The sequence below is a fragment of the Oncorhynchus mykiss genome, chromosome 5 (genome assembly GCF_013265735.2).
Source record: "Oncorhynchus mykiss isolate Arlee chromosome 5, USDA_OmykA_1.1, whole genome shotgun sequence".
In the NCBI taxonomy this organism is placed as follows: Eukaryota; Metazoa; Chordata; class Actinopteri; order Salmoniformes; family Salmonidae; genus Oncorhynchus; species Oncorhynchus mykiss.
The window spans coordinates 294,306-418,440 of record NC_048569.1 but is presented as its reverse complement, the minus strand read 5'-3'; the positions used below and the strand labels follow the sequence as shown (position 1 = coordinate 418,440).

Below are 124,135 nucleotides of genomic sequence, written 5' to 3'. Positions count from 1 at the left end.
ACATGGCACATGTTACATATTAAAGCATTAGACCTCTCACTGAAGGCTTCAGTAATACAAACATTATATTTAAATCCAGGCTGGTTCTCTAGCAGATCAGTAAGACTGTCTTACCCCATGTTCAAGAATGGCCTTTTTATTCAAGGGAGAGGGGCGGCAGGGTAGCCTAGTGGTTAGAGCGTTGGACTAGTAACCGGAAGGTTGTAAGTTCAAACCCCATAGCTGACAAGGTACATAATCTGTCGTTCTGCCCCTGAACAATGGCAACCCATTGTTCCTAGGCCGTCATTGTAAATAAGAATTTGTTCTTAACTAACTAAATAAAGGTAAAATAAAAAATAAAAATTCAGATTACAACCTCTCACTGTATTCATATTACAACCTCTCACTGTATTCAGATTACAACCTCTCACTAAGGCTGTAAATAAGGCTGTAAATGTTATCATAAATGTGACTGTTAACACATATGGAAATGTCTGCTCCACCCAAAATCACAACCAACTAATTGCAGCATTACCACAAAAATGGAACAGGCAAGTAGAAGTGGGGAAAAAGTAAGCAACGTGTCTGTTGGCCCTGCATTAAAGACCAAAATTGGTTAAAGAAAATTGTGATACATTAAAAAGTATACCAGTTTCATTTAAGTACCAACATTTTTTGCAGCTGTGCCATATATAGTTGGTAAGAGATTTGATGTACTGATTCTATGGCACATGGTTTATGAACAAAATGACACCGTATTCAAAACATACAAAATTCTGGTTAATTTAAGACGATGAAATTCTGAAGATTTCAAGAACGTTGAAAGTTAACTCAAGTGCAGTCGCAAAAACCATCAAGCGCTATGATGAAACTGGCTCTCGTGAGGACTGCCACAGGAAAGGAAGATCCAGAGTTACCTCTGCTGCAGAGGATAAGTTCATTAGAGTTACCAGCCTCAGAAATTGCAGCCCAAATAAATGCTTCAGAGTTCAGGTAACAGACACATCTCAACATCAACTGTTCAGAGGAGACTGTGTGAATCAGGCCTTCATGGTCAAATTGCTGCAAAGAAACCACTACTAAAGGACACCAATAAGAAGAGACTTGCTTGTGCCAAGAAACACTGGACATTAGACCGGTGGAAATCAGCATCCACAAACATCCGGCCTCAATCAAATTGAGATGGTTTGGGGTGAGTTGTACCACAGAGTGAAGGAAAAGCAGCAAACAAGTGCTCAGCATATGTGGGAACTCCTTCAAGACTGTTGGAAAAGCATTTCAGGGTGAAGCTGGTTGAGAGAATGCCAAGTGTGCAAAGCTGTCATCAAGGAAAACTTTGAAGAATCTGAAATATATTTTGATTTGTTTAAAACTTTTATTTTGTTACTACATGATTCCATATGTGTTATTTCACAAGCTACGTTCGTAGATTGCTTTCTAAATATAATCCGTTAGTTACCTACCAAAAATTGTAATAACTAATGTGATTTTGGGATTACCCAAACGCAGTAATATGATTACCTTGTTACTTTCGTATTATATAAAAAGGATCCATCAAACACATTTGACGTGTCATCATATTGGTCTCTGACTAGTGGTCAGACTCACCCAGGTGGAACAAACTATAAAACGTGCGTTTTTTTTTCCAATGCTGAATTGAATGTTGAGGAAACAGAAAGGTGTCGGTGTATTTTTTTCACAAACATCCTTTCGGAATTTAAAAATAATCCAAGAAGTAATTTAGTTTATTCAAAAGTATCTGTAATCCAATTACAATATTTTTTGCTGGTAACGTAATTGATTTGTTTTGTCATCAAATTACGTAAACAGTAAACCCAACCCTGGTTCCTTCTATGTTGTAACAATATAACGTCTGGGTTTTAATATAATGAGTTTGCAAATTCCCAAGTAAAAAGTCCAAATGTTGTTGTTGACTTGATCTTTATTTGATTATTTTTCCATTTATAAAAAAATGTTAGAAAAATGACATTTGTCTTTCAAAACCACATGATGTACGGTGCACCAAAAATAGACAGAAATAACATGACCCTTAGCTTCAACAAACAATCCAAGACCTTGTTCAGAAAGTCCTTGTAACAAAGTCACTATGTCTGTTCGTGGAGAAAACACCAGAAACGAACGTCGGCCTTGTGCACTAAACGATGTGCTGTGTGTCGACGAACAGTGGCAATTCAACAGAATCCGAATGGTCGATCTGTGGTCCGCTGCCATTCGTCAACACCCAACAGGTGATCTGTGGCCCCGCTGCCATTCGTCAACACGTGATCTGTGGTCCGCTGCCATTCGTCAACACCCAACAGGTGATCTGTGGCCCCGCTGCCATTCGTCAACACCCAACAGGTGATCTGTGGCCCCGCTGCCATTCGTCAACACCCAACAGGTGATCTGTGGCCCCGCTGCCATTCGTCAACACCCAACAGGTGATCTGTAAACCACCTGCTGCTTTTAGCCGTTGGGTGTTTTCTTCTTAAGGTTCTGTTATTCTGCTGGTGGAGGTGGGTCTAGACGGGGCAGCACCGGGAGGATCAGGTTCCCGAAGGACGAGTCTTGAGTGATGAAGAATCCAGAAGAGTGAGCATGGGCATGCTACAAACAGAAGATAAAGGAAGATTAGGTTGTTTTCCACAAGTTGACAGAGTAGAAAGTGACCTCTATGGTTAGATTGTGTTTGACAAAGAAGCTCTAATTTGGTGGCTTCTGGTACATTCTGGCCTTGATTCCATCTGAATACACAGACAAATTATAAAGTATTCTATCAAGTTTACCTCCCAGATTAGAACATTTGTTGTGTAAAAAAATAACACATTCTTATTTTCAATGCCGGCCTAGGAACGGTGGGTTAACTGCCTTGGTCAGGGACAGAACGACAGGTTTTTACCTTGTCAGCTCAGGGATTCAATCTTGCAACCTTACGGTTAACAAGTCCAACGCTCTAACCACCTGCCTCACGAGGGGCCCGCCTGTTACACGAATGCAGTAAGAAGCCAAGGTAAGTTGCTAGCTAGCATTAAACTTAATCAATCATATTCACTAGATATAACAACACATGGTTGATGATATTACTAGTTTATCTAGCGTGTCCTGCGTTGCACATAAATCGATGCATTGTGCATTCGGGAAAAAGGACTGTCGTTGCTCCAACGTGTACCTAACCGTAAACACCAATGCCTTTCTTAAAATCAATACACAGAAGTATATATTTTTAAACCTGATTATTTAGCTAAAAGAAATCCAGGTTAGCAGGCAATATTAACCAGGTGAAATTGTGTCACTTCTCTTGCGTTCATTGCACGCAGAGTCAGGGTATATGCAACAGTTTGGGCCGCCTGGCTCATTGCACGCAGAGTCAGGGTATATGCAACAGTTTGGGCCGCCTGGCTCATTGCACGCAGAGTCAGGGTATATGCAACAGTTTGGGCCGCCTGGCTCATTGCGAACTAATTTGCCAGAATTTTACGTAATTATGACATAACATTGGAGGTTGTGAAATGTAACAGGAATATTTAGACTGAGGGATGCCACCCGTTAGATAAAATACAGAACGGTTCCGTATTTCACTGAAAGAATAAACGTTTTGTTTTCGAGATGATAGTTTCTGGATTCGACCATATTAATGACCAAAGGCTCGTATTTCTGTGTGTTATTAAGTTATAATTAAGTCTATGATTTGATAGAGCAGTCTGACTGAGCGATGGTAGGCAGCAGCAGGCTCAGAAGCATTCATTCAAACAGCACTTTCGTGCGTTTAGCCAGCAGCTCTGCGGTTTATGACTTCAAGCCTATCAACTCCCGAGATTAGGCTGGTGTAACCGATGTGATGTGAAATGGCTAGCTAGTTAGCGGGGTGCGCGCTAATAGCGTTTCAAACGTCACTCGCTCTGAGACTTGGAGTAGGTATCCCCCTTTACAACTGACTAGATATCCCCCTTTCCAACTGACTAGGTATCCCCCTTTCCAACTGACTAGATATCCCCCTTTCCAACTGACTAGATATCCCCCTTTCCAACTGACTAGGTATCCCCCTTTACAACTGACTAGATATCCCCCTTTCCAACTGACTAGATATCCTCCTTTACAACTGACTAGGTATCCCCCTTTCCCTTTACAACTGACTAGATATCCCCCTTTCCAACTGACTAGATATCCCCCTTTCCAACTGACTAGATATCCCCCTTTCCCTTTCCAACTGACTAGGTGTCCCCCTTTCCAACTGACTAGGTATCCCCCTTTCCAACTGACTAGATATCCCCCTTTCCAACTGACTAGATATCCCCCTTTCCAACTGACTAGATATCCCCCTTTCCAACTGACTAGATATCCCCCTTTCCAACTGACTAGATATCCCCCTTTCCAACTGACTAGATATCCCCCTTTCCAACTGACTAGATATCCCCCTTTCCAACTGACTAGATATCCCCCTTTCCAACTGACTAGGTATCCCCCTTTCCAACTGACTAGATATCCCCCTTTCCAACTGACTAGATATCCCCCTTTCCAACTGACTAGATATCCCCCTTTCCAACTGACTAGATATCCCCCTTTCCAACTGACTAGATATCCCCCTTTCCAACTGACTAGATATCCCCCTTTCTCTTTCCAACTGACTAGATATCCCCCTTTCCAACTGACTAGATATCCCCCTTTCCAACTGACTAGATATCCCCCTTTCCAACTGACTAGGTGTCCCCCTTTCCAACTGACTAGGTGTCCCCCTTTCCAACTGACTAGGTGTCCCCCTTTCCAACTGACGAGGTATCCCCCTTTCCAACTGACGAGGTATCCCCCTTTCCAACTGACGAGGTATCCCCCTTTCCAACTGACTAGATATCCCCCTTTCTCTTTCCAACTGACTAGATATCCCCCTTTCTCTTTCCAACTGACTAGATATCCCCCTTTCCAACTGACTAGATATCCCCCTTTCCAACTGACTAGGTGTCCCCCTTTCCAACTGACTAGATATCCCCCTTTCCCTTTCCAACTGACTAGATATCCCCCTTTCTCTTTCCAACTGACTAGATATCCCCCTTTCCAACTGACTAGATATCCCCCTTTCCAACTGACTAGATATCCCCCTTTCCAACTGACTAGGTGTCCCCCTTTCCAACTGACTAGGTGTCCCCCTTTCCAACTGACTAGGTATCCCCCTTTCCAACTGACGAGGTGTCCCCCTTTCCAACTGACGAGGTGTCCCCCTTTCCAACTGACGAGGTATCCCCCTTTCCAACTGACGAGGTATCCCCCTTTCCAACTGACGAGGTATCCCCCTTTCCCTTTCCAACTGACTAGGTATCCCCCTTTTCAACTGACTAGTTATCCCGCTTTACAAGTGACTAGGTATCCCCCTTTCCCTTTCCAACTGACTAGGTGTCCCCCTTTCCCTTTCCAACTGACTAGATATCCCCCTTTCCCTTTCCAACTGACTAGATATCCCCCTTTCCCTTTCCAACTGACTAGATATCCCCCTTTCCCTGTACAACTGACTAGATATCCCCCTTTCCCTTTCCAACTGACGAGGTGTCCCCCTTTCCCTTTCCAACTGACGAGGTGTCCCCCTTTCCAACTGACTAGATATCCCCCTTTCCCTTTCCAACTGACTAGATATCCCCCTTTCCCTTTCCAACTGACGAGGTGTCCCCCTTTCCCTTTCCAACTGACGAGGTGTCCCCCTTTCCCTTTCCAACTGACGAGGTGTCCCCCTTTCCCTTTCCAACTGACGAGGTGTCCCCCTTTCCCTTTCCAACTGACGAGGTGTCCCCCTTTCCCTTTCCAACTGACGAGGTGTCCCCCTTTCCCTTTCCAACTGACGAGGTGTCCCCCTTTCCCTTTCCAACTGACTAGATATCCCACTTTCCTCTTTGATTACATTAAGATACAGTCACATCTTTTCATTTTTTTGTCTTGAGAATATTTGGGAACAGATTTTCTACATCAAACTCATTCTTAGCTTTATTCTTAGTAATTTTAGTCTTTTTTAAACCTAAAAATAAAAATCACTCGTGGGCCACATGTTGCCGACCCCTGCCTTTCTGTATTTATAGAGATCATGCAGAATGGCTCTGGGGCCACCTATGACCCTCTTAAAAAAAAAACTTCTGAAATGCATTCTTCCATCCTACCGTCCTCGAAGAAATCCCAGATCTGAATTGGTCGGTTTAGGTAACACCTCGCTCACACCCGTCCAATCACTTATAGATCTATGCTTACCCCCAGATGAAACAAGGAGGGAGGGGTGCATTTCTGAAATTTTAGAATGAGGTCAGGGCCTTACCTGCAGAGCTGCTTTCTGCTGGGCAGCGATGTGCTGCTGCTCCGCGTGGTCTCTGAAGTCTTTATTCAGGGCTGGTCTGGAGAGAGGGATGCTGTTGGCGAGAGGGATGGAGGGATATGGGTCAGGGGCTGCACTGGGGTCTACGTCCCAAACAACACCCTATATAAATGCAATACTTTTGACCGGGGCTCATAGGGCTCTGTTCAAAAGTAGTTCACTATAAGGGACGCAGACAAAGTTTGTCACTGACACACACACACACACACACACACACACACACACAACCAGATGCTTCCAGATACCTGGCTCCAGGGTTATTCATGGAGGAGTTCTGTATCAAGCGTCTTTTCTCCTTGTCCAATTCAGCCAAAATGGCAACACGGTTCTTGTTCTGGAATCCTGAGTAGAGAAAAAAAATACTGATTAGCAACAACATAATATTACAGAAATGCAGTATCAGCACAAATAAAGCCAACTGTAGTCCAGTGCTACTTGAAGAAGACTCGCCATCAGCAAGCAGCAGAAACCACCCTGGCTCAGAGCTACCTACTAGCTATACTACCCGGCCTTCTGCTACTTGACTTACCCGCTCCAGGTGCAGGCGAGGCCATGTCAGAGGAAGTGACTGCAGCCTAAACAACACAAAAGATAGAGAGAGCGCTGTGCTAGCTAGTTAGCATTAGCACTGGGACAAATCGACCAAGGATAAGCAGATGTTCACCGCTCGTTCAAATAGCTACATAACTATTACAAAGAATAGAATGCTTGAGTTCTACGTAAAAATATATATATTTGTGTTGCTATATACAGAAACAAAGCCGCTAAAACATAACTACGTTTTACTTCTCTGGTGAACTCGTGTATCAACAAAAAAAGAAAGTAACGTGACCACTTCAACTAAGGGCGCGTTCGAGCGGATCGTTTTTGTCAAGTTGGGGACTATCGATCAAATCAAGGTTTATTTGGTCGAGTACACAGATCTGCAGGCGCAGCGAAATGTTTGCTCCTTCTTCTTCGTCTTCTTCTTCTTTGTGATTGGGTTGGCGGATCGCATCCAACTTTTAAGATCCATACAACGCCACCTATTGTACTGGAGTGTGAGGCCGGTGACTGCCTACCTATATTAAATGATCTTCATTAGTCCTGTTCCTCTAAGAAAGTGAAATAGAGCCTTAGACACCACTTCCCTTCCCCTTTCCTTCCCCCACTAATCCACCCAAACCCCAATCCCCGTCCATCCTCTCTAACCCTTTCACACAATCTCTCCCTATCTACGTTATACAGTTCACAAAATATAAAACACATGTTCCACCGTTTGTGCCGCTAAACACTCATCACACAGACCTGTTTCATTTCTCCCTATCATCCACAATGTGGCATTCAAACCTGTGTGCCCAAGTCTACTCCACATAACTTCCTCTCTCCTACACCCCATACTCCCTACCTCCTATGTTACTGGGGAGGCAGGTAGCCTAGTGGTTAGAGTGGAGGGGAGGCAGGTAACCTAGTGGTTAGAGTGGAGGGGAGGCAGGTAGCCTAGTGGTTAGAGTGTAGAGGAGGCAGGTAGCCTAGTGGTTAGAGTGGAGGGGAGGCAGGTAGCCTAGTGGTTAGAGTGGAGAGGAGGCAGGTAGTCTAGTGGTTAGAGTGGAGGGGAGGCAGGTAGCCTGGTGGTTAGAGTGGAGGGGAGGCAGGTAGCCTAGTGGTTAGAGTTGAAATCTGGGATACACACCCCTGCCCCTGACTATATCCTTTCAACCATCTGTAAAAATCCTTCAACACCGTCTCACGTTCTCTCCCCATTCTCTCTTACCCTCAATCATATCCACATCTACACTTGGTTTCAGAAACAGCCGCGGAGGGACGTTCTCCAATGCAATTGCCGGCCCTAATCTCTCTCTCCCCTCAGTCCATATTCTACCACTTTCTGCCCAATTATCCACCCGTACACCCTCTGCTTATCCACTCCTCGCTCCCAGCATTCCCCAGTTGCCGTGACCGCAGGGTGTCCTTCTGAACTCCTTTTCAATCTCGGGCCAGTACAATAATGCCAGTTTGTCCTTCCTCATCCTCAGTGGCAGTTCCCCACTATCGACCTGCAATGCCTCAACAGGTGTCGTCCTGAAGGCACCAACACACACTCTCAGGGCCGTTGACTGTATCCTATCGAGGCGCTGTGGTACCGTTTTGGCTGCCGATCCATATACAAAGCACCCATAATCCAAAGATGACCTGATCGATGCCTGGTACATATAAAACGGTGTTTGTGTGTCGTGTGTCTTCCACGTAAACCTCTCATTGAACCACATACCCAAAACTCAGACACGCGACCTATATCATTCTTGTGTTTCTAGCTCCAAAAGTGCAGTAATAGCAATAAAAAACAATACATAATCCAACAACTAAAAAGAAAGAAATATCAGAATGTCGAAGTCCGGAATATATCTATTTGTTTTTAAATTTAACGAGTCAGTTAAGAACAAACTCTTATTTACAATGACGGCCACAGCCAGAGGGGTTAACCGCCTTGTTCAGGGGTAGAATGACAGATTTTTGACCTTGTCAGCTCAGAGATTCAAACCAGCAACCCTAAAAAAAATTGAATAAAAGAGATCAAAGTTAATTTGAGTTGCCCCCACAAATGTAATGTGAAAACGTAGATTTTTCAACCCTGGCCTAATATTCTAAGAGTTGATTTGGTTTGAGCCGGCCCGGGTTTATGGTTTGCGTAACATTTTTACCTACGTTTGAGACCAACAGGTGACCGGGGCTGCGTGAAAAACATGCCAGTATCTCTCACGTTACTAGAATGACATTCGCGTTCTACGATCTCTCTCTCTCCCTTTCTGCTCTGATAGACATCAAATCAAATTTATTTATATAGCCCTTCGTACATCAGCTGATATCTCAAAGTGCTGTACAGAATCCCAGCCTAAAACCCCAAACAGCAAGCAATGCAGGTGTAGAAGCACGGTGGCTAGGAAAAACTCCCTAGAAAGGCCAAAACCTAGGAAGAAACCTAGAGAGGAACCAGGCTATGTGGGGTGGCCAGTCCTCTTCTGGCTGTGCCGGGTGGAGATTATAACAGAACATGGTCAAGATGTTCAAATGTTCATAAATGACCAGCATGGTCGAATAATAATAAGGCAGAACAGTTGAAATTGGAGCAGCAGCACGGCCAGGTGGACTGGGGACAGCAAGGAGTCATCATGTCAGGTAGTCCTGGGGCATGGTCCTAGGGCTCAGGTCCTCCGAGAGAGAGAGAGAAAGAAAGTGAGAAGGAGAGAATTAGAGAACGCACACTTAGATTCACACAGGACACCGAATAGGACAGGAGAAGTACTCCAGATATAACAAACTGACCCTAGCCCCCCGACACATAAACTACTGCAGCATAAATACTGGAGGCTGAGACAGGAGGGGTCAGGAGACACTGTGGCCCCATCCGAGGACACCCCCGGACAGGGCCAAACAGGAAGGTTACAACCTCACCCACTTTGCCAAAGCACAGCCCCCACACCACTAGAGGGATATCTTCAACCACCAACCTACCATCCTGAGACAAGGCTGAGTATAGCCCACAAAGATCTCCGCCATGGCACAACCCAAGGGGGGGCGCCAACCCAGACAGGATGACCACATCAGTGAATCAACCCACTCAGGTGACGCACCCCTTCCAGGGACGGCATGAGAGAGCCCCAGTAAGCCAGTGACTCAGCCCCTGTAATAGGGTTAGAGGCAGAGATTCCCAGTGGAAAGAGGGGAACCGGCCAGGCAGAGACAGCAAGGGCGGTTCGTTGCTCCAGAGCCTTGAGTTTAAGTTTGAGTTTATTTTTATTTTTACAGGGACAGGGCACATTAATCAACGTTTCAGTAAAAGTGCCGGTTTTAGCCAGCCGGCTAATTTTCAACCGCAGTCCCTGGGCAGGTTATTAAAAACAATTACAATATAGACAATAGCAGCATAGAACAAGCAAGACATAGCAACATAGGACAAGCAAGACATAGCATACAGACAGAGCAACATAGGACAAGCAAGACATAGCAACATAGGACAAGCAAGACGTAGCATACAGACAGAGCAACATAAAACAAAAAGCAGTTCACCTTCCCACTCCTGGGCCAGACTACACTCATTCATATGACCCACTGAAGAGATGAGTCTTCAGTAAAGACTTAAAGGTTGAGACCGAGTTTGCGTCTCTGACATGGGTAGGCAGACCGTTCCATAAAAATTGAGCTCTATAGGAGAAAGCCCTGCCTCCAGCTGTTTGCTTAGAAATTCTAGGGACAATTAGGAGGCCTGTGTCTTGTGACCGTAGCAACTCTCATCTCTCCAGCGTTGCACTTCAACATTTATTTCCTTATAGAATCATAGCCGCACAAAAGGTTCTGGAGGAACTGCTGCACCCCTGATGAATTGAAATAGATTTGACAAAGTTATAGAATAGAATGTCTGTTCATAAATAAATGAAATAATTCAGAGTAGCCCACTACACCATGAGAAGGCTTATAATTTAGCCACTGAGGATCAATAGCTTCTTTTTAAAATAGCATGTGGATCGTAGCCAAATAACAAGGAATAGCCTACAGTCGGGAACGTGCGGCAAATCTGTCAGAGAAAAATAAGGCCTTTCGCAATATTTCGAATACAATCGAGGGAAAACACGGGTTGGGAAGCAAATGGCTCCTGCTGAAAACAGAACATAATGCTGTAGGCTACCAATATATTAGATCACCTTCCAAATATTGTTTTACAAGAGAGAAAGATAGACTTTGGCATCGGCCATCACCAGCAAGTGAACTGCGCATCATTGGGTGAGTCAGTGAAACTGGAAAGCATTTTTAGGACTATAATTTCCTCCTCATATTGTAGCCTACAATATGTCTCCACACACCTAGGCCTAGGCTATTGATGGATTCAAGACAAGGTCGTTTTTAATGATCTCAGTTTGTCAGTGTCAAAGTAGTCTGCCATTTCGATCGTTTATGCGGTTTAAAAAAAAATCTCCAGTCATGTGAAATGAAATAGAATTGCATGAAATGCGTTTTTAAAAGACACATTTTTCCCAGCCCCTAGGCTACTAAAAATGTTCTCCATGTGTACAACTTCTGTAAGTGCCTCTACTCTACTGGTCTACATAAAGCTGTCTTAACAGCAGAGCTTTCTTTTCAGCACCATGGAGTGAATCCTTACCACCGCTACACCTGGCTATCAGTGGAGCCTTGTTTTCAGCACCATGGAATGACGCCTTACCACCACTACACCTGGATATCAGCTGAGCTTTCTTTTCAGCACCATGGAGTGAATCCTTACCACCGCTACACCTGGCTATCAGTGGAGCCTTGTTTTCAGCACCATGGAGTGAATCCTTACCACCACTACACCTGGATATCAGCTGAGCTTTCTTTTCAGCACCATGGAGTGAATCCTTACCACCACTACACCTGGCTATCAGTGGAGCCTTGTTTTCAGCACCATGGAATGACTCCTTACCACCGCTACACCTGGCTATCAGTGGAGCCTTGTTTTCAGCACCATGGAATGACTCCTTACCACCACTACACCTGGATATCAGCTGAGCTTTCTTTTCAGCACCATGGAGTGAATCCTTACCACCACTACACCTGGCTATCAGTGGAGCCTTGTCTGGCAGCCAAACAGTTCATTCACCATGGAGTGAATCCTTACCACCACTACACCTGGCTATCAATGGAGCCTCGTCTGGCAGCCAAACAATTCATTCAGCCTCATTTACTGATTTTGTAAAAAAACAAACAACATAGGGCTGACTTACTTAAACAAATGGTGTTTCTACTGACAATTGAGATGTACAAACTATGGCATAATGGGACGATGAGCTGATAAGAGGCGATCCGTCATTTAGATCTACATTAATGAGATGGACGTAGTCAATGTACAGTTGAAGTCGGAAGTTTACATACACCTTAGCCAAATACATTTAAACTCAGTTTTTCAAAATTCCTGACATTTAATCCTAGTAAATCCCTGTTTTAGGTCACTTAGGATCACCACTATTTTCAGAATGTGAAATGTCAGAATAACAGTAGAGTGGTTGATTTCAGCTTTTATTTCTTTCATCACATTCCCAGTGGGTCAGAGGTTTAAATACACTCAATTAGTATTTGGTAGCATTGCCTTTAAAATTGTTTAACTTGGGTCAAACGTTTCGGGTAGCCTTCCACAAGCTTCCCACAATAAGTTGGTTGAATTTTGGCCCATTCCTCCTGACAGAGCTGGTGTAACTGAGTCAGGTTTGTAGGCCTCCTTGCTCGCACACACTTTTTCAGTTCAGCCCATACATTTTCTATAGGATTGAGGTTAGGGCTTTGTGATGGCCACTCCAATACCTTGACTTTGTTGTCCTTAAGCCATTTTGCCACAACTTTGGAAGTCTGCTTGGGGTCATTGTCCATTTGGAAGATTTGATTCGCACCTTCCGCACCAAAGTACGTTCATCTCTAGGAGACAGAACGCGTCTCCTTCCTGAGCAGTATGACGGCTGCGTGGTCCCATGGTGTTTATACTTGCGTACTATTGTTTGTACAGATGAACGTGGTACCTTCAGGCATTTGGAAATTGCTTCCAAGGATGAACCAGACTTGTGGAGGTACACAATTATTTTTCTGAGGTCTTGTCTGATTTCTTTTGATTTTCCCATGATGTCAAGCAAAGAGGCACTGCGTTTGAAGGTAGGCCTTGAAATACATCCACAGGTACACCTCCAATTGACTCAAATTATGTCAATTAGCCAATCAGAAGCTTCTAAAGCCATGACATAATTTTCTGGAATTTTCCAAGATGTTTAAAGGCACAGTCAACTTAGTGTATATGAACTTCTGAACCACTGGAATTGTGATACAGTGATTTATAAGTGTAATAATCTGTAACAATTGTTGGAAACAAAGTACATGTCCTAACCGACTTGCCAAAACTATAGTTTGTTAGCAATACATTTGTGTAGTGGTTGAAAAACTAGTTTTAATGACTCCGACCTAAGTGTATTTAAACTTCTGACTTTGACTTCCCCTTTCCCATTACAACTGACTAGATATCCCCTTTCCCATTACAACTGACTAGATATCCCCTTTCCCTTTCCAACTGACTAGATATCCCCTTTCCCATTACAACTGACTAGATATCCCCTTTCCCATTACAACTGACTAGATATCCCCTTTCCCTTTCCAACTGACTAGATATCCCCTTTCCCTTTCCAACTGACTAGATATCCCCCTTTCCAACTGACTAGATATCCCCCTTTCCAACTGACTAGATATCCCCTTTCCCTTACCAACTGACTAGATATCCCCCTTTCCCTTTCCAACTGGCTAGATATCCCCCTTTCCTTTTACAACTGACTAGGTATCCCCCTTTCCCTGTACAACTGACTAGATATCCCCCTTTCCCTGTACAACTGACTAGATATCCCCCTTTCCCTGTACAACTGACTAGATATCCCCCTTTCCAACTGACTAGATATCCCCCTTTCCAACTGACTAGGTATCCCCCTTTCCCTTTAGAACTGACTAGATATCCCCCTTCCCTGTACAACTGACTAGATATCCCCCTTTCCCTGTACAACTGACTAGATATCCCCCTTTCCAACTGACTAGATATCCCCCTTTCCAACTGACTAGGTATCCCCCTTTCCCTGTACAACTGACTAGATATCCCCCTTTCCCTGTACAACTGACTAGATATCCCCCTTTCCAACTGACTAGATATCCCCCTTTCCAACTGACTAGGTATCCCCCTTTCCCTTTAGAACTGACTAGATATCCCCCTTCCCTGTACAACTGACTAGATATCCCCCTTTCCCTGTACAACTGACTAGGTATCCCCCCTTCCCTGTACAACTGACTCGATATCCCCCTTTCCCTTTACAACTGACTAGGTATCCCCCTTTACAACTGACTAGATATCCCCCTTTCCCTTTACAACTGACTAGATATCCCCCTTTCCCTTTACAACTGACTAGATATCCCCCTTTCCCTGTACAACTGACTAGATATCCCCCTTTCACTTTCACATAGGTTGTAATAGGACTTTTTTGGAGGGAGGGGGGGGGGGGGGCTTGGCTTCAGTGACTTTACACATGCACAGCTACTGTTTGGGTGCTGTATATGAATTACTGTGTGACAAAAGTGGTCCATATTTGAAAACAAGATTTGTCTTTCATGGCACAAGAGACAGCTGCCTGATTTGTGCCTGTCTCAGTGGACTCATCCATTGAGTAGGCCTGTCTCAGTGGACTCATCCATTGCGGAGGCCTGTCTCAGTGGACTCATCCATTGAGGAGGCCTGTCTCAGTGGACTAATCCATTGAGGAGGCCTGTCTCAGTGGACTCATCCATTGCGGAGGCCTGTCTCAGTGGACTCATCCATTGCGGAGGCCTGTCTCAGTGGACTCATCCATTGCGGAGGCCTGTCTCAGTGGACTCATCCATTGCGGAGGCCTGTCTCAGTGGACTCATCCATTGCGGAGGCCTGTCTCAGTGGACTCATCCATTGCGGAGGCCTGTCTCAGTGGACTCATCCATTGAGGAGGCCTGTCTCAGTGGACTAATCCGGAGGCCTGTCTCAGTGGACTCATCCATTGAGGAGGCCGCTGGGTTGACACGGTCAAAGAATATGGGGATTGTGGCTCAGATGCACAAGGCACGTCTCTCTCCAGAATACCTCTTTCCCTCCAAACTGCTTTCTGTTTCAGTCATGTCTTTGGTCCCGTTCACATCGGTTAACAAAAAATACTTATGATTGACAATTAGTGCCTTCCACAATGCAGGCAATGGCTTCAAGTTGAGGAGCAACTGCAGAATGTGCAGTCAAAACCTTTGATCACATTCATTTAACCAGGCAAGTTATTGAAGAATAAATTATTATTTACAATGACAGCCTAGGAACAGTGAGTTAACTGCCTTGTTAACGACAAATTTTTACCTTTTCAGCTCGGGGATTTGATCTATCAACCTTTAGGTTACAGGCCCAATGCTCTAACCACTGGGTTACCTGTGGTGGTTGTATTGTTCATGCAGTGGACATGTAGGTGCAAGTGGGACAATTTTATCCCAATAATGCAACACACTTTGAAAGGATCTGACCAACGATTGTCACCCGAATTGACAAAAGTGATCCACTCGAACGCGCCCCCCGGCTCAAGCGTTGTATTACTTCCGGTACTGTTATTGTACTTCCGAGACTGCGCGGTGCGAGTCACCTGACGGTTGTGTGGTTGCAGCCAGCGGGTTCAGCATTTGATACACGGGATTGGAAATAATCACAAAACAAACCATAATTCCAGGCCAAGAAACTAAGACATTTTCCGGTAAATCCGTTCTCGGTTTCCCCTCGCTTGCACAATGAGTGCCTGCACCCCTAAATCGCTGGCTTCGTCGGGACAAAAGCCCATTCAGGAGATGTGCCATCCGCTCGGAGCCGAGGAGGCAGTTCTCACACCCAGTCCAGATGTCAGAAACATCACTAGCAGCATTGGAGAGAAGGTATGATAGATAGATAAATACGTTAAATACAGATTTGTTTAGATACTTTGGTCTTACACGGGTTGAGGATAATAACCGGCTAACCTGGTTACCAAATGCTTTCAGATTTATGTTTTCTGAACGCTCATCTGCTTCGCCAGACCACATATCCTTTCCAATATGACATTTTATCAGTGTATCCTGTATACGTGTAATCGATCTGGTGACAGAGCTGTTTGGAGACGGATTTCCATTGATTACTTGAAGCTACATGGATTCAGTGAATTCACCATATGGTATCAACTATAGATGCTTGTTGTGACTGTCACTAGTAAAAAAAAAATAAGACCTAACAAAACATTGTTTAACTCTGTATAACATTTTGTAAATGAATCCATGCCAAAGGTTTTCTGATCACAGGATAAAGATGGAGTCATCAAGCTGGAGATTCCTTCTACCAGTAGTTTGTAAAGAACACAAGATAACAATATCACACGTAGCCTAATACACATGAATACCAGGTCCAGGTTTGAAAAATGTTCAATCTGTTGTTGATACAGAGCAGATGTTGTCACTTTAAAACCATGGTCTGGAAAGCAGTGGTATTTAAAACACAAACACACACACAAACAAACAGTCATAGACAGTTGAGCTCGTTTTGTGATACTGTTGGTTTCTTCAGAGTGGGATGTCCGTGCCAGTCGTGGGGAGCGCAGCCTGACAACGACACTGTGTTTTCCTCAGGGACATCTCCTTCTCATGGCCTGTGGCCAGATGGCACCTGATTCTCAATATAGTGCACTACTTTTGACCAGAGCCCTCCAAAAAGTAGTGAACTACATAGGGAACAGGGTGCCGTTTGGCCTCAGCCAATGCTCTCTATGGGGATTGTTTACTGTGTATAACTTGTTGTATCATAACGTGTGTAGTGAAAATGGGGCCACGTCCAACACAAGCTGTGGCCTGTTCAGAGATACATTATGTTTACAAATAGCAGGAGAAGTAGAAAACTAAACAATGTCCTTTCTCTCATAGCGTCAGTTTGCCGCGCACGGGCTAAAAATACAGTGAAATGCTGAATACAACAGGTGTAGTAGACCTCCCAGTGAAATGCTGAATACAACAGGTGTAGTAGACCTTACAGTGAAATGCTGAATACAACAGGTGTAGTAGACCTCACAGTGAAATGCTGAATACAACAGGTGTAGGTAGACCTTACAGTGAAATGATGAATACAACAGGTGTAGTAGACCTTACAGTAAAATTATGAATACAACAGGTGTAGGTAGACCTTACAGTAAAATGCTGAATACAACAGGTGTAGAACTCACAGTGAAATGGTGAATACAACAGGTGTAGTAGACCTTACAGTGAAATGATGAATACAACAGGTGTAGTAGACCTTACAGTAAAATGATGAATACAACAGGTGTAGTAGACCTCACAGTGAAATGCTGAATACAACAGGTGTAGTAGACCTTACAGTGAAATGCTGAATACAACAGGTGTAGTAGACCTTACAGTGAAATGCTGAATACAACAGGTGTAGTAGACCTTACAGTGAAATGATGAATACAACAGGTGTAGTAGACCTTACAGTGAAATGATGAATACAACAGGTGTAGTAGACCTTACAGTGAAATGCTGAATACAACAGGTGTAGTAGACCTGACAGTGAAATGCTGAATACAACAGGTGTAGTAGACCTTAAAGTGAAATGCTGAATACAACAGGTGAAGTAGACCTTACAGTGAAATGATGAATACAACAGGTGTAGTAGACCTTACAGTGAAATGCTGAATACAACAGGTGTAGTAGACCTTACAGTGAAATGCTGAATACAACAGGTGTAGTAGACCTCACAGTGAAATGCTGAATACAACAGGTGTAGTAGACCTTACAGTGAAATGATGAATACAACAGGTGTAGTAGACCTTACAGTGAAATGCTGAATACAACAGGTGTAGTAGACCTTACAGTGAAATGCTGAATACAACAGGTGTAGTAGACCTCACAGTGAAATGCTGAATACAACAGGTGTAGTAGACCTTACAGTGAAATGCTGAATACAACAGGTGTAGTAGACCTTACAGTTAAATGCTGAATACAACAGGTGTAGGTAGACCTTACAGTGAAATGCTGAATACAACAGGTGTAGTAGACCTCACAGTGAAATGCTGAATACAACAGGTGTAGTAGACCTCACAGTGAAATGCTGAATACAACAGGTGTAGTAGACCTTACAGTGAAATGCTGAATACAACAGGTGTAGTAGACCTCACAGTGAAATGCCGAATACAACAGGTGTAGTAGACCTCACAGTGAAATGCCGAATACAACAGGTGTAGTAGACCTTACAGTGAAATGATGAATACAACAGGTGTAGTAGACCTTACAGTGAAATGCTGAATACAACAGGTGTAGTAGACCTTACAGTGAAATGCTGAATACAACAGGTGTAGTAGACCTTACAGTGAAATGCTGAATACAACAGGTGTAGTAGACCTTACAGTAAAATGCTGAATACAACAGGTGTAGTAGACCTTACAGTGAAATGCTGAATACAACAGGTGTAGTAGACCTTACAGTGAAATGCTGAATACAACAGGTGTAGTAGACCTTACAGTGAAATGCTGAATACAACAGGTGTAGTAGACCTTACAGTGAAATGCTGAATACAACAGGTGTAGTAGATCTTACAGTAAAATGATGAATACAACAGGTGTAGTAGACCTTACTGTAAAATGATGAATACAACAGGTGTAGTAGACCTTACAGTAAAATGATGAATACAACAGGTGTAGTAGACCACACAGTGAAATGCTGAATACAACAGGTGTAGTAGATCTTACAGTAAAATGATGAATACAACAGGTGTAGTAGACCTCACAGTGAAATGCTGAATACAACAGGTGTAGTAGACCTTACAGTGAAATGCTGAATACAACAGGTGTAGAACTCACAGTGAAATGCTGAATACAACAGGTGTAGTAGACCTTACAGTAAAATGCTGAATACAACAGGTGTAGTAGACCTTACAGTGAAATGCTGAATACAACAGGTGTAGTAGACCTTACAGTGAAATGCTGAATACAACAGGTGTAGTAGACCTTACAGTGAAATGCTGAATACAACAGGTGTAGTAGACCTTACAGTGAAATGATGAATACAACAGGTGTAGTAGACCTTAAAGTGAAATGCTGAACACAACAGGTGTAGTAGACCTTACAGTGAAATGCTGAATACAACAGGTGTTGTAGACCTTACAGTGAAATGCTGAATAAAACAGGTGTAGTAGACCTGACAGTGAAATGCTGAATACAACAGGTGTAGTAGACCTCACAGTGAAATGCTGAATACAACATGTGTAGAACTCACAGTGAAATGATGAATACAACAGGTGTAGTAGACCTCACAGTGAAATGCTGAATACAACAGGTGTAGTAGACCTTACAGTGAAATGCTGAATACACAGGTGTGGAACTTAGTGAAATGCTGAATACAACAGGTGTAGTAGACCTTACAGTGAAATGCTGAATACAACAGGTGTAGTAGACCTCACAGTGAAATGCTGAATACAACAGGTGTAGTAGACCTTACAGTGAAATGCTGAATACAACAGGTGTAGTAGACCTCACAGTGAAATGCTGAATACAACAGGTGTGGAACTTAGTGAAATGCTGAATACAACAGGTGTAGTAGACCTTACAGTGAAATGCTGAATACAACAGGTGTAGTAGACCTCACAGTGAAATGCTGAATACAACAGGTGTAGTAGACCTTACAGTGAAATGCTGAATACAACAGGTGTAGTAGACCTTACAGTGAAATGCTGAATACAACAGGTGAAATGCTTACTTACAAGACCAACAATGCTTTAAGAAGTCAATATAACATTTGAAAAAAAGTGTTAAATAGAAAATAAAAGTTGCATGTTTAAAGAGCAGCAGTAAATAACAATAGCGGGGCAGAGTCAATGTGGAGGCTATATACAAGGTGTTACGGTACAGAGTCAATGTGGAGGCTATATACAAGGTGTTACGGTACAGAGTCAATGTGGAGGCTATATACAGGGTGTTACGGTACAGAGTCAATGTGGAGGCTATATACAAGGTGTTACGGTACAGAGTCAATGTGGAGGCTATATACAAGGTGTTACGGTACAGAGTCATTGTGGAGGCTATATACAAGGTATTACGGTACAGAGTCAATGTGGAGGCTATATACAGGGTGTTACGGTACAGAATCAATGTGGAGGCTATATACAGTGGGTACCGGTACAGAGTCAATGTGGAGGCTATATACAAGGTGTTACGGTACAGAGTCAATGTGGAGGCTATATACAGGGTGTTACGGTACAGAGTCAATGTGGAGGCTATATACAGGGTGTTACGGTACAGAGTCAATGTGGAGGCTATATACAAGGTATTACGGTACAGAGTCAATGTGGAGGCTATATACAGGGTGTTACGGTACAGAGTCAATGTGGAGGCTATATACAAGGTGTTACGGTACAGAGTCAATGTGGAGGCTATATACAAGGTGTTACGGTACAGAGTCATTGTGGAGGCTATATACAAGGTGTTACGGTACAGAGTCAATGTGGAGGCTATATACAGGGTGTTACGGTACAGAGTCAATGTGGAGGCTATATACAAGGTGTTACGGTACAGAGTCAATGTGGAGGCTATATACAGGGTGTTACGGTACAGAGTCAATGTGGAGGCTATATACAAGGTGTTACGGTACAGAGTCAATGTGGAGGCTATATACAAGGTGTTACGGTACAGAGTCATTGTGGAGGCTATATACAAGGTATTACGGTACAGAGTCAATGTGGAGGCTATATACAGGGTGTTACGGTACAGAATCAATGTGGAGGCTATATACAGTGGGTACCGGTACAGAGTCAATGTGGAGGCTATATACAAGGTGTTACGGTACAGAGTCAATGTGGAGGCTATATACAGGGTGTTACGGTACAGAGTCAATGTGGAGGCTATATACAAGGTGTTACGGTACAGAGTCAATGTGGAGGCTATATACAAGGTGTTACGGTACAGAGTCATTGTGGAGGCTATATACAAGGTATTACGGTACAGAGTCAATGTGGAGGCTATATACAGGGTGTTACGGTACAGAATCAATGTGGAGGCTATATACAGTGGGTACCGGTACAGAGTCAATGTGGAGGCTATATACAAGGTGTTACGGTACAGAGTCAATGTGGAGGCTATATACAGGGTGTTACGGTACAGAGTCAATGTGGAGGCTATATACAGGGTGTTACGGTACAGAGTCAATGTGGAGGCTATATACAAGGTATTACGGTACAGAGTCAATGTGGAGGCTATATACAAGGTGTTACGGTACAGAGTCAATGTGGAGGCTATATACAAGGTGTTACGGTACAGAGTCAATGTGGAGACTATATACAAGGTGTTACGGTACAGAGTCAATGTGGAGGCTATATACAGGGGGTACCGGTACAGAGTCAATGTGGAGGCTATATACAAGGTGTTACGGTACAGAGTCAATGTGGAGACTATATACAGGGTGTTACGGTACAGAGTCAATGTGGAGGCTATATACAAGGTGTTACGGTACAGAGTCAATGTGGAGACTATATACAAGGTGTTACGGTACAGAGTCAATGTGGAGGCTATATACAGGTGTTACGGTACAGAGTCAATGTGGAGGCTATATACAGGGTGTTACGGTACAGAGTCAATGTGGAGGCTATATACAGGGGGTACCGGTACAGAGTCAATGTGGAGGCTATATACAGGGGGTACCGGTACAGAGTCAATGTGGAGGCTATATACAGGGTGTTACGGTACAGAGTTAATGTGGAGGCTATATACAAGGTGTTACGGTACAGAGTCAATGTGGAGACTATATACAAGGTGTTACGGTACAGAGTCAATGTGGAGGCTATATACAGGTGTTACGGTACAGAGTTAATGTGGAGGCTATATACAAGTTGTTACGGTACAGAGTCAATGTTGAGGCTATATACAGGGTGTTATGGTACAGAGTTAATGTGGAGGCTATATACAAGGTGTTACGGTACAGAGTCAATGTGGAGGCTATATACAGGTGGTACCGGTACAGAGTTAATGTGGAGGCTATATACAAGGTGTTACGGTACAGAGTCAATGTTGAGGCTATATACAGGGTGTTACGGTACAGAGTCAATGTGGAGGCTATATACAGGGTGTTACGGTACAGAGTTAATGTGGAGGCTATATACAAGGTGTTACGGTACAGAGTCAATGTTGAGGCTATATACAGGGTGTTACGGTACAGAGTTAATGTGGAGGCTATATACAAGGTGTTACGGTACAGAGTCAATGTTGAGGCTATATACAGGGTGTTACGGTACAGAGTTAATGTGGAGGCTATATACAAGGTGTTACGGTACAGAGTCAATGTTGAGGCTATATACAGGGTGTTACGGTACAGAGTCAATGTGGAGGCTATATACAGGGTGTTACGGTACAGAATCAATGTGGAGGCTATATACAGTGGGTACCGGTACAGAGTCAATGTGGAGGCTATATACAAGGTGTTACGGTACAGAGTCAATGTGGAGGCTATATACAGGGTGTTACGGTACAGAGTCAATGTGGAGGCTATATACAGGGTGTTACGGTACAGAGTCAATGTGGAGGCTATATACAAGGTATTACGGTACAGAGTCAATGTGGAGGCTATATACAAGGTGTTACGGTACAGAGTCAATGTTGAGGCTATATACAGGGTGTTATGGTACAGAGTTAATGTGGAGGCTATATACAAGGTGTTACGGTACAGAGTCAATGTGGAGGCTATATACAGGTGGTACCGGTACAGAGTTAATGTGGAGGCTATATACAAGGTGTTACGGTACAGAGTCAATGTGGAGGCTATATACAAGGTGTTACGGTACAGAGTCAATGTGGAGACTATATACAAGGTGTTACGGTACAGAGTCAATGTGGAGGCTATATACAAGGTGTTACGGTACAGAGTCAATGTGGAGACTATATACAAGGTGTTACGGTACAGAGTCAATGTGGAGGCTATATACAAGGTGTTACGGTACAGAGTCTATGTGGAGGCTATATACAAGGTGTTACGGTACAGAGTCAATGTGGAGACTATATACAAGGTGTTACGGTACAGAGTCAATGTGGAGGCTATATACAAGGTGTTACGGTACAGAGTCAATGTGGAGGCTATATACAAGGTGTTACGGTACAGAGTCAATGTGGAGGCTATATACAAGGTGTTACGGTACAGAGTCAATGTGGAGACTATATACAAGGTGTTACGGTACAGAGTCAATGTTGAGGCTATATACAGGGTGTTACGGTACAGAGTTAATGTGGAGGCTATATACAAGGTGTTACGGTACAGAGTCAATGTTGAGGCTATATACAGGGTGTTACGGTACAGAGTTAATGTGGAGGCTATATACAAGGTGTTACGGTACAGAGTCAATGTGGAGGCTATATACAGGGTGTTACGGTACAGAGTTAATGTGGAGGCTATATACAAGGTGTTACGGTACAGAGTCAATGTGGAGACTATATACAGGGTGTTACGGTACAGAGTTAATGTGGAGGCTATATACAAGGTGTTACGGTACAGAGTCAATGTGGAGGCTATATACAGGTGGTACCGGTACAGAGTTAATGTGGAGGCTATATACAAGGTGTTACGGTACAGAGTCAATGTTGAGGCTATATACAGGGTGTTACGGTACAGAGTCAATGTGGAGGCTATATACAGGGTGTTACGGTACAGAGTTAATGTGGAGGCTATATACAAGGTGTTACGGTACAGAGTCAATGTGGAGACTATATACAAGGTGTTACGGTACAGAGTCAATGTGAAGGCTATATACAAGGTGTTACGGTACAGAGTTAATGTGGAGGCTATATACAAGGTGTTACGGTACAGAGTCAATGTGGAGGCTATATACAGGTGGTACCGGTACAGAGTCAATGTGGAGGCTATATACAGGGGGTATCGGTACAGAGTCAATGTGGAGACTATATACAGGGTGTTACGGTACAGAGTCAATGTGGAGACTATATACAGGGTGTTACGGTACAGAGTCAATGTGGAGACTATATACAGGGTGTTATGGTACAGAGTCAATGTGGAGGCTATATACAGGGTGTTACGGTACAGAGCCAATGTGGAGGTTATATACAGGGGGTACCGGGACAGAGTCAATGTGGAGGCTATATACAGGGGGTACCGGTACAGAGTCAGTGTGGAGGTTATATACAGGGGGTACCGGTACAGAGTCAATGTGGAGGCTATATACAGGGGGTACCGGTACAGAGTCAATGTGGAGGCTATATACAGGGGGTATCGGTACAGAATCAAGGTGGAGGTTATATACAGGGTGTTACGGTACAGAATCAATGTGGAGGCTATATACAGGGTGTTACGGTACAGAATCAATGTGAAGGCTATATACAGGGGGTACCGGGACAGAGTCAATGTGCGGGGGCACCGGTTAGTCAGGGTAATTGAGGTAATATGTACAGGTAGGTAGAGTTAAAGGGACTATGCATAGATAATAAACAGAGAGTAGCAGCAGCGTAAAAGAGGGGTCTGGGCCCTTTGATTAACTGTTCAGGAGTCATGGCTTGCTGGTAGAAGCTGAGATTTATCCTGGACTAAAAAGCATTTTCAATAGATTGTCCATTGATTAAGCTTTTTAGTCCAGGGATAGACCTTAATCCGTGTCCTGCAAACCTCCCCATAATCTTGGTTGAAGCATTCCTGGCGTTCCACGGTGTAATGCATTACTAATGCTGCCTCCTAGGTCTCGAGGAATTAGGCTGTTTTAAACCATCTTTCCATAAATCACTGGACTGACCTTAAAGAAATCCTTTCAAGAATGTGTTCATTTGTTATCATAGTTTACCGTCATAGTTTGGGTACAATAAGGAGCTTGCTTCCTGTGCTCATCTGCTCAATAGGCCATTCTTTCTTAGCCTTGTGATCTGAATATGCAACAGAACCCCATATAAATGAATGCACAGTGATGGGCTGAATCTCAACTGGCATCCTCTTACCTATTTAATGCACTGTTTTGACCAAGGCCCATAGGGTTCTGTTTTGACCAAGGCCCATAGGGTTCTGTTTTGACCAAGGCCCATAGGGTTCTGTTTTGACCAAGGCCCATAGGGTTCTGTTTTGACCAAGGCCCATCGGGTTCTGTTTTGACCAAGGCCCATAGGGCTCTGTTTTGACCAAGGCCCATAGGGTTCTGTTTTGACCAAGGCCCATAGGGTTCTGTTTTGACCAAGGCCCATAGGGTTTTGTTTTGACCAAGGCCCATAGGGCTCTGTTTTGACCAAGGCCCATAGGGTTCTGTTTTGACCAAGGCCCATCGGGTTCTGTTTTGACCAAGGCCCATTAGGTTCTGTTTTGACCAAGGCCATCGGGTTCTGTTTTGACCAAGGCCCATAGGGCTCTGTTTTGACCAAGGCCCATCGGGTTCTGTTTTGACCAAGGCCCATCGGGTTCTGTTTTGACCAAGGCCCATAGGGCTCTGTTTTGACCAAGGCCCATAGGGCTCTGTTTTGACCAAGGCCCATAGGGCTCTGTTTTGAAAATTGTTGATCGACCAATTGGACAACATATTAAAAAGTGTATTTATCCATATATTGACACATCCTATGTGTTTAAAAAAAAATCAGCTATATGCCACGAGCTTGTCTGATGCTTTAAGCACAGTGTTTGATTAAGTCATTAAGACACAAATGACTAGAGGGAGCACAGCTGCCTTTTCAACTTAAAAAAGTTGCCTATTACCTCCAATTCCCTCTGTAGAAAAAAAAATCAATTTAGTTCACATCACCTCGTTCTCTCTACAGCTCCACCAGTCTGTCTCCATCACCTCGTTCTCTCTACAGCTCCACCAGTCTGTCTCCATCACCTCGTTCTCTCTACAGATCCACCAGTCTGTCTGTCTCCATCACCTCGTTCTCTCTACAGATCCACCAGTCTGTCTGTCTCCATCACCTCGTTCTCTCTACAGCTCCACCAGTCTGTCTCCATCACCTCGTTCTCTCTACAGCTCCATCACTGTCTCCATCACCTCGTTCTCTCTACAGCTCCACCAGTCAGTCTGTCTCCATCACCTCGTTCTCTCTACAGCTCCACCAGTCTGTCTCCATCACCTCGTTCTCTCTACAGCTCCACCAGTCTGTTTCCATCACCTCCTTCTCTCTACAGCTCCACCAGTCTGTCTGTCTCCATCACCTCGTTCTCTCTACAGCTCCACCAGTCTGTCTCCATCACCTCGTTCTCTCTACAGCTCCACCAGTCTCTGTCTCCATCACCTCGTTCTCTCTACAGCACCACCAGTCTGTCTCCATCACCTCGTTCTCTCTACAGCTCCACCAGTCTGTCTCCATCACCTCGTTCTCTCTACAGCTCCACCAGTCTCTGTCTCCATCACCTCGTTCTCTCTACAGCACCACCAGTCTGTCTCCATCACCTCGGTTCAAACGGTGCATGTTGTTTCTTTTCTCTAAGCCATCATTGTTTTGGTCTCAAATGCTGAGTACTCATTGGCTATTGGCAGCAGTCCCTGCCCAATCATGTTGTAGCCCTGTTCATACTACAAGATGCACGACCACCATTTCTTACATGTCAGAAATGTCAACAGATCCATAGATGACACAATCTCAGTCTCCGACTGGGTTCTGGTGGCATATCCTTCCGGAGAGAGTTGAGAGTTGAAAGACTTTGTCCTGCTAGGCTTGAGGGGGTGGGGGTGCTTATATTTGTCCTGGGTATCATTTTTCAGTGTTTTAACATCAGTGTTTAACTTTAGCTAACACTGTTATTGTCTGTTTAGGAAAGAGCACTTCAAGCTCAACTCTCACAGCTGGCTGGGCAGGCTACCAGGAAAGTTTTGTCAGTGTTTTCCACCAGCAGCAGTAGCAGCTCCTTTTAAATTAGGTTGTCTTTTAGGGCCTTATATTACAAAACTCTCTCTCCTCCCCACCACTATTACAATGCTGGTTTGATGTCCTGATACAGTTGTAATACCTAACAACACAGTACACTCATGTGATCTGTTATTAGATTACATGTAGAGGACCAGTCATGTGATCTGTTATTAGATTACATGTAGAGGACCAGTCATGTGATCTGTTATTGGATTACATGTAGAGGACCAGTCATGTGATCTGTTATTAGATTACATGTAGAGGACCAGTCATGTGATCTGTTATTAGATTACATGTAGAGGACCAGTCATGTGATCTGTTATTAGATTACATGTAGAGGACCAGCCATGTGATCTGTTATTAGATTACATGTAGAGTACCAGTCATGTGATCTGTTATTAGATGTAGAGTACCAGTCATGTGATCTGTTATTAGATTACATGTAGAGGACCAGTCATGTGATCTGTTATTAGATTACATGTAGAGGACCAGTCATGTGATCTGTTATTAGATTACATGTAGAGGACCAGCCATGTGATCTGTTATTAGATTACATGTAGAGTACCAGTCATGTGATCTGTTATTAGCTGTAGAGTACCAGTCATGTGATCTGTTATTAGATGTAGAGTACCAGTCATGTGATCTGTTATTAGATTACATGTAGAGTACCAGTCATGTGATCTGTTATTAGATTACATGTAGAGGACCAGTCATGTGATCTGTTATTAGATTACATGTAGAGGACCAGTCATGTGATCTGCTATTAGATTACATGTAGAGTACCAGTCATGTGATCTGTTATTAGATTACATGTAGAGGACCAGTCATGTGATCTGTTATTAGATTACATGTAGAGGACCAGTCATGTGATCTGTTATTAGATTACATGTAGAGGACAAGTCATGTGATCTGCTATTAGATTACATGTAGAGTACCAGTCATGTGATCTGTTATTAGCTGTAGAGTACCAGTCATGTGATCTGTTATTAGCTGTAGAGTACCAGTCATGTGATCTGTTATTAGATTACATGTAGAGTACCAGTCATGTGATCTGTTATTAGCGGTAGAGTACCAGTCATGTGATCTGTTATTAGCTGTAGAGTACTAGTCATGTGATCTGTTATTAGATTACATGTAGAGGACAAGTCATGTGATCTGTTATTAGCTGTAGAGTACCAGTCATGTGATCTGTTATTAGCGGTAGAGTACCAGTCATGTGATCTGTTATTAGATTACATGTAGAGTACCAGTCATGTGATCTGTTATTAGCGGTAGAGTACCAGTCATGTGATCTGTTATTAGATTACATGTAGAGTACCAGTCATGTGATCTGTTATTAGATTACATGTAGAGGACAAGTCATGTGATCTGTTATTAGCTGTAGAGTACCAGTCATGTGATCTGTTATTAGCGGTAGAGTACCAGTCATGTGATCTGTTATTAGATTACATGTAGAGTACCAGTCATGTGATCTGTTATTAGCGGTAGAGTACCAGTCATGTGATCTGTTATTAGATTACATGTAGAGTACCAGTCATGTGATCTGTTATTAGCTGTAGAGGACCAGTCATGTGATCTGTTATTAGATTACATGTAGAGGACAAGTCATGTGATCTGTTATTAGCTGTAGAGTACCAGTCATGTGATCTGTTATTAGCGGTAGAGTACCAGTCATGTGATCTGTTATTAGATTACATGTAGAGTACCAGTCATGTGATCTGTTATTAGCTGTAGAGGACCAGTCATGTGATCTGTTATTAGATTACATGTAGAGGACAAGTCATGTGATCTGTTATTAGATTACATGTAGAGTACCAGTCATGTGATCTGTTATTAGCTGTAGAGTACCAGTCATGTGATCTGTTATTAGCGGTAGAGTACCAGTCATGTGATCTGTTATTAGCTGTAGAGTACCAGTCATGTGATCTGTTATTAGCTGTAGAGTACCAGTCATGTCTGTAGTGTAGTGTATGTTGGGTGGTATTCTCTGGTTAGAAGTCGTGCACTATGTTGGGTGGTATTCTCTGGTTAGAAGTAGTGCACTATGTTGGGTGGTATTCTCTGGTTAGAAGTAGTGCACTATGTTGGGTGGTATTTAGGACACATCCAACTACTTAAGCTGTTTCTATGGTCTTCATGTTTCCTGCTTCTAGGACCAAATTCTGCCCAATGGGACGCCGGTGGAGACATCTAGTCCCTCCTCCTCGTCCTCCCTCCTGAACCGGCTGCAGCTGGATGACGACCTGGATGGAGAAACACGTGACCTCTTCGTCACCGTCGACGACCCGAAGAAACACGTCTCCACCATGGAGACCTACATCACCTACAGAGTGGTCACTAAGGTGGGTAGGGTCCTCTCGCATGCTCGCTGTCTCTCAGCTCCATGGAGAGTCAATGTGTCTGTGGAGAAGCAGTCTGTTACCCTCTGGAGGACACATGATGCTGAAGGACCTCAGATCTGGAATGTGGATGGAGGACACGTGATGCTGAAGGACCTCAGATCTGGAAAATACAACCTGTAATGTGGATGGGAAAACACAGCATCTGCCCCAACCCTTTCAACCATAAAGCTTTGTTGCTGTTAGAATTCTGTTTTTATTCTGTCATCAAATAGACCAACTTAGAGGCTGGAGCAACAATGTTGTCGTCTCTCCCTTCTCGCTCATCCCCCTCTTTAGCTCTCCTCACCCCTCTTCACCTCTCCTCACCCCTCTTCACCTCTCCTCACCCCTCTTCACCTCACCCCTCTTCACCTCTCCTCACCCCTCTTCACCTCTCCTCACCCCACTTCACCTCTCCTCACCCCTCTTTAGCTCTCCTCACCCCTCTTTAGCTCTCCTCACCCCTCTTCACCTCTCCTCACCCCTCTTCACCTCTCCTCACCCCTCTTCGCCTCTTCACCTCTCCTCACCCCTCTTCACCTCTCCTCACCCCTCTTCACCTCTCCTCACCCCTCTTCGCCTCTTCTCACCTCTCCTCACCCCTCTTCACCTCTCCTCACCCCTCTTCACCTCTCCTCACCCCTCTTCACCTCTCCTCACCCCTCTTCGGCTCTTCTCACCTCTCCTCACCCCTATTTACCTTTCCTCACCCCCCTTTACACATATTTACCCCTCCTTCCCCCCATTCACCCCTCTTCACCTCTCCTCTCTTCACCTCTATTCACCTCTCCTCACCCCTCTTCACCTCTCCTCACCTCTCCTCACCCCTCTTCACCTCTCCTCTCTTCACCTCTATTCACCCCTCTTAACCCCTCTTCACCTCTCCTCACCTCTCCTCACCCCTCTTCACCTCTCCTCTCTTCACCTCTATTCACCTCTCCTCACCCCTCTTCACCTCTCCTCACCCCTCTTCACTTCTCCTCACCCCTTTTCACCTCTCCTCACCTCTCCGCACACCTCTTCACTTCTCCTCACCCCTCTTCTCCTCTCCTCACCCCTCTTCACCTCTCCTAACCCCTCTTCACCTCTCCTCACCCCTCTTCACCTCTCCTCACCCCTCTTCACCTCTCCTCACCCCTCTTCACCTCTCTTCACCCCTCTTCACCTTTCCTCATCCCTCTTCACCTCTCCTCACCCCCTTCACCTCTCCTCACCCCCCTTCACCTCTCCTCACCCCTCTTCACCTCTCCTCACCTCTCCTCACCCCTCCTCACCTCTCCTCACCTCTCCTCACCTCTCCTCACCCCTCTTCACCTCTCCTCACCTCTCCCCTCTTCACCTCTCCTCACCCCTCTTCGCCTCTCCTCACCTCTCCTCGCCCCTCCTCACCTCTCCTCGCCCCTCTTCACCCCTCCTCACCCCTCCTCGCCCCTCTTCACCCCTCCTCACCCCTCCTCACCCCTCTTCACCCCTCCTCACCCCTCCTCACCCCTCTTCACCCCTCCTCACCCCTCTTCTCCTCTCCTCACCACTCTTCACCTCTCCTCACCCCTCTTCACCTCTCCTCACCCCTCTTCACCTCTTCTCACCCCCTTCACCTCTTCTCACCCCCTTCACCTCTCTTCACCCCTCTTCACCTCTCCTCACCCCTCTTCACCTTTCCTCATCCCTCTTCACCTCTCCTCACCCCCCTTCACCTCTCCTCACCCCTCTTCACCTCTCCTCACCTCTCCTCACCCCTCTTCACCTCTCCTCACCCCTCTTCACCTCTCCTCACCCCTCCTCGCCTCTCCTCGCCTCTCCTCGCCCCTCCTCGCCCCTCCTCGCCCCTCCTCACCCCTCCTCACCCCTCCTCACCCCTCTTCTCCTCTCCTCACCCCTCTTCTCCTCTCCTCACCCCTCTTCACTGCTCCTCACCCCTCTTCACTTCTCCTCACCCCTCTTCACTTCTCCTCACCCCTCTTACCTTCTCTTCACCCCTCTTCACCTCTCCTCACCTCTCCTCACCCCTCTTCACCTCTCCTCACCTCTCCTCACCCCTCTTCTCCTCTCCTCACCCCTCTTCTCCTCTCCTCACCCCTCTTCACCTCTCCTCACCCCTCTTCACCTCTCCTCACCCCTCTTCATCTCTTCTCACCCCCTTCACTTCTCCTCACCCCCTTCATCTCTCCTCACCCCTCTTCACCCCTCCTCACCCCTCTTCACCCCTCTTCACCTCTCCTCACCCCTCTTCACCTCTCCTCACCCCTCTTCACCTCTTCTCACCCCCTTCACCTCTCCTCACCCCTCTTCAAAAGTAGTGCACTATATAGGGAATAGGAAGACCCATAGGACTCTGGTCAAAAGTAGTGCACTATGTAGGGAATGGGGTGCCATTTGGGACGAATACAGTAATCACAGTCCAGAGGACAGATATGGGACTGGAGTAGATGGACTGTATCATGGCAACCGTCCAGTGTTTGTGATAAGGGTCGTATGCATGGCAACCGTCCAGTGTTTGTGATAAGGGTCGTATGCATGGCAACCGTCCAGTGTTTGTGATAAGGGTCGTATGCATGGCAGCGTTGGATAACCGCCCTGGTGAAAGAAGCACTGATTATAAACCCTGCCAATGATTGAGGGTTTCAGTTTAGTTGTGTTTACGTTGTCTGAGACTCATTATAAACCCTGCCAATGATTGAGGGTTTTAGTTTACGTTGTGTTTACGGTGCCTGAGACTCATTATAAACCCTGCCAATGATTGAGGGTTTTAGTTTACGTTGTGTTTACGTTGTCTGAGAATAAGAACTTGGTCCTTGGCTGATTAGAGGTACCCTGGTTACCCTGGTTACCCTGGTTACCCTGGTTACCCTGGTTACCCTGGTTACCCCAAACTGAACACTGTACTGTGAAGTGAAACCATGGTGAACACAGTGACCAGTGTGGTTTAACCAGGCCAGAAGGGTCATTCCTAACCAACACAGTAGTCTGGCCTAATTGGGATTCTAGCCCAGATATTGTGTCAGTGTTGTCACGATACCAGAACTTTGACTTGGATACTGATACCGGGTTTAGTAACAAAATACTGTATACCAAAACAATGCTGATACCGGGTTTAGTAACAAAATACTGTATACCAAAACAATGCTGATACCGGGTTTAGTAACAAAATACTGTATACTGCTGTAATACACACACTTTACTATGCAATACTATAGTAATACTGTATACTGCTGTAATACACACACTTTACTATGCAATACTATAGTAATACTGTATACTGCTGTAATATACACACTTTACTATGCAATACTATAGTAATACTGTATACTGCTGTAATACACACACTTTACTATGCAATACTATAGTAATACTGTATACTGCTGTAATATACACACTTTACTATGCAATACTATAGTAATACTGTATACTGCTGTAATACACACACTTTACTATGCAATACTATAGTAATACTGTATACTGCTGTAATATACACACTTTACTATGCAATACTACAGTAATACTGTATACTGCTGTAATACACACACTTTACTATGCAATACTATAGTAATACTGTATACTGCTGTAATATACACACTTTACTATGCAATACTATAGTAATACTGTATACTGCTGTAATATACACACTTTACTATGCAATACTATAGTAATACTGTATACTGCTGTAATATACACACTTTACTATGCAATACTATAGTAATACTGTATACTGCTGTAATACACACACTTTACTATGCAATACTATAGTAATACTGTATACTGCTGTAATACACACACTTTACTATGCAATACTATAGTAATACTGTATACTGCTGTAATACACACACTTTACTATGCAATACTATAGTAATACTGTATACTGCTGTAATACACACACTTTACTATGCAATACTATAGTAATACTGTATACTGCTGTAATACACACACTTTACTATGCAATACTATAGTAATACTGTATACTGCTGTAATACACACACTTTACTATGCAATACTATAGTAATACTGTATACTGCTGTAATACACACACTTTACTATGCAATACTATAGTAATACTGTATACTGCTGTAATATACACAGTTTACTATGCAATACTATAGTAATACTGTATACTGCTGTAATATACACACTTTACTATGCAATACTATAGTAATACTGTATACTGCTGTAATATACACACCTTACTATGTAATACTATAGTAATTTTGTGGAGCGATGGGTAACGCTGCTTCAAGTGTGGCTGTTGTCGATGTGTTCCTGGTTCGAGCCCAGGTAGGGGCGAGGAGAGGGACGGAAGCTATACTGTTACACTGGCAATACTATAGTGCCTAAAGAACATCCAATAGTCAAAGGTATATGAAATACAAATGGTATAGAGATAAATAGTCCTATAAATACTATATTAACTACAACCTAAAACCTCTTACCTTGGAATATTGAAGACTCATGTTAAAAGGAACCACCAGCTTTCATATGTTCTCATGTTCTGAGCAAGGAACTGAAACGTTAGCTTTTTTACATGGCACATATTGCACTTTTACTTTCTTCTCCAACACTTTGTTTTTGCATTGTTTAAACCAAATTGAACATGTTTCATTATTTATTTGAGGCTAAATAGATTTTTATAGATTTTTTATTCAATTTAGCCTCAAATAAATAATGAAACATGTTCAATATTAAGTTAAAATAAGTGTTCATTCAGTATTGTTGTAATTGTCATTATTACAAATAAATAAATAAAAATCGTCCGATTAATCGGTATCGTCGTGTTTTGGTCCTCCAATAATCGGTATCGGCGTTGAAAAATCATAATCGGTCGACCTCTAATACACACAAGTGTAAAGGAATGAATAAGAATGTGTACATATAAATATATGATGAGCGAAGGCCGTGTGGCATAGGCAAGATGCAGTAGATGGTATAGAGTACAGTATATACATATGAGATGAGTAATGTAGGGTATGTAAACATTATATAAAGTGGCATTGTTTAAAGTGGCTAGTGATACATTTATTAAGTACATTTTTTATATTGAGTTTAGTGATGACTGTTTACAGTCTGATGGCCTTGAGATAGAAGCTGTTTTTCATTCTCTCGTTCCCAGCTTTGATGCACCTGTACTGACCTCGCCTTCTGGATGATAGCGGGGTGAACAGGCAGTGGCTCGGGTGGTTGTTGTCCTTGATGATCTTTATGGCCTTCCTGTGACATCGGGTGGTGTAGGTGTCCTGGAGGGCAGGTAGTTTGCCCTTGGTGATGCGTTGTGCAGACCTCACTACCCTCTGGAGAGCCTTACGGTTGTGGGAGGAGCAGTTTCCGTACCAGGCGGTGATACAGCCCGACAGGATGCTCTCAATTGTGCATCTGTAAAAGTGTGTGAGTGTCTTTGGTGGCAAGCCAAATTTCTTCAGCCTCCTGAGGTTGAAGAGGCGCTGTTGCACCGTCTTCACCACACTGTCTGTGTGGGTGGACCATTTCAGTTTGTCTGTGATGTGCCGAGGAACTTAAAACTTTTGCTGTCCACTCTGCTGTTTTCTGAAGTCCACGATCATCTCCTTTGTTTTGTTGAACTTTTAATGCTTAAAACCAGCAAATCAAATTGTTTGGGGACAGACTTGGTCTTAGAGCCAACACAGATGCCAAACAGCTCTCTGTCCTTTAGGGCTAACCCCATCTAGTCGACTGGTTGATTGTTTGATTTACAGGCTGTTGGTTGTCTGACATTTCTTTAGTTCAGCAGGGTAAAAAACATATGGTGGACAAGACACCTGTCTGATTGGCTCCTGTCTGTGTGGACTGATCCATTGTGGAGGCCATGGGGGTGGCACAGTCCATCAGTTTAGGACATGTGCTACGGACATTGTATATGATTGTATTACATTAGAACAATGGTGCAACACTTATTAAACATTGTATTATTTTATAACAAATGCTCTTTCTCCCGTGTTGGCTACTGGTCGCTGTCTGCGCTTCAGAAACACATCAGTGCGCTGTGGAAGTGTCACCTGGTAATATAACAAAGTTAACCAGCTTAGTGCTTAGGAGCCTTGCATAACCCCCATGTCATTATCATTAGTAGTCTTAGTGTAGGAGCCTTGTATAACCCTCTTGTAGGTAATGTCATTATCATTAGTAGTCTTAGTGTAGGAGCCTTGTATAACCCTCTTGAAGGTAATGTCATTATCATTAGTAGGCTTAGTGTAGGAGCCTTGTATAACCCTATTGTAGGTAATGTCATTATCATTAGTAGGCTTAGTGTAGGAGCCTTGTATAACCCTCTTGTAGGTAATGTCATTATCATTAGTAGGCTTAGTGTAGGAGCCTTGTATAACCCTCTTGTAGGTAATGTCATTGTCATTAGTAGGCTTAGTGTAGGAGCCTTGTATAACCACCATGTCATTATCATTAGTAGACTTAGTATAGAACCACCATGTCATTATCATTAGTAGTATAGAACCACCATGTCATTATCATTAGTAGACTTAGTATAGAACCACCATGTCATTATCATTAGTAGGGTTAGTATAGAACCACCATGTCATTATCATTAGTAGGGTTAGTATAGAACCACCATGTCATTATCATTAGTAGACTTAGTATAGAACCACCATGTCATTATCATTAGTAGACTCTGTATAGGGCCACTGTGTCATTATCATTAGTAGTATAGAATCACCATGTCATTATCATTAGTAGTATAGAATCACCATGTCATTATCATTAGTAGTATAGAATCAACATGTCATTATCATTAGTAGTATAGAATCAACATGTCATTATCATTAGTAGTATAGAACCACCATGTCATTATCATCAGTAGTATAGAACCACCATGTCATTATCATTAGTAGTATAGAACCACCATGTCATTATCATTAGTAGTATAGAACCACCATGTCATTATCATTAGTAGTATAGAACCACCATGTCATTATCATTAGTAGTATAGAACCACCATGTCATTATCATTAGTAGTATAGAACCACCATGTCATTATCATTAGTGGTATATAACCACCATGTCATTATCATTAATAGTATAGGAGCAGCCTTGTAGAACCACCATGGGGCTGTAGGCCTTAGAGCACATCCTGTTTAGTCTTAATACTGTAACTTAGAGGCCTACATTTCAATACTTAATGAAATTTACTTCATCAATCAATACTTTATTTGTTCAAGTCATCAAACAGCATACAACTCCTTCATGGTGTGAAATGCAATCAAGCATTTTAGTTTTAAAATACCAAAGGGACCACTGAATAATTAGTGTAAACAATAAACAGGCCTAAACCGTTCCATTTAGTGACGGTCTTGGCTGTAATAAATGTCTTATATAAAAAAAAACAGACTCTCTGCTACGCTTGTCATCTATTTAGCGTTGTTTACATTGTTCCAAATGGTCAGAAAAACGATATTGTAATCTAACGGCAAACATAATATGGACGCGGCTCTTGCGTCTTACCTTCTTTTTCTTGATCTCCAGTATTTTCCACAACGAGTCACATTTATTCCACACGCCAGACTTCCCCTTTACCTCCTGGGCAACCAGTAAACATTCCCCCGTTTCGAGTTTATTTATCAGGGCCTCTGCATCCATCTTGCTGTCACGCGTGTTATGGTGTTCAGAGTTTGTTAGAACCAATTTATTGATGCGATTATGATATACTGTATAGGTCAGGCCCTATTGATGCATACACGTGTCACGCAAAGAGAGCAAGGGTTGAGGGGATGGGGAATGTTTTTCCTAAACAAATGAGGGATATCGGAAACAGATCTTTTCATACAGAAGTGGCTGTAATTATGTATCAGCTTCAGCAACAAGGACGGCGCTATAAACACCGTTGATGTTCTGTGGTTGTCGCTGCAGCAGGGAGGAGAGAGAGACAATGGGTTCTAGTCACAGGGAGGAGAGAGAGACAATGGGTTCTAGTCACACAGTCACAGGGAGGAGAGAGAAAATGGGTTCTAGTCACACAGTCACAGGGAGGAGAGAGAGACAATGGGTTCTAGTCACAGGGAGGAGACAGAGACAATGGGTTCTAGTCACATAGTCACAGGGAGGACAGAGAGACAATGGGTTCTAGTCACAGGCAGGAGAGCGAGACAATGGGTTCTAGTCACACAGTCACAGGGAGGAGAGAGAGACAATGGGTTCTAGTCACGCAGTCACAGGGAGGAGAGACAGACAATGAGTTCTAGTCACGGAGGAGAGCGAGACAGTGGGTTCTAGTCACACAGTCACAGGGAGGAGAGAGAGAGACAATGGGTTCTAGTCACAGGGAGGAGAGAGAGACAATGGGTTCTAGTCACGGGGGAGAGAGAGAAAATGGGTTCTAGTCACACAGTCACAGGGAGGCGAGAGAGACAATGGGTTCTAGTCACAGGGAGGAGAGAGACAGTGGGTTCTAGTCACAGGGAGGAGAGAGAGACAATGGGTTCTAGTCACAGGGAGAGAGACAATGGGTTCTAGTCACAGGGAGGAGAGAGACAATGGGTTCTAGTCACACAGAGTCACAGGGAGGTGAGAGAGACAATGGGTTCTAGTCACATAGTCACAGGGAGGAGAGAGAGACAGTGGGTTCTAGTCACAGGGAGGAGAGAGAGACAATGGGTTCTAGTCACAGGGAGAGAGACAATGGGTTCTAGTCACAGGGAGGAGAGAGACAATGGGTTCTAGTCACACAGAGTCACAGGGAGGTGAGAGAGACAATGGGTTCTAGTCACATAGTCACAGGGAGGAGAGAGGAGAGAGAGACAGTGGGTTGTAGTCACAGGGAGGAGAGAGAGACGATGGGTTCTAGTCACAGGGAGGAGAGAGAGACAATGGGTTCTAGTCACAGGGAGGAGAGAGAGACAATGTGTTCTAGTCACAGGGAGGAGAGAGACAATGTGTTCTAGTCACAGGGAGGAGAGAGACAATGGGTTCTAGTCACAGTCACAGGGAGGAGAGAGAGACAATGGGTTCTAGTCACAGGGAGGAGAGACAATGGGTTCTAGTCACACAGTCACAGGGAGGAGAGAGATACAATGGGTTCTAGTCACAGGGAGGAGAGAGAGAAAATGGGTTCTAGTCACAGGGAGGAGAGAGAGACAATGGGTTCTAGTCACAGGGAGGAGAGGGAGTCAATGGGTTCTAGTCACAGGGAGGAGAGAGACAATGGGTTCTAGTAACAAAGTCACAGGGAGGTGTGAGAGAAAATGGGTTCTAGTCACAGGGAGGAGAGGGAGAATGGGTTCTAGTCACAGGGAGGAGAGAGAGTCAATGGGTTCTAGTCACAGGGAGGAGAGAGAGACAATGGGTTCTAGTCACACAGTCACAGGGAGGAGAGAGAGACAATGGGTTCTAGTCACAGGGAGGAGAGAGACAATGGGTTCTAGTCACACAGTCACGGAGGAGAGAGAGACAATGGGTTCTAGTCACAGGGAGGAGAGACGATGGGTTCGAGTCACACAGTCACAAGGAGGAGAGAGAGACAATGGGTTCTAGTCACACAGTCACAGGGAGGAGAGAGAGAAAATGGATTCTAGTCACAGGGAGGAGAGAGAGACAATGGGTTCTAGTCACAGGGAGGAGAGGGAGAATGGGTTCTAGTCACAGGGAGGAGAGAGAGAATGGGTTCTAGTCACAGGGAGGAGAGAGAGACAATGGGTTGTAGTCACAGGGAGGAGAGAGAGAATGGGTTCTAGTCACAGGGAGGAGAGAGATACAATGGGTTCTAGTCACAGTCACATAGAGGAGAGAGAGTCAATGGGTTCTAGTCACAGGGAGAGGAGAGAGACAATGGGTTCTAGTCACAGTCACAGGGAGGAGAGAGACAATGGGTTCTAGTCACAGTCACAGGGAGGAGAGACAATGGGTTCTAGTCACACAGTCACAGGGAGGAGAGACAATGGGTTCTAGTCACACAGTCACAGGGAGGAGAGACAATGGGTTCTATTCACACAGTCATAGGGAGGAGAGACAATGGGTTCTAGTCACAGGGAGGAGAGACAATGGGTTCTAGTCACACAGTCACAGGGAGGAGAGACAATGGGTTCTAGTCACACAGTCACAGGGAGGAGAGACAATGGGTTCTATTCACACAGTCATAGGGAGGAGAGACAATGGGTTCTAGTCACAGGGAGGAGAGACAATGGGTTCTAGTCACACAGTCACAGGGAGGAGAGAGACAATGGGTTCTAGTCACAGGGAGGAGAGACAATGGGTTCTAGTCACAGCGAGGAGAGACAATGGGTTCTAATCACAGGGAGGAGAGACAATGGGTTCTAGTCACACAGTCGCAGGGAGGAGAGAGACAATGAGTTCTAGTCACACAGTCGCAGGGAGGAGAGACAATGGGTTCTAGTCACACAGTCACAGGGAGGAGAGACAATGGGTTCTAGTCACACAGTCACAGGTAGGAGAGACAATGGGTTCTAGTCACAGGGAGGAGAGAGAGACAATGGGTTCTAGTCACACAGTCTCAGGGAGGAGAGAGACAATGGGTTCTAGTCACACAGTCACAGGGAGGAGATAGACAATGTGTTCTAGTCACAGTCACAGGGAGGAGAGAGAGACAATGGGTTCTAGTCACACAGTCACAGGGAGGAGAGAGACAATGGGTTGTAGTCACGGAGGAGAGCGAGACAGTGGGTTCTAGTCACACAGTCACAGGGAGGAGAGAGAGAGACAATGGGTTCTAGTCACAGGGAGGAGAGAGAGACAATGGGTTCTAGTCACGGGGGAGAGAGAGAAAATGGGTTCTAGTCACACAGTCACAGGGAGGCTTTTTTTTTTAGTCTGGGACAGTCCTACGTTATTCTTGGATTTCAGTGCGGCCTCTCTGGTCCAGTTCTGATTTGGTTTAGGACCTATTTAACCGATCAATAGTTGTTTTTGTCACCCTTGGTGAACATAACTCGATACATATCAAATGTGGCTTTCCACAAGGTTCGATTTTGGGTCCGTTACTGTTCAGTTTGTTATATATGATACCCCTTGGCATCGTTATCACAAAGCACAGATTTGCACTGCTAGGCAGATGATACACAACTTTACATCTCTGTGTCACCAGAGGATTTTAGCTCCACGGATAAATTATTAGACTGTATTAGTGATTTTAAATAGTTGGGTGGCTCAACTTCCAACAGCTAAATCAAGACAATACCGAGCCAAAGCACAGAGAGAGAATCTCGACGCACATTTTTATTCCCGGGCAATAAAGATAAAACACCAGGTTAAAAACCTAGTTGTTATTTTAGATTCTGAACTCCATTGTGCATCACACATTAGGAATGTGACCAAAATAGCTTTTTACCACCTGAGGAACATTGCCACGGTGCAGGCGTTTCTCTCTCAGGCTGATACAGAGAGACTGATCCATGCTTTTACTACAAACAGGCTTGTTGGCTTTGGAGATGACCAATGAGATGTAGCGCGTGCTACGGGTGGGTGTTGTTATCGTGACCAGTGAGCTGAGAAGGCGGGGCTTTACCTAGCAGAGACGTATAGATGACTTGGAGCCAGTTGGTCTGGCGATGAATATGTAGCAGGGCCAGCCGACGAGAGCATACAGGTCGCCGTGGTGGGTGGTATGAGGTGATTTAGTAACAAAACGGATGGCACTGTGATAAACTGCATCCAGTTTATAGTTGCGGTGAGTCCCTGTAATCCTAGATTCAGATCTTTCAGGTGAGAAAAAGCATCCCCCAGATAGGCCAGTCGTGTGAGAAACTCCTCATCATGCAAGCGGTCAGACGAGTGAAAATTATGATCGTAAAGAAAACTTTAATCTCGTCTCTCAATTAAAAAAAACGTGTCAATACTTTGCTCCTTAATAATCAGCGCACTTCTGTTGTAAAAGCGTTACATGGTCGCTGCCCATATCATTGCATAGTGCAGAAAATACACGAGAGTTCAGTGGCCTTGCTTTGTGTCCAAAATGTCTTTCAAGCTGTCAGGCATTCCCTTGGCAGCAAGAGCCTCTCGGTTGATGCTGCAGTTCACCCAAGAGCCTCCCGGTGGATGCTGCAGTGTACCCAAGAACCTCCCGGTGGATGCTGCAGTGTACCCAAGAGCCTCTCAGTGGATGCTGCAGTGTACCCAAGAGCCTCTCGGTGGATGCTGCAGTGTACCCAAGAGCCTCTCGGTGGATGCTGCAGTGTACCCAAGAGCCTCTCGGTGGATGCTGCAGTGTACCCAAGAGCCTCTCGGTGGATGCTGCAGTGTACCCAAGAGCCTCTCGGTGGATGCTGCAGTGTACCCAAGAGCCTCTCGGTGGATGCTGCAGTGTACCCAAGAGCCTCTCGGTGGATGCTGCAGTTTACCCAAGACCCTCTCGGTGGATGCTGCAGTTTACCCAAGACCCTCCCGGTGGATGCTGTAGTGAACCCAAGTGGTGTCAGGAGCAACTGCTTGCGCGCGTGTTACCACTCCACTATGTCTCCCTGTCATGGCCTTTGCTCCATCAGTACAGACCCCTTCATGAGCAGCAGCTATGTTTGGCTACATACGGACCGTTAGTGGAATTCCCACGAGAGAGTAACGGTTCATGTGATTGGATGTTAATTATTTGACAAGGCTACTTGTATTTGACATTGTGTTGTTATTTCGCTGAACACTAGATGGTTTAATTGTATTTTTGGCAGTGAAACGAGGCTGAGAGAAAAAAGCCTAACCCAAAAATTGAAAATATAAATGGACTGTTTGAAAATGTGAAGGGGGAAAAAAAGTTTTGAAATAAAAAAATTAAAAAAAAGTTAAATATATTTATAGTATTTTTTTGAAAATGTGAATCCCATTTTTATTTGGGGTACCCCCGACGACATTGTGTGTACCCCAGTTTGGGAATACCTGCTCCAGACTGGTGGAGTTTGACCTACCTCAGTACTCTGTGTAACCCTCCATGTCTCTCTCTCTCTCTCCAGACAACACGGGTGGAGTTTGACCTACCAGAGTACACCGTGAGGAGACGCTACCAGGACTTTGATTGGCTCAGGACCAAGTTGGAGGATAGTCAGCCTACACATCTCATACCAGTAGGTGACCCTTAACCCCTGACCCAAGACTACACATCTCATACCAGTAGGTAACCCTTAACCCCTGACCCTAGACTACACATCTCATACCAGTAGGTAACCCTTAACCCCTGACCTTAGACTACACATCTCATACCAGTAGGTAACCCTTAACCCCTGACCCTAGACTACACATCTCATACCAGTAGGTAACCCTTAACCCCTGACCCTAGACTACACATCTCATACCAGTAGGTAACCCTTAACCCCTGACCCTAGACTACACATCTCATACCAGTAGGTAACCCCTGACCCTAGACTACACATCTCATACCAGTAGGTAACCCTTAACCCCTGACCCTAGACTACACATCTCTTACCAGTAGGTAACCCTTAACCCCTGACCCTAGACTACACATCTCATACCAGTAGGTAACCCTTAACCCCTGACCCTAGACTACACATCTCATACCATTAGGTAACCCTTAACCCCTGACCCTGACCCTAGACTACATATCTCATACCATTAGGTAACCCTTAACCCCTGACCCTAGACTACATATCTCATACCAGTAGGTAACCCTTAACCCTAACCCAAGTCTCCACATCTCATACCAGCGCTCCTCACTCTTTCTCCTGTCTTGCTCGATCTCTCTTGTGCTCTATCTGCCCCTTCCAGCCCCTCCCTGAGAAGTTTGTGATGAAGGGGGTGGTGGACCGGTTCTCTGAGGAGTTTGTTGAGACGAGGAGGAAGGCTCTGGATAAGTTCCTGAAGAGAGTTGCTGACCATCCTGTCCTATCGTTCAACGAACACTTAAACTCCTTCCTCTCTGCCAAGGTATGTTAGTAGAGCTCTTCTACCAGAGCCCGATGGGCCCAGACGTTATCGGGTTAGGACTGTTTTTCATCAATGCCTGAGGTATGGTTAGGACTCGGGTATAATTAAATTGATCAATAACATTTTGAAGCCATTTGTTCGTGCTCTGCTGCTGCAGTAAAGTCTGACTGATCATAACATGGTGTCAGAAGTGCTTCAACCTTGTCAAATATAAGACAGGAAAGATTATTTGTTTAGAAAAAAATGATAATGTTCCTTGAGTTGTCGGAGTTTAGACCAAAAAGTAGCCAACAGCTAAGTACTCTGTCAAGTCTCTTCGTCGTTGAGCAGAGCCAGAGATACATTTGAGAAGATTGGAAATCGTATTTACACAGGGGGGTTCAGGGAGTGACTGACTAGCAGAGGAAGTTTGTGGTTTCGGGCCGGGCCTTAAATTAGGCAGAATCATTCGGGCCTGGTCTGAAGGTCATTGGCATGGGTAGGCTTCAGGCTTAACATTGATGCAGGGCTCTATATAGTATGTTAGCATGGGAGGCGTGACAATACTGTATATATCAGTCTCTCGTAACTCTGTAAATTAAATCAAGTTTTAAGGAGTATACAATCAAAGTCTTTCAAATGTCAGTTAGTCTAATGTTGTAACAGTGGTGGACAAGGCTCTACCCTGCGTGTTGTGGTGTTAACCTGTGAGTTGTGGTGTTAACCTGCGTGTTGTGGTGTTAACCTGTGAGTTGTGGTGTTAACCTGTGAGTTGTGGTGTTAACCTGTGAGTTGTGGTGTTAACCTGCGTGTTGTGGTGTTAACCTGTGAGTTGTGGTGTTAACCTGTGAGTTGTGGTGTTAACCTGCGTGTTGTGGTGTTAACCTGTGAGTTGTGGTGTTAACCTGTGAGTTGTGGTGTTAACCTGCGTGTTGTGGTGTTAACCTGTGAGTTGTGGTGTTAACCTGTGAGTTGTGGTGTTAACCTGCGTGTTGTGATGTTAACCTGCGTGTTGTGTTGTGGTGTTAACCTGTGAGTTGTGGTGTTAACCTGTGAGTTGTGGTGTTAACCTGCGTGTTGTGGTGTTAACCTGTGAGTTGTGGTGTTAACCTGTGAGTTGTGATGTTAACCTGCGTGTTGTGTTGTGGTGTTAACCTGTGAGTTGTGGTGTTAACCTGTGAGTTGTGGTGTTAACCTGCGTGTTGTGGTGTTAACCTGTGAGTTGTGGTGTTAACCTGCGTGTTGTGATGTTAACCTGCGTGTTGTGTTGTGGTGTTAACCTGTGAGTTGTGGTGTTAACCTGTGAGTTGTGGTGTTAACCTGCGTGTTGTGGTGTTAACCTGTGAGTTGTGGTGTTAACCTGCGTGTTGTGATGTTAACCTGCGTGTTGTGTTGTGGTGTTAACCTGTGAGTTGTGGTGTTAACCTGTGAGTTGTGGTGTTAACCTGCGTGTTGTGGTGTTAACCTGTGAGTTGTGGTGTTAACCTGTGAGTTGTGGTGTTAACCTGCGAGTTGTGGTGTTAACCTGCGAGTTGTGTTGTGGTGTTAACCTGCGTGTTGTGGTGTTAACCTGTGAGTTGTGGTGTTAACCTGTGAGTTGTGGTGTTAACCTGCGTGTTGTGGTGTTAACCTGCGAGTTGTGGTGTTAACCTGTGAGTTGTGGTGTTAACCTGCGTGTTGTGGTGTTAACCTGCATGTTGTGTTGTTAACCTGCGTATTGTGGTGTGGTGTTAACCTGCGTGTTGTGGTGTTAACCTGTGTGTTGTGATGTTAACCTGCGTGTTGTGTTGTTAACCTGTGAGTTGTGGTGTTAACCTGTGAGTTGTGGTGTTAACCTGCGAGTTGTGATGTTAACCTGCGTGTTGTGGTGTTAACCTGCGTGTTGTGATGTTAACCTGCGTGTTGTGTTGTGGTGTTAACCTGTGAGTTGTGGTGTTAACCTGCGAGTTGTGGTGTTAACCTGCGAGTTGTGTTGTGGTGTTTACCTGTGAGTTGTGGTGTTAACCTGTGAGTTGTGGTGTTAACCTGCGTGTTGTGGTGTTAACCTGTGAGTTGTGGTGTTAACCTGCGTGTTGTGATGTTAACCTGCGTGTTGTGTTGTGGTGTTAACCTGTGAGTTGTGGTGTTAACCTGTGAGTTGTGGTGTTAACCTGCGTGTTGTGGTGTTAACCTGTGAGTTGTGGTGTTAACCTGTGAGTTGTGATGTTAACCTGCGTGTTGTGTTGTGGTGTTAACCTGTGAGTTGTGGTGTTAACCTGTGAGTTGTGGTGTTAACCTGCGTGTTGTGGTGTTAACCTGTGAGTTGTGGTGTTAACCTGCGTGTTGTGATGTTAACCTGCATGTTGTGTTGTGGTGTTAACCTGTGAGTTGTGGTGTTAACCTGTGAGTTGTGGTGTTAACCTGCGTGTTGTGGTGTTAACCTGTGAGTTGTGGTGTTAACCTGCGTGTTGTGATGTTAACCTGCGTGTTGTGTTGTGGTGTTAACCTGTGAGTTGTGGTGTTAACCTGTGAGTTGTGGTGTTAACCTGCGTGTTGTGGTGTTAACCTGTGAGTTGTGGTGTTAACCTGTGAGTTGTGGTGTTAACCTGCGAGTTGTGGTGTTAACCTGCGAGTTGTGTTGTGGTGTTAACCTGCGTGTTGTGGTGTTAACCTGTGAGTTGTGGTGTTAACCTGTGAGTTGTGGTGTTAACCTGCGTGTTGTGGTGTTAACCTGCGAGTTGTGGTGTTAACCTGTGAGTTGTGGTGTTAACCTGCGTGTTGTGGTGTTAACCTGCATGTTGTGTTGTTAACCTGCGTATTGTGGTGTGGTGTTAACCTGCGTGTTGTGGTGTTAACCTGTGTGTTGTGATGTTAACCTGCGTGTTGTGTTGTTAACCTGTGAGTTGTGGTGTTAACCTGTGAGTTGTGGTGTTAACCTGCGAGTTGTGGTGTTAACCTGCGTGTTGTGGTGTTAACCTGCGTGTTGTGATGTTAACCTGCGTGTTGTGTTGTGGTGTTAACCTGTGAGTTGTGGTGTTAACCTGCGAGTTGTGGTGTTAACCTGCGAGTTGTGTTGTGGTGTTTACCTGCGAGTTGTGTTGTGGTGTTAACCTGCGAGTTGTGTTGTTAACCTGCGTATTGTGGTGTTAACCTGCGTGTTGCGGTGTTAACCTGCGTGTTGTGATGTTAACCTGCGTGTTGTGTTGTGGTGTTAACCTGTGAGTTGTGGTGTTAACCTGCGAGTTGTGATGTTAACCTGCGAGTTGTGTTGTGGTGTTAACCTGCGTGTTGTGGTGTTAACCTGCGTGTTGTGTTGTGGTGTTAACCTGTGAGATGTGGTGTTAACCTGCGAGTTGTGGTGTTAACCTGCGAGTTGTGTTGTGGTGTTAACCTGCGAGTTGTGTTGTGGTGTTAACCTGCGAGTTGTGGTGTTAACCTGTGAGTTGTGGTGTTAACCTGTGAGTTGTGGTGTTAACCTGCGAGTTGTGGTGTTGACCTGCGAGTTGTGGTGTTGACCTGCGAGTTGTGGTGTTAACCTGCGAGTTGTGGTGTTAACCTGCGTGTTGTGTTGTGGTGTTACCTGCGAGTTGTGGTGTTAACCTGCGTGTTGTGTTGTGGTGTTAACCTGCGTGTTGTGGTGTTAACCTGCATGTTGTGTTGTGGTGTTAACCTGCGAGTTGTGTTGTGGTGTTAACCTGCGAGTTGTGGTGTTAACCTGTGAGTTGTGGTGTTAACCTGCGTGTTGTGGTGTTAACCTGTGAGTTGTGGTGTTAACCTGTGAGTTGTGGTGTTAACCTGTGAGTTGTGGTGTTAACCTGTGAGTTGTGGTGTTAACCTGCGTGTTGTGGTGTTAACCTGTGAGTTGTGGTGTTAACCTGTGAGTTGTGGTGTTAACCTGCGAGTTGTGGTGTTAACCTGCGAGTTGTGTTGTGGTGTTAACCTGCGTGTTGTGGTGTTAACCTGTGAGTTGTGGTGTTAACCTGTGAGTTGTGGTGTTAACCTGCGTGTTGTGGTGTTAACCTGCGAGTTGTGGTGTTAACCTGTGAGTTGTGGTGTTAACCTGCGTGTTGTGGTGTTAACCTGCATGTTGTGTTGTTAACCTGCGTATTGTGGTGTTAACCTGCGTGTTGTGGTGTTAACCTGCGTGTTGTGATGTTAACCTGCGTGTTGTGTTGTGGTGTTAACCTGTGAGTTGTGGTGTTAACCTGCGAGTTGTGGTGTTAACCTGCGAGTTGTGTTGTGGTGTTTACCTGCGAGTTGTGTTGTGGTGTTAACCTGCGAGTTGTGGTGTTAACCTGTGAGTTGTGGTGTTAACCTGCGTGTTGTGGTGTTAACCTGTGAGTTGTGGTGTTAACCTGTGAGTTGTGGTGTTAACCTGCGAGTTGTGGCGTTAACCTGCGAGTTGTGTTGTGGTGTTAACCTGTGAGTTGTGTTGTGGTGTTAACCTGCGAGTTGTGGTGTTAACCTGTGAGTTGTGGTGTTAACCTGCGTGTTGTGGTGTTAACCTGCGAGTTGTGGTGTTAACCTGCATGTTGTGTTGTGGTGTTAACCTGCGAGTTGTGGTGTTAACCTGCGAGTTGTGGTGTTAACCTGCGAGTTGTGTTGTGGTGTTAACCTGCGAGTTGTGTTGTGGTGTTAACCTGAGTGTTGTGTTGTGGTGTTAACCTGCGTGTTGTGGTGTTAACCTGCGAGTTGTGGTGTTAACCTGCGTGTTGTGATGTTAACCTGCGAGTTGTGTTGTGGTGTTAACCTGCGTGTTGTGGTGTTAACCTGCGAGTTGTGTTGTGATGTTAACCTGCGAGTTGTGTTGTGGTGTTAACCTGAGTGTTGTGTTGTGGTGTTAACCTGCGTGTTGTGGTGTTAACCTGCGAGTTGTGGTGTTAACCTGCGTGATGTGGTGTTAACCTGTGTGTTGTGTTGTGGTGTTAACCTGCGTGTTTCGTGGTGTTAACCTGCGTGTTGTGTTGTTAACCTGCATGTTGTGGTGTTAACCTACGTGTTGTGTTGTATTGTGGTGTTAACCTGCGTGTTGTGGTGTTAACCTGCGTGTTGTGGTGTTAACCTGCGTGTTGTGTTGTGTTGTGGTGTTAACCTGCGTGTTGTGGTGTTAACCTGCGTGTTGTGTTGTGGTGTTAACCTGCGTGTTGTGTTGTTAACCTGCGCGTTGTGTTGTGTTGTTAACCTGCGTGTTGTGTTGTGGTGTTAACCTGTGTGTTGTGTTGTTAACCTGCGTGTTGTCGTGTTAACCTGCGTGTTGTGGTGTTAACCTGTGTGTTGTGTTGTTAACCTGCGTGTTGTGGTGTTAACCTGCGTGTTGTGTTGTGGTGTTAACCTGTGTGTTGTGTTGTTAACCTGCGTGTTGTGTTGTGGTGTTAACCTGCGTGTTGTGTTGTGGTGTTAACCTGCGTGTTGTGGTGTTAACCTGCGTGTTGTGGTGTTAACCTGCGTGTTGTGTTGTTAACCTGCGTGTTGTGTTGAGGTGTTAACCTGCGTGTTGTGTTGTGTTGTGGTGTTAACCTGCGTGTTGTGGTGTTAACCTGCGTGTTGTGGTGTTAACCTGCGTGTTGTGTTGTGGTGTTAACCTGCGTGTTGTGTTGTGTTGTGGTGTTAACCTGCGTGTTGTGGTGTTAACCTGCGTGTTGTGTTGTGGTGTTAACCTGCGTGTTGTGTTGTTAACCTGCGTGTTGTGTTGTGGTGTTAACCTGCGTGTTGTGTTGTGTTGTGGTGTTAACCTGCGTGTTGTGGTGTTAACCTGCGTGTTGTGTTGTGTTGTGGTGTTAACCTACGTGTTGTGTTGTGGTGTTAACCTGCGTGTTGTGGTGTTAACCTGCGTGTTGTGGTGTTAACCTGCGTGTTGTGTTGTGTTGTGGTGTTAACCTGCGTGTTGTGGTGTTAACCTGCGTGTTGTGGTGTTAACCTGCGTGTTGTGGTGTTAACCTGCGTGTTGTGTTGTGGTGTTAACCTGCGTGTTGTGTTGTTAACCTGCGTGTTGTGTTGTGTTGTGTTGTTAACCTGCGTGTTGTGTTGTTAACCTGCGTGTTGTGTTGTGTTGTGGTGTTAACCTGCGTGTTGTGGTGTTAACCTGCGTGTTGTGTTGTGTTGTGGTGTTAACCTGCGTGTTGTGTTGTTAACCTGCGTGTTGTGTTGTGTTGTGGTGTTAACCTGCGTGTTGTGGTGTTAACCTGCGTGTTGTGGTGTTAACCTGCGTGTTGTGTTGTGGTGTTAACCTGCGTGTTGTGTTGTGGTGTTAACCTGCGTGTTGTGGTGTTAACCTGCGTGTTGTGTTGTGTTGTGTTGTTAACCTGCGTGTTGTGTTGTGGTGTTAACCTGCGTGTTGTGGTGTTAACCTGCGTGTTGTGTTGTGTTGTGTTGTTAACCTGCGTGTTGTGTTGTGGTGTTAACCTGCGTGTTGTGGTGTTAACCTGCGTGTTGTGTTGTGTTGTGGTGTTAACCTGCGTGTTGTGGTGTGTTGTGGTGTTAACCTGCGTGTTGTGTTGTTAACCTGCGTGTTGTGTTGTTAACCTGCGTGTTGTGTTGTGTTGTGGTGTTAACATGCGTGTTGTGTTGTGTTGTGGTGTTAACCTGCGTGTTGTGTTGTGTTGTGGTGTTAACCTGCGTGTTGTGTTGTTTTGTGGTGTTAACCTGCGTGTTGTGTTGTGGTGTTAACCTGCGTGTTGTGGTGTGTTGTGGTGTTAACCTGCGTGTTGTGTTGTGTTGTGGTGTTAACCTGCGTGTTGTGGTGTTAACCTGCGTGTTGTGTTGTGGTGTTAACCTGCGTGTTGTGTTGTGGTGTTAACCTGCGTGTTGTGTTGTGGTGTTAACCTGCGTGTTGTGGTTTCTCCTCAGGACCTGAATAAGAGACAAGGCCTAGCCCTGCTCTCTAAGATGGGGGAGTCGGTGAAGTACGTGACAGGAGGGTACAAGCTGAGGGGCCGACCCGTGGAGTTTTCTGCTATGGGAGACTACCTGGATATGTTCACACAGAAGCTGGGTACTATCGACAGGATAGCACAGAGAATCATCAAAGAACAGTCTGGTGGGTAACATAACTGTCTTGTTCATACTTCACTCTGTCGGACTGTCTCTCTGTGCTGGGACTCTCTATCAGACTGTCTCACTGTGCTGGGACTCTCTGTCAGACTGTCTCTGTGTGCTGGGACTCTGTCAGACTGTCTCTCTGTGCTGGGACTCTCTGTCAGACTGTCTCTCTGTGCTGGGACTCCCTTTCAGACTTTCTCACTGTGCTGGGACACTGTCAGACTCTGTCTCTCTGTGCTGGGACTCTGTCAGACTGTCTCACTGTGCTAGGACTCTGTCAGACTGTCTCACTGTGCTAGGACTCAGACTGTCTCTTTGTGCTGGGACTCTCTGTCAGACTGTCTCTCTGTGCTGAGACTCTCTGTCAGACTGTCTCTCTGTGCTGGGACTCTCTGTCAGACTGTCTCTCTGTGCTGAGACTCTCTGTCAGACTGTCTTTCTGTGCTGGGACTCCGTCAGACTGTCTCTCTGTGCTGAGACTCTCTGTCAGACTGTCTCTCTGTGCTGGGACTCTGTCAGACTGTCTCTCTGTGCTGGGACTCTCTGTCAGACTGTCTCTCTGTGCTGGGACTCTGTCAGACTGTCTCTCTGTGCTGGGACTCTCTGTCAGACTTTCTCACTGTGCTAGGACTCTGTCAGACTGTCTCACTGTGCTAGGACTCAGACTGTCTCTCTGTGCTGGGACTCTCTGTCAGACTGTCTCTCTGTGCTGAGACTCTCTGTCAGACTGTCTATCTGTGCTGGGACTCTCTGTCAGACTGTCTCTCTGTGCTGAGACTCTCTGTCAGACTGTCTCTCTGTGCTGGGACTCCGTCAGACTGTCTCTCTGTGCTGAGACTCTCTGTCAGACTGTCTCTCTGTGCTGGGACTCTGTCAGACTGTCTCTCTGTGCTGGGACTCTGTCAGACTGTCTCTCTGTGCTGGGACTCTCTGTCAGACTGTCTCTCTGTGCTGGGACTCTCTGTCAGACTTTCTCACTGTGCTGGGACTCTCTGTCAGACTGTCTCTCTGTGCTGGGACTCTCTGTCAGACTGTCTCTCTGTGCTGGGACTCTCTGTCAGACTGTCTCTCTGTGCTGGGACTCTCTGTCAGACTGTCTCTCTGTGCTGAGACTCTCTGTCAGACTGTCTCTCTGTGCTGGGACTCTCTGTCAGACTGTCTCTCTGTGCTGAGACTCTCTGTCAGACTGTCTCTCTGTGCTGGGACTCCGTCAGACTGTCTCTCTGTGCTGAGACTCTCTGTCAGACTGTCTCTCTGTGCTGGGACTCTGTCAGACTGTCTCTCTGTGCTGGGACTCTGTCAGACTGTCTCTCTGTGCTGGGACTCTCTGTCAGACTGTCTCTCTGTGCTGGGACTCTCTGTCAGACTTTCTCACTGTGCTGGGACTCTCTGTCAGACTGTCTCTCTGTGCTGGGACTCTCTGTCAGACTGTCTCTCTGTGCTGGGACTCTCTGTCAGACTGTCTCTCTGTGCTGGGACTCTGTCAGACTGTCTCTCTGTGCTGGGACTCTCTGTCAGACTGTCTCTCTGTGCTGGGACTCTCTGTCAGACTGTCTCTCTGTGCTGGGACTCTCTGTCAGACTTTCTCACTGTGCTTGGGACTCCCTTTCAGACTTTCTCACTGTGCTGGGACACTGTCAGACTCTGTCTCTCTGTGCTGAGACTCTCTGTCAGACTGTCTCTCTGTGCTGGGACTCTGTCAGACTGTCTCTCTGTGCTGGGACTCTCTGTCAGACTGTCTCTCTGTGCTGGGACTCTCTGTCAGACTTTCTCACTGTGCTTGGGACTCCCTTTCAGACTTTCTCACTGTGCTGGGACACTGTCAGACTGTCTCTCTGTGCTGAGACTCTCTGTCAGACTGTCTCTCTGTGCTGGGACTCTCTGTCAGACTGTCTCTCTGTGCTGGGACTCTCTGTCAGACTGTCTCTCTGTGCTGGGACTCTCTGTCAGACTGTCTCTCTGTGCTGGGACTCTGTCAGACTGTCTCTCTGTGCTGGGACTCTCTGTCAGACTGTCTCTCTGTGCTGGGACTCTCTGTCAGACTGTCTCTCTGTGCTGGGACTCTCTGTCAGACTTTCTCACTGTGCTTGGGACTCCCTTTCAGACTTTCTCACTGTGCTGGGACACTGTCAGACTCTGTCTCTCTGTGCTGAGACTCTCTGTCAGACTGTCTCTCTGTGCTGGGACTCTGTCAGACTGTCTCTCTGTGCTGGGACTCTCTGTCAGACTTTCTCACTGTGCTTGGGACTCCCTTTCAGACTTTCTCACTGTGCTGGGACACTGTCAGACTGTCTCTCTGTGCTGAGACTCTCTGTCAGACTGTCTCTCTGTGCTGGGACTCTCTGTCAGACTGTCTCTCTGTGCTGGGACTCTCTGTCAGACTGTCTCTCTGTGCTGGGACTCTCTGTCAGACTGTCTCACTGTGCTAGGACTCTGTCAGACTGTCTCACTGTGTGATCTCGGTCTGCTCTTCCCCTCTCTGTCTCTCTCTCTCTAAAGTACATTTTGGAGCCGAAGGATTATGGTCCATTCTACACCTGCTGGGTTTTGACTCTGCGTCCCTTACTCCTCCCCTCCGTGTGTGTGTGTGTGTGTGTGTGTGTGTGTGTGTGTGTGTGTGTGTGTGTGTGTGTGTGTGTGTAGAGTACCTAGCAGAGCTGAAGGAGTACGGTCCAGTCTACACCACCTGGGCGGCGTCGGAGGCGGAGCTACAGGGGCCTCTGGAGGGCGTGGCCAGCTGCATGGCTAACTGCTCCATCGCCCTGGACGAACTCACCCAGGATATGAGCGGAGACTTCCTGCCCGTGCTCCGAGAATACGTCCTCTATATTGAGTCCATGAAGGTACAGTAGAATACGTCCTCTATATCGAGTCCATGAAGGTACAGTAGAAAAAGTCCTCTATATCGAGTCCATGAAGGTAAGTCTAGGAGTACCACAGTGCTAGATTTCTCTTAACTCAGTGGGTGGGTGTGTGGGTATGTGTGTGTGTGGGGGGGGGATGGGTGTGTGCGGCTGTGGGTGTGTGTGGGGATGTGTGTGTGCGGGGGTGGATGTGTGTGGGTGGGTGGGGGGGGAGTGTGGGTGTGTGTGGGGATGTGTGTGGGTGTGAGCGGCTGTGTGGGTGTGTGTGGGGATGTGTGTGGGTGTGAGCGGCTGTGTGGGTGTGTGTGGGGATGTGTGTGGGTGTGAGCGGCTGTGTGGGTGTGTGTGGGGATGTGTGTGGGTGTGAGCGGCTGTGTGGGTGTGTGTGGGGATGTGTGTGGGTGTGAGCGGCTGTGTGGGTGTGTGTGGGGATGTGTGTGGGTGTGAGCGGCTGTGTGGGTGTGTGTGGGGATGTGTGTGTGGCAATCAGAGTTTGTATTAAGACTTTTTAAAGAAACATATCCCCTGACACATTCACAGCCTTGTCCAACCCCATGTCTCCCATTTGACCCTGACCTCTGACCTCCAACACGTTCCTTAGTTCCAACCCCATGTCTCCCATTTGACCTTGACCTCTGACCTCCAACACGTTCCTTAGTTCCAACCCCATGTCTCCCATTTGACCCTGACCTCTGACCTCCAACACGTTCCTTAGTTCCAACCCCATGTCTCCCATTTCACCCTGACCTCTGACCTCCAACACGTTCCTTAGTTCCAACCCCATGTCTCCCATTTGACCCTGACCTCTGACCTCCAACACGTTCCTTAGTTCCAACCCCATGTCTCCCATTTCACCCTGACCTCTGACCTCCAACACGTTCCTTAGTTCCAACCCCATGTCTCCCATTTGACCCTGACCTCTGACCTCCAACACGTTCCTTAGTTCCAACCCCATGTCTCCCATTTCACCCTGACCTCTGACCTCCAACACGTTCCTTAGTTCCAACCCCATGTCTCCCATTTGACCCTGACCTCTGACCTCCAACACGTTCCTTAGTTCCAACCCCATGTCTCCCACTTGACCCTGACCTCTGACCTCTTTCCTTAGTTCCAACCCCATGTCTCCCATTTGACCCTGACCTCTGACCTCCAACACGTTCCTTAGTTCCAACCCCATGTCTCCCACTTGACCCTGACCTCTGACCTCGTTCCTTAGTTCCAACCCCATGTCTCCCATTTGACCTCTGACCTCTTACCTCCAACACGTTCCTTAGTTCTAACCACAGCCAGGGACTTTCTCTACATATGACTCTAGTTCCACCCAACCCAGTGTTGTTTCAGTCACACCACTCTGCTAACTAACTAACCCAGTCATATTTCCTTCACATCACTCTAACTAACTAACTAACTAACCCATTGTTGTCTCAGTCACATCTCTCTACTAACTAACCCAGTCTTGTTTGTCACATCTCTCTACTAACTACCCCAGTCTTGTTTGTTACATCTCTCTACTAACTAACCCAGTCTTGTTTGTTACATCTCTCTACTAACTAACCCAGTCTTGTTTGTTACATCTCTCTACTAACTAACCCAGTCTTGTTTGTTACATCTCTCTACTAACTAACCCAGTCTTGTTTGTTACATCTCTATACTAACTAACCCAGTCTTGTTTGTTACATCTCTCTACTAACTAACCCAGTCTTGTTTGTTACATCTCTATACTAACTAACCCAGTGTTGTTTGTTACATCTCTCTACTAACTAACCCAGTCTTGTTTGTTACATCTCTATACTAACTAACCCAGTCTTGTTTGTTACATCTCTATACTAACTAACCCAGTCTTGTTTGTTACATCTCTCTACTAACTAACCCAGTCTTGTTTGTTACATCTCTCTACTAACTAACCCAGTCTTGTTTGTTACATCTCTATACTAACTAACCCAGTCTTGTTTGTTACATCTCTCTACTAACTAACCCAGTCTTGTTTGTTACATCTCTCTACTAACTAACCCAGTCTTGTTTGTTACATCATTGAAACACTTCAGCGAGCAGGCCTTTCTAATCGACTTGGCCGGGGTATCCTGGAAGGATATTGACCTCATCCCGTCAGTAGAGGATTCCTGGATATTTTTTAAAAATGCCTTCCTAACCATCTTAAATAAACATGCCCCATTCAAGAAATTTAGAACCAGGAACAGATATAGCCCTTGGTTCTCCCCAGACCTGACTGCCCTTAACCAACACAAAAACATCCTATGGCGTTCTGCATTAGCATCGAACAGCCCCCGTGATATGCAGCTGTTCAGGGAAGCTAGAAACCATTATACACAGGCAGTTAGAAAAGCCAAGGCTAGCTTTTTCAAGCAGAAATTTACTTCTTGCAACACTAACTCAAAAAAGTTCTGGGACACTGTAAAGTCCATGGAGAATAAGAACACCTCCTCCCAGCTGCCCACTGCACTGAAGATAGGAAACACTGTCACCACTGATAAATCCACCATAATTGAACATTTCAATAAGCATTTTTCTACTGCTGGCCATGCTTTCCACCTGGCTACTCCTACCCCTGTCAACAGCACTGCACCCCCAACAGCAACTCGCCCAAGCCTTCCCCATTTCTCCTTCTCCCAAATCCATTCAGCTGATGTTCTGAAAGAGCTGCAAAATCTGGACCCCTACAAATCAGCCGGGCTAGACAATCTGGACCCTTTCTTTCTAAAATTATCTGCCGAAATTGTTGCCACCCCTATTACTAGCCTGTTCAACCTCTCTTTCGTGTCGTCTGAGATTCCCAAAGATTGGAAAGCAGCTGCGGTCATCCCCCTCTTCAAAGGGGGGGACACTCTTGACCCAAACTGCTACAGACCTATATCTATCCTACCATGCCTTTCTAAGGTCTTCGAAAGCCAAGTCAACAAACAGATTACCGACCATTTTGAATCTCTCTGCTATGCAATCTGGTTTCAGAGCTGGTCATGGGTGCACCTCAGCCACGCTCAAGGTCCTAAACGATATCTTAACCGCCATCGATAAGAAACATGCCCCATTCAAGAAATTTAGAACCAGGAACAGATATAGCCCTTGGTTCTCCCCAGACCTGACTGCCCTTAACCAACACAAAAACATCCTATGGCGTTCTGCATTAGCATCGAACAGCCCCCGTGATATGCAGCTGTTCAGGGAAGCTAGAAACCATTATACACAGGCAGTTAGAAAAGCCAAGGCTAGCTTTTTCAAGCAGAAATTTACTTCTTGCAACACTAACTCAAAAAAGTTCTGGGACACTGTAAAGTCCATGGAGAATAAGAACACCTCCTCCCAGCTGCCCACTGCACTGAAGATAGGAAACACTGTCACCACTGATAAATCCACCATAATTGAACATTTCAATAAGCATTTTTCTACTGCTGGCCATGCTTTCCACCTGGCTACTCCTACCCCTGTCAACAGCACTGCACCCCCAACAGCAACTCGCCCAAGCCTTCCCCATTTCTCCTTCTCCCAAATCCATTCAGCTGATGTTCTGAAAGAGCTGCAAAATCTGGACCCCTACAAATCAGCCGGGCTAGACAATCTGGACCCTTTCTTTCTAAAATTATCTGCCGAAATTGTTGCCACCCCTATTACTAGCCTGTTCAACCTCTCTTTCGTGTCGTCTGAGATTCCCAAAGATTGGAAAGCAGCTGCGGTCATCCCCCTCTTCAAAGGGGGGGACACTCTTGACCCAAACTGCTACAGACCTATATCTATCCTACCATGCCTTTCTAAGGTCTTCGAAAGCCAAGTCAACAAACAGATTACCGACCATTTTGAATCTCTCTGCTATGCAATCTGGTTTCAGAGCTGGTCATGGGTGCACCTCAGCCACGCTCAAGGTCCTAAACGATATCTTAACCGCCATCGATAAGAAACATTACTGTGCAGCCGTATTCATTGATCTGGCCAAGGCTTTCGACTCTGTCAATCACCACATCCTCATCGGCAGACTCAACAGCCTTGGTTTCTCAAATGATTGCCTCGCCTGGTTCACCAACTACTTCTCTGATAGAGTTCAGTGTGTCAAATCGGAGGGTCTGTTGTCCGGACCTCTGGCAGTCTCTATGGGGGTGCCACAGGGTTCAATTCTTGGACCGACTCTCTTCTCTGTATACATCAATGAGGTCGCTCTTGCTGCTGGTGAGTCTCTGATCCACCTCTACGCAGACGACACCATTCTGTATACTTCCGGCCCTTCTTTGGACACTGTGTTAACAACCCTCCAGGCAAGCTTCAATGCCATACAACTCTCCTTCCGTGGCCTCCAATTGCTCTTAAATACAAGTAAAACTAAATGCATGCTCTTCAACCGATCGCTACCTGCACCTACCCGCCTGTCCAACATCACTACTCTGGACGGCTCTGACTTAGAATACGTGGACAACTACAAATACTTAGGTGTCTGGTTAGACTGTAAACTCTCCTTCCAGACCCATATCAAACATCTCCAATCCAAAGTTAAATCTAGAATTGGCTTCCTATTTCGCAACAAAGCATCCTTCACTCATGCTGCCAAACATACCCTTGTAAAACTGACCATCCTACCAATCCTCGACTTTGGCGATGTAATTTACAAAATAGCCTCCAATACCCTACTCAACAAATTGGATGCAGTCTATCACAGTGCAATCCGTTTTGTCACCAAAGCCCCATATACTACCCACCATTGCGACCTGTACGCTCTCGTTGGCTGGCCCTCGCTTCATACTCGTCGCCAAACCCACTGGCTCCATGTCATCTACAAGACCCTGCTAGGTAAAGTCCCCCCTTATCTCAGCTCGCTGGTCACCATAGCATCTCCCACCTGTAGCACACGCTCCAGCAGGTATATCTCTCTAGTCACCCCCAAAACCAATTATTTCTTTGGCCGCCTCTCTTTCCAGTTCTCTGCTGCCAATGACTGGAACGAACTACAAAAATCTCTGAAACTGGAAACACTTATCTCCCTCACTAGCTTTAAGCACCAACTGTCAGAGCAGCTCACAGATTACTGCACCTGTACATAGCCCACCTATAATTTAGCCCTATCAACTACCTCTTTCCCAACTGTATTTTATTTATTTATTTATTTTGCTCCTTTGCACCCCATTATTTTTATTTCTACTTTGCACATTCTTCCATTGCAAAACTACCATTCCAGTGTTTTACTTGCTATATTGTATTTACCTTGCCACCAAGGCCTTTTTTGCCTTTACCTCCCTTCTCACCTCATTTGCTCACATTGTATATAGAATTGTTTATACTTTATTATTGACTGTATGTTTGTTTTACTCCATGTGTAACTCTGTGTTGTTGTATCTGTCGAACTGCTTTGCTTTATCTTGGCCAGGTCGCAATTGTAAATGAGAACTTGTTCTCAACTTGCCTACCTGGTTAAATAAAGGTAAAATAAAAAAATAAATAAAAAAAACCCCAGTCTTGTTTCAGTCACATCTCTCTACTAACTAACCCAGTCTTGTTTCAGTCACATCTCTCTACTAACTAACCCAGTCTTGTTTCAGTCACATCTCTCTACTAACTAACCCAGTCTTGTTTCAGTCACATCTCTCTACTAACTAACCCAGTCTTGTTTCAGTCACATCTCTCTACTAACTAACCCAGTCTTGTTTCAGTCACATCTCTCTACTAACTAACCCAGTCTTGTTTCAGTCACATCTCTCTACTAACTAACCCAGTCTTGTTTCAGTCACATCTCTCTACTAACTAACCCAGTCTTGTTTCAGTCACATCTCTCTACTAACTAACCCAGTCTTGTTTCAGTCACATCTCTCTACTAACTAACCCAGTCTTGTTTCAGTCACATCTCTCTACTAACTAACCCAGTCTTGTTTCAGTCACATCTCTCTACTAACTAACCCAGTCTTGTTTCAGTCACATCTCTCTACTAACTAACCCAGTCTTGTTTCAGTCACATCTCTCTACTAACTAACCCAGTCTTGTGTCAGTCACATCTCTCTACTAACTAACTAACCCAGTCTGGTTTCTAACCCAGTCTTGTTTCAGTCACATCTCTCTACTAACTAACCCAGTCTTGTTTCAGTCACATCTCTCTACTAACTAACCCAGTCTTGTTTCAGTCACATCTCTCTACTAACTAACCCAGTCTTGTTTCAGTCACATCTCTCTACTAACTAACCCAGTCTTGTTTCAGTCACATCTCTCTACTAACTAACCCGGTCTTGTTTCAGTCACATCTCTCTACTAACTAACCCAGTCTTGTTTCAGTCACATCTCTCTACTAACTAACCCAGTCTTGTTTCAGTCACATCTCTCTACTAACTAACCCAGTCTTGTTTCAGTCACATCTCTCTACTAACTAACCCAGTCTTGTTTCAGTCACATCTCTCTACTAACTAACCCAGTCTTGTTTCAGTCACATCTCTCTACTAACTAACCCAGTCTTGTTTCAGTCACATCTCTCTACTAACTGACCCAGTCTTGTTTCAGTCACATCTCTCTACTAACTAACCCAGTCTGGTTTCAGTCACATCTCTCTACTAACTAACCCAGTCTTGTTTCAGTCACATCTCTCTACTAACTAACTAACCCAGTCTGGTTTCTAACCCAGTCTTGTTTCAGTCACATCTCTCTACTAACTAACCCAGTCTTGTTTCAGTCACATCTCTCTACTAACTAACCCAGTCTTGTTTCAGTCACATCTCTCTACTAACTAACCCAGTCTTGTTTCAGTCACATCTCTCTACTAACTAACCCAGTCTTGTTTCAGTCACATCTCTCTACTAACTAACCCAGTCTTGTTTCAGTCACATCTCTCTACTAACTAACTAACCCAGTCTGGTTTCTAACCCAGTCTTGTTTCAGTCACATCTCTCTACTAACTAACCCAGTCGTGTTTCAGTCACATCTCTCTACTAACTAACCCAGTCTTGTTTCAGTCACATCTCTCTACTAACTAACCCAGTCTTGTTTCAGTCACATCTCTCTACTAACTAACCCAGTCTTGTTTCAGTCACATCTCTCTACTAACTAACCCAGTCTTGTTTCAGTCACATCTCTCTACTAACTAACCCAGTCTTGTTTCAGTCACATCTCTCTACTAACTAACCCAGTCTTGTTTCAGTCACATCTCTCTACTAACTAACCCAGTCTTGTTTCAGTCACATCTCTCTACTAACTTTCTAACCCAGTCTTGTTTCAGTCACATCTCTCTACTAACTAACCCAGTCTTGTTACAGTCACATCTCTCTACTAACTAACCCAGTCTTGTTTCAGTCACATCTCTCTACTAACTAACCCAGTCTTGTTTCAGTCACATCTCTCTACTAACTAACCCAGTCTTGTTTCAGTCACATCTCTCTACTAACTAACTAACCCAGTCTGGTTTCTAACCCAGTCTTGTTTCAGTCACATCTCTCTACTAACTAACCCAGTCTTGTTTCAGTCACATCTCTCTACTAACTAACCCAGTCTGATTTCTAACCCAGTCTTGTTTCAGTCACATCTCTCTACTAACTAACCCAGTCTGGTTTCAGTCACATCTCTCTAGTAACTAACCCAGTCTGGTTTCTAACCCAGTCTTGTTTCAGTCACATCTCTCTACTAACTAACCCAGTCTGGTTTCAGTCACATCTCTCTACTAACTAACCCAGTCTGGTTTCAGTCACATCTCTCTACTAACTAACCCAGTCTTGTTTCAGTCACATCTCTCTACTAACTAACCCAGTCTTGTTTCAGTCACATCTCTCTACTAACTAACCCAGTCTGGTTTCAGTCACATCTCTCTACTAACTAACCCAGTCTTGTTTCAGTCACATCTCTCTACTAACTAACCCAGTCTGGTTTCAGTCACATCTCTCTACTAACTAACCCAGTCTTGTTTCAGTCATATCTCTCTACTAACTAACCCAGTCTTGTTTCAGTCACATCTCTCTACTAACTAACCCAGTCTGGTTTCAGTCACATCTCTCTACTAACTAACCCAGTCTGGTTTCAGTCACATCTCTCTACTAACTAACCCAGTCTTGTTTCAGTCACATCTCTCTACCAACTAACCCAGTCTGGTTTCAGTCACATCTCTCTACTAACTAATCCAGTCTGGTTTCAGTCACATCTCTCTACTAACTAACCCAGTATTGTTTCAGTCACATCTCTCTACTAACTAACCCAGTCTTGTTTCTACAAGAGGAGTTGAGTTGAATAATTAGTTTTCCCTCCACCTTTAAAAACAGATATTAAACTATGATTTGAATAAGAAGTGTGGATTGTAATGATGAACAGTATGAATGTGAGAGTGGGATAGATGTAACATCTGGTGTCTTTCTGCTCTGCCAGGCTGTTCTGAAGAAGAGGGACAACGTCCAGGCAGAATATGAGGCCAAACTGGAAGCTGCTGCACTCCGGAAAGAAGAGAGACCAACAGCCAAGGTTAGTCTAGTCAACACTCAACGGGCTTTTGCCAAAAGTAGTGCACTATATAGAGAAATAGGGGGCCATTTTGAGATCCATAGGAGCCTACAGCAATGTTTCTAAACCAGTTACTCAAACACAGACGCGCTTAAACTTAGACAGCTTAGTTTAATAGCAGGTCATAAAACGAATAAGTACATGTTTTTCTGTGTCTGGTTGGATGAATCAGTTTTCCTCATACCTACAGTAGCTATGAAGAATGTGACATTCCTGAGCAGGCAAGCAACAAGTGTAGTTGACAGTGGTACAGTGGTAATGATCCAGTGCTAATTCTGTACTAAGTCAATGCTAATGCTAATGATCTAGGCTTGCACTAAATCAATGCTAATGATCGAGGCTTGCACTAAGTCAATGCTAATGCTAATGATCTAGGCTTGCACTAAGTCAATGCTAATGATCTAGGCTTGCACTAAGTCAATGCTAATGCTAATGATCTAGGCTTGCACTAAATCAGAGGCTAATGCTAATGATCGAGGCTTGCACTAAGTCAATGCTAATGCTAATGATCGAGGCTTGCACTAAGTCAGTGCTAATGCTAATGATCTAGGCTTGCACTAAATAAGAGGCTAATGCTAATGATCTAGGCTTGCACTAAATCAATGCTAATGATCGAGGCTTGCACTAAGTCAATGCTAATGCTAATGATCTAGGCTTGCACTAAGTCAATGCTAATGATCTAGGCTTGCACTAAGTCAATGCTAATGCTAATGATCTAGGCTTGCACTAAATCAGAGGCTAATGCTAATGATCGAGGCTTGCACTAAGTCAATGCTAATGCTAATGATCGAGGCTTGCACTAAGTCAGTGCTAATGCTAATGATCTAGGCTTGCACTAAGTCAATGCTAATGCTAATGATCTAGGCTTTTCCCCAACCATTCCTTTAGCCCTTTTTAGCGTAGTGCTATGCCCATTGAAGCAGACTCCAAGCAGAGCCACATGCCCATAAAGCCTTGCTTCGAGCGCTATGGTATGTGTCCCTAGCAGTTTACCCATAGTGCCTTGCTTCGAGTGCTGCGGTATGTGTCCCTAGCAGTTTACCCATAGTGCCTTGCTTCGAGCGCTGTGGTATGTGTCCCTAGCAGTTTACCCATAGTGCCTTGCTTCGAGTGCTGTGTCCCTAGCAGTTTACCCATACTCCCATGCATATTTCTGTTAGTTCTGTTCCCTGTCCTCTCTACAGCAGGTGCTTAGTTCTGTTCCCTGTCCCCTCTCTACAGCAGGTGCCTAGTTCTGTCCCCTCTCTACAACAGGTGCTTAGTTCTGTCCCCTGTCCCCTCTCTACAGCAGGTGCTTAGTTCTGTCCCCTCTCTACAGCAGGTGCTTAGTTCTGTCCCCTTTCTACAACAGGTGCTTAGTTCTGTCCCCTGTCCTCTCTACAGCAGGTGCTTAGTTCTGTCCCCTCTCTACAACAGGTGCTTAGTTCTGTCCCCTGTCCTCTCTACAGCAGGTGCTTAGTTCTGTCCCCTCTCTACAGCAGGTACTTAGTTCTGTCCCCTGTCCCCTCTCTACAGCAGGTACTTAGTTATGTCCCCTCTACTGCAGGTGCTTAGTTCTGTCCCCTCTCTACAACAGGTGCCTACAGACGTGGAGAAGTGCCAGGACAGAGTGGAGTGTTTTAACGCTGACCTGAAGTCAGACTGGGACCAGTGGCAGAACAACAAGACACAAGACTTCAGACAGTTACTCACTGGCATGGCAGACCACAACATCCAGTACTATGAGAAGGTAACAGCAGGAGACTACTGGCTCATGTTATCATATGTCCATTTAATACAGGTGGTAGTACAGGGTGCAAAGGGAAGCGTTTCTTATTGATCCAATTTTCAGTAATATCATCAAAATCAATTCATCATATTAAGTTTTTAAGCTCGTTACGTCGTTTTTACCTGTCTATTATATATTTTAAACAATTATTAAGTATAACTAATTTTCCTAAAACATAATTTGATAACGATACTGTTGCTGCTTCCTGTTTGGGTGTCAAAGCACTGTTTTTTTAATGTCCAAATTCATAATCAATATGTTGAATTTAAGTTCTATGTCTTGGTCTTCGACATACAGCATCACAAACACGTGTCGCACTTGGGATGACTTATACTGTATTTAGCTAAATTAGTACCTGAGAAACATCAACATTTACCAAGTGGACACTCCTAAACCGGTATTGAATAGCTTGTTCTACTGTAATCAATAGTGTGCGCAAATTAATCCCCCACGGTTAAATACAAAATATATTGACATTGTATAGAAAGCATTGAATATTATAGTAAATCTAGAAATTGGACTGGCACCAATGTACCATTTGCTCTAAAAGACAAAACACAAGGAACTAACTAACTAAACTATATGACATATACCTGTTGATACCACTGCTGGCTTGCTTCTGAAGCTAAGCAGGGTTGGTCCTGGTCAGTCCCTGGATGGGAGACCAGATGCTGCTGGAAGTGGTGTTGGAGGGCCAGTAGGAGGCACTCTTTCCTCTGGTCTAAAAAATATCCCAATGCCCCAGGGCAGTGATTGGGGACACTGCCCTGTGTTGGGTGCCGTCTTTCGAATGGGACGTTAAATGGGTGTTCTGACTCTCTGAGTTCATTAAAGATCCCATGACACTTATCGTAAGAGTTGGGGTGTTAGCCCCGGTGTCCTGACTCTCTGTGGTCATTAAAGATCCCATGGCACTTATCGTAAGACTAGGGGTGTTAACCCCGGTGTCCTGGCTAAATTCCCAATCTGGCCATCAAACCATCACGGTCACCTAATAATCCCCAGTTTACAATTGGCTCATTCATCTCCCTCCTCTCCCCTGTAACTATTCCCCAGGTTGTTTCTGTAAATGAGATGTTCTCAGTCAAATTACCTGGTAAAATAACAGATAAATAAAATAAAAATAGATGATAAGATGTAGTAGCTCCGTGTTTATGGTAGATGACCCATTTGAGAATGAAACGCAACACTTTGCCAAAGCACAGCCCCCACACCGCTAGAGGGATATCTTCAACCACCAACTTACCATCCTGAGACAAGGCCGAGTATAGCCCACAAAGATCTCCCCCACGGCACAACCCAAGGGGAGGCGCCAACCCGGACAGAAAGATCACGTAAGTGACTCAACCCACTCAGGTGACGCACCCCTTCCAGGGACGGCATGGAAGAGCACCAGTAAGCCAGTGACTCAGCCCCCGTAATAGGGTTAGAGGCAGAGAATCCCAGTGGAAAGAGCAGCAGAGACAGTAAGGGCGGTTCGTTGCTCCAGTGCCTTTCGGTTCACCTTCACACTCCTGGGCCAGACTACACTCAATCATATGACCTACTGAAGAGATGAGTCTTCAATAAAGACGTAACCTTTCTAGCGTCAACATTCCGCTGAAAAGGCAGCGCGCGAAACGCAAAATTAATTTTGGGAAATATGTAACCTTCAGACATTAACAAGTCCAATACAGCAAATGAAAGATAAACATCTTGTTAATCTACCCATCGTGTCTGATTTAAAAAAAAATGCTTTACAGCGAAAGCACCACATATGATTATGTTAGGCCACTGCCAAGTCGTAAAAACACAGCCATTTTTCCAGCCGAAGATAGGAGTCACAAAAAGCAGAAATATAGATAAAATTAATCATTAACCTTTGATGATCTTCATCAGATGACACTCATAGGACATCATGTTACACAATACATGTCTGTTTTGTTCGATAATGTGCATATTTATATCCAAAAATCTCAGTTTACATTGGCACCTTACGTGCATTAATGTTTTGATTTCAAAACATCCGGTGATTTTGCAGAAATACTCATAATAAACATTGATTAAAGATACAAGTGTTATTCACAGAATTAAAGATAGACTTCTCCTTAATGCAACCGCTGTGTCAGATTAAAAAAAAAAAGCATAATCTGAGAACGGCGCTCAGAACCAAAAACACCCAGAGGAATATCCTCCATTTTGGAGTCAACAGAGTTAGAAACAACACCATAAATATTCACTTACCTTTGATGATCTTCATCAGAAGGCATTCCCAGGATTCCCAGTTTGACAATAAATGACTGATTTGTTCCATGAAGTTCCATAAAGTCTGTCATTTATGTCCAAATAGCCACTTGTTGTTAGCGTGTTCAGCCCAGTAATCCATCTTCATGAGGCACAGGCACTTCATCCAGACAAACCTCTAAAAGTTCCATTACAGTCCTTCAGAAACATGTCAAACGATGTATGGAATCAATCTTTAGGATGTTTTTAACATAAAACATCAATAATGTTCCAACCAGAGAATTCCTTCAGAAAAGTTCTGGAACTCTGTCGGGAGCGCGCGTCATGAGACCAAGGCTCTCTGCCAGACCACTGACTCAGAGGTCTCATGAGCCCCTCCTTTATAGTAGAATCTTCACTCAAGTTTCTAAAGACGGTTGACATCTAGTGGAAGCCGTAGGAAGTGCAACTTGATCCATATCTCAATGTGTATTCAGTAGGCCAAGCTTTGAAAAACTACAAACCTCAATGTCCCACTTTCTGTTTGGATTTCTTCTCAGGTTTTTGCCTGCCATATGAATTCTGTTATACTCACAGACATCATTCAAACAGTTTTAGAAACTTCAGACTGTTTTCTATCCAATAGTAATAATAATATGCATATATTACCATCTGGGACAGAGTAGGAGGCAGTTCACTCTGGGCACGCTATTCATCCAAAAGTGAAAATGCTGCCCCCTATCCCAAAAAGGTTAATCACGTAACTGTAATTAACGAGGAAGTCGGGGCACCTAGGAAAATATTCAGATTTCTAATTTAAGTTATACTTTTCCTAATATAACTTTTCAGATATTTTAATATTTGATCAATTAGTCTTCTGATTAATAAGTAGTTTAATCACGTAATAATAATTACAGAGTTATTTGATAAATAGGTCTTCAGTTTTAATGATGCCAAAGACACGACAGTCTCCACCTGTTGTATTTGATTTGATTTGAACGTTCTCCGTCCCTACGAGGCTGAACGTTCTCCATCCCTACTAGTGTTTCAGTGCAGCAGGCTGAACGTTCTCCATCCCTACTAGTGTTTCAGTGCAGCAGGCTGAACGTTCTCCATCCCTACTAGTGTTTCAGTGCAGCAGGCTGAACGTTCTCCGTCCCTACTAGTGTTTCAGTGCAGCAGGCTGAACGTTCTCCGTCGCTACGAGGCTGAACGTTCTCCGTCCCTACTAGTGTTTCAGTGCAGCAGGCTGAACGTTCTCCGTCGCTACGAGGCTGAACGTTCTCCATCCCTACGAGGCTGAACGTTCTCCATCCCTACGAGTGTTTCAGTGCAGCAGGCTGAACGTTCTCCGTCCCTACTAGTGTTTCAGTGCAGCAGGCTGAACGTTCTCCATCCCTACTAGTGTTTCAGTGCAGCAGGCTGAACGTTCTCCGTCGCTACGAGGCTGAACGTTCTCCATCCCTACTAGTGTTTCAGTGCAGCAGGCTGAACGTTCTCCATCCCTACTAGTGTTTCAGTGCAGCAGGCTGAACGTTCTCCGTCCCTACGAGGCTGAACGTTCTCCGTCCCTACGAGGCTGAACGTTCTCCGTCCCTACGAGGCTGAACGTTCTCCGTCCCTACGAGGCTGAACGTTCTCCATCCCTACGAGGCTGAACGTTCTCCATCCCTACTAGTGTTTCAGTGCAGCAGGCTGAACGTTCTCCGTCCCTACGAGGCTGAACGTTCTCCGTCCCTACGAGGCTGAACGTTCTCCGTCCCTACGAGGCTGAACGTTCTCCGTCCCTACGAGGCTGAACGTTCTCCGTCCCTACGAGGCTGAACGTTCTCCATCCCTACTAGTGTTTCAGGTCAGCTGAACCTGGTTGAATAAATAAAGGAAAAACAAACAGTAACATATTCTAACTAGATGTATTAAAGCCCTTTGGTGACTTGTGACATTGAAACTAACAGGGCCTGGGCCAACAGGAAGTAGGAATGGGCTGTAGAGGAACTAAGGATGACTTTAGAAACCTTTTCATCTCATGTCTTTTGATGCATTCAGTGTCATTCTGGTGCCTACTGTCTGTGTGTTTCAGTGTCATTCTGGTGCCTACTGTCTGTGTGTTTCAGTGTCATTCTGGTGCCTACTGTCTGTGTGTTTCAGTGTCATTCTGGTGCCTACTGTCTGTGTGTTTCAGTGTCATTCTGGTGCCTACTGTCTGTGTGTTTCAGTGTCATTCTGGTGCCTACTGTCTGTGTGTTTCAGTGTCATTCTGGTGCCTACTGTCTGTGTGTTTCAGTGTCATTCTGGTGCCTACTGTCTGTGTGTTTCAGTGTCATTCTGGTGCCTACTGTCTGTGTGTTTCAGTGTCATTCTGGTGCCTACTGTCTGTGTGTTTCAGTGTCATTCTGGTGCCTACTGTCTGTGTGTTTCAGTGTCATTCTGGTGCCTACTGTCTGTGTGTTTCAGTGTCATTCTGGTGCCTACTGTCTGTGTGTTTCAGTGTCATTCTGGTGCCTACTGTCTGTGTGTTTCAGTGTCATTCTGGTGCCTACTGTCCGTGTGTTTCAGTGTCATTCTGGTGCCTACTGTCTGTGTGTTTCAGTGTCATTCTGGTGCCTACTGTCTGTGTGTTTCAGTGTCATTCTGGTGCCTACTGTCCGTGTGTTTCAGTGTCATTCTGGTGCCTACTGTCTGTGTGTTTCAGTGTCATTCTGGTGCCTACTGTCTGTGTGTTTCAGTGTCATTCTGGTGCCTACTGTCTGTGTGTTTCAGTGTCATTCTGGTGCCTACTGTCTGTGTGTTTCAGTGTCATTCTGGTGCCTACTGTCTGTGTGTTTCAGTGTCATTCTGGTGCCTACTGTCTGTGTGTTTCAGTGTCATTCTGGTGCCTACTGTCTGTGTGTTTCAGTGTCATTCTGGTGCCTACTGTCTGTGTGTTTCAGTGTCATTCTGGTGCCTACTGTCTGTGTGTTTCAGTGTCATTCTGGTGCCTACTGTCTGTGTGTTTCAGTGTCATTCTGGTGCCTACTGTCTGTGTGTTTCAGTGTCATTCTGGTGCCTACTGTCTGTGTGTTTCAGTGTCATTCTGGTGCCTACTGTCTGTGTGTTTCAGTGTCATTCTGGTGCCTACTGTCTGTGTGTTTCAGTGTCATTCTGGTGCCTACTGTCTGTGTGTTTCAGTGTCATTCTGGTGCCTACTGTCTGTGTGTTTCAGTGTCATTCTGGTGCCTACTGTCTGTGTGTTTCAGTGTCATTCTGGTGCCTACTGTCTGTGTGTTTCAGTGTCATTCTGGTGCCTACTGTCTGTGTGTTTCAGTGTCATTCTGGTGCCTACTGTCTGTGTGTTTCAGTGTCATTCTGGTGCCTACTGTCTGTGTGTTTCAGTGTCATTCTGGTGCCTACTGTCTGTGTGTTTCAGTGTCATTCTGGTGCCTACTGTCTGTGTGTTTCAGTGTCATTCTGGTGCCTACTGTCTGTGTGTTTCAGTGTCATTCTGGTGCCTACTGTCTGTGTGTTTCAGTGTCATTCTGGTGCCTACTGTCTGTGTGTTTCAGTGTCATTCTGGTGCCTACTGTCTGTGTGTTTCAGTGTCATTCTGGTGCCTACTGTCTGTGTGTTTCAGTGTCATTCTGGTGCCTACTGTCTGTGTGTTTCAGTGTCATTCTGGTGCCTACTGTCTGTGTGTTTCAGTGTCATTCTGGTGCCTACTGTCTGTGTGTTTCAGTGTCATTCTGGTGCCTACTGTCTGTGTGTTTCAGTGTCATTCTGGTGCCTACTGTCTGTGTGTTTCAGTGTCATTCTGGTGCCTACTGTCTGTGTGTTTCAGTGTCATTCTGGTGCCTACTGTCTGTGTGTTTCAGTGTCATTCTGGTGCCTACTGTCTGTGTGTTTCAGTGTCATTCTGGTGCCTACTGTCTGTGTGTTTCAGTGTCATTCTGGTGCCTACTGTCTGTGTGTTTCAGTGTCATTCTGGTGCCTACTGTCTGTGTGTTTCAGTGTCATTCTGGTGCCTACTGTCTGTGTGTTTCAGTGTCATTCTGGTGCCTACTGTCCGTGTGTTTCAGTGTCATTCTGGTGCCTACTGTCTGTGTGTTTCAGTGTCATTCTGGTGCCTACTGTCTGTGTGTTTCAGTGTCATTCTGGTGCCTACTGTCCGTGTGTTTCAGTGTCATTCTGGTGCCTACTGTCTGTGTGTTTCAGTGTCATTCTGGTGCCTACTGTCTGTGTGTTTCAGTGTCATTCTGGTGCCTACTGTCTGTGTGTTTCAGTGTCATTCTGGTGCCTACTGTCTGTGTGTTTCAGTGTCATTCTGGTGCCTACTGTCTGTGTGTTTCAGTGTCATTCTGGTGCCTACTGTCTGTGTGTTTCAGTGTCATTCTGGTGCCTACTGTCTGTGTGTTTCAGTGTCATTCTGGTGCCTACTGTCTGTGTGTTTCAGTGTCATTCTGGTGCCTACTGTCTGTGTGTTTCAGTGTCATTCTGGTGCCTACTGTCTGTGTGTTTCAGTGTCATTCTGGTGCCTACTGTCTGTGTGTTTCAGTGTCATTCTGGTGCCTACTGTCTGTGTGTTTCAGTGTCATTCTGGTGCCTACTGTCTGTGTGTTTCAGTGTCATTCTGGTGCCTACTGTCTGTGTGTTTCAGTGTCATTCTGGTGCCTACTGTCTGTGTGTTTCAGTGTCATTCTGGTGCCTACTGTCTGTGTGTTTCAGTGTCATTCTGGTGCCTACTGTCTGTGTGTTTCAGTGTCATTCTGGTGCCTACTGTCTGTGTGTTTCAGTGTCATTCTGGTGCCTACTGTCTGTGTGTTTCAGTGTCATTCTGGTGCCTACTGTCTGTGTGTTTCAGTGTCATTCTGGTGCCTACTGTCTGTGTGTTTCAGTGTCATTCTGGTGCCTACTGTCTGTGTGTTTCAGTGTCATTCTGGTGCCTACTGTCTGTGTGTTTCAGTGTCATTCTGGTGCCTACTGTCTGTGTGTTTCAGTGTCATTCTGGTGCCTACTGTCTGTGTGTTTCAGTGTCATTCTGGTGCCTACTGTCTGTGTGTTTCAGTGTCATTCTGGTGCCTACTGTCTGTGTGTTTCAGTGTCATTCTGGTGCCTACTGTCTGTGTGTTTCAGTGTCATTCTGGTGCCTACTGTCTGTGTGTTTCAGTGTCATTCTGGTGCCTACTGTCTGTGTGTTTCAGTGTGTTAACACGGCCATCTCTCTGTGTGTTTCAGTGTGTTAACACGGCCATCTCTCTGTGTGTTTCAGTGTGTTAACATTACCATCTCTCTGTGTGTTTCAGTGTGTTAACATTACCATCTCTCTGTGTATTTCAGTGTGTTAACATGACCATCTCTCTGTGTGTTTCAGTGTGTTAACACGACCATCTCTCTGTGTGTTAACACGACCATCTCTCTGTGTGTTAACACGACCATCTCTCTGTGTGTTTCAGTGTGTTAACACGACCATCTCTCTGTGTGTTTCAGTGTGTTAACACGACCATCTCTCTGTGTGTTTCAGTGTGTTAACACGACCATCTCTCTGTGTGTTAACACGACCATCTCTCTGTGTGTTTCAGTGTGTTAACACGGCCATCTCTCTGTGTGTTTCAGTGTGTTAACACGGCCATCTCTCTGTGTGTTTCAGTGTGTTAACACGGCCATCTCTCTGTGTGTTTCAGTGTGTTAACATGACCATCTCTCTGTGTGTTAACACGACCATCTCTCTGTGTGTTTCAGTGTGTTAACACGACCATCTCTCTGTGTGTTTCAGTGTGTTAACACGACCATCTCTCTGTGTGTTTCAGTGTGTTAACACGACCATCTCTCTGTGTGTTAACACGACCATCTCTCTGTGTGTTAACACGACCATCTCTCTGTGTGTTTCAGTGTGTTAACACGACCATCTCTCTGTGTGTTTCAGTGTGTTAACACGACCATCTCTCTGTGTGTTTCAGTGTGTTAACACGACCATCTCTCTGTGTGTTTCAGTGTGTTAACATGACCATCTCTCTGTGTGTTAACACGACCATCTCTCTGTGTGTTTCAGTGTGTTAACACGACCATCTCTCTGTGTGTTAACACGACCATCTCTCTGTGTGTTAACACGACCATCTCTCTGTGTGTTTCTGTGTGTTAACACGACCATCTCTCTGTGTGTTTCAGTGTGTTAACACGACCATCTCTCTGTGTGTTTCAGTGTGTTAACACGACCATCTCTCTGTGTGTTTCAGTGTGTTAACACGACCATCTCTCTGTGTGTTAACACGACCATCTCTCTGTGTGTTAACACGACCATCTCTCTGTGTGTTTCAGTGTGTTAACACGACCATCTCTCTGTGTGTTTCAGTGTGTTAACACGACCATCTCTCTGTGTGTTTCAGTGTGTTAACACGACCATCTCTCTGTGTGTTAACACGACCATCTCTCTGTGTGTTAACACGACCATCTCTCTGTGTGTTTCAGTGTGTTAACACGACCATCTCTCTGTGTGTTTCAGTGTGTTAACACGGCCATCTCTCTGTGTGTTAACACGACCATCTCTCTGTGTGTTTCAGTGTGTTAACACGACCATCTCTCTGTGTGTTAACACGACCATCTCTCTGTGTGTTTCAGTGTGTTAACACGACCATCTCTCTGTGTGTTTCAGTGTGTTAACACGGCCATCTCTCTGTGTGTTTCAGTGTGTTAACACGGCCATCTCTCTGTGTGTTTCAGTGTGTTAACATGACCATCTCTCTGTGTGTTAACACGACCATCTCTCTGTGTGTTTCAGTGTGTTAACACGACCATCTCTCTGTGTGTTTCAGTGTGTTAACACAACCATCTCTCTGTGTGTTTCAGTGTGTTAACACGACCATCTCTCTGAGTGTTAACACGACCATTTCTCTGTGTGTTTCAGTGTGTTAACACGACCATCTCTCTGTGTGTTTCAGTGTGTTAACACAACCATTTCTCTGTGCGTTTCAGTGCCTTGCAGCGTGGGAGTCTGTCATTCCAGTATTACAGGACAAGCAACCACAGGAGACAGAAACAGAGGAAGACTGACACGGCCAGCTCCCCTTTGGAGCACATTGGAAAGTGGACATAACATCTCAAACACTTCTCTACCCGAGTTTCCAGTGTCACACACAGACACAGATACTCTCGACGGGAGATGACCAAGGAAATGGGCTTTTGGGTCTACAGACTGAAGTCCTCTTTAGTTTTGGTGTTTCTATATGTGAAACCCAGTCAGTCGGAACGTCCCTTCCTGCCTGCTGGGCATTGTCTCACGTCAGGTAGCGCAACGGCCACCTGCACTCATCTGTCTGATAACTTGCGAACACTCATGGGATAGCTAAAAAGAAGTTTGGCCACAATATGCTGTGCTAACATCCCGAATGTTAGCACAGCATATTGTGGCCAAACTTCTTTTTAGCTATCACCCTGGAGTCAGGTTTAATCTGACCAGAAAATATCACCCTGAAGTCAGATTTAATCTGACCAGAAATATCACCCTGGAGTCAGGTTTAATCTGACCAGAAATATCACCCTGGAGTCAGATTTAATCTGACCAGAAATATCACCCTGGAGTCAGATTTAATCTGACCAGAAATATCACCCTGGAGTCAGATTTAATCTGACCAGAAATATCACCCTGGAGTCAGGTTTAATCTGACCAGAAAATATCACCCTGAAGCTAATAAATCTTCACTACCTAATTCTACATCTAACGAAGGTGTTATGTGGTTGGAAGAATCAGTATTTATGAAATTCGTAATGTACACTAAAATTAGCTAGCTAACGCGTCAGCTACAGTAGCTAGTGTCTGCTTGCTGGCTGTACCAGTCTCAAATCAATCCATAATGAAAGGCAGGGATGCTAACAATGCGAGTTCACACACACTCAATGCTGAAAATCCTAGTAAATTCTAGCTAATGCACAAACGAGTTTTCATGATATCTTGTTCTGCTGTGATTTAGTGTGCCGAGTTCTACAGCACAGCTGAATGTAGCAAGGCACATTGCCAGCTGTCAGACCTGCTGATTTCTGAGAACAGTCCCAGAACTTTGGTGCCTTACAAGCTGGCAAACTATCTACCGTATGGCCATTCAAACAAGCCCTGCACTCCACTGCTAACTGGAGTTTACTCAAGTGATTGGGTTTCCGTAGTATCCCGTGTGTCATAGCTACAGAGAGAGAGTTATTTTCAGAATTAGGAACTAGAATTAGGCAGAAGAGCAAAATGTAGATTATTAGAGATGTGTTCCACGTCCTACGTGACAGATCGGTTGAGGGATGAGCCCCCCGTAGGAGGGACGCTATCTGACGTGAGACAATGGCCTGCTGGGAAGAGCCATGGAGCAGAGTGGATGGCTCTCTCTCTCTCTACTCTCTGTCTGTCTCTCTCTACTCTCTCTCTACTCTCTACTCTCAATCCCTACTCTCTCTCTCCTCTCTCTCTCTACTCTCTCTCTCCCTCTACTCTCTCTCTCTACCTCTCTCTCTCTACCTCTCTCTCTCTCTCTCTCTCTCTCTCTCTCTCTCTCTACCTCTCTCTCTCTACCTCTCTCTCTACCTCTCTCTCTCTACCTCTCTCTCCCTCTACTCTCTCTCTACCTCTCTCTACTCTCTCTCCCTCTACTCTCTCTCTCACTCACTCTCTCTCCCTCTACTCTCTCTCTCACTCACTCTCTCTCCCTCTACTCTCTCTCTCACTCTCTCAATCTCCCTCTACTCTCTCTCTCTACTCTCTCTCCCTCTACTCTCTCTCTCACTCACTCTCTCTCCCTCTACTCTCTCTCTCACTCACTCTCTCTCACTCACTCTCTCTCCCTCTACTCTCTCTCTCACTCTCTCAATCTCCCTCTACTCTCTCTCTCTACTCTCTCTCCCTCTTCTCTCTCTCTCTCTACCTCTCTCTCCCTCTACTCTCTCTCTCACTCACTCTCTCTCCCTCTACTCTCTCTCTCACTCACTCTCTCTCAATCTCCCTCTACTCTCTCTAGTCTCTCTCTACTCTCTCTCTACTCTCTCTACTCTCTCTCTACTGTCTCTCTCTACTCTCTCTCTACTCTCTCTACTCTCTCTCTCTCTCTACTCTCTCTACCTCTCTCTCTCTCTCTCACTCACTCACTCACTCACTCACTCACTCTCTCTCTCTCCCTCTACTCTCTCTACTCTCTCTCTACTCTGTCTCTCTCTCTCTACCCTCTCTCACTCCCCCTCTACTCTCTCTACTCTCTCTCTACTCTGTCTCTCTCTCTCTCTACTCTCTCTCTACTCTGTCTCTCTCTCTCTCTCTCTCTCTACTCTCTCTGTACTCTCTGTACTCTTTCTTCTCTCTCTACTCTCTCTCTCTCTCTCTCTACCCTCTCTCACTCCCCCTCTACTCTGACTACTCTCTCTCTACTCTGTCTGTCTGGAAGCCCTGTTCTGTACCTTGTTGCACACCAAAATAGCCTGGGTTGTATTCACTAGAAACCAAACAGAAGAAAACAGACTACCTGAACTTGTCCAAAAAGGAAACTCATTTTTGTTGCTGAACGCTTTCCGTGTGTTTAACGTTTTGCTACGTTGTGCACTAATGAACATGACCCTGATACCGTAGACAGGCTGTCCTATAGAAGCGTTCTGTCCCACCGACCAGCCAAAGGATTAGCGAATGTAGAGACCAAACTAATATTAGGGTGTCCAAAACACCCTTTGGGGATGAAGTTTCACTTTCTTATGTTTTATAACACATTTTACAGAGACAAATACGATTATTTATGTTCTGACTCGTTCAGTGGGGTTCTCTTTAACATATCCTTAACATTATATCAGAAAGTAGGATTTTTTTTGTAACCTAACATCTGATGATAACCACCTGGCTCTGTTGACGTTGCAGTGCACGTTTCTCCTAACAACTTTTGAGGATTTTACATTTTGTTGTCGTCGTCTTCAAAGTTGTTTCCGCGTGTGACACAAAAAAAAAAAACAGCCAAATTTGACACGAACTGAATTAAAATGTAAAAGGCTTGAAAATAAATAGCTCGGCATACGCTCAGTGCTCTGTACACATTTCACAGAGAAACGCTTTGGGTTTTTTTTTGTGAGAAAGCTTTGAAAAAGAACAGGAATTTTTTAATGAATATGAAAATACTATGTCATATCTCAAAATTGATATTTATGTTACATCTAGATTGTTTTATGTCCTGTCGGAGTTGAGAAGAGAGATGAAGAGTTCAACGGGAAAGGGATCCTGCCACTTTAGCTGATTCTATTTTACAGATTTTTCTACACAATTAACATATTATTACCGATTGGTCAAAAGATGCGTTTTTGATTGGACACCCTATAAATATGCACAGTGTTTCTTTTCTGTTAGAAGGTTGTAGTCTGTTGAGAACGGTTGGTTGCCAATTATCTTTTTGTAAACAATGCAGGTGTTTGATGGTCTTCGATGCCCAAAGCCCTTGAAGAGTCCAGCATCTTCATCATGTTTTTTATCATGTTGTTGTTGACACACTCACAGAACCAGCCGTGCAGGAGAGTAGAGCAGCAATCCTCTGGCCGAAGAGGAAACCTACCTAACATACTGTCTAACGTTTCCTGGTTGGTGTTCTGACTCCCACACCTATTCACTAGGAACCAAACGTAAGCAAACAGGCTGCTCACACAGGATTTGATTCTGGGGTGCCAAGATTACACCACACCATACCAGACTCTTCCTCCTGTGCCCAATAGCCTGGGGATGAGGTCAAAGGTTAACTGGTATGAATCCATGTTAGCGTCTCAAATACCCCTCCTATCTAGTGTGCTACTGTTGACCAGGATTCTGGTAGTGCAATATATATAGGAAATAGGATGCAATTTTGGGACGCAGACATGTAGTGCCAAATCGTGTTGGACTGCCTCTTCCTCCCTCCCCTATCCACTGTCATGTAACACAGTGTGGTTGTTGACATGGATTTGATGATATCTCTGTTCACTACTCAGCTATCTGCAGCTGGGACATTACACAAAACCGGTACGATTTTTTTTTAAACCAAAATAAATACTTATTTCTGAGCACCTCACGACATTAAGGACATATTGAACCTCTTCAGAAAACATATTTTTCCATCTCAGGCAAGAAAAGCCCTGTTATTATCAGCCATTTTCTTCTGATATGGACACGATTTGTCCTTTTATGGACACTGTGAAAGTTGTCTGGATGTGATTATAACATACACTTGTAATAAAATTAATATTTCACATGTCAACAGGTCATCTTACTGAACAGGTCATTTTACTGAACAGGTCAACAGGTCATCTTACTGAACAGGTCATTTTACTGAACATAGAATTTTACTGAACAGTTCAACAGGTCATTTTACTCAACCGGTCATTTTACTCAACAGGTAATTTTACTCAACAGGTCATCTTACTGAATAGGTCAACAGGTCATCTTACTCAACAGGTCATCTTACTGAACATAGAATTTTACTGAACAGTTCAACAGGTCATTTTACTCAACCGGTCATTTTACTCAACAGGTCATTTTACTCAACAGGTCATCTTACTGAATAGGTCAACAGGTCATCTTACTGAATAGGTCAACAGGTCATCTTACTGAATAGGTCAACAGGTCATCTTACTCAACAGGTCATCTTACTCAACAGGTCATCTTACTGAACAGGTCCTCTTACTCAACAGGTCAACGGATAATCTTACTGAACAAGTCAACACAGGTCATCTTACTGAACAGGTCAACAGGTCATCTTACTCAACAGGTCATCTTACTCAACAGGTCATCTTACTCAACAGGTCATCTTACTCAACAGGTCATTTTACTCAACAGGTCATTTTACTCAACAGGTCATTTTACTCAAGAGGTCATTTTACTCAAGAGGTCATTTTACTCAAGAGGTCATTTTACTCAAGAGGTCATTTTACTCAAGAGGTCATTTTACTCAAGAGGTCATCTTACTCAACAGGACATTTTACTCAGCAGGTCATTTTATTCAACAGGTCATCTTACTCAACAGGTCAACTTACTCAACAGGTCATCTTACTCAAGAGGTCATTTTACTCAAGAGGTCATTTTACTCAAGAGGTCATTTTACTCAACAGGTCATTTTACTCAGCAGGTCATTTTATTCAACAGGTCATCTTACTCAACAGGTCAACTTACTCAACAGGTCATCTTACTCAAGAGGTCATTTTACTGAACAGGTCAACAGGTCATTTTACTCAACAGGTCATTTTACTCAACAGGTCATTTTACTCAACAGGTCATCTTACTGAATAGGTCAACAGGTCATCTTACTGAACAGGTCAACAGGTCATCTTACTGAACAGGTCATCTTACTGAACAGGTCATCTTACTCAACAGGTCAACGGATAATCTTACTGAACAAGTCAACACAGGTCATCTTACTGAACAGGTCAACAGGTCATCTTACTCAACAGGTCATCTTACTCAACAGGTCATCTTACTCAACAGGTCATCTTACTCAACAGGTCATTTTACTCAACAGGTCATTTTACTAAACAGGTCATTTTACTCAACAGGTCATTTTACTCAAGAGGTCATTTTACTCAAGAGGTCATTTTACTCAAGAGGTCATTTTACTCAAGAGGTCATTTTACTCAGCAGGTCATTTTATTCAACAGGTCATCTTACTCAACAGGTCAACTTACTCAACAGGTCAACTTACTCAACAGGTCATCTTACTCAAGAGGTCATTTTACTGAACAGGTCAACAGGTCATTTTACTCAACAGGTCATTTTACTCAACAGGTCATTTTACTCAACCTATTCAGTAAGATGACCTGTTATCTTACTGAATAGGTCAACAGGTCATCTTACTCAACAGGTCATCTTACTCAACAGGTCATCTTACTCAACAGGTCATCTTACTCAACAGGTCATCTTACTCAACAGGTCATCTTACTCAACAGGTCATCTTACTCAACAGGTCATCTTACTCAACAGGTCATTTTATTCAACAGGTCATCTTACTCAACAGGTCATCTTCCTGAACAGGTCAACACAGGTCATCTTACTCAACAGGTCATCTTACTCAACAGGTCATCTTACTCAACAGGTCATCTTACTCAACAGGTCATCTTACTCAACAGGTCATTTTATTCAACAGGTCATCTTACTCAACAGGTCATCTTCCTGAACAGGTCAACACAGGTCATCTTACTCAACAGGTCATCTTCCTGAACAGGTCATCTTACTCAACAGGTCATCTTACTCAACAGGTCATTTTACTCAACAGGTCATTTTACTCAACAGGTCATTTTACTCAACAGGTCATCTTACTCAACAGGTCATCTTACTGAACAGGTCATCTTACTGAATAGGTCAACACGTCATCTTACTGGACAGGTCATCTTACTCAACAGGTCATCTTACTGGACAGGTCAACTTACTGAACAGGTCAACAGGTCATCTTACTGGACAGGTCAACAGGTCATCTTACTGGACAGGTCATCTTACTCAACAGGTCATCTTACTGGACAGGTCAACTTACTGAACAGGTCAACGGTTCATCATACTGAACAGGTCAACAGGTCATCATACTGAACAGGTCAACAGGTCATCTTCCTGAACAGGTCAACAGGTCATCTTCCTGAACAGGTCAACAGGTCATCTTACTGAACAGGTCAACTTACTGATCAGGTCATCTTACTGAACAAGTCATCTTACTGAACAAGTCATCTTACTGAACAAGTCATCTTACTGAACAGGTCATCTTCTTGAACAGGTCACCTTACTGAACAGGTAAACCGGTCATCTTACTGAACAGGTCAATGATCAGTAAGATTGTATCTTGTCAAAAACACATTTTTCCAGAAGTTTACTACGGGTAGGTAACAGGCTGATTGGTCGGCTATTTGAGCCAGTAAAGTGGGCTTTACTATTCTTGGGTAGTGGAATGACTTTAGCTTCCCTCCAGGCCTGAGGGCACACACTCTCTAGTAGGCTTAAATTGAAGATATGGCAAGTAGGAGTGGCAATATCATCCACTATTGTCCTCAGTAATGTTCCATCCAAGTTGTCAGACCCCAGTGGCTTGTCATTGTTGATAGACAACCATAATTTGTTCCTCTTCTACACTCACTTAACAGAACTCGAAATTACAATGTTTGTCTTTCATAATTTGATCATTTATACTTGGATGTGTAGTGTCAGTGTTTGTTGCTGGCGTGTCATGCCTAAGTTTGCTAATCTTGCAAATGGAAAAAAAATCATTAAAGTAGTTGGCAATATCAGTGGGCTTTGTGATGAATGAGCCATCTGATTCAACCTATGGATTTTTTCCCCCAGAATTTCACTTAAGGTACTCCAACGTTTTTCATAATGGCTGCATGCCTATTAGTAACTGGAATAAGCTATTTCACAAATGTGTCTAATGCAGCATCTGTTGGCTCCTCATTACTCACCACAGACCAACCAATATTAGTTACATCATGAACTGAGGAATCACTACAACACTTATTGAATGACCTCTTATATACTATATTAGGCCCAGCCTTTGGATCTTTGGTTTTCCTAGATTTAGCTACTATATTGTGATCATCCGATGGATTTGGATACTGCTTTCAAGCTAAATATCGGCAGCGTTAGTAAAAATGTGATCAATGTTGATGATTTCATTCCTGTCAATCTATCAATCAAATGTATTTATAAATCCCTTTTTACATCAGCCGGTGTCCAGCCTAAAACCCCAAACAGCAAGCAATGCAGATGTAGAAGCACGAGGGCTTAACACTCTAGAAAGGCATAAACCTAGGAAGAAACCTAGAGAGGAACTGGGCTCTGAGGGCTGGCCAGTCCTCTTCTGGCTGTGCCGGATAGAATTTATAAAAGTACATGGCCAAGATGTTCAAACGTTCATAGATGACCAGCAGGGTCAAATAATAATAATCACAGTGGTTGTAGAGGGTGCAACACCTCAGGAGTAAATGTCAGTTGGCTTTTCATAGCTGAGCATTCAGCTTTAGAGACAGCAGGTGCGGTGGAGAGAGAGAGTCGGAAACAGCAGGTCCGGGACAAGGTAGCACGTCCGGTGAACAGGTCAGGGTTCCATAGCCGATCATTCAGAGTATCTCTACCTCTCCTGCTGTCTCTAGAGAGTTGAAAACAGCAGGTCTGGGACAGGTAGCACGTCCGGTGAACAGGTCGGGGTTCCATAGCTGCAGGCAGAACAGTTGAAACTGGAGCAGCAGCACGACCCGGTGGACTGGGGACAGCAAGGAGTCATCAGGCCAGGTAGTCCTGAGGCATGTTCCTAGGTCTCGGGTCCCCCGGGACGAGATGGAGAGAGCGAATTAGAGGGAGCAGACAAATTAACGCAGGACACTGGATGGGAGAAATACTTCAGATATAACAGACTGACCCTAGGTAGGCCGTCATTGTAAATAAGAATTTGTTCTTAACTGACTTGCCTAGTTAAATAAATGTTACATTATATATATTTTTTAATTGCCCCCGACACAAACTATTGCAGCATAAATAAATACTAGAGGTTGAGACAGGAGGGGTCAGCAGACGCTGTGGCCCCGTCAGACGATACCCCTAGACAGGGCCTGTTTGAAGCTACCCTGGTAGGTTGACTGTTAACCTGAACCAGGTTGTGATGGTGTGTTTTCGTGATAAAAGTGGAGCAACGTTTGAATGCCACAAGATATCTGAACATCATTGCCCTTCATGACAGCAGTGTATCCATCTGCAAATTAATTTTTTTAGCAGGATAATCTCATCTATGAGTTGAGGTGGAACAAGCTATTTGGAGTAGAGATCCACTACCAGCCACCTTGACACAACTGTGGGGGAAGCATTGGAGTCAACATGGGCCAACATCCCTGTGGACACCTTATAGAGTCCTTGCTCCGACCAAATTGAGGCTTTTCTGAGGGCATAAGGGGGATGCAATTCAATATTAGGAAGGTGTTCCTAATGTTTTGTACACTCGTGTATACTACAATGTAATTTCATTGATTTTTTTGTGACTTTTTTGTAAAAATGAAAAGAGTTTTGGCCAAATTAGGAGAGGATGTGAAGTTATTATTCATTGTTTGTTTGTTTATAGTTCAGATCCAATGGTGGTTATTGGTGAGAGTAGAGATGGGCTCTATCCGAGGGATCGGGATGGGGAAGCTGGGAGGGCATGTGTGGTGCCTCCACTCATCTCACTTCGGTCTTTCAGTGGACCTACTCTCCACAAGTAGAGCCCCACCAGCCACTATACTTGAATTTAACTCACAAGCTACTTCAAACTGACCAGTATTTAAGTTGCGGTCTTTCTCCTATGTACAGTGACATATAATCCACAGACATTAGGAGAGGAGTAGGATCTTGAAGCCCTAAAAAAAAGGCACAGCGCCTCAAAGTACAAAGAAGTACTTGCTTAATGTTTTTTGTGTTCTCTTTAAATGTTTGCTCAGCCTACATGTTCATAGGTTTTATATATGTAATGTATGTAAGGTATACAATAACTATGTATTCATACTCTTCCATATCCATGCAGAATGTCCACCGTCCTCATATTCCTCTGGTTTCTCAATGACAGATGGAACAGTTCACTTTGATTCTATACATGTGGTGGCCAACGTAAGTCTAATGTATTCCATGGCATGCGCACAGGCTTCATGATGATGGGGGGGGGCACAAGGTTCTTGAATATTTAAAGATATTTTCAGCTGATGGGGTTTTCCTGCAAGAGATACACTTACAAAGGAGAAATAGAATATTTAAAGAGGAGCTTGGTTGGAGAGAGCCAATGCTGCCACCTACTGTAGTAACAGAGCCAATGCTGCCCCCTACTGTAGTAACAGAGGTCTATACTGCCCCCTACTGTAGTAACAGAGCCAATGCTGCCACCTACTGTAGTAACAGAGCCAATGCTGCCCCCTACTGTAGTAACAGAGCCAATGCTGCCACCTACTGTAGTAACAGAGCCAATGCTGCCCCCTACTGTAGTAACAGAGCCAATGCTGCCCCCTACTGTAGTAACAGAGGTCTATACTGCCCCCTACTGTAGTTCCAGCAGAGGTCTATACTGCCCCCTACTGTAGTAACAGAGGTCTATACTGCCCCCTACTGTAGTACCAGCAGAGGTCTATACTGCCCCCTACTGTAGTACCAGCAGAGGTCTATACGGCCCCCTACTGTAGTACCAGCAGAGGTCTATACTGCCCCCTACTGTAGTACCAGCAGAGGTCTATACTGCCCCCTACTGTAGTACCAGCAGAGGTCTATACTGCCCCCTACTGTAGTACCAGCAGAGGTCTATACTGCCCCCTACTGTAGTACCAGCAGAGGTCTATACTGCCCCCTACTGTAGTAACAACAGAGGTCTATACTGCCACCTACTGTAGTACCAGCAGAGGTCTATACTGCCCCCTACTGTAGTACCAGCAGAGGTCTATACTGCCCCCTACTGTAGTAACAGCAGAGGTGTAGGTATCCTGATACATAAGAATGCACCCTTTTCCCTTGTATCCCAGCATACAGACCAAGAAGGACGTTTGCTAATTTTGAATTGTACCTTACATGGGGAAAAATACACATTGATTTCATTGTATATCCCCCCAAGGGGCAAACTTGATGTTTTTAGATATAATTAATTTTAGATCAAACCCAGACAGGAAGTATTATTTTAGCAGGTGACCTAAATCGAGCATTCAACAAATTAGACAGATATAGCAATAAATAAGGGAAAGTCAAGGAAATTCCAAAGAGCCTGAAAATGTTCATCTCTACAAATATTTTACAGGACACCTGGAGATTATTATTCCCAACTTGTTTTCTCAAAGTATGTAAAGCTATTCAAGAATTCACTACATTTTTACTTCCAAACAATATACTGGGTTCTAAAATCCATATTATAGACTGGGTGGTTCGAGCCCTGAATGCTGATTGGCGTACAGCCGTGGTATATCAGACATTATAAACTGAGTGGTTCGAGCCCTGAATGCTGATTGGCTCACAGCCATGGTATATCAGACATTATAAACTGGGTGGTTCGAGCCCTGAATGCTGATTGGCTTACAGCCATGGTATATCAGACATTATAAACTGGGTGGTTCGAGCCCAGAATGCTGATTGGCTTCCAGCCATGGTATATCAGACCGTATACCATGAGTATGATAAAAGTATTTTTACTGCTATAATTACGTTGATAACCAGTTTATAATAGCTCTGGCGGTTTGTGATATATGGCCAATATACCACGGTCACGGGCTGTGTCAGGCACTCCGCGTTGTGCCGTGCTTAAGAACAGCCCTTAGCTGTGGTATATTAGCCATATACATATACACATCTCCTTTGGCCTTATTGCTTAAATATAGTGATATTGGATCATTCTCCTGTATCATGCTTAATTACACCATCAGAAAATACACTTAGTGAGAATATGGAGAACGAACAGAGCACATCTTCAGGACCCAAAATATATTAGAGATAATTTGTGGTTTAGTACGGTACCCTGCATCACTAATTCATGGGGGGGGAGTTAGAGCGCTGATTATGATTTTGGGTCCCAAGGCGCTACTGTGTCTCTAACTGACAATGAATGGATGACATAAACCAAATAGAAACTGATAATTGTGCACTTACTAAAACTGTTGTTACACCAAGGTTTTTATTCTAAGAGAAACTTAGACTAAAATGAGGGTGTGGAAATGTTAGGATTAGCTTGCTCTTACTGTAGTACTGTAGCCTACTCCCGACCGGTCATGTTGTACAGCGCCTGAGTGGCGCCGTTGTCTAAGACACTGCATCGCAGTGCAAACTGTATTGCTTCAGATATTGGTTTGATACCCGTGCCGGCTGCGACCGGGAGACCCATGAGACAAGGGTAGGCTTTTGGTTTCTCTCCCTCTAAAAAAATTAATAAATCATTCAAAATAACAAAATGGCTTTATTTACAAATTAGTAAGAATGTGTCCAAGAAGGTTATTTGAAAACTAAATAATCTCCAAAATATCGTTATTTTTTAAACAAGCCATAGAAAGTTGGTTTCAATTTCAGTTTAATCCACCAGAAAATAAAATTGTTATTTTTTAACAAACCACAGACATTTGGTTGCAGTTTAATCCACCAGAAAAGACAGAACAAATAATACAACAAATATTGTGGTTAAACTCAAATATACTAATTGATTAAATGACCCTTATTCATATTAATATTAATATTAATTTAGAATCCTCCAATCCTCTAAATGTAATTATTGGCGGAGAGTCACGTCATTGTATTTTATTTTATTTTTTTAGGAATACTGTAGGCGACATGAGTCTCACAAGTTTTGTTAAAAGTGGTGAAGTTATTTTTAATGTGTACGCAGCATTTGTGTATTGGAGTCACTTTGAATTCTTTAGTGATCTGCAGTTTCTATCATGGGCTACTGTAATCAATGGGGGCTCAGGGTCGTACCGTTCTGCTCATCTGATGAAGGTGCAAATGGATCAGATTCAAACTTTGAAGACCGAGATCGAGTCATTGAAGGCAGACCAGCAGAAAGAGAAACATTATCTGAGGTCAGAGATACGGGCGACAACTGATGCATTGGTCCAGAGCCAGGCGCTATTGGCAAGAGAGTCAGGCGGAGAATGACGTGTTGAAGAGGGCAAGGAACGATGGAGTCACAATCCATGCCAGGCACACCTCTGAGCTCTGGAACTCCACCTCTGACAGACAGTCAACATACCTGATGGGTTCGTCAGGTCGTCAGTTCACCCTGACATTTCCATTCCTCTTCTGACAACAGAACTTGACCAACTGCTCACCAGGCACAGCAAGGGCCGTCCGGATCCGGATCCGGACCGTTATGCTGTTCTGCTATTCCAAGGATGTGGCAGGGTAGCCTAGTGGTTAGAGCGTTGGACTAGTAACCGGAAGGTTGCAAGTTCTAACCCCCGAGCTGACAAGACAAATCTGTCGTTCTGCCCCTGAACAGGCAGTTAACCCACTGTTCCTAGGCTGTCATTGAAAATTTAGAATTTGTTCTTAACTGACTTGCCTAGTTAAATAAAGGTTAAACAATTGTTTTTTTTAAAGTGTAACCGAAGAGAGATACCACGAGTGGACACAGAATACCACCTGGGATTGATCCCGAGGCAGATGTGTCTTACCAGTGAACCTCTGGGTGTTCATCATTAATACTGTCTCAGAAGTTTCTGTCCATGCAACCTTTAAAAAGCATTAAAGACAGAGTTAATGAGTACTTGAGGTCACTGAGAAAGTCTGGACATGTCCTGCTCTCCCTTATGTAAGGAATTAGGCACTTACCATGTTTATTATAGTATGTAATTTAGAATTATATAAAAGCCCCTTAGATATTCTTAGAGATCCTAATGGAAAATGCCCCTTAGATGTTAATATACTGTAGAGTCCTCCAATCCTCTAAATATAATTATTGGCTGAGTCACGTCATTGAAAAAGATATTTGTTGATATACTGTAGGCCTACCGTAGGTGACATGAGTCTCACTAGTGTTGAGTAATGTGTTGTTAAAAGTGCTGTAGGTCTTATTTATTTAAAAAGCATATTGAAGTGAGAAGCAATAGGATTTGAAGCAATACCTGCTGTGGTCAACTATTTTAGCACCGTTTCACTCTGCTCTGAGACAAACATGGGGCAGTGAGATTTTTATTTTCACTGAATCTCCATTTGGGTATTGGTTAGACTACAATTAGGGTGTGGAAATGTTATGCTCTTAGTACTGTGGCCTACACCCAACCGTCACGTTGTACAGCACCATATTTTCCGTTCCATCCTAACGGAAACCCTGTTTTTTTTTTTTTTTTTCTTGGATAGAAATACCATAATATTAATCAAATTAATTAAAATTAAATACATTTCTTAAAATCAATCCCATATACTATGTTCTTACAAAAATGGTTTTAAATTCTCAAGTACAGCCAATATTGAAGGCTATCAAATGCTTCTCAAAGATGCCCTCTGGTGGTCAAACTAGCATTAACGGTAACAATGGATGACAATGAAATAACATGCCATAGATTTCTGCGGCAGCCTGCAAGGTGTGCTGCAGTATGACACAACTTTTACAGGAAGAACCACTGTACAGGTTAAACTCAAATATTTGATGGCAAATAAATCCGGTCTCACAGCCCTCACAAAATGAATACACACCAAACCAGTTATAATTTTTAAAAGATAAGGATGCAAACGCTTTAATTAGAAACAACGCTATTGACAACATAAAAAAAATATAAAGCTTCTATGAAAATCAATATAAATCAGAATTAAATTATCTGATAACTGATCCTGAGCCTTCTTAGACTCAACATCCCTGAAGCAATTATCAGCTGATTTTTTTTTTTTACTATCACAAAAGACGAAAATCACCCAAAAATAAATAATAGAGACATAAAACATTCGCTCAGAGAAAAGAACCAGGGCTTTTCCCATATAATTGTTTATTATAAAAAAATGGACAACACTCAATTCAGTACTTCCAATATCCATGTATCAAACGGTTATTTCAGTCATATTAAAACCAGATTCCCCTGCAGATTAAAGATTCATTTTTATAAATTGGCAACAATAAAATAATAACAAAACTTATAAACAATAGAATGGCAAAAGTACTTGATACATATTAAGGGTTTATTAAAAAAGGCTTTCAAACAAATACAATAACAGTATTAGTATTTAGTATTATACAATATGCAAAAACAAAACATGACTGTTGATGCTGAAAAGGCTTTTGACCGTCTTGTGTGGACTCTTATATTAAAAACTTTGGAAGCATTCATCTCTCCAGCTGAAATGATACATTTCATACAAATATTATACAAAAATCATAAAGCTAAAATATACAAAACTAAGCCATTATCTGATTAAATTTCTTTAGAAAGGGGCACAAGGCAGGGACGTCCCTTCTCCCCCCTCCTGTTTGCACTGGCAATTGAACCACATCCAGTAAGAATTAGACAGGATCCAAACGTAACAGGTACCAGTATTGGAAAACATGAATATAAACTAAACTTATCTGCTGACGATCTCCTGATATACCTGACTAATACTGAAAACTCAGTGCCCCCCTTGTTAAAAACAAAATCCGTATTAAATCTCAGGATTTAAAATGAACGTGGAATTAATGTCAATAGGAAAAATCTACAGCAAACCTTTAGGTTTACTACAAAAAATATAAAATACTTAGAATGCTTAATAAGTGACAACAAACAACAAATATATATAAAGATAAAGTTATCTCCTTACTCAAAAAAATGAAAGCAGATCTAGGTAAATTTAATTACCTCCCCATAAATCTTACAGATAGAACAAACCTCTTTGGAATGGCATGGCTCCCAAACGTTTCATATTGATTTAATGGGAGTACCAATTACCCCACTGAAGACATTCTTTACAAAAGTAAACCCAGCCGTAACAGACTTCATATAAAACTCATAGAATAAATAGGAAAGTTTTACATGTCCCTGAATCTGAGGGGGGTTTTAACTTTCCAGACTTGGACTCGCCAGCCAACTCGCCACCCAAGAATTTTACTTGCGACATACACTGAGTATACAAAACATTAAGAACAACTGCTCTTTCCATGACATAGACTGACCATCTTAATCCAGGTGAAAGCTATAACCCCTTATTGATGTCACTTGTTAAATCCACTCCAATCAGTGTAGATTCAGGGGAGGAAACCGGTTAAAGAAGGATTTTTAATCCTTGACACAATTGAGACATGAGGTCTGATAGTGGCCAGTTTATATGATCTGACCTCAGGATAAGACCCAGATGCAGACAGTTCTAAGTAACAAAAGTTTATTACAAAAACAGGGGGCAGGCAAACGACAGGTCAAGGGCAGGCAGAGGTCAGTAATCCAGGGCAGTGTTACAAGGTACAGAACAGCGGTCAGGGCAGGCAGAGGTCAGTAATCCAGGGCAGTGTTACAGGGTACAGAACAGTGGTCAGGGCAGGCAGAGGTCAGTAATCCAGGGCAGTGTTACAAGTTACAGAACAGCGGTCAGGGCAGGCAGAGGTCAGGAATCCAGGGCAGTGTTACAAGGTACAGAACAGTGGGCAGGGCAGGCAGAACGGTCAAAACCGGGAAAACTATAAAACAGGGACTAGAGAGAAAACAGGAGTATGGGAAGAACGCTGGCAGGCTTGACAAGACGAGACGAACTGGCAACAGACCAACAGAGAGAACAGGTATAAATACACTGGATAATGGGGGAAATGGGCGACACCTGGAGGGGGGTGGAGACAAGCACAAGACAGGTGAAATAGATCAGGGTGTGACAGCTTGTCTTTAGAAACTATTGTACAATCAGCTTGTCTTGACAGTGCACAGAAGAAGTGTGTGTCTCAGTCGGTATAGCCTGGGGCTGGCACCGCCACTCATACGTAACTGAACGCTAACTGGCATACATTATGTGATGATTGGACCAGTCTATGATTATTATATATTAAGGCCATGGATCAGTCTATGATTATTCTATATTAAGGCCATGGGTAGTAGGCAGTGGACCAGTCTGTGATTATTCTATATTAAGGCCATGGGTAGGCAGTGGATCAGTCTGTGATTATTCTATATTAAGGCCATGGGTAGTAGGCGGTGGATCAGTCTATGATTATTCTATATTAAGGCCATGGGTAGGCAGTGGATCAGTCTATGATTATTATATATTAAGGCCATGGGTAGTAGGCAGTGGACCAGTCTATGATTATTCTATATTAAGGCCATGGGTAGTAGGCGGTGGATCAGTCTATGATTATTCTATATTAAGGCCATGGGTAGGCAGTGGATCAGTCTATGATTATTATATATTAAGGCCATGGGTAGTAGGCGGTGGATCAGTCTATGATTATTCTATATTAAGGCCATGGGTAGTAGGCAGTGGACCAGTCTGTGATTATTCTATATTAAGGCCATGGGTAGGCAGTGGATCAGTCTGTGATTATTCTATATTAAGGCCATGGGTAGTAGGCGGTGGATCAGTCTATGATTATTCTATATTAAGGCCATGGGTAGGCAGTGGATCAGTCTATGATTATTATATATTAAGGCCATGGGTAGTAGGCAGTCTATGATTATTCTATATTAAGGCCATGGGTAGTAGGCAGTCTATGATTATTCTATATTAAGGCCATGGGTAGTAGGCAGTCTATGATTATTCTATATTAAGGCCATGGGTAGTAGGCAGTGGACCAGTCTGTGATTATTCTATATTAAGGCCATGGGTAGTAGGCAGTGGACCAGTCTGTGATTATTCTATATTAAGGCCATGGGTAGGCAGTGGATCAGTCTATGATTATTCTATATTAAGGCCATGGGTAGTAGGCGGTGGATCAGTCTATGATTATTCTATATAAAGGCCATGGGGAGTAGGTGGTGGATCAGTCTATGATTATTCTATATTAAGGCCATGGGTAGTAGGCGGTGGATCAGACTGTGATTATTCTATATTAAGGCCATGGGTAGTAGGCAGTGGACCAGGCTATGATTATTCTATATTAAGGCCATGGGTAGTAGGGCAGTGGATCAGTCTATGATTATTCTATATTAAGGCCATGGGTAGGCAGTGGATCAGTCTATGATTATTCTTTATTAAGGCCATGGGTAGTAGGGCAGTGGACCAGGCTATGATTATTCTATATTAAGGCCATGGGTAGTAGGGCAGTGGACCAGTCTATGATTATTCTATATTAAGGCCATGGGTAGTAGGCGGTGGATCAGTCTATGATTATTCTATATTAAGGCCATGGGTAGGCAGTGGCTCAGTCTATGATTATTCTATATTAATGCCATGGGTAGTAGGCGGTGGATCAGTCTATGATTATTCTATATTAAGGCCATGGGTAGGCAGTGGACCAGTCTATGATTATTCTATATTAAGGCCATGGGTAGGCAGTGGATCAGTCTATGATTATTATATATTAAGGCCATGGGTAGTAGGCAGTCTGTGATTATGCTATATTAAGGCCATGGGTAGTAGGCAGTCTATGATTATTCTATATTAAGGCCATGGGTAGTAGGCAGTCTATGATTATTCTATATTAAGGCCATGGGTAGTAGGCAGTGGACCAGTCTGTGATTATTCTATATTAAGGCCATGGGTAGGCAGTGGATCAGTCTATGATTATTCTATATTAAGGCCATGGGTAGTAGGCAGTGGATCAGTCTATGATTATTCTATATTAAGGCCATGGGTAGTAGGCAGTGGACCAGTCTATGATTATTCTATATTAAGGCCATGGGTAGGCAGTGGATCAGTCTATGATTATTCTATATTAAGGCCATGGGTAGTAGGCGGTGGATCAGTCTATGATTATTCTATATAAAGGCCATGGGTAGTAGGGTAGTGGACCAGTCTATGATTATTCTATATTAAGGCCATGGGTAGGCAGTGGATCAGTCTATGATTATTCTATATTAAGGCCATGGGTAGGCGGTGGATCAGTCTATGATTATTCTATATAAAGGCCATGGGGAGTAGGTGGTGGATCAGTCTATGATTATTCTATATTAAGGCCATGGGTAGTAGGCGGTGGATCAGTCTATGATTATTCTATATTAAGGCCATGGGTAGTAGGCAGTGGATCAGTCTATGATTATTCTATATTAAGGCCGTGGGTAGGCAGTGGATCAGTCTATGATTATTCTATATTAAGGCCATGGGTAGTAGGCGGTGGATCAGTCTATGATTATTCTATATTAAGGCCATGGGTAGTAGGGCAGTGGACCAGTCTATGATTATTCTATATTAAGGCCATGGGTAGTAGGGCAGTGGACCAGTCTATGATTATTCTATATTAAGGCCATGGGTAGTAGGCGGTGGATCAGTCTATGATTATTCTATATTAAGGCCATGGGTAGTAGGGTAGTGGACCAGTCTGTGATTATTCTATATTAAGGCCATGGGTAGTAGGCAGTGGACCAGTCGATGATTATTCTATATTAAGGCCATGGGTAGTAGGGTAGTGGACCAGTCTGTGATTATTCTATATTAAGGCCATGGGTAGTAGGGCAGTGGACCAGTCGATGATTATTCTATATTAAGGCCATGGGTAGTAGGGTAGTGGACCAGTCTGTGATTATTCTATATTAAGGCCATGGGTAGTAGGCAGTGGACCAGTCGATGATTATTCTATATTAAGGCCATGGGTAGTAGGGTAGTGGACCAGTCGATGATTATTCTATATTAAGGCCATGGGTAGTAGGGTAGTGGACCAGTCGATGATTATTCTATATTAAGGCCATGGGTAGTAGGGTAGTGGACCAGTCTGTGATTATTCTATATTAAGGCCATGGGTAGTAGGGTAGTGGACCAGTCTGTGATTATTCTATATTAAGGCCATGGGTAGTAGGCGGTGGATCAGTCTATGATTATTCTATATTAAGGCCGTGGGTAGGCAGTGGATCAGTCTATGATTATTCTATATTAAGGCCATGGGTAGTAGGCGGTGGATCAGTCTATGATTATTCTATATTAAGGCCATGGGTAGTAGGGCAGTGGACCAGTCTATGATTATTCTATATTAAGGCCATGGGTAGTAGGGCAGTGGACCAGTCGATGATTATTCTATATTAAGGCCATGGGTAGTAGGGTAGTGGACCAGTCTGTGATTATTCTATATTAAGGCCATGGGTAGTAGGCGGTGGATCAGTCTATGATTATTCTATATTAAGGCCATGGGTAGGCAGTGGATCAGTCTATGATTATTCTATATTAAGGCCATGGGTAGTAGGCGGTGGATCAGTCTATGATTATTCTATATTAAGGCCATGGGTAGTAGGGCAGTGGACCAGTCTATGATTATTCTATATTAAGGCCATGGGTAGGCAGTGGATCAGTCTATGATTATTCTATATTAAGGACATGGGTAGTAGGTGGTGAATCAGTCTATTATTATTCTATATTAAGGCCATGGGTAGTAGGGCAGTGGACCAGTCTATGATTATTCTATATTAAGGCCATGGGTAGTAGGCAGTGGACCAGTCGATGATTATTCTATATTAAGGCCATGGGTAGTAGGGTAGTGGACCAGTCTGTGATTATTCTATATTAAGGCCATGGGTAGTAGGCGGTGGATCAGTCTATGATTATTCTATATTAAGGCCATGGGTAGTAGGGTAGTGGACCAGTCTATGATTATTCTATATTAAGGCCATGGGTAGTAGGGCAGTGGACCAGTCTATGATTATTCTATATTAAGGCCATGGGTAGTAGGCAGTGGACCAGTCTATGATTATTCTATATTAAGGCCATGGGTAGTAGGCAGTGGACCAGTCTATGATTATTCTATATAAAGGCCATGGGTAGTAGGCAGTGGACCAGTCGATGATTATTCTATATTAAGGCCATGGGTAGTAGGGTAGTGGACCAGTCTATGATTATTCTATATTAAGGCCATGGGTAGTAGGCAGTGGACCAGTCTATGATTATTCTATATTAAGGCCATGGGTAGTAGGCGGTGGATCAGTCTATGATTATTCTATATTAAGGCCATGGGTAGTAGGGTAGTGGACCAGTCTATGATTATTCTATATTAAGGCCATGGGTAGTAGGCAGTGGACCAGTCTATGATTATTCTATATTAAGGCCATGGGTAGTAGGCAGTGGATCAGTCTATGATTATTCTATATTAAGGCCATGGGTAGTAGGCGGTGGATCAGTCTATGATTATTCTATATAAAGGCCATGGGGAGTAGGTGGTGGATCAGTCTATGATTATTCTATATTAAGGCCATGGGTAGTAGGCGGTGGATCAGTCTGTGATTATTCTATATTAAGGCCATGGGTAGTAGGCAGTGGATCAGTCTATTATTATTCTATATTAAGGCCATGGGTAGTAGGGCAGTGGACCAGTCTGTGATTATTCTATATTAAGGCCATGGGTAGTAGGCGGTGGATCAGTCTGTGATTATTCTATATTAAGGCCATGGGTAGTAGGCAGTGGATCAGTCTATTATTATTCTATATTAAGGCCATGGGTAGTAGGGCAGTGGACCAGTCTGTGATTATTCTATATTAAGGCCATGGGTAGTAGGCAGTGGACCAGTCTGTGATTATTCTATATTAAGGCCATGGGTAGGCAGTGGATCAGTCTGTGATTATTCTATATTAAGGCCATGGGTAGTAGGCGGTGGATCAGTCTATGATTATTCTATATTAAGGCCATGGGTAGGCAGTGGATCAGTCTATGATTATTATATATTAAGGCCATGGGTAGTAGGCAGTCTATGATTATTCTATATTAAGGCCATGGGTAGTAGGCAGTCTATGATTATTCTATATTAAGGCCATGGGTAGTAGGCAGTCTATGATTATTCTATATTAAGGCCATGGGTAGTAGGCAGTGGACCAGTCTGTGATTATTCTATATTAAGGCCATGGGTAGTAGGCAGTGGACCAGTCTGTGATTATTCTATATTAAGGCCATGGGTAGGCAGTGGATCAGTCTATGATTATTCTATATTAAGGCCATGGGTAGTAGGCGGTGGATCAGTCTATGATTATTCTATATAAAGGCCATGGGGAGTAGGTGGTGGATCAGTCTATGATTATTCTATATTAAGGCCATGGGTAGTAGGCGGTGGATCAGTCTGTGATTATTCTATATTAAGGCCATGGGTAGTAGGCAGTGGACCAGGCTATGATTATTCTATATTAAGGCCATGGGTAGTAGGGCAGTGGATCAGTCTATGATTATTCTATATTAAGGCCATGGGTAGGCAGTGGATCAGTCTATGATTATTCTTTATTAAGGCCATGGGTAGTAGGGCAGTGGACCAGGCTATGATTATTCTATATTAAGGCCATGGGTAGTAGGGCAGTGGACCAGTCTATGATTATTCTATATTAAGGCCATGGGTAGTAGGCGGTGGATCAGTCTATGATTATTCTATATTAAGGCCATGGGTAGGCAGTGGCTCAGTCTATGATTATTCTATATTAATGCCATGGGTAGTAGGCGGTGGATCAGTCTATGATTATTCTATATTAAGGCCATGGGTAGGCAGTGGACCAGTCTATGATTATTCTATATTAAGGCCATGGGTAGGCAGTGGATCAGTCTATGATTATTATATATTAAGGCCATGGGTAGTAGGCAGTCTGTGATTATGCTATATTAAGGCCATGGGTAGTAGGCAGTCTATGATTATTCTATATTAAGGCCATGGGTAGTAGGCAGTCTATGATTATTCTATATTAAGGCCATGGGTAGTAGGCAGTGGACCAGTCTGTGATTATTCTATATTAAGGCCATGGGTAGGCAGTGGATCAGTCTATGATTATTCTATATTAAGGCCATGGGTAGTAGGCAGTGGATCAGTCTATGATTATTCTATATTAAGGCCATGGGTAGTAGGCAGTGGACCAGTCTATGATTATTCTATATTAAGGCCATGGGTAGGCAGTGGATCAGTCTATGATTATTCTATATTAAGGCCATGGGTAGTAGGCGGTGGATCAGTCTATGATTATTCTATATAAAGGCCATGGGTAGTAGGGTAGTGGACCAGTCTATGATTATTCTATATTAAGGCCATGGGTAGGCAGTGGATCAGTCTATGATTATTCTATATTAAGGCCATGGGTAGGCGGTGGATCAGTCTATGATTATTCTATATAAAGGCCATGGGGAGTAGGTGGTGGATCAGTCTATGATTATTCTATATTAAGGCCATGGGTAGTAGGCGGTGGATCAGTCTATGATTATTCTATATTAAGGCCATGGGTAGTAGGCAGTGGATCAGTCTATGATTATTCTATATTAAGGCCGTGGGTAGGCAGTGGATCAGTCTATGATTATTCTATATTAAGGCCATGGGTAGTAGGCGGTGGATCAGTCTATGATTATTCTATATTAAGGCCATGGGTAGTAGGGCAGTGGACCAGTCTATGATTATTCTATATTAAGGCCATGGGTAGTAGGGCAGTGGACCAGTCTATGATTATTCTATATTAAGGCCATGGGTAGTAGGCGGTGGATCAGTCTATGATTATTCTATATTAAGGCCATGGGTAGTAGGGTAGTGGACCAGTCTGTGATTATTCTATATTAAGGCCATGGGTAGTAGGCAGTGGACCAGTCGATGATTATTCTATATTAAGGCCATGGGTAGTAGGGTAGTGGACCAGTCTGTGATTATTCTATATTAAGGCCATGGGTAGTAGGGCAGTGGACCAGTCGATGATTATTCTATATTAAGGCCATGGGTAGTAGGGTAGTGGACCAGTCTGTGATTATTCTATATTAAGGCCATGGGTAGTAGGCAGTGGACCAGTCGATGATTATTCTATATTAAGGCCATGGGTAGTAGGGTAGTGGACCAGTCGATGATTATTCTATATTAAGGCCATGGGTAGTAGGGTAGTGGACCAGTCGATGATTATTCTATATTAAGGCCATGGGTAGTAGGGTAGTGGACCAGTCTGTGATTATTCTATATTAAGGCCATGGGTAGTAGGGTAGTGGACCAGTCTGTGATTATTCTATATTAAGGCCATGGGTAGTAGGCGGTGGATCAGTCTATGATTATTCTATATTAAGGCCGTGGGTAGGCAGTGGATCAGTCTATGATTATTCTATATTAAGGCCATGGGTAGTAGGCGGTGGATCAGTCTATGATTATTCTATATTAAGGCCATGGGTAGTAGGGCAGTGGACCAGTCTATGATTATTCTATATTAAGGCCATGGGTAGTAGGGCAGTGGACCAGTCGATGATTATTCTATATTAAGGCCATGGGTAGTAGGGTAGTGGACCAGTCTGTGATTATTCTATATTAAGGCCATGGGTAGTAGGCGGTGGATCAGTCTATGATTATTCTATATTAAGGCCATGGGTAGGCAGTGGATCAGTCTATGATTATTCTATATTAAGGCCATGGGTAGTAGGCGGTGGATCAGTCTATGATTATTCTATATTAAGGCCATGGGTAGTAGGGCAGTGGACCAGTCTATGATTATTCTATATTAAGGCCATGGGTAGGCAGTGGATCAGTCTATGATTATTCTATATTAAGGACATGGGTAGTAGGTGGTGAATCAGTCTATTATTATTCTATATTAAGGCCATGGGTAGTAGGGCAGTGGACCAGTCTATGATTATTCTATATTAAGGCCATGGGTAGTAGGCAGTGGACCAGTCGATGATTATTCTATATTAAGGCCATGGGTAGTAGGGTAGTGGACCAGTCTGTGATTATTCTATATTAAGGCCATGGGTAGTAGGCGGTGGATCAGTCTATGATTATTCTATATTAAGGCCATGGGTAGTAGGGTAGTGGACCAGTCTATGATTATTCTATATTAAGGCCATGGGTAGTAGGGCAGTGGACCAGTCTATGATTATTCTATATTAAGGCCATGGGTAGTAGGCAGTGGACCAGTCTATGATTATTCTATATTAAGGCCATGGGTAGTAGGCAGTGGACCAGTCTATGATTATTCTATATAAAGGCCATGGGTAGTAGGCAGTGGACCAGTCGATGATTATTCTATATTAAGGCCATGGGTAGTAGGGTAGTGGACCAGTCTATGATTATTCTATATTAAGGCCATGGGTAGTAGGCAGTGGACCAGTCTATGATTATTCTATATTAAGGCCATGGGTAGTAGGCGGTGGATCAGTCTATGATTATTCTATATTAAGGCCATGGGTAGTAGGGTAGTGGACCAGTCTATGATTATTCTATATTAAGGCCATGGGTAGTAGGCAGTGGACCAGTCTATGATTATTCTATATTAAGGCCATGGGTAGTAGGCAGTGGATCAGTCTATGATTATTCTATATTAAGGCCATGGGTAGTAGGCGGTGGATCAGTCTATGATTATTCTATATAAAGGCCATGGGGAGTAGGTGGTGGATCAGTCTATGATTATTCTATATTAAGGCCATGGGTAGTAGGCGGTGGATCAGTCTGTGATTATTCTATATTAAGGCCATGGGTAGTAGGCAGTGGACCAGGCTATGATTATTCTATATTAAGGCCATGGGTAGTAGGGCAGTGGATCAGTCTATGATTATTCTATATTAAGGCCATGGGTAGGCAGTGGATCAGTCTATGATTATTCTTTATTAAGGCCATGGGTAGTAGGGCAGTGGACCAGGCTATGATTATTCTATATTAAGGCCATGGGTAGTAGGGCAGTGGACCAGTCTATGATTATTCTATATTAAGGCCATGGGTAGTAGGCGGTGGATCAGTCTATGATTATTCTATATTAAGGCCATGGGTAGGCAGTGGCTCAGTCTATGATTATTCTATATTAATGCCATGGGTAGTAGGCGGTGGATCAGTCTATGATTATTCTATATTAAGGCCATGGGTAGGCAGTGGACCAGTCTATGATTATTCTATATTAAGGCCATGGGTAGGCAGTGGATCAGTCTATGATTATTATATATTAAGGCCATGGGTAGTAGGCAGTCTGTGATTATGCTATATTAAGGCCATGGGTAGTAGGCAGTCTATGATTATTCTATATTAAGGCCATGGGTAGTAGGCAGTCTATGATTATTCTATATTAAGGCCATGGGTAGTAGGCAGTGGACCAGTCTGTGATTATTCTATATTAAGGCCATGGGTAGGCAGTGGATCAGTCTATGATTATTCTATATTAAGGCCATGGGTAGTAGGCAGTGGATCAGTCTATGATTATTCTATATTAAGGCCATGGGTAGTAGGCAGTGGACCAGTCTATGATTATTCTATATTAAGGCCATGGGTAGGCAGTGGATCAGTCTATGATTATTCTATATTAAGGCCATGGGTAGTAGGCGGTGGATCAGTCTATGATTATTCTATATAAAGGCCATGGGTAGTAGGGTAGTGGACCAGTCTATGATTATTCTATATTAAGGCCATGGGTAGGCGGTGGATCAGTCTATGATTATTCTATATAAAGGCCATGGGGAGTAGGTGGTGGATCAGTCTATGATTATTCTATATTAAGGCCATGGGTAGTAGGCGGTGGATCAGTCTATGATTATTCTATATTAAGGCCATGGGTAGTAGGCAGTGGATCAGTCTATGATTATTCTATATTAAGGCCGTGGGTAGGCAGTGGATCAGTCTATGATTATTCTATATTAAGGCCATGGGTAGTAGGCGGTGGATCAGTCTATGATTATTCTATATTAAGGCCATGGGTAGTAGGGCAGTGGACCAGTCTATGATTATTCTATATTAAGGCCATGGGTAGTAGGGCAGTGGACCAGTCTATGATTATTCTATATTAAGGCCATGGGTAGTAGGCGGTGGATCAGTCTATGATTATTCTATATTAAGGCCATGGGTAGTAGGGTAGTGGACCAGTCTGTGATTATTCTATATTAAGGCCATGGGTAGTAGGCAGTGGACCAGTCGATGATTATTCTATATTAAGGCCATGGGTAGTAGGGTAGTGGACCAGTCTGTGATTATTCTATATTAAGGCCATGGGTAGTAGGGCAGTGGACCAGTCGATGATTATTCTATATTAAGGCCATGGGTAGTAGGGTAGTGGACCAGTCTGTGATTATTCTATATTAAGGCCATGGGTAGTAGGCAGTGGACCAGTCGATGATTATTCTATATTAAGGCCATGGGTAGTAGGGTAGTGGACCAGTCGATGATTATTCTATATTAAGGCCATGGGTAGTAGGGTAGTGGACCAGTCGATGATTATTCTATATTAAGGCCATGGGTAGTAGGGTAGTGGACCAGTCTGTGATTATTCTATATTAAGGCCATGGGTAGTAGGGTAGTGGACCAGTCTGTGATTATTCTATATTAAGGCCATGGGTAGTAGGCGGTGGATCAGTCTATGATTATTCTATATTAAGGCCGTGGGTAGGCAGTGGATCAGTCTATGATTATTCTATATTAAGGCCATGGGTAGTAGGCGGTGGATCAGTCTATGATTATTCTATATTAAGGCCATGGGTAGTAGGGCAGTGGACCAGTCTATGATTATTCTATATTAAGGCCATGGGTAGTAGGCGGTGGATCAGTCTATGATTATTCTATATTAAGGCCATGGGTAGTAGGGTAGTGGACCAGTCTGTGATTATTCTATATTAAGGCCATGGGTAGTAGGCAGTGGACCAGTCGATGATTATTCTATATTAAGGCCATGGGTAGTAGGGTAGTGGACCAGTCTGTGATTATTCTATATTAAGGCCATGGGTAGTAGGGCAGTGGACCAGTCGATGATTATTCTATATTAAGGCCATGGGTAGTAGGGTAGTGGACCAGTCTGTGATTATTCTATATTAAGGCCATGGGTAGTAGGCAGTGGACCAGTCGATGATTATTCTATATTAAGGCCATGGGTAGTAGGGTAGTGGACCAGTCGATGATTATTCTATATTAAGGCCATGGGTAGTAGGGTAGTGGACCAGTCGATGATTATTCTATATTAAGGCCATGGGTAGTAGGGTAGTGGACCAGTCTGTGATTATTCTATATTAAGGCCATGGGTAGTAGGGTAGTGGACCAGTCTGTGATTATTCTATATTAAGGCCATGGGTAGTAGGCGGTGGATCAGTCTATGATTATTCTATATTAAGGCCGTGGGTAGGCAGTGGATCAGTCTATGATTATTCTATATTAAGGCCATGGGTAGTAGGCGGTGGATCAGTCTATGATTATTCTATATTAAGGCCATGGGTAGTAGGGCAGTGGACCAGTCTATGATTATTCTATATTAAGGCCATGGGTAGTAGGGCAGTGGACCAGTCGATGATTATTCTATATTAAGGCCATGGGTAGTAGGGTAGTGGACCAGTCTGTGATTATTCTATATTAAGGCCATGGGTAGTAGGCGGTGGATCAGTCTATGATTATTCTATATTAAGGCCATGGGTAGGCAGTGGATCAGTCTATGATTATTCTATATTAAGGCCATGGGTAGTAGGCGGTGGATCAGTCTATGATTATTCTATATTAAGGCCATGGGTAGTAGGCAGTGGACCAGTCTATGATTATTCTATATAAAGGCCATGGGTAGTAGGCAGTGGACCAGTCGATGATTATTCTATATTAAGGCCATGGGTAGTAGGGTAGTGGACCAGTCTATGATTATTCTATATTAAGGCCATGGGTAGTAGGCAGTGGACCAGTCTATGATTATTCTATATTAAGGCCATGGGTAGTAGGCGGTGGATCAGTCTATGATTATTCTATATTAAGGCCATGGGTAGTAGGGTAGTGGACCAGTCTATGATTATTCTATATTAAGGCCATGGGTAGTAGGCAGTGGACCAGTCTATGATTATTCTATATTAAGGCCATGGGTAGTAGGCAGTGGATCAGTCTATGATTATTCTATATTAAGGCCATGGGTAGTAGGCGGTGGATCAGTCTATGATTATTCTATATAAAGGCCATGGGGAGTAGGTGGTGGATCAGTCTATGATTATTCTATATTAAGGCCATGGGTAGTAGGCGGTGGATCAGTCTGTGATTATTCTATATTAAGGCCATGGGTAGTAGGCAGTGGACCAGGCTATGATTATTCTATATTAAGGCCATGGGTAGTAGGGCAGTGGATCAGTCTATGATTATTCTATATTAAGGCCATGGGTAGGCAGTGGATCAGTCTATGATTATTCTTTATTAAGGCCATGGGTAGTAGGGCAGTGGACCAGGCTATGATTATTCTATATTAAGGCCATGGGTAGGCAGTGGCTCAGTCTATGATTATTCTATATTAATGCCATGGGTAGTAGGCGGTGGATCAGTCTATGATTATTCTATATTAAGGCCATGGGTAGGCAGTGGACCAGTCTATGATTATTCTATATTAAGGCCATGGGTAGGCAGTGGATCAGTCTATGATTATTATATATTAAGGCCATGGGTAGTAGGCAGTCTGTGATTATGCTATATTAAGGCCATGGGTAGTAGGCAGTCTATGATTATTCTATATTAAGGCCATGGGTAGTAGGCAGTCTATGATTATTCTATATTAAGGCCATGGGTAGTAGGCAGTGGACCAGTCTGTGATTATTCTATATTAAGGCCATGGGTAGGCAGTGGATCAGTCTATGATTATTCTATATTAAGGCCATGGGTAGTAGGCAGTGGATCAGTCTATGATTATTCTATATTAAGGCCATGGGTAGTAGGCAGTGGACCAGTCTATGATTATTCTATATTAAGGCCATGGGTAGGCAGTGGATCAGTCTATGATTATTCTATATTAAGGCCATGGGTAGTAGGCGGTGGATCAGTCTATGATTATTCTATATAAAGGCCATGGGTAGTAGGGTAGTGGACCAGTCTATGATTATTCTATATTAAGGCCATGGGTAGGCAGTGGATCAGTCTATGATTATTCTATATTAAGGCCATGGGTAGGCGGTGGATCAGTCTATGATTATTCTATATAAAGGCCATGGGGAGTAGGTGGTGGATCAGTCTATGATTATTCTATATTAAGGCCATGGGTAGTAGGCGGTGGATCAGTCTATGATTATTCTATATTAAGGCCATGGGTAGTAGGCAGTGGATCAGTCTATGATTATTCTATATTAAGGCCGTGGGTAGGCAGTGGATCAGTCTATGATTATTCTATATTAAGGCCATGGGTAGTAGGCGGTGGATCAGTCTATGATTATTCTATATTAAGGCCATGGGTAGTAGGGCAGTGGACCAGTCTATGATTATTCTATATTAAGGCCATGGGTAGTAGGGCAGTGGACCAGTCTATGATTATTCTATATTAAGGCCATGGGTAGTAGGCGGTGGATCAGTCTATGATTATTCTATATTAAGGCCATGGGTAGTAGGGTAGTGGACCAGTCTGTGATTATTCTATATTAAGGCCATGGGTAGTAGGCAGTGGACCAGTCGATGATTATTCTATATTAAGGCCATGGGTAGTAGGGTAGTGGACCAGTCTGTGATTATTCTATATTAAGGCCATGGGTAGTAGGGCAGTGGACCAGTCGATGATTATTCTATATTAAGGCCATGGGTAGTAGGGTAGTGGACCAGTCTGTGATTATTCTATATTAAGGCCATGGGTAGTAGGCAGTGGACCAGTCGATGATTATTCTATATTAAGGCCATGGGTAGTAGGGTAGTGGACCAGTCGATGATTATTCTATATTAAGGCCATGGGTAGTAGGGTAGTGGACCAGTCGATGATTATTCTATATTAAGGCCATGGGTAGTAGGGTAGTGGACCAGTCTGTGATTATTCTATATTAAGGCCATGGGTAGTAGGGTAGTGGACCAGTCTGTGATTATTCTATATTAAGGCCATGGGTAGTAGGCGGTGGATCAGTCTATGATTATTCTATATTAAGGCCGTGGGTAGGCAGTGGATCAGTCTATGATTATTCTATATTAAGGCCATGGGTAGTAGGCGGTGGATCAGTCTATGATTATTCTATATTAAGGCCATGGGTAGTAGGGCAGTGGACCAGTCTATGATTATTCTATATTAAGGCCATGGGTAGTAGGCAGTGGACCAGTCGATGATTATTCTATATTAAGGCCATGGGTAGTAGGGTAGTGGACCAGTCTGTGATTATTCTATATTAAGGCCATGGGTAGTAGGCGATGGATCAGTCTATGATTATTCTATATTAAGGCCATGGGTAGGCAGTGGATCAGTCTATGATTATTCTATATTAAGGCCATGGGTAGTAGGCGGTGGATCAGTCTATGATTATTCTATATTAAGGCCATGGGTAGTAGGGCAGTGGACCAGTCTATGATTATTCTATATTAAGGCCATGGGTAGGCAGTGGATCAGTCTATGATTATTCTATATTAAGGACATGGGTAGTAGGTGGTGAATCAGTCTATTATTATTCTATATTAAGGCCATGGGTAGTAGGGCAGTGGACCAGTCTATGATTATTCTATATTAAGGCCATGGGTAGTAGGCAGTGGACCAGTCGATGATTATTCTATATTAAGGCCATGGGTAGTAGGGTAGTGGACCAGTCTGTGATTATTCTATATTAAGGCCATGGGTAGTAGGCGGTGGATCAGTCTATGATTATTCTATATTAAGGCCATGGGTAGTAGGGTAGTGGACCAGTCTATGATTATTCTATATTAAGGCCATGGGTAGTAGGGCAGTGGACCAGTCTATGATTATTCTATATTAAGGCCATGGGTAGTAGGCAGTGGACCAGTCTATGATTATTCTATATTAAGGCCATGGGTAGTAGGCAGTGGACCAGTCTATGATTATTCTATATAAAGGCCATGGGTAGTAGGCAGTGGACCAGTCGATGATTATTCTATATTAAGGCCATGGGTAGTAGGGTAGTGGACCAGTCTATGATTATTCTATATTAAGGCCATGGGTAGTAGGCAGTGGACCAGTCTATGATTATTCTATATTAAGGCCATGGGTAGTAGGCGGTGGATCAGTCTATGATTATTCTATATTAAGGCCATGGGTAGTAGGGTAGTGGACCAGTCTATGATTATTCTATATTAAGGCCATGGGTAGTAGGCAGTGGACCAGTCTATGATTATTCTATATTAAGGCCATGGGTAGTAGGCAGTGGATCAGTCTATGATTATTCTATATTAAGGCCATGGGTAGTAGGCGGTGGATCAGTCTATGATTATTCTATATAAAGGCCATGGGTAGTAGGCAGTGGACCAGTCGATGATTATTCTATATTAAGGCCATGGGTAGTAGGGTAGTGGACCAGTCTGTGATTATTCTATATTAAGGCCATGGGTAGTAGGCGGTGGATCAGTCTATGATTATTCTATATTAAGGCCGTGGGTAGGCAGTGGATCAGTCTATGATTATTCTATATTAAGGCCATGGGTAGTAGGCGGTGGATCAGTCTATGATTATTCTATATTAAGGCCATGGGTAGTAGGGCAGTGGACCAGTCTATGATTATTCTATATTAAGGCCATGGGTAGTAGGCAGTGGACCAGTCGATGATTATTCTATATTAAGGCCATGGGTAGTAGGGTAGTGGACCAGTCTGTGATTATTCTATATTAAGGCCATGGGTAGTAGGCGGTGGATCAGTCTATGATTATTCTATATTAAGGCCGTGGGTAGTAGGCGGTGGATCAGTCGATGATTATTCTATATTAAGGCCATGGGTAGGCGGTGGATCAGTCTATGATTATTCTATATTAAGGCCATGGGTAGTAGGGCAGTGGATCAGTCTATGATTATTCTATATTAAGGCCATGGGTAGTAGGCGGTGGATCAGTCTATGATTATTCTATATTAAGGCCATGGGTAGTAGGGCAGTGGACCAGTCTATGATTATTCTATATTAAGGCCATGGGTAGGCAGTGGATCAGTCTATGATTATTCTATATTAAGGACATGGGTAGTAGGTGGTGAATCAGTCTATTATTATTCTATATTAAGGCCATGGGTAGTAGGGCAGTGGACCAGTCTATGATTATTCTATATTAAGGCCATGGGTAGTAGGCAGTGGACCAGTCGATGATTATTCTATATTAAGGCCATGGGTAGTAGGGTAGTGGACCAGTCTGTGATTATTCTATATTAAGGCCATGGGTAGTAGGCGGTGGATCAGTCTATGATTATTCTATATTAAGGCCATGGGTAGTAGGGCAGTGGACCAGTCTATGATTATTCTATATTAAGGCCATGGGTAGTAGGCAGTGGACCAGTCGATGATTATTCTATATTAAGGCCATGGGTAGTAGGGTAGTGGACCAGTCTGTGATTATTCTATATTAAGGCCATGGGTAGTAGGCGGTGGATCAGTCTATGATTATTCTATATTAAGGCCATGGGTAGGCAGTGGATCAGTCTATGATTATTCTATATTAAGGCCATGGGTAGTAGGTAGTGGATCAGTCTATGATTATTCTATATTAAGGCCATGGGTAGGCAGTGGACCAGTCTATGATTATTCTATATTAAGGCCATGGGTAGTAGGCGGTGGACCAGTCTATGATTATTCTATATTAAGGCCATGGGTAGTAGGTAGTGGACCAGTCTATGATTATTCTATATTAAGGCCATGGGTAGTAGGTAGTGGACCAGTCTATGATTATTCTATATTAAGGCCATGGGTAGTAGGGCAGTGGACCAGTCTATGATTATTCTATATTAAGGCCATGGGTAGTAGGCAGTGGACCAGTCTATGATTATTCTATATTAAGGCCATGGGTAGTAGGCAGTGGACCAGTCTATGATTATTCTATATTAAGGCCATGGGTAGTAGGCGGTGGATCAGTCTATGATTATTCTATATTAAGGCCATGGGTAGGCAGTGGATCAGTCTATGATTATTCTATATTAAGGCCATGGGTAGTAGGTAGTGGATCAGTCTATGATTATTCTATATTAAGGCCATGGGTAGGCAGTGGACCAGTCTATGATTATTCTATATTAAGGCCATGGGTAGTAGGCGGTGGACCAGTCTATGATTATTCTATATTAAGGCCATGGGTAGTAGGTAGTGGACCAGTCTATGATTATTCTATATTAAGGCCATGGGTAGTAGGTAGTGGACCAGTCTATGATTATTCTATATTAAGGCCATGGGTAGTAGGGCAGTGGACCAGTCTATGATTATTCTATATTAAGGCCATGGGTAGTAGGCAGTGGATCAGTCTATTATTATTCTATATTAAGGCCATGGGTAGTAGGGCAGTGGACCAGTCTATGATTATTCTATATTAAGGCCATGGGTAGGCAGTGGATCAGTCTATGATTATTCTATATTAAGGCCATGGGTAGTAGGCAGTGGATCAGTCTATGATTATTCTATATTAAGGCCATGGGTAGTCAACCTCTGGAGAATGTCAACACTCTTCTCATTAATACCCCGTCAGTTCATGTCCATTGGCTCAGTCTCAGGCTGGGATTCAATCAAAGGCTCGTTATAGTGCAGTTTCCCCAACATTCACAGTACCCCCCCAGTATTGTCTCATAGCCTGACGTGGTGACACGATGACCTCACCACCCTCAGTCCCCCAGGATCCTTTCATAACCGTCAGCACGGCCAGCTCTGCAGCCCACCACGCTGGAGGAGAAGAAAACACAGGGCCCTTATTACTGTGTCACCATTCAGTGTAACAACAACCTGTACTTACACTGTACTTAGGGGTATGATGTCCTCTGGACCTGAGTCAATAGAGCATGGCGCATGTAATGCCAGGATAGTGGGTGGATTTCCCAGGACCACCCGTATGTAAAATGTTTCTACGCATGACTGTACGTTCCTTTGGATAAAAGTGTCTGCTAAATGGACTGATGATGTCATGTCTTACCTGACCAGGTGTGGTGGTGAGGGCTGATGATGTCATGTCTTACCTGACAGGTATGGTGGTGAGGGCTGATGATGTCATGTCTTACCTGACAGGTATGGTGGTGAGGGCTGATGATGTCATATCTTACCTGACCAGGTATGGTGGTGAGGACTGATGATGTCATATCTTACCTGACCAGGTATGGTGGTGAGGACTGATGATGTCATATCTTACCTGACCAGGTGTGGTGGTGAGGACTGATGATGTCATATCTTACCTGACCAGGTATGGTGGTGAGGACTGATGATGTCATATCTTACCTGACCAGGTGTGGTGGTGAGGACTGATGATGTCATATCTTACCTGACCAGGTATGGTGGTGAGGACTGATGATGTCATATCTTACCTGACAGGTATGGTGGTGAGGACTGATGATGTCATATCTTACCTGACCAGGTGTGGTGGTGAGGACTGATGATGTCATATCTTACCTGACCAGGTATGGTGGTGAGGACTGATGATGTCATATCTTACCTGACAGGTATGGTGGCGAGGACTTATGATGTCATATCTTACCTGACCAGGTGTGGTGGTGAGGGCTGATGATGTCATATCTTACCTGACCAGGTGTGGTGGTGAGGACTTATGATGTCATATCTTACCTGACCAGGTGTGGTGGTGAGGACTGATGATGTCATATCTTACCTGACCAGGTGTGGTGGTGAGGGCTGATGATGTCATATCTTACCTGACCAGGTGTGGTGGTGAGGACTGATGATGTCATATCTTACCTGACCAGGTGTGGTGGTGAGGGCTGATGATGTCATATCTTACCTGACCAGGTGTGGTGGTGAGGACTGATGATGTCATATCTTACCTGACCAGGTGTGGTGGTGAGGGCTGATGATGTCATATCTTACCTGACCAGGTATGGTGGTGAGGACTGATGATGTCATATCTTACCTGACAGGTATGGTGGCGAGGACTTATGATGTCATATCTTACCTGACAGGTATGGGTGAGAGATTGAGGTGTATTTTTATTGCCTAGGTGTATTTTTATTGCCTAGGTGATAACCTTCTTCGTTACTCTTGGTACCTGTTGCAATTACAATGCCTTGGGAATTTGATTGTGAAATGTAGCCTACCTGATAACAAGGCTACTTTGTCTATCATACCGTTTAACTCTACTTATTAACCACCAATAGAGGCTATTTCACAACTCTCCGCGACACGTTGTGCTTCCGCATAAAATAATTACCTTTGTTAGCGCTTGTTATAAATTCTGATCCAGGCTCGGTCTTATTGTTTCTGATGTGCCTGAAGGTTTGGGTTGTGATGGTAAGAGCTGATCCTAAATCACTTTGTGATGCGTGGAACCGAATATGAAACGTCGGCTCAACAAGTACAACATGGAATGTGGCACTCCACAAAAATATATTCATTTTGAAAAATGTAATTTCACTTGTTTAGAGACTAACATTTTTATTTTTTTTCTTTAGTTTTGCTATTTTTATTTAAGGTTAACAAATAGAAAGTGGGAAGTTTACTTCAGTTTTTGTGTTCTGGAAGCCAAGAAAACTAGCTACAAATTGTTACATCAGAAAATGTGAAGAAGACTGGCCACCCCTCAGCCTGGTTTCTTCCTAGGTTCTGGCCTTTCTAGGGAGTTTTTCCTAGCCATCGTGCTTCTACACCTGCATTGTTTGCTGTTTGTGGTTTCAGGCTGGATTTCTGTACAGCACTTTGAGATATCAGCTGATGTACGAAGGGCTATATAAATACATTTGATTTGAGGTATGGTGGTGAGGACTGATGATGTCATATCTTACCTGACCAGGTATAGTGGTGAGGACTGATGATGTCATATCTTACCTGACTAGGTATGGTGGTAAGGACTGATGATGTCATATCTTACCTGACAGGTATGGTGGCAAGGACTGATGATGTCACATCTTACCTGACAGGTATGGTGGCGAGGACTGATGATGTCACATCTTACCTGACAGGTATGGTGGCGAGGACGGTGAAGATGCTGGACAGGGTGAAGACGAACCCGGGAAACCAGTCCAGCGTAGCCTGGTACACCTTGGTGTAGATGGGAGTGTAGGCCAGGCTGGCGATCTTAAAGGACAGCTGCAGTGAGATGAGGGTGATCCCTGTGAAGAGAAAAGACACGTCAGTTAGCATTGTCTGTCTGCTGCAGTTTCCTACCAGTGTCCGTAGAGGAAGCTGGTACACCACACACTGTAGGTCTGAGAGGAGCAGATGAAAGCATTATGACAACGGGTGAAAGGCATTTACTATTTTTCTCTCTGCCAAATCAGTGTAGTGCTCCCTTTTTCAAATGATAAGGGACCTATTCAATCTCTATCGCGGAAACCTTACAGATTGTGTAACCTACATTTTAAGGTAATTCTGATTGAGCTGACATGCAGCATTGCAGCGTTTACCTGTAAATGGAGTCTCCCGCTAATGCGGGCACATTGCCTTTAAATTCCAACCACTGTAACTCTAACACAGAGCCCTTAAAGGAAGCAGAACTGGATACACTAGCTGGTCAGATAGTTCCAGTTGAGTAAAGTTGTTGGCAGAAAGTAAATCTATTCATGCTGTGGTGGTGGTGGTGGTGGTGTGCAAAAGGTTGACTTGTCTGCTTGCTACGGTAGTTGTAACTTCCCCTTTTAACCTCGTCACAGTAGAACAGGGAAGAGAATCACCAGAGTGTCTGTTCTGGGTCAACCACATACTAACGTAACGAAAGCTTTGTTATAGTTATTTACTTAGCGACAACAAGGGTGCATCCCTAAAGGTCTCCTGTTCCCTACAGGAGTGAAGGGGTTTGTAGTGCACTATAAAGGTCTCCTGCTCCCTACAGGAGTGAAGGGGTTCGTAGTGCACTATAAAGGTCTCCTGCTCCCTACAGGAGTGAAGGGGTTCGTAGTGCACTATAAAGGTCTCCTGTTCCCTACAGGAGTGAAGGGGTTCGTAGTGCACTATAAAGGTCTCCTGCTCCCTACAGGAGTGAAGGGGTTTGTAGTGCACTATAAAGGTCTCCTGCTCCCTACAGGAGTGAAGGGGTTCGTAGTGCACTATAAAGGTCTCCTGTTCCCTACAGGATTAGGTTGCCATTTGCCAGAGCTTCCTGTTTGTTCCCTTATTCTGTGGCATGCAGGTTCACTTCCAGTTAAGGACTGTCAGGAAGGTAAAGGATATGATGTTGAGAGACACACTATCCATCCTGACCACACCTGACTGACAAGCTAATACTAACTATACCCAGGGACAGACTGGGAATGAAAAATGTCCCTGTACATTTTGACCAAAACCCACCCAGCGATACACCACCACCCACACAACCCACACCACACTTTATGTAAACAAGATTACTGAACAATATTTATAATAATAACTTAAATAAAATAGAACAAGGGGAACGTGTTGCTCTTAGGAGGAGGCTGGCTAGAAGGAGCCCATATTGGCACAATATGCATAAATTAGCATAAATGCATCCAGGTGCTGTTGAGAGAGTGCGCTCCTGAGCCTACTCTTGATGAATTTCAGAGTAGAGAAGCTCCGCTCATTACCTGGGTTACTGACAGGGTAAGTAGGAACCTGTAAGCAAGGCCCAGGATGTGGTATGTGTCGGTCAATAGGTTGTACTGACTAAGAATATGGTAGCAACACACTGGACAGTCCTCGCCAGATGAACAGTTCTTGTTCACCATCTCTACCTCGTCTTAATTTCCCTCAGGTTCATTGATCCTCCATAGTCCTGGTTGTGTAGTCTTCACATCCTGTGCATAGCACCACACAAGCACTCGATTGGTGGACTTTGCAGAGAGCACGGCAGGGAAGCCTTTATACTGGCCTTGCATACTGGAGGCTCCATCAGTGGAATTACCAATGCACTTGCTGAAGCCTCTCATGGACAACGTTCGTTACACATCTGACTGTGAGAGAGCATTTGATCTTGTGTTGTAATGTCCTGCATAGTGTCAATCTGGACTGTTTTGCAGAACTTCACTCAGTACCTGGACAAAGTAATGTCCAGTGGATGCCTTGCATTTCACCACAGCCACAAGCCTCTCATGGACGACATTCGTCACATATCTGACTATGACAGGGTATTGACCTTGTGTTGTAATGTAGCGTCAATCTGGACTGAAAACATACCAGCTTCCTGGATTTCACTTGATATGGTGGCCTGCATTGTGTGTTGGTGGTAATGACGTTATCGATGGTGGTCTTTGATAAGAGTGATTAGAGAGCCCCTTCTTGACCAGGACTCAGTGTTTTGCTTTTCTCGATGCAGGTAGTGAGATACTCTTTCATACGGCAGGCTACCCTATAGGGCGGCAGGGTAGCCTAGTGCATTGGACTAGTAAGAGGAAGGTTGCAAGTTCAAATCCCCGAGCTGACAAGGTACAAATCTGTCGTTCTGCCCTGAACAGGCAAACCCACTGTTCCTAGGCCATCATTGAAAATAAGAATTTGTTCCTAACTGACTTGCCTAGTTAAATAAAGGTCAAATAAAATTAAAAAAATACACAGTTTGTACTTTCCCAGCAGAATGATCATCTCTAAAAAGTTGCCATGGTCAATACTGCTGTCATCTAGCGTATAAGCTGCTTCAGAAAAAAAAATGTAGACCTCCACAAGTCTGCTTCATCCTTGGGAGCAATTTCCAAACGCCTGAAGGTACCACGTTCCTCTGTACAAACAATAGTACGCAAGTATAAACACCATGGGACCACGCAGCCGTCATACCGCTCAGGAAGGTGACGCCTAGAGATGAACGTACTTTGGTGAGAAAAGTGCAAATCAATCCCAGAACAACAGCAAAGAACCTTGTGAAGATGCTGGAGGAAACAGGTACAAAAGTATCTATATCCACAGTAAAACAAGTCCTATATCAACATAACCTGAAAGACTGCTCAGCAAGAAAGAATTCACTGCTCCAAAACCGCCATAAAAAAAGCCAGACTACGGTTTGCAACTGCACATGGGGACCCGATATAGCTAAATAGCCAGCTAGCCTAACCCAAACGTTGCTTACCTTCTCCCTATTGTCTTCTGTCTTACCGCTTCAGCTGCCAAACCTTGACTAACAGTTGAATTGGTATCGCTGGGCTCAACAATAGGTTGCTCTCTCTCCTCTCTGCTGCCTTCAAACTCACTAAGACCGCCCAATTTTTCAGTTTTTGATTTGTTAAAAAAGTTTGAAATATCCAATAAATGTCGTTCCACTTCATGATTGTGTCCCACTTGTTGTTGATTCTTCACAAAAAAATACAGTTTTATATCTTTATGTTTGAAGCCTGAAATGTGGCAAAAGGTCGCAAAGTTCAAGGGGGCCGAATACTTTCGCAAGGCACTGTACCCTACTGATTTCACCCTAACATGACCTTAATATACCCTACTGATTTCACCCTAACATGACCTTCATATACCCTACTGATTTCACCCTAACATGACCTTAATATACCCTACTGATTTCACCATCATACCCTACTGATTTCACCCTAACATGACCTTAATATACCCTACTGATTTCACCCTAACATGACCTTAATATACCCTACTGATTTCACCCTAACATGACCCTAATATACCCTACTGATTTCACCCTAACATGACCTTAATATACCCTACTGATTTCACCATCATACCCTACTGATTTCACCCTAACATGACCTTAATATACCCTACTGATTTCACCATCATACCCTACTGATATCACCCTAACATGACCTTAACATACCCTACTGATTTCACCCTAACATGACCTTAATATACCCTACTGATTTCACCCTAACATGACCCTAATATACCCTACTGATTTCACCATAACATGACGTTAATATACCCAACTGATTGGTATAGACAGCGGTTTTAGAATTAGAGACGGGGGCTCTAGAACTGGAGACGGGGGCTCTAGAACTGGAGACGGGGGCTCTAGAACTGGAGACGGGGGCTCTAGAACTGGAGACGGGGGCTCTAGAACTGGAGACGGGGTCTCTAGAACTGGAGACGGGGTCTCTAGAACTGGAGACGGGGGCTCTAGAACTAGAGACGGGGCTATAGAACTAGAGACGGGGGCTAATAGAACTAGAGACGGGGGCTAATAGAACTAGAGACGGGGGCTAATAGAACTAGAGACGGGGGCTAATAGAACTAGAGACGGGGGCTAATAGAACCAGAGACGGGGGCTACGGAACCGGAGACGGGGGCTACGGAACCGGAGACGGGGGCTACGGAACCGGAGATGGGGGCTACGGAACCGGAGACGGGGGCTACGGAACCGGAGACGGGGGCTACGGAACCGGAGACGGGGGCTACGGAACCGGAGACGGGGGCTACGGAACCGGAGACGGGGGCTACGGAACTGGAGACGGGGGCTCTAGAACTAGAGACGGGGGCTACAGAACTAGAGACGGGGGCTACAGAACTAGAGACGGGAGCTACAGAACTAGAGACGGAACTAGAGACGGGGGCTACAGAACTAGAGACGGGGGGTACAGAACTAGAGACGGGGGCTCTAGAATTAGAGACGGGGGCTCTAGAATTAGAGACGGGGGCTCTAGAACTAGAGACGGGGTTATAGAACTAGAGACGGGGGTTATAGAACTAGAGACGGGGGTTTATAGAACTAGAGACGGGGTTTATAGAACTAGAGACGAGGTTATAGAACTAGAGACGGGGGCTACAGAACTAGAGACGGGGGCTACGGAACTAGAGACGGGGGCTACGGAACTGGAGACGGGGGCTACGGAACTGGAGACGGGGGCTACGGAACTGGAGACGGGGGCTACGGAACTGGAGACGGGGGCTACGGAACTGGAGACGGGGGGCTACGGAACTAGAGACGGGAGCTACAGAACTAGAGACGGAACTAGAGACGGGGGCTACAGAACTAGAGACGGAACTAGAGACGGGGGCTACAGAACTAGAGACGGGGGCTACAGAACTAGAGACGGGGGCTCTAGAATTAGAGACGGGGGCTACAGAACTAGAGACGGGGGCTCTAGAACTAGAGACGGGGGTTATAGAACTAGAGACGGGGGTTATAGAACTAGAGACGGGGGCTACAGAACTAGAGACGGGGGCTACAGAACTAGAGACGGGGGCTACAGAACTAGAGACGGGGGCTACAGAACTAGAGACTGGGGTAATAGAACTAGAGACGGGGCTCTAGAACTAGAGACGGGGGAAATAAGACTTAGAGACGTGGTTCTAGAACTAGAGACGTGGTTCTAGAACTAGAGACGTGGTTCTTGAACTAGAGACGGGGTTATAGAACTAGAGACGGGGGTAATAGAACTAGAGACGGGGGCTACAGAACTAGAGACGGGGGCTACAGAACTGGAGACGGGGTTATAGAACTAGAGACGGGGGCTCTAGAACTAGAGACGGGGGCTACAGAACTAGAGACGGGGGCTACAGAACTAGAGACGGGGGCTACAGAACTAGAGACGGGGGCTACAGAACTAGAGACGGGGGTAATAGAACTAGAGACGGGGTTATAGAACTAGAGACGGGGGCTTTAGCACCAGAGACGTGGGCTACGGAACCAGAGACGTGGGCTACGGAACCAGAGACGTGGGCTACGGAACCAGAGACGTGGGCTACGGAACCAGAGACGTGGGCTACGGAACCAGAGACGGGGATTACGGAACCAGAGACGGGGATTACGGAACCAGAGACGGGGATTACGGAACTAGAGACGGGGGCTACGGAACTAGAGACGGGGGCTACGGAAATAGAGACGGGGGCTACGGAACTGGAGACGGGGGCTACGGAACTGGAGACGGGGGCTACGGAACTGGAGACGGGGGCTACGGAACTGGAGACGGGGGCTACGGAACTGGAGACGGGGGCTACGGAACTGGAGACGGGGGCTACGGAACTGGAGACGGGGGCTACGGAACTGGAGACGGGGGCTACGGAACTGGAGACGGGGGCTCTAGAACTAGAGACGGGGGCTACAGAACTAGAGACGGAACTAGAGACGGGGGTTACAGAACTAGAGACGGGGGCTACAGAACTAGAGACGGGGGCTCTAGAACTAGAGACGGGGTTATAGAACTAGAGACGGGGGTTATAGAACTAGAGACGGGGGTTATAGAACTAGAGACGAGGTTATAGAACTAGAGACGGGGGCTACAGAACTAGAGACGGGGGCTACAGAACTAGAGACGGGGGCAATAGAACTAGAGACGGGAGCAATAGAACTAGAGACGGGGGCAATAGAACTAGAGACAATTGTATTATCTGTCAGCTGTCTATTATATTATATTCTGTCAACTTGTATTATAGAACTTGTATTATAGAACTCACCATATGACGAGCCGTTGACCTGTTTAGACAGTAGGGCACGGATGGTGGGCATGGGAATCAGGGCGAACAGTGTGAGAGCTCGTGCTGAAAGGAATAAGTATATGTTAGGCTGTGAATTAAAACAAAACACAACTGAAGAGTTAAGTGACAAGATCAGCTTTCTAATTCTGTCAGCTATCTATTATATTATATTCTGTCAGTTGTCTATTATATTATGTTACATTCTGTCAGCTGTCTATTATACTATAATCTGTCAGCTGTCTATTATATTATACTATATTCTGTCAGCTGTCTATTATATTATATTACATTCTGTCAGATGTCTATTATATTATAATACATTCTGTCAGCTGTCTATTATATTATACTATATTCTGTCAGCTGTCTATTATATTATAATACATTCTGTCAGCTATCTATTATATTATGTTATATTCTGTCAGCTGTCTATTATATTATATTACATTCTGTCAGATGTCTATTATATTATAATACATTCTGTCAGCTGTCTATTATATTATACTATATTCTGTCAGCTGTCTATTATATTATAATACATTCTGTCAGCTATCTATTATATTATGTTATATTCTGTCAGCTGTCTATTATATTATAATACATTCTGTCAGCTATCTATTATATTATGTTATATTCTGTCAGCTGTCTATTATACTATAATCTGTCAGCTGTCTATTATATTATACTATATTCTGTCAGCTATCTATTATATTCTGTTGGCTATCTATTATATCATATTCTGTCAGCTATCTATAATATTATATTCTGTCAGCTGTCTATTATATTATATTCTGTCAGCCATCTATTATATTATACTCTGTCAGCTATCTATTATATTATACTCTGTCAGCTATCTATTATATTATATTCTGTCAGCTGTCTATTATATTATATTCTGTCAGCTGTCTATTATTGTATATTATATTCTGTCAGCCATCTATTATATTATATTCTGTCAGCTGTCTATTATATTATATTCTGTCAGCTATCTATTATATTATACTCTGTCAGCTATCTATTATATTATATTATATTTTGTCAGCTATCTATTATATTATAATCTGTCAGCTATCTATTATATTCTGTCAGCTATCTATTATATTCTGTCAGCTGTCTATTATATTATATTATATTCTGTCAGCTGTCTATTATATTATACTCTGTCAGCTGTCTATTATATTATATTCTGTCAGCTGTCTATTATATTATATTATATTCTGTCAGCTATCTATTATATTCTGTCAGCTATCTATTATATTATATTCTGTCAGCTGTCTATTATATTATATTATATTTTGTCAGCTATCTATTATATTATAATCTGTCAGCTATCTATTATATTCTGTCAGCTATCTATTATATTCTGTCAGCTGTCTATTATATTATATTATATTCTGTCAGCTGTCTATTATATTATATTCTGTCAGCTGTCTATCATATTATATTATATTCTGTCAGCTGTCTATCATATTATATTTTATTCTGTCAGCTATCTATTATATTATATTCTGTAAACTATCTATAATATTGTATTCTGTCAGCTATCATATTATATTATATTCTGTCAGCTGTCTATCATATTATATTATATTCTGTCAGCTATCTATTATATTATATTTTATTCTGTCAGCTGTCTATTATTTTATATTATATTCTGTCAGCTATCTATTATATTATACTCTGTCAGCTATCTATTATATTATATTATATTCTGTCAGCCATCTATTATATTATACTCTGTCAGCTATCTATTATATTATATTCTGTCAGCTGTCTATTATATTATATTATATTCTGTCAGCTATCTATTATATTATACTCTGTCAGCTATCTATTATATTATATTATATTCTGTCAGCCATCTATTATATTATACTCTGTCAGCTATCTATTATATTATATTCTGTCAGCTGTCTATTATATTATATTATATTCTGTCAGCTATCTATTATATTATATTCTGTCAGCTATCTATTATATTCTGTCAGCTATCTATTATATTCTGTCAGCTATCTATTATATTATACTCTGTCAGCTGTCATATTATATTATACTCTGTCAGCTATCTATTATATTATATTATATTCTGTCAGCTGTCTATTATATTATATTCTGTCAGCTGTCTATTATATTATATTCTGTCAGCTGTCTATTATATTATATTCTGTCAGCTGTCTATTATATTATATTATATTCTGTCAGCTGTCTATTATATTATATTCTGTCAGCTATCTATTATATTATACTCTGTCAGCTGTCATATTATATTATACTCTGTCAGCTGTCTATTATATTATATTATATTCTGTCAGCTGTCCATTATATTATATTATATTCTGTCAGCTGTCTATTATATTATATTCTGTCAGCTATCTATTATATTATACTCTGTCAGCTACCTATTATATTATATTCTGTCAGCTGTCTATTATATTATATTCTGTCAGCTGTCTATTATATTATATTCTGTCAGCTGTCTATAATATTATTTTATATTCTGTCAGATATCTATTATATTATATTTTATTCTGTCAGCTGTCTATTATTGTATATTATATTCTGTCAGCTGTCTATAATATTATATTCTGTAAACTATCTATAATATTGTATTCTGTCAGCTATCATATTATATTTTATTCTGTCAGCTGTCTATTATTGTATATTATATTCTGTCAGCTGTCTATAATATTATATTCTGTAAACTATCTATAATATTGTATTCTGTCAGCTATCTATTATATTATATTATATTCTGTCAGCTGTCTATCATATTATATTATACTCTGTCAGCTATCTATTATATTATATTATATTCTGTCAGCTGTCTATCATATTATATTATATTCTGTGAGCTATCATATTATATTATACTCTGTCAGCTGTCTATCATATTATATTTTATTCTGTCAGCTGTCTATTATATTATATTATATTCTGTCAGCTGTCTATCATATTATATTTTATTCTGTCAGCTGTCTATTATATTCTGTCAGCTGTCTATTATATTATATTCTGTCAGCTGTCTATCATATTATATTTTATTCTGTCAGCTGTCTATCATATTATATTTTATTCTGTCAGCTATCTATTATATTATATTATATTCTGTCAGCTGTCTATTATATTATATTATATTCTGTCAGCTGTCTATTATATTATATTCTGTCAGCTGTCTATTATATTCTGTCAGCTGTCTATCATATTATATTCTGTCAGCTATCTATTATATTCTGTCAGCTGTCTATGATATTATATTCTGTCAGCTGTCTATTATATTCTGTCAGCTATCTATCATATTATATTCTGTCAGCTATCTATTATATTATACTCTGTCAGCTATCTATTATATTCTGTCAGCTATCTATTATATTATATTCTGTCAGCTATCTATTATATTCTGTCAGCTATCTATTATATTATATTCTGTCAGCTGTCATTTTATATTATATGATATTGTGTCTGCTGTGGGATTTTGTAAGAAAGCAGTGAGTGAGTGTGTAAAGGGTGTAACCACATTTCTGTTGACTCAAGTCCCTAGGCGAGTCCCCCTTCTAGTTTCCAGTAATAATACATTTACAGTCCACAATTTGAAGGGGCTGAGAGAGACTTGACAGTGTGAAGATAAGATTAGTTTTTAAATAAATAAGGTGACGCTTCCTTTTAACACATGCTTTCAGACATCCTTGGCAGTGTTTCACTTCCTCATCTCTGTCAAGGTTTCCAGGTTACGCAAATCATTGATGTCTCGCTCCTTCTCTCTCGGTGTCTCTGTCTCTCTCTCCTTCTTTCTCTCTTTGTCTCTGTGTGTCTCTCTCTCTGTATCTCTCTCTTGCTGTCTCTCTCTCTTGCTGTGTCTCTCTCTCTCTGTCTCTCTCTCTGTCTGTGTGTGTGTGTGTGTGTGTGTTTAACCTGGTTTTAACTGTAATAAAGAGGAGCCTTGTCGTTCACTGTGGACCCTGTGTTTTACATTGTAATATTGTCTGAAATCAAACCAGTCATGATGAACTTCCTCATGTAATTACACTCTGATAACTGTAAATAAAACGTATTATCCTCTTACCCAGATAGAACATGTATGTTGCAGTGACGAAGGCCATGAAGTAGATCCCGGCAGCGAAGGACACCATGCCGATGATGATGAGGGTGACGTCACTCACCCATCTGGACATTACCATGACACCCAGGAAGCTCGTCAGGAAGACCAGGAACCCGGCGGCGTTACCGTAACCTACCTGTTGATGTGTTTTGGTTTAACCAGAGCCCTCTATAACAAGAGTTAATTGTCTCACAACTCTGCAATAGAGGGTTCTGGTTTGGAAATGTGTTTTAATGGATGTTTTAAAATTTTACCCTCTGGGACCAAATGCACTAGCCTGGATCTGTTGGCGCTATCTTTCCAACTCCTTCTTAAACATGTTTGGTATGACAGGGCCAGAAGTGGAATGATGGCACAACAGACCAGCACTTAGGCTACAAATCCACACACACACACACATATTTTAACCCCCCCCCCCCCCCCCCAAAAAAAATGTAATGCATTTCAACTCACCTGGGTGGCGTTCCAGTTCAGTGGCTCCTTCATCTCAAAGGTCACCAGTATCTCCATTCCTCCTCCCACCGCCACGTCAAATAGAATCCCACCCGCAAAAAGAAGCAGAATGTTCAGAATATTCTTGGAATATTGCGTGTCGATACCGTTGGTCTCGTTGCGCTCTTGTGCGCTTGGCGAGACAGTTGGCATTAGAAAGATAAACATTGTGTAGACGAGACACACAAAGTAGAGGAAGACACTCAGGCTCACTAACACTGTCCCCTGTTTAAAGTCCACACTGTACAACTGGAAGAGGTGCCCAGACACCAAACTACCGATGAGTCCAGCTATGCCATAGACCAGCTCCATTTGCATCATGTGGAGAGAGCGGTCCTCCTCGGTGGAGGTGAGCGACACCAGGGCCATGACCCCGGCCCAGTAGGAGCAGAACCCGCCGCTGAGTCCGTGGACCACCACCCCGCCGAACATAGCCTGTATCGGGAGATCCATCACTATGACCAGGAGCAGGACCACTCTGGAGACCAGGTAACCAACCAGAGGGATCACGATGGGGATCTTCCGGTACCCCAGGTCACCTACCTTGGATGGATGAACAAATGAATGAATTAACAAATGAATAAGTGAAAGCATTTCATCAGACGTATATAAAATACGTATAGTTGCTTCAGCAATTTAAGTAGGTTACAACAGTAGGGTATAAAGTAAAGACTGTCAAGGATTTCCAAACACAAAGTCTACACAGAAAATGTGTGGCTGTTTAAATCTCGGTGTTGAGGCAAAACGTGTTATATCTGAGTGTTGATTCTAGTGGGGTTAACACCAGTGTTATATCTGAGTGTTGATTCTAGTGTGGTTAACACCAGTGGTATATCTGAGTGTTGATTCTAGTGGGGTTAACACCAGTGGTATATCTGAGTGTTGGTTCTAGTGGGGTTAACACCAGTGTTATATCTGAGTGTTGATTCTAGTGGGGTTAACACCAGTGGTATATCTGAGTGTTGATTCTAGTGGGGTTAACACCAGTGGTATATCTGAGTGTTGATTCTAGTGGGGTTAACACCAGTGTTATATCTGGGTGTTGATTCTAGTTGGGTTAACACCAGTGTTATATCTGAGTGTTGATTCTAGTGGGGTTAACACCAGTGGTATATCTGAGTGTTGATTCTAGTGGGGTTAACACCAGTGGTATATCTGAGTGTTGATTCTAGTGGGGTTAACACCAGTGGTATATCTGAGTGTTGATTCTAGTGGGGTTAACACCAGTGTTATATCTGAGTGTTGATTCTAGCAGGGTTAACACCAGTGATATATCTGAGTGTTGATTCTAGTGGGGTTAACACCAGTGGTATATCTGAGTGTTGATTCTATTGGTGTTAACACCAGTGTTATATCTGAGTGTTGATTCTATTGGTGTTAACACCAGTGTTATATCTGAGTGTTGATTCTAGTGGGGTTAACACCAGTGGTATATCTGAGTGTTGATTCTAGTGGTGTTAACACCAGTGGTATATCTGAGTGTTGATTCTAGTGGGGTTAACACCAGTGGTATATCTGAGTGTTGATTCTAGTGGATTTAACACCAGTGGGATTGAAATTGAAACCACCTGCAGGGAATAAATTACTCGACTGTGTTGAGTTCATTTCCGTTAATTCTTTGGGTGAAAAAGATATGGGGGGGGTCTCATCATATTGTCCAGCATACTTTGTTTCAGGTTGCTTTATAGAATCGTTATTTTTATTTTTTAATCTATGTTTCTGCAGATTGATTCATTGATATTACACTACAAAAAGATAAATAACAAATGTTTCTAAATTAATCAAATCTGTAAGACTTACTTCACCCGTTGAGATAGTTGTTCCAGTTTAGATGGTTTAGGCGGTCTCATTTATCAATCTTCCCTACCTTGGCAGTCATTCTAACTGCAGTTGCACGTATTTAAAAGTTCCAATTGTGTGCCATCTTAACTCTGGCTGGATTCCAATAGGAAATATATAACTCTTTGCAAGCCATCATAATGTGACTTGCTGATACGGCCTGTAAACCAGGAGTTTCAGACCCCTGTGATAGTGCAAAACTAGGCTGTAGTTGTATGGTATTGAAATTGAGCGAACAGTGTTAAAATTCCAATCGAAAAATTACTGGCTTACCTTGGATAAGATAATGGCGGGTAGGATCGGAACGAATTTGGACAGCATATTATATATCATGTAAAAGTTGGACATAGCTTTCTGCCGGCTGTCCTCGGTGGGGGTTGGATTAAGCGCATCAGTCGCAATGGCGCATTGCTCTTTCACCACCATCTGCAAACCGGTGTCGAAAAACGCGCTCGCTATTTGGGCACATAGGACCACTGGCTCGATGCGTTTACGCAGTGTCCCCAATGGCAACATGATTAGTCCCGATAAAAATCAACAGGTGGTGAAACAACAAGACCCACCAGACTCGGTGTAACTATCTGACCCTGGCGCCAAACTTCACCAAGGACTGCCACCTGAGTCTGTTGAAATGTGCTAATCACGACCCTACCCATTCACCTCCTACAGTAGTTCCGTGTTTCAAACAGAGCCGCCGAGTAGGCTACGTACATGATGACAAAAGACTGGATGGGACTGGGACGATAGTTTAGGGAAATTAGCTCAGGGACAATATTTATTCTGCACGAGTAACATTTCCACATGAATGAATACAATCTCTTTGGTTCAATGGTTTTGTCTTTACAACTATTTCGATGTCAGTACACCAATGTAGATCTGTATTCAATTTGTGTCGCTGAAGAGTTACAGATTGCGCACAAGAAATGTAAAGGTAATTTTCGTTTGAGCCGATATGCAGCATTTACCGTGAATGCAGCCTCTGCAAGGGGTGGGGGGGACAGCGTGAAGAGTGTGTCCCCTGCGCCACCGTGGGAACATAGCCTATATCAGCTCTATAAAGGCAATGTTTTATCCAGTGGCGATTTTATCATGTAAATCTTGGTGGGGCAAGCTCCCCCATTTTTTTTAGATGCTTGCCAGCAAAGCCACTACATAACACTGAACAATATATTAGTTGCTCTATAACGGTCGGTGGCGGTTCTAGCCAGTATTGCTCCCTCTGCGAACCAATCAGCCCCCCCCCCCCCCCCGCCCCCCCCCCCCCTCAAAAAGGCACCAATCTGCACTACTAACTGTAATTTTTTATTCAGACATTAGGAACAGCACAAATAAATAATTCAAACATTTAAAACTATATAAATATATATACAAAAATAAGACCCATAAATATCAAAAAGTAACAAAGTCAAAGAGAAACAAATTGTAGTATATAAATACAAAACAAAAAAGAGAATTGAATTATTACTCTTACCCTATTGCTAAGAAAAAATACATAAATAAAACAAAATGACACAAATCCTATATCACACAAATAGAATAACACACTTATAAAGAAGATAATCTAATTATTGCACTTCAAACAAGAAACACACCAGACTAAATTACACAACTAATTGCATTACTAACTGCATTGGTACTGTACAAAGTTAGAGGTGCGCTATTTGATAGATTCCCCCACTGCCCTTACCTCGGGCTTCCAGTGGGGAGACGTAAGGAGAGCAGTGACCTCAGGTCTCCTCACTGGAAGCCAGAGGTAAGGAGAGCAGTGACCTCAGCTCTGGCTTCCAGTGAGGAGACCTGAGGTCACTGCTCTCCTTACCTCTGTCTTCCAGTGGGGAGACCTGAGGTCACTGCTCTCCTTACCTCTGTCTTCCAGTGGGGAGACCTGAGGTCACTGCTCTCCTTACTTCTGGCTTCCAGTGGGGAGACCTGAGGTCACTGCTCTCCTTACCTCTGGCTTCCGTTGGGGAGACCTGAGGTCACTGCTCTCCTTACATCTGGCTTCCAGTGGGGAGACCTGAGGTCACTGCTCTCTCTACCTCTGGCTTCCAGTGGGGAGACCTGAGGTCACTGCTCTCCTTACCTCTGGCTTCCATTGGGGAGACCTGAGGTCACTGCTCTCCTTACCTCTGGCTTCCGTTGGGGAGACCTGAGGTCACTGCTCTCCTTACCTCTGGCTTCCAGTGGGGAGACCTGAGGTCACTGCTCTCTCTACCTCTGGCTTCCAGTGGGGAGACCTGAGGTCACTGCTCTCCTTACCTCTGGCTTCCATTGGGGAGACCTGAGGTCACTGCTCTCCTTACCTCGGGCTTCCAGTGGGGAGACCTGAGGTCACTGCTCTCCTTACCTCTGGCTTCCGTTGGGGAGACCTGAGGTCACTGCTCTCCTTACCTCTGGCTTCCAGTGGGGAGACCTGAGGTCACTGCTCTCCTTACCTCTGGCTTCCAGTGGGGAGACCTGAGATCACTGCTCTCCTTACCTCTGGCTTCCGTTGGGGAGACCTGAGATCACTGCTCTCCTTACCTCTGGCTTCCGTTGGGGAGACCTGAGGTCACTGCTCTCCTTACCTCTGGCTTCCAGTGGGGAGACCTGAGGTCAACCTAACCCCCTCCCCCAATCTCGTACTTCTGAGTGTGAGATCTTCCCAGGCAGTAGCCTGCCTAGCTCACCAACTAGAATCAGGGCGCCCACTCCGACAAGGTTAATTGACCCACAGTCCCACACGGGGACATGATATCGTTGACATGACGTGCAAATGAGCGATAGAAAACCGATCGCGTAAATGTCACCATTCGAATGTATTTATGTTATTAATATTATTATTTTGTGCGGGTGCTCCGTGCCGTCCCCCGGCAAGATGCCACCCAGGGCGACTGCCCATGTCGCCTGCACCTAAATCCGCCACTGATAACGATGACAAACGGTGCCCACAAACTGTTAAGGCTTACATAAAGCTGTCACAACAG

General features: G+C 43.8%; 3 protein-coding genes across 6 annotated transcripts; 1 reads left to right on the top strand and 2 right to left on the bottom strand.

Moving 5' to 3' along the window:
* Window positions 1-1,906: 1,906 nt before the first annotated feature.
* Window positions 1,907-7,680, bottom strand: LOC110523070 (ints3 and nabp interacting protein). 4 transcript variants are annotated; one of them, XR_005051596.1, is made up of 6 exons: window positions 7,616-7,680; window positions 6,858-6,903; window positions 6,574-6,670; window positions 6,272-6,362; window positions 2,429-2,589; window positions 1,907-2,388 (listed from the first exon to the last, which is right to left on the bottom strand). XR_005051596.1 is itself a non-coding variant. In XM_036976554.1 (5 exons), the coding sequence occupies exons 1-5, from the start codon at window positions 7,622-7,624 to the stop codon at window positions 2,482-2,484; spliced, it is 351 nt and encodes a 116-aa protein (XP_036832449.1). In that variant the 5' UTR covers window positions 7,625-7,639; the 3' UTR covers window positions 1,907-2,481. The 4 variants fall into 4 exon arrangements, 3 of the variants coding, with proteins under 3 accessions (XP_036832449.1, XP_036832450.1, XP_036832451.1); XM_036976554.1 differs by having other exon boundaries at window positions 1,907-2,589; window positions 7,616-7,639; XM_036976555.1 differs by lacking the exon at window positions 7,616-7,680 and adding an exon at window positions 7,108-7,329 and having other exon boundaries at window positions 1,907-2,589.
* Window positions 7,681-15,502: 7,822 nt separating this feature from the next.
* Window positions 15,503-73,691, top strand: LOC110523069 (sorting nexin-30). Its single transcript, XM_036976553.1, has 9 exons — window positions 15,503-15,790; window positions 28,890-29,078; window positions 42,020-42,130; window positions 42,789-42,947; window positions 49,752-49,941; window positions 52,587-52,786; window positions 61,136-61,228; window positions 62,844-62,996; window positions 72,180-73,691. The coding sequence occupies exons 1-9, from the start codon at window positions 15,650-15,652 to the stop codon at window positions 72,255-72,257; spliced, it is 1,314 nt and encodes a 437-aa protein (XP_036832448.1). The 5' UTR covers window positions 15,503-15,649; the 3' UTR covers window positions 72,258-73,691.
* A 32,151-nt stretch (window positions 73,692-105,842) lies between these two features.
* On the bottom strand, window positions 105,843-121,815 carry LOC110524922 (thymic stromal cotransporter homolog). The gene is made up of 6 exons (XM_036976552.1): window positions 121,443-121,815; window positions 119,292-119,873; window positions 118,803-118,974; window positions 114,725-114,808; window positions 108,387-108,543; window positions 105,843-106,159 (listed from the first exon to the last, which is right to left on the bottom strand). The coding sequence occupies exons 1-6, from the start codon at window positions 121,683-121,685 to the stop codon at window positions 106,102-106,104; spliced, it is 1,296 nt and encodes a 431-aa protein (XP_036832447.1). The 5' UTR covers window positions 121,686-121,815; the 3' UTR covers window positions 105,843-106,101.
* Window positions 121,816-124,135: the final 2,320 nt, after the last annotated feature.

Bases quoted from the DNA above. Each gene is read 5' to 3' on its own strand.
- LOC110523070 (XM_036976554.1), bottom strand. The intron at 6,671-6,857 runs GTAAGTCAAGTA...TTCTCTACTCAG, and splicing joins CTCGCCTGCACCTGGAGCGG to GATTCCAGAACAAGAACCGT. The intron at 2,590-6,271 runs GTAAGGCCCTGA...TTCTGTTTGTAG, and splicing joins AGCAGAAAGCAGCTCTGCAG to CATGCCCATGCTCACTCTTC.
- LOC110523069 (XM_036976553.1), top strand. From the start codon at position 15,650: ATGAGTGCCTGCACCCCTAAATCGCTGGCTTCGTCGGGACAAAAGCCC. The intron at 42,131-42,788 runs GTAGGTGACCCT...TGCCCCTTCCAG, and splicing joins AGCCTACACATCTCATACCA to CCCCTCCCTGAGAAGTTTGT. The intron at 52,787-61,135 runs GTACAGTAGAAT...CTGCTCTGCCAG, and splicing joins TCTATATTGAGTCCATGAAG to GCTGTTCTGAAGAAGAGGGA.
- LOC110524922 (XM_036976552.1), bottom strand. From the start codon at position 121,685: ATGTTGCCATTGGGGACACTGCGTAAACGCATCGAGCCAGTGGTCCTA. The intron at 118,975-119,291 runs GTGAGTTGAAAT...ACACATCAACAG, and splicing joins TGAACTGGAACGCCACCCAG to GTAGGTTACGGTAACGCCGC. The intron at 106,160-108,386 runs GTAAGATGTGAC...CTTCTCCTCCAG, and splicing joins CTCGCCACCATACCTGTCAG to CGTGGTGGGCTGCAGAGCTG.